A 144,179-nucleotide genomic window follows, 5' to 3' on the forward strand; every position below is an offset into this window, starting at 1 on the left:
TTACTCTCTACCTTGGAAGAGTTTAATTGTTTAACCTACCACTAAATCTTTCAAATCCCGAATGAAATATTTTCTGTTCATTTATATATTCATTGCTGCTGTTATCCTTGCTGTTTTTTGTTTGTTTGTTTTCAACAAAGCAAATAGTTGAATACGTGTGTCATATTAATTTGTATTTTAAAACTGCAATGTCCTGCCAGGCCGGTGTGGCTCAGTGAGGATTGTCCCGTGGACTAAGAGGTCCAGGTTCGATTCCTGGTCAGAGCACATGCTCAGTTTGTGGGCTCAATCCCCAGTAGGGGGCGTGCAGGAGGCAGCCAATAGATGTTTCTCTCTCATATTGATGATTCAATCTCTCTCCCTTCCTCTCTCTAAAGAATCAATAAAAACATATTTAAAAAAATAAACAAAAAAGACTGCAATGTCCTACTTTCCTCTGATGCAAGTATTTTCCTTTGTAGAGCTATATGGACTCAGTTAAATGACAGCAAATCATAGGCAAATTATGACTGAAAAGAGAATGTCTTACTTAGTCTCAGTCTTCAAGAGTGAAACGTCTACCATATCTATTCACAGTTTAGAGCTACATTCAAGAACAGATTTTGTCTATTTTTATCTATACATTTATGTATTTTATGGACAAAGTGTCAGAATCCTGACTACCTGTTAAGCTAATGTGGTTATCATTAAATGGTCTCTTATACAGAAAATATTTTCTTGCAAATTTGCGTTCTTGGAAAGAAGTGGATCTGGAAGCAAGATGGGGGGAATCTGGTTTCGTTTGTTTTGCTTTTTTGTTTCTTTTCATCTAGAACTCAATCTGAAGATGATCGTATTGGTTTAATGTGATGATATCATTTGCCTTCAAAACACAGGATGATTAATTTATGATTTTGAGGAAAAGGAAAGTGACTGTTCATCTATAAATAAATACTACTCATAAACCCGAATTTTTTCTCAATTAACAATTTAACTTCCTCCTGAGTTTCTTTTTTTCTTTTATTTTCTTAAGGCAGTTTGATTAATCAAGTTTTTGATCTTGAAACTCATGTCAAGTTTTCAGCTTTCATTCAAATCTCCCCATCTCATCTGGAAAGACGAGGGAATGAGGCCAGCTTTGTCCAAGGCTTCAGGCCAGACCCTCCCTGACATTCAGTGATGACTAAGGTAGAGTCAATTTCACATTCCTCTTGGAGGAACGAAACTGAGTGGAGTCGCATATTTGCGAACTTAGGCCAAACAAGAAGAAGGGCCTTTGTAGTAAAGAAAAATGTAACTGGATTTAGTTACAAAGCTATAATGAGGGCCAGGAGTCTAGGTAGAGGTCAGTTGTAAGGAGCAGTAATAAGTTATATCACAAGATTGCCACTGCCTTCTCCGTACTGCTGTAAGAAAGAATTCACTCCAGCTCAAATCCAAACAGGATTGAAGCGTATTTGGCCTTTTCTAAGAACTATCATCACTCTGTTTTACCTGACAGATACTCAGAATCCAAATTCCTATCCAGACCACCTAGAGCATTGACAGATGAGGGGAAGAAACATTCCCCATTCTTAAGTTACGTGTAGATCTGCAGGGAAAGGGACAGCAGCTCCTACACAGAACAGCTTCCCCGTGGGGCAGCACCAAGTAGAGAGCTGCCAGCCGCCTCGGTCTCAGCCCTGAGTTTTCATAAACAAACATAACTAAGGAGTTTGTTCATTCACCATGTTTGGTAGTTTATGTTAACGCGTTTGAAAGAAAATGATGACAAAGAAGAAGAATTACAGAAATCGGTTCATTTCACTAATATTTGGAAGGAATTTAGGACTGTGTTGGTGACTTGACTCTGCTTTTAATTCATCCTTGAGGCAACGGTAGGAGAAAGAAATGCTTCAACTACCACTTGTTTTTCTCTATTGCTGTTGGTGGGAAAGGAACCTTATACACTTCAACTGCAAGTCAGTTGCTGAAACAGTGGGAACTAAAGTTGGTCCTATTTTATAGTAATAAAAAAAGTTAATAAAATTATAAAACCAATACTCACCCATGGTAAGATATAGTATAAAGGGGTATATAAATTTAAGTCAACATTCTCTGTCTTCCATATTCCCTTCACACGACCTCTAGTTGCATACCTAATAGTAGCCATTAATAATATTTCCTAGTGTGTTCTTCCAGAAATTTACTATGCATGTTCGACATTTATAGTTACTGTTTTTTATTGAAGGAATTAAATTAAAAGCAGTACTTTAAACTTGCATTTTCATTAATAATGCTTAGAAACATAAATGCTTCTGTGTTTCTGTTAAACTAGATGACCAAATAAAAAGCTACATCTATTTGTGGTTGTATCAGAAAGCAATGTTAGAAACTCACAGATTGAACTGAAATACAGTCATTTTCAATAGTTAAGACTACCTATGAATTGTTTTAAAGTTAGTAAATAAGCTGAGGGAAAATAAAAGAATTTGAACTTTTGGCCCAGAAAATACCAAAGAAGAAAACATAAAAATGAACCCCTCCCCCAGTATATGACAAATGTGGAAATAAGTAGCAATACGGAAGGTTTTAGAAGAATACTATTTTTACTGGGGTTGAAAAATAGTTCAATGGAGATATTGGCTAAATGAGTAAGGAAACACTAATGACTCCATTGGTTAGATCCTCTTAGCCCATAAGTTACTCTCCAGAAACTGAAGTGTTTTTGACAGAAGCATAAACTCAGCATCCTGCAGCTGGAACATAGTCCCCGGAGCAAAATTTACACGCAGAATTTCTGGCTCACCATCAAGAAAACTTTTATCCAAATAAATAAATAAAAAATTATAGTAGTGGAAGGGACAATAAAATTCTCCAAAGAGACAGAGACATTCCATACCTTCCAAAAGCAATTACCTTCCTTGCTTTCCAAAATCACCAGTGTCGGTAACTCTCCAGTATCGTTGTGTGATGATGTAGTCCATAACCTCACACCCTTATGGTTAGAATCATATGGCTTTCTGGAAGTCTAATAGCAAATTATTTCAGCTATAATTCAGTCAGTTCCTCCTCTGTTGTTAATGAAAGAGAACTGAACACAACCTCTCAGTTCATTGAGTCTAAGAAGATTATTAGCATGTGTCAGGCTGCAGCATTCCCTAGAGAAATGTTTTTTGCTTTTTTTTTTTTTTTTCAGTTTACCATAACGCACCTTACAGTTTTAGCAATAGCTTTCTAAAAGCATCCATATTATTTGCATGCGCTGTGTGCCCCTGGGTGAAAACAGTTTCCAGCACTGTTTTAGTGTCCCTCGCTGGCCGGAAGCGGGAGAGTCTATAAAATGAGAGATCTCATCTCCACCTGAGATCTATTCACTCTGTGGTAAAGAAGAGATAGAGGTAACTTAGAAATGCCGTCTGCAGCCACAGAAAAAATAGGTGTGAAATAGAATAAAACAGCTGGAGAGCTTTTGTTCTGAACGGCATCGGAATCTGTTAGTCCCCAACACAAATCCCACACAAGGTCCTCAAAGAGCAACCACAAACTCCAGGAGGAAAAAGGCACGGTGGGAGAAATGTGTGTTCTACTAAAAAAAAAAAAAAAAAAAATTCGTTGAAAAACAGAGTTGTAAGTGGAATAGAGCTGAGGAGCAAACATAAAGTATTCATGGGCTGATTTCAGGGAATTCAAAGAAATAAACTTTTATGTGAAGTTGTAAATGAGCCATATGAAGGACCAGGGAAATGGAGAAAATGATCAAAGACCAAGGAAAAAAAAAAGGTACATCGGATATTAACCTTGCAGAAACAGCCTGTTTGATTTAAAGAACACACAAAAATGATCCAGTAAGTAAAGGCAGAAAATGAAATGGGGAACACAAAGGGCAATGAGATAGAGGATAAAAGGTTTTCCAGATAAATAAAGCAACAATAAACTTATGAGAGCCACCGACCCAAAGGCAACTGGTAATAGAAAAGGGAGATAGGATGCGATGTGTTAACTTGCTTTCCTCCATCAGAAAGCAGAATAAAATATGCTGAAAGTAGACTCATTTCTTCCAAAGGAAATGAGACACTGGAAAAAAATAAAATAAAAACAGAGTGTAGTTCAAAAATATGTGTTAAAAAACAACTTTTAGGCTAGCTAAAACTAGAAATCTGAAAAGACTACTAATGCTAGAAAAAATAAATGTTTGCACGCACTGATTAGTAGAGGAAAAGATTTACAGTTAAAGCGCATTTTTATATGAGCTAACAATTTCTTTTCTTGCCTTTAAACATAGGAATATTTTTAGGTACAGCATGAGATGGTGTGTTAAACAAAATAAAATTTTCTTTCTATTTGAAACAAAGATGAAGAAAAGATTGATGAAACATGTTATAGATACATTAATTTTTAAAGTGTCCTCAGGATATAATTTTACTTCTAGGTTAGTAGAGCTCTAATTTCTTGCACCCATAGCAATGGTATAATCTCATAACAATCCGGAAAAACATTAGCAATGTAAACCGTCCAGAGATGCCATGCAGGCATGCTTAGCAAGTATCTTTGTTACCTGCTAGCTAAATATTATTTCTATTACACCAAATTGTTCAGAAAATTTCTACGACCTATCTGAATCCTCTCTGTTTCTTAATTTCCACTTTAAATTCATTACAAATAAAAGTCAAGGTAGTCAGTATTGTATGTCAGTGTGGTGAGTTATATAAAACATTCACTCTTATTTATTGTGCTTCATTTCAGTCAAATCTGTGCAGGTGGCCAGAAAGCAGTTAGTTATGTGGTTAAAGCTGAATAGCAATTGAAGAAGTCAGAATACATTGTTTAGATGCACGCTCTCTAGCCAACATCCCATAATTTTCTGTGTCTGATAGCACCTCATCTTCCTCCTCATTTTATAGGAATCAATGTCTACATTGAATCCATTGCCAGGCCCAACCCTTATCTGGTCCATGTCACTGAACCCAGATATGTAAGGTTGTCTTCATTACTCTTTCTCACCAGAAGCAAGAAAGAGAAAAAGTTTAGAAGTTTTCAAATTCTCACCACTTTTTCATATTAAATATAATGTATTACCTCATTATTATATCCTACAAGTCCACAAAGAATGTATTGCATGGTATTCTGATACCCAAAATGTGTAACATCGATAGCATTTTCTTTATGACAACATGAAAACACTGTAGACGTACACCAAAGTTAACAGAAAACATAGGAAAAGAACTCTGACGTATTCTTCAGTCACTTCAAGATCTGTCAAAGATTATCTGAAGGACTGGCTCTCTTTTAAATAATAAATTTTACAAGCTACATAGAAAATGCTTTCCACTGCAGCATAATTATAGTAGAAACACAGATATCAGGACATCAGTCCTTTCATTTCTCAGCCATGAATAATTCCACTAATGCTTAGAAGTGTTGCACTTGAAGTGAGGACCTCTGTTGACCATGCAGTCTTAAACTATTTCCCATCAGTAAGTGCTCTATTAAGGTAATACGATTTATATGATCTACACTGTGGGACAGTGTTGATTTTAAATTGATTCAACTGTATAATGCATACATTACCATCAAAGCAAATATACCCGAATGGACAGACTGATGTAATGCAATACTCTGTTGATATAATTAACAATAAAACAATTTACCCTGCTATGTCTTGCCAGGCAGCTAGTAGATTCTGAAGACATAAACTGATCATCTTCTGTAATGAACAATGAACATCTGATTTTGGTCAAATATAGCATTAATTGCTGTGCCAAAATGACACACAGTGCTAAGTCTTTAGTAATCTTTATTTATCAATGAGCTTCCTCTCAGGAATAGAAAATACTGAGAAAGCTATCTATCTTGCCGTGGATGGTGTCATTCAGATTTCTGATTTTACTTTTCTTTTTAATCAACAAGTTTAACTCGAGCTTGTAAAACACCTATTCTAGCCTGAATCAATTTAATAAGATATAATGTAAGGTTGGCTTTGCCAAATTACTTAAAACTTATGGAAACAAACTTTAAAAATCAAAAACAGGGGTTTCTGATAGAAATAGAACTTTTTTTTTGTTTTTGTTATAGCAAAAATATTTTCTGTCATGGTAAAGTGGAATATACAATCATATCTCTTACTATGCCATTGGAAATTAAGGCAATAGCAATTATTTTTGCATCAAATTTTATCCTCTTTTACTAGTATCTAGAATACCTTTAGTTACTAAATATACATATTTAACTAAATATACCACTAATTTTATATCACTACTACCTTTGGACTAATGCACTCCCAAGTAAACAAAACAGAAGTTTACCACAGTCATCATTTAAAGCCCCAGGCATCTTTATAGTGTGAAGCAAATCTAGGGTCCAAAATATTGCAAAATCTGTCCAGCTGATGGGCTCCGTGCGGTAGGAGCCATGTCACCAAGCACTCTATGAAGAGGCCAAATAATTAGCGCTGAACAGAAGCATATATTTTAGTTTTCAGGCAAATTTTTAAAAAGAAACATTTCTCTGCTATTTCCAAAATTAAAATTGTTGTTGAATGGGAACACCCTCAATTGCCTTTGACATTTCAAAGGCCAAGTTCAATATGTTGCATACTATGCCCAGCATATAAAATTGATGAATAGAAAAGATCAGATCAGCTCTTACTACCACAGGGGAAGTTATCTGGGGAACTATGGTTAGATATATAGATGAGGATTAGATAAAGGCAGAAACACACCTTGGCAGTTCAAAAAATAAATATTGAATAAATAAATAGCATACTCATTTGTTTTAAGCTAAACCCATAGAAAGTGTCTGGTGATGCTAATTTTTTCCCCCAGAGATTTGTGGTTAAAAGTATTCATTTAACATAAGTCTAACTTTCAAATGCAAACACAGAGAGTGACATTGTTTCCAGATGTAGCTTTAGTAGATCATGTCTTGAGTAATTAAGTGCAGTTAGATCTGAAAAGACTAGTAATTGAAGCAGCATAGAATACAATTTATTGCCAAACAACTCCAGACACTAGGAAAAAAGTAGAATTAAAGTACTTCAAACATCAGACTCCATGTTCTTGGAAGCTGCTTTTATGCCTTGAAGTAACAACATTCATTTTGTTTTAATACACAAACACACACATCCCTATACCATAAATAAAGACTAACGTTAGTTGACTTGAAAAGATAGGGGAAGTTCATGGAAATATATCCCCTCTTGGGTATCCATTGTTTTAGTGTTACTTTGTTTTGCTTTGTTGTACATGTATATTCGATACTTTTTAGTGTAGTAATTGCACATATAATGAAAACTCTTTAGATGTCCACTTTATCCCGCCCTACTTAGTCCAAACGACAGACAGTTTGACTCCAAAAGTGAACATCAGCTCTTAGCTCTCAGCTCTGGTGTGCTCCGAATAGTTTATGTCCATGTATAAACTGAACCATCAGAAATAGGACCGCAAACCATTAAAATGTCAGAAGATTAAATTCACAGTGAGGCAATGGCTAAATTCCCAAGCCCAGAGCCTACATCATTGTCGGAGTCTCAGGATTATTTAGGTGACTTGACTTACTAACATGGCAGCTAACAAGATTTGTGTTCTTGGAGGTTGCTTTATAAATTGAATGCATTGTGTTCCACAAACTGTAAATAATATCTATATAGAAACAAAATTTCAAAAAGTTTTATTTTAAATATCAAAAAACCATACAGAAGTCTTCTCCAAATCTATCACTCTGTTAGGGGGTAGATGTAAAACCCATAGGTAGGATCTGGTTAAACATATTCTCACTGGCAGGACTAAAATGATGAAAATGGATTTTTCTATTCTTTCTAACTTGTATTTCTCATTTTGATATGAAAACAGCCTGTAATAAAAAAAACAATCACAAGAAAGATATTTTTAAAGCACAACTGATCATAATAGAAAAAAAATCATAATAAATTTTTCTTCCTCTTTGTTATGCTCTGAATCATTCCTATAATTTTTAGAATTAAATGTTAGTGTCTATGAGCTTCTGGGAAGTCTGGTTTATCAAGTCAATGTATCATTTTACTTAGATGAATCTATGGAAATCGGAGAATTTCTATCCCATCATGGAAATCAAGCATGTCCAACAGGTCAAGAGGAAAATGAAACCTTGATAATGTTGTTTGAGCCCCTGGATTCAGGCAAAATCAACTCCCTAGCTTATCTCATTATATTAAACAATAAATTTCTTTTTTTTTTTTTTTGCTAATTAGATTTGGGTTGATTCTGCTTATAATTGAAGGGATTTTGCCTTATGCTAATATTAGAATATATGTGATATAAACATTAGGGCTATAGTTTAATTGAACAGTCCAAAATTCCTTTGTACTTATGGCTCTGCTCTGTACTGAATCTTTTGGGGGATCCTTTGGTGTGTTTTTTGGAAAGCATAGATTACAAGACAGAAGGAATCCAGGAATTTATTCACTCTATAATAATTATTCATTACTATGAGCCAAGGGAACTCCATCAGCATGATCTCTAGTCTCAATGAATTTACATTACAGAGTTGAAGACTGACAAAAATCACAAACAAGTAAACAAAAAAAACTATTAATTTTGTAAGTTTTATGATGTAAACAAGCAAGGTGCATGTGTGTACTTAATCAAAGGAAGAAAATGAGTCAAGATCTCTGATGCATTCATAATAAAGTGAGACACTAGGGATGAGACAGAAGTCACCATCTGAAGACATAGGAGAAAGAATGTTGTAAGAAGAAGGAAAAATGTATGCCAATACACTAAGGCAAAACAAAGAGTAGCCTGTTGCAGGAATAAAGAGAAGTCTAGCATGATGGGACTTGGATCTGCAAGAGGCAGAATAGAGTAAAGGATGACTGGAAAGAGAAGGGAAACTCACAGATGAAGCAGGATTTTGTAGAGCATCCCTCATTGTTATTTAAGAAAATCTTATTCTTAGTGTAGTGCAAAGCCACTGAAGACTTTTAAGCGTGGAAAACGTGATCAAATTTATGTTTAAGAATATTACTCTTGATATTGTGCAGGTGAATTTTAGTGAGTAAATGTAAAGGTAAATGACCTCAAGTTAGAAAACTGTTTCATAATCTAGGGGAGGGACGATAGGTTTCTAGGAAATAACAGCATTCTACAGGAAATATCTTGAAGGTAAAATTAATGGGACTCATTAATGGATTGGGATATTAGAAGAGAAGAAAAATAAGGACCTAACCTTCAAACTAATGTAATTAAGGGGTTTCGGGTACACAATCAGAGAATACTCACTGAGCAAAGGATTTGGGGGACAGGAGAGGTGTGTGAGAGAAATGCAATGTTGGCCATGTTAACTTTTGAAGTGTCTGTAATTATTCATTGTTTACTGTGAACCATATAAGCTCAGTGTTTATATTACAGTGAGAAAAACAAAAACAAGTACACAAAAAATTAAGTAACTGAATGTTGTAAATTTTGTGAAGAAAATAAAAATGTATGAGGTTGGGGAATAGAGAGATATAGCCTAAAGATATAAATTTGAGTGTCAATTTGAGAGATTTGGCCTGAAGATATAAATCTGAGTACATTCAGCATAAAGATTATGTTTGAATTTGTGGCATGGAATGAAGACTGTGAACATGGACCAGAGGGGAAAAAAGAATGAAACAGAGAGATACTGAAGGAAATGTTGGCATATCACACCCAGAATAAAAGTATGCAATCAAGTCTTTTTCCTGTCTGTTTCTGTTTTGATAATCTGGGAAACGTCAGTCTAAAGGTGAACGCCATTGATAGAAATGTAGTCATATTCTATTACATTTTTTATAGACTCTTTGATCTTTGCCCAATTAAAAGTTATTTTAAATATATAATTTTATTATTTATGTTTATTTGGCATGTCAGGTCCATATGAATCAGAAAGGAGTCCTAACTTGTCTAAGAGTTCTCAGTCCATGTGTGAGACATCAAGAACCAAAATTAGAACTCTGACAACTCACTGTAAGGTATTAATTGCCTAGATCCCGTAAGTTTTAAGCACCTTGTCTTGCCTCCTGTAAAGAGAACCAGGTAATATAATCTAGTGAGCAAAATCATGGTTCACTAAGGTCTTTGTGAGATACTATTGGTTACTTTGTATATTTACTTATGCATTATTCTGAATTATAGATTTATAACTTGACAGGTCAATGGATTGGTTTCTGAATATATAGTGATAATTAGGGTATCTTTAGAAATATGCCTTATTACTAAACCATCATATATATTTATTGCCAGTGCTGATTCACATTTAAAATATCTGTGCCCTTCACTTCATGCCAAGAAAACTGAGGCACAGAAATTTGCAGACAGGTTTAAACATGAAGTCATATATGTGGTAAGAAATATATTTAATTTTACAGTGTGTCACTGTTTTAAATAGATTTCATTTTAATACCAAGTTTTAACATAAGTGATTTTATATATATAACATGTATAATATCTAAGAAGATATTTATGAGATATTAATATGACTAAGAATTATAGCCTGTATTTTTCTAAACGATTGAGCATTTTTTTCTTCCTTGATATTTCTATATTTAGAAAGTCATTACCAAATCATCTTTAGAGTAAATAAATGAATAGTATTAAATTTGAACTAAAATACATTAAGGTTTCTTACTATAGAATTATGCTACAAAAGCTTAATAGTAACTTTTAAATTGAATCACACATATTATAATTATTTGGTCTATTCTCATTATTGATAAATCTATAAAACTGAAGCTGAATCAAATTATATTTTCAGAGAATTCAAAGAAAGTTTTAGGCTCACATGATGTTGGTGAGGCTTTATAATGATCTGTTCCCATTTTTAAAAGTGTGGCAAAAGCTAATCAGTGTAATATTTAAAAATCGTTATTCATCTTCTGCTAAAAATGAATCAAGCAAATGGTAAGTAGTGCTGGCTATTGTTAAGTATACCCCTAAACATTTGATGAATAAATGAATAAATCATTTTTCTCTCATAAAAAGACTCTAGAAAGCTATATGATTCACTTAGGAAATGATTGTATGTCATCACTAATTTACTTTTAGTAGTAGTCTAAATTCTCAGAAAGTTAGCTGAGATATTCCAATCAAGATTCCAGCCATGACTGTTTCACACCCACATGTCTATGTTTTGCTTTTTGGTGAGTAAAGTTCATAATTGTTTAATTCCTATTATACATCATCCAAGAACTTCATCATCGTTTATATCTGATTAAAACATGACAATTGAAGATACTAAGATATAACATTTATTCCTGAGCCTGATTCTGATAAACTTGAGATAGAAAAGTTACTTTGACATGCATCCATAAGACAATATCAATATAAGATTCTATGACAGGTTAGATGTTGCCATGAACACCAATATAAAACCATAATGCTTTAAAACATTATAACAGCATACTGTATATTGTCTTTTGTTTAATGCTCCTTAAACACTGGGCTCATTCTCTGAATCAACTTCTTTACCCTTCTATATGCCTTTGGCACATGTTTTTCTTCATGCTATTTAAAAATCTGAATTTCCTTAGTTTTTCTTCTTAATTGTATTTTATTTTATTTTTGTTTGTTTGTTTGTTTGTTTCCTTCAGTCTTCTTTTATTAAGAAGAAAAATGTTGTTTCTGGATATATTTGACCTTATGTAATGAAATGTTTTAATATGTTCATTTTAAATAGACACCTAAAATAATATATGAACATCTTTAATCTATGAACACATCAATAAAGTACAAATTTAGGCATTTATTCTATGCAGTATATAAGGACATGCTTCTATACATTTTGCCTAATTCATCTTTCTCATCACAACCATTGACAATGTTTACTTTTAATCTCTTATGCAAAATCTATTTTCTCACTTTATTCTCATCAAACTAAACATTAATTTTTTATGCCATATTAGTGATTCTAAATCTCACTTTTGTCTGTCATTCTATAGCAGTATCCCCCTCCCACTCAAAGAACTTCAGCTAATGGTGTTGGATTCCCAGGGAAATGCTGAATGCAACACTATGAGAGAGGTTTGTGGGGACTGTCACCTCAAAGATGGGGCCTAGAGACTCACCCAGAGTAGGTGCTCAATAATATATTATTATTTTATAATACCATAACATTTTAAATCTATGTTCTCCCCCCCCCCCACAAAAAAAAAAAAAAACACCTTGTTATTTCATATATTTTTCAAAACTTTTCTGAAACATAGAGGCATAAATACTCTAGAACCTTTCCCCCCTATTAATTTTCCTTGAGTGCAGGGTCAATATTATAGTCAAAGACCTATCTCTATCACCTAATTACATAATCAGTTACAAGGTAGTTTAAAATCAAATAAATTAATTTAATTGAGGACACCAACACGTAGAAAAATAGGTGTTTTGTTCAAGGTCACACTGTATTTAAAAATGAAAAAGCCAGAAGGTGATTCCCAAAATGCAGACACACAAACTTTGTATGAAATACATTTCTAAGATAAAGTATCTGTGAGCTGGGGATTGGGGAGGATGGGAGTTCAGTAAGTATCTCTCACGTCAAAATCCAAGCAAAACGAAAGTCTGTGTTGTCAACCTATAAAATCAAAGTGAAATGTTTTTCTCCCGTTGTGTTATCTCTGGTTGAATTCAGGGTGCCTTACCAAGAAAACAACGCTGGTTTAGGGATTTGCTTTTAGGTAATCAATCTGCACCCAGGCTGGTTGACCATGGATCTGTCTCTAATTATAAAGCATCTGAGCATCTTTAATTCTTCAGTAGGCTAAATTGCTGTGGCTATATTACATGATGGGCTGTGCTGGCTCCTCTCATTGTCCATCCTGGGATTGTTAGATGGATTAGAACGTTGAGAGACTAAAGAATTGCTCTTCCCATCACTTTTGCAGACACAACTGTCACTGGGACACTATTCTAAAACTTGTGTATTTTCTCATTTCCATTGTGACTTCTCATTCACAGAAAATAAAGTTATTTACTCTTTTTTTTTTTTTTTTGGTCAAATTATACTTTCAACTATTATTAATACATGAAACTGACGTTTTTAGGGTCAAAAATATAATTCAATCTAATATGTATACCTAATGCCTGCTGGTTCAATACTGAGTCACTGTATATGTATCATGCAGTAATGGGTAAGAGTGTTGAATCTGAAGCAAGAATGCCTGGATTCAAATACTGAGTAGCCTATTATCTGGTGTGAATTTCAACATATTGCTTAACAGATGTTTTACGTATTAGTTTCTTCCATTTTATTTTTATTAATTAATTTATTTTTGTTACAGATGTTTCTCTTTTTGCCCCCAAGTTTCTTCAATTTTAAAATGAAAACAATAGCCCTGGTTGGTTTGGCTCAGCGGTTAGAGCGTCGGCCTGTGGACCGAAAAGTTCCGGGTTCAGTTCTCGCTAAGGGCACATACCTCGGTTGCATTTCGTTCCTGGCCCCGATTAGGGTTTTGTGGGTGGCAATCAGTTCTGTCTCTCTCACATCAATGTTTCTCTCTCTCTATTCCGCCCTCTCTCCCTCCCGCTCTATCTGAAGATAAATGCAAAAATGTCCTCTGGTGAGGATAAAAAAAAAGAAGAAGAATAGTACTTTCTTCTTTGGATTATTTTAGATATTAAATGTGTTGAAACTTATAAAGCACTTAAAACAATGTCTGGACTAAAAGTATTTATTAAATTAAAATAAAGAGAGAGCCCAGCTGGTGTGGCGCAGTGGTTGAGCATCACCTCATGGACCAAGAGATCACAGTTGGACTCCCAGTCAAGAAACATGCCCAGGTTGCAGGCTTGATCCCCAGTGGGGACATGAAGGAGGCAGCCAATCAATGTTTCTCTCTCATCGATGTTTCTATCTCTCCCTCTCCCTTCCTCTCTCTCTAAAAAATCAATAAAACACTTTTTTAAAATAGAGAGAGATGAATATATATATATATAATTAAATATATAATTTTACATTCTGGATACCATGGTTATTGAAAGGTTTTTACAGACAATTGGAGCAATTTAGGATATGTGTTTTTGAAAAAAACAAACTAATTTTATGAAGAATATCACAAAGTAGCACAGAAAAAGAAATAGTCTGCATAGCAATTCAGAGAAAAATGATTTTTTTTAAATGACTAGCACTACAATTCATGACCTTTCTATTTTCACACAATTGCCAAAATATCTGGTTATCTATATTTATCAGTCTAAATGGTTATTAAACAATGAAGAAATGTTAAAAAAAAAAAAGTGGGCCTCCTGGAAAAGGCCATTTTTGTAACTATCTCTGTACACAAGGGCAGGGTCAACGACTAGGGAAAGCAATATGGTGACATCTGAATTGTGCTTCTACAGTTATACTTTTCTATCTATTCTGTTTTCTGGAGAGAAAGCTAAACCATTCATGGCTATAAAATGACATTGTTTAAAAGTAGTGGTTCTAAAGTTGGAATCCCTGGGTTCAAGTCCTCATTTTGCCACTCACATGCAGTGTGGCTTTCGGCAAACAAATGTACCTTCTGTGTAGTTGTTTCTACAACTGTTAAAGATGATGATGATAATAATGATAATAATAATGTTCTTTTTCTTTGCTTATAAAATGGTACAGTGCCAGATATGAGAGGTATATAATAAATAATAAATAAATAGCTTAGTTGCTAAGCTATTGCTTAGATTCGAATCCTGGGCCAGCAATTGCACAATGTGAAAAGTTCACAAACATTACGCAAACACCCTGTAACTAGAAATCAAAAGGAGATCCTTTTCTTTTTAAATCTAGATATTTACAAACACTGTTATAATGATAGCGTTGAAAATTTTTTAATTTAATTTATGTTGAAAGAATCATTCAGCTCTAATTCATTAAACTATAAGGATGATTCCATATTTAGTAGCTTAAACAATAGTCAAGTTCTGGAAGACCATGTGAGATTGGAAATGTTGCTGAGACCACTTTCTGGAAACTATAATCCACTACGGTCTACTCTGCTCATAACAGTTCATACCCCTCTCATATGCAAAATACAATCACTCCTTCCCAAGGATCTCCCAAAGTCTTACCCCATTATGGCATTAGTTATAGGATGGCAGTCTAGGATCTCATCCTCTAAATCACGTCCAGTTATAGATGCATCACCTCAAATGCAATTTGTCTAGTATAACTTGTAGATAATAGTTCCCATTGATATGAAGACATGTGAACTAAAAAGACAAGTTATCTGCACCACCCCCAACCCCAACACATCATGGTTAAATATGCTGCAGATCTTTCAATTAAAAAAGAAGTAAAAGCTAAAAACAAACAAAACAAGGAATCCCAGGTCCACAGAAATTGTAAATTCCATCTGGGCACACATTACCATAATTGATTCCCCAAAGATCTTGGCTTTGCTTTCTGGGGTTTTGGTATCTTCCTCTAAATTAGTCTTCATGTCACACACACACACACACACACACACACACACACACACACACACACAATTGTTGGTGTTTGCAGATCATTTTTTTTCCAGCTATTTCCTATCTACAGAAGGTTGAGAATCCAGAGGCTTCTTTTTCATTGGATACTACCTATATTTTTTAGTCTAAGCTAGCAAAGTTTTCACCAATATTATTCTTTTAAAGAGTCCATGGATTTCTTATAAATCTTACTGTAGTTTACCCCATTAGATAAAATCCACACTCACTGATCTCTTTGAAATAGTACTTTCTGTATCATGAGTTTTCTATAAGGGTATTTTAAGGCAATATCCCTTAGAGTCTTAGAAGCCTGATTTTTCAACAAAGAGAATATCTGAGATACTAAAAGGGATTTTTGTCATATCAGTACTACATTAAATCCTGAACTTTTATTAAAGGGTTATATAGTTACATCCTTGTCTTCATCTTTAGATCATGTTTTTATGATAACACATTGATACAATTTTTTCTTAAATTTCTTATTGTTTCCATCTGGGAATAAGGAACAAGTTTAATTTCAAACTACCAAGAACTTGTTCATTTGTATTTACCAGTTGCTTCTCAGCTTATCTTTTTCTTCTTGAATTTTCAAAAGGCAGTGACAAAAAAAGCAAAGAAGAACCTTCATCACTCTGCCAGAAATCTCCTTAGCTAGGTTATCAGTTCATTAGTTATATTTCCTGTTTCTACATTACTGCAGGCAACTGTTGTGAAACTTTCTCTGACTACACAAGTTTTCCCTGGTCTCCAGCTTCCAATATCATCTAAACTTACTTTCCTTTAAGCTATCATCAACAGCCAACTCAAATGCCATCAGGCTTTGAGCATTTGTTCTACCAGTTGTTGCCTGCCCCACAATCCTACAGCTGTATGACTAAGTTTGAGGTTTCTTTACATCAACACTTCTGGGGGGGAAATTATACATAAAATTATATTATGTATCATATTATATACAATATTACATATAGTTTTAATAATTTTAATATATATTTATTTCTGGTTATCTATTGCCACTCTATTGACCACAAGGATTTATTTCTCTGAATTTTATTTCTGATTTATTTTTTCATTATTAAATTTAGAGAGAGAGGAAAGAAGAAGGAGAGAGAGAGAGAGAAACACTGATCAGAGGGAACATCAATTGGCCACCTTCTGCATGCCCTCCAATGGGGACCGGGCCCACAACCTGCACATGTGCCCTGACCAGGAATTGAACCAGTGACCTCCTGGTGCAGGGGTGGAAGCTCAACCACTGCGCTACACTGGCCAGGCTATTTCTCTGTATTTTTATGCTTTGACATATGAGGCCTTGCTATCTGTCCTTGGAGGGACTGCACCACTCCGTGCTAGCCAATTTCTAGAGATAGTAAAGAACTCACTCTTGATTGTGCTTTTCAAATGCACATGAAGCAATCCAAAGCCCACACTCCCAAACAGAGCCACCATTCCCTTAGTCTAACCACCCCAGGGCCAGGTAAAAGACAACTAAAGATGACATCTCTGCCACAGAGCCCACCGCATTTTTCAAAGTAGCCAATCTTAAACCTGCTTACCCTGCACACTGCTTCTTAAGGAACCACAATAAAGTTTCTTGCCCACAGTCTCCCCTTGTTTCTTCTGCCGGCCCCCAGACCCTGGTGCTTCACTGTGCCTGGACTCCCCTCCTCTTGGGAACTGTGTGTCTGACAGTCTTCCCAGTGGAGTCCTTTCCTGATCGTTGGCCTTGCTATACCTAGATAGCAATAAAACATGTATTTTAAAAAGTTATATAACAAACCATACCAAGGTAGTAGCTTCAGACAACACATAAACTGGCTTCCTGAGTTTGGCAGGGCCACTAATTTAGCTTATAAATTAGCAGAAACAGCACAGTTCTAGAAGAGTATGTGGCACTGGAAGAGTGAGGAAGGGATTTCTGAGAAGTAATATCACCCACATGGGTCACAATTTAATTTTTTTTTAAAGCTAACCTAAAAGATAAACTAAATTTATCTCCCTCTCCTGGTAAGTCTACAAAATAAGTCAAGTAAAATAGTTGACATTCTCTGTCAAAGCAGTAACATTCCTAAACATTAGCTACCTAGAATATCATTACATTTTGAGTTAGAGCAAATAAATATGGTTCATGAGACACTCGCTTTTTGTCTGCATTATATATGTAATGTTTCCATTCTAGGTGTTTCAATCCACCACTTTCCCCCTGTACAAATATATTAGATCATTTGTATACACTGGGAAAACTGTCCCTTGTCACCTATATCCATATTAAGAACTAGAAATAACTTTTAAATATTTTTTACTTAATCCTTCCAACTACCAAATTACTTTTGCACTTTATTTTGTTTACCATCCCTATGAATTCACAAATTTTTATTATCCAACTTTGTCCAAAATTGGGATTCAACATAATAGAATCTTTCTGATAATTGAAGTTTTCACCTCAAGTGCCTTCCATTCATTTATTCAGCCAGTGATAGTAACAGTGCATAAATAATGTTTTTCCATACAATTTGGTACCTAGGATCATACAGACTATCACAGTGTATTTTTCTTTTATTCTGAATTCACATTTCTTTTAAAAGTTTGAGAGGTCTGATTTCAAAAGTAGTGATTTGATGCTATATGTTTTTAATTGAACTTAATTTTTCCTGAAAAACTCATTGGAATTTTATTCCAATTCCTGAAATAATCAAACATCTTCTGGGTATGTTGCAATAGCAATCAATTAACCATTTATAGAATTACTGTTGTAATAAAATTTTAATTAGTTTCTGTCTCTTCCTTTCTTAAGTGGTTGCTGGTGTGATCATCAGAATTATCCAGTAGATTCTAAGATTTTTATTTTCTCATATTTTCAAGAAGACCTATCCGAGATAAAGCAGTGCTCTGATTAGGCAAAAGATACGTACTTTTTCTTTGAGAATTATACATTGATAAATTAAATAATGAATGTTAGAAATATCCATTCAATCCATAGTTTAGCTTATATATTAGTAGAAATGAAATAAAATTGAAAAGAAGCCTTTTGTTATTGTTCCTCTACGTGTCTGAAAAAAATAGCAATGCAAAACATAAATGTTGAATTCTTATTTTGGGTGAATAAAAACACCTAAAAAGACTTGAAATAACTATAAGAACTCTGATTTAAGGCTGTCTTTATACATTTTCTTTAATATGATGAAATTGGTTGTTGACTTGTTACTGGGATTTCCTAGTGGTATATGGAGGGTAAAAATGGCTTTTTAAACCATATATATAATTTAATTAGTAGAAGAAAAATAATGTAGGCAGGACACAAAATACTGACCTTTTACCTATGGAGAGTAAACTGAAGCAGAACAAAGAATATACTACACGTCACATGAAAAAATATAGCACAGTGTGAGCTCCATACGAGACGATGAGTGCAGATCATGGCAGCTGTGCCAGGGCGTCAACACGCCTCGTCACCGTCATTCCTTTTATGCAGGAACCGTTCTGTTTGGGGCCATTCACAGCAGAACAATTGATAAATCAGCTTGTATTCAGGCACTGCTCTGAGCCAAGTATTTATATTTTTATTTTAGATGTGGTCCAATGTCATTTATATATTTTAAAAGAAATAAGTTATTTCTGGGTACTGAGGGAATAATAGTTTCCTGATTATTTAGAAGATTCTAGAATAACAATTATTCTGCTTTGAAACATAAAATAAAAATAATTAATGATAAAAAATTTTTAATTTTTTTTCTTGAAATCTTCCTTTTACTTCGGCTTTCCTGAAACTTTACTTCTCTCTTACTGATCTATGGTAGCAAAGGCCTATTATCATTCTGCTGCCTTGTTTTTCCTCACTGACTATCTAAATTCACCTATTTTGAAATCCTGGAATGGAGGATATCCTTGTTTTATGTTGATATGAATGAGAACATTCATGGAGGTACAGAGAAGACATGTATAATCAGATATTGCATTTCAAACAACCTACAGAGAAAATCCAACAAGATTAAATTTAACTAAAGAGCCACAACATCCAACTACCTTTCTAAGCCTCATGATTATGCCAAACCACTCTTCAGACCCCAACTTAACATCAATCTGGGACTGAAGTCACTTTATATTATAGACCCATAGAATAAACACTGTTCAGAATAAAGGAGACGCTATTTTCTTAATTATTTATAAGGGGTCTACAAAAACCAAAGACATGGACATAAAACTGAAGATATTCAGCTCCAATGTGATCATGTTCCTAACCTACAGCTGCAAGAACTGGAAAGAAACCAGAAGCTTGCACAAGAGAACGGATGGCTGTAAAAGCAAGTGCAATGGAAGATATTCTCCTGGAATAAAATCAATTTACTCCAACAGATAATCTCAGAAAGAATCATTGAGAATGATGTCTCTACCAGACCTAGCAACAAGCACCGACTTATTTAAGCCAACTGTTCCAGATGTCCACCCATGGGCACAGAGCCGCGAAATCAGATGGTATGACCTCAGTGCCAAAGAAAAACCTTAAAAAGCACCATGAACAGAAAAAAAGGGCAGTTGATCTTAATGCCATACAACAGATGGCAATAGAATGTAGAAACAATTATTTTTCACACCTTGTGCCAAGGTTGGAGGAAAAAGGAGTCAATAAACATTCCCATTTGTGGTAAGAACATATATTGTTATGTCAAATCTAGAATAGTCTGCAGTCCTTTTCAAAATAGAGTAAAACAGTTGAGAAGTAAATCTTTCTTTTAAACCAATCATACATTTTAATTAAGCAAAGTTATATACATTGAGGTCACATTTCTTTGCCTACAACCAATGCATATATGTACAGGGTTTGATACTGCTACGAAAACCATCTCTTAAATTTAACAAGTAACACAATGAGAGAGAAAAAATGTATGGAATTTTCTCTGTCCATAGGACAGATGAAATTTTTGATTCAACACTTTACTTCTTTATTTCATAATTTTTACAATTTATTTTGCACCCATTGCATGTAGAACTAAATACCAAAATTTATGTTTGTTTTGTTTCATTGTTCACTGCAGGTGGGCAGTGCCATACCACAGGTGCAGATGGTGAAAGACCACAGTGGACCTGTTTCATACCATCTTTGTGCCATTCAGTAATGTGGATTGACAGGAACATATAATTTATTCTTAATGACCCAGATATAAAACGTCCTTGCAATCATTTAATAATGTCCACTAATAATACTTTGACTCGGGGGATACCACCTTCTCTTATCTGTTGGCATATATTCAAAGACAGTAAATTAATGGTGATATTACTTAAAGTAAAATGCTAATAGACAAATATATGTATAGAACAGCTAGACAGACACAATGCAAACCAGAACAAAAGAGCACAGCCTTCTGATTTGTCTGTTGCTTTGATTACGTGCCATTGTTTTCCAGTGTCTTTTCTAATTAGTGAGCAATAATGACAGACACACACATTGTACATATCATCTTTATGCCCATAGCTATTTCTTTATAGAAGAGTAAACTGATGCTTATTGGGGTTACGTAAAATGACCAAAGCAACGCAACTGATAAGCTACATGCCAGATATCTAAAAGTATCCATATATTTTATTAATCTAAGAAAATCTCAGGAACCCTGTATGTATCCAACTGTGAAATAATGACTAAGACCTGTATTGTTTATATTCTCTGTGGCAGCATGTTGTTGAACATCGTTAAGATATCCAGTGGTGTTGATTAAATTATTCCCAAATATTTTACCAGGTATCAATATTAATAGTTTGTTAGTATATACATGGTTTTGAAATTGGGTTGTGTCCTTGAAGACTTAAATAGGCCAGATGGCTGATTCAAATGTACTGAATTTCTAAGCTGAAAAGTAACCAATATTTTTATTATCAAAAGTATCTCTTGGGCAAAATAAACTAATAGTGATGCCCCAGAAATTACAGACTATAAGAGCATTGTATGTGTAAAAAAAATGGCTTATGAGGGATTTTATGCTGTAACATTTTGCTCTTTAAGAGTCTTTCTTTTTAATTTTATATTTTAATATCTTAAGTAGCTTTGCTGATTTACATATTAAAATATCTTATATTTACAGGCAAGAAATATTAATATGTGAATAGGTCAATATCTTACAATAGGGAGTGGTTAATATATGTAACAAGCCAAAATAATACTATTCAAGGTATTTTTATCATTATTTTTAATAATTCACAAATAATAATATAATACAGTTGCATGCAACACATATACACATTCCCTAGGTATTAACCTCATTTTATAGATACAATAATTAATAAATTGAGCAGAAATTAATCTACTCATTAATTAGATTTTTTTTTTTTTTTTAATCCTGACCCGAGGACATTTTTCCATTTTTTGTACAGATAGAGTGGGAGGGAGAGAGAGGAAGAGAGAGGGAAACATCGATGTGAAAGGGGCACATCTAGTGGCTGCCACCCGCACCAACCAGGGCCGGGGACAAACTGCAACCAAGGTACATGCCCTTAGCGGGAACCGAACCCGGGTCTCTCTGGACCGCAGGCCGACGCTCTAACCACTGAGCCAAACCGGCCAGGGCAGATTTTTTAAAGATTTATATTCTATATACCATTGTTCCTGAAAGCCCATCCAAACGTTAATTATGCCTTAAATGAAGACATGACAAATTTAAGAGTCTGGATATTTTATGAAAACTTCGTTGATTATCATTTGAGATTTAAGGTAGTATGAGCACCTGGTCGGTGTGGTTCAGTGGTTGAACATCAACCCATGCACCAAGAGGTCACTGGTTCGATTCCTGGTCAAGCACATGCCCAGGTTGTGGGCTCGATCCCCAGGGGGGGGCATGCAGGAGGCGGCCAATTGGTGTTCTCTCTCATCGATGTTTCACTCTCTCTCTCTCCCTCTCCCTTTCTCTCTCTCTAAAATCAATGAAGAAAAAAAATTTTTTAAAGAAGATACCGTGCATTCACTATATGCCCACATTTGGTATAATGCTCTGAACATTGTAAGTTCCCAATACGTCTCATAACTTATTTAAACATTTAATTGGTTAAACTACTACGGTGCTATGCTAAGGATAAATATCAAGCTCACATGGATCTTTATGATTTATTAACAATAAGGTGATACCAGTACCATATATTCTCCAAAATATAATTTGTTCAAAGACTTCAGTGTCAACAATTGTGTTATAGCATTGAGCATAATATATCAGAAAATAGAGAATAAAAATTTCTGAATGCTAAGGAAGAAGAGAATATGATAAATTAGTCTCATGCCAGTTAGGTGCTATTTTATGAAGCGTCATAACTTGTCAAGAATTCAGTTCAGAATAGGCAATATAAGGTTAGAAGACTATGATCTCCCTGTTGATAACTCTAACCAGTAATTGAAGCCTGCTACATTCTGTACCATCTGTAGACTCCATGTGGTCCTAGAACACAGAAAGCAGAATTGGACTCTTAAGCATGGATTAATCAATGCTCCTCCATGGTCTGTCATAATTGCCTGCAGACACAAATGTTATGGAAGAAAACTGGTATTAAAATTTCTATTTCAAATAAAACACAAAGACAACATTATGAAGAGCAGTTAACAAGCATGCATGCAATTTCCAGCATATCTAATCTCTAAATCATTGGAATATTTTTTCTGATGTGGTGATTTTGTGTTTTCATAAAGTAATATTTCTTTTGGTTTCCTTCCCCACTCCTGTGTTTTCCCCCAAGTTGGATGCCAGTCAATCCAATCAAGTTTGTTCGATTTATCCGTTTTCTTCTAATTGCTGATACCCAAATCAGCTGTATAACAAAAGAAAATAAAAAAAAGGTGACTGGGAAGTTTGATTTCTAATCCCCATTAGGAAAGCTCCCATCTATACCTTTATTGTTTCTGATAAGAATAATCAATTCTCTGCTAAAACCCAGCACTTGTAACTCCTCATGTGTACCCAGAATGGAAAAACTCATAACCACAGAATTTTACTTGGGAATCTGTGAGAAACAAGTGCTCCCACTTGAGCTATTCCGAGATGACTACAATTATTAGTCAGCTTATTGGACTCCAGAAGTTGCAATAATAAAAGAACATTCCACAACAGCTTGGAAAGTGAAAATAGCATGGAGACTGACTCGCTCCACTCCCTTAGAGTCCCTGCAGAATTTTTGGTCAAACACCCATTCCTGCCTAAAACATTCCTCCCACAGAAGAATCACCAGGATAATTACATTTCCACTCTGAAACATGCAAAGGAAATACAACCAAAAATAACACACAGTAACTCAGTCATCAAAAGAAACATTTCTAATTTTTGATTTTATATTAACCATCATACATTGAAAGACCCTTGGATCTTGAGTTAAACTACATTGAGCAAGCTTGTTTCTCCTTTATTGTCACTGGTGCGTGTGTGTGTGTGTGTGTGTGTGTGTGTGTGTGTGTGGTGTTGCCAAGGCATTGAGTATGAGAAATTCCAGTAGATAGACTGAAAGGGATAAATGCAACTTTGTTACCATTTAAGTGTTGGGTGGATAGTCAGGAAGGGGGAATTTCTAACTCCTGCTCCAAAGAGGCATAGGCCTGATGAGGAGAAAGTACACAAGCCTCCACCTTATAGGCTGAATTCCTCTCCAGCAAGGCCTTAGTGATGGTTTTTTTTTCAGTCCAGGTGCAAGCTATTACCCTGTTTGCAACAACAAAACATGTGATCTTAGCCTGAATATTTACAAACGGGTACAGGTGGCATTACAAAATAGGCTTTGGAATAGATATTAGAAAGCAGAAAAACAGCAGTCTTTCAAAGAGATTTGCTTCAAAATTGTTTTACTTACAATTACAATCTTTTGTTTGTCAAAGACCAAACTTTCTGCCTGAAACCATTACCATTATTCTTACATATTATCATTTATCTTATTATAAAAGTGTTCACCAAAGCCATCATCGTTTTCATTCTGTTTATACAGATCCAGAAAAAGTTGCAATGTAATAAAATCTGAAATTTAGGCAGATTTTAATGATTAGCCATTTTTCAAGGTTATTAATCATAAATAGAGCTTTGTTTCCATAGAAATGATTTGAAAATATCAACACAGAAAAAGAGGAAATAAGTATCAGAACAATGATTTAAAAATGGAGGTCAATCATTGCCCCCAATTTCTTTTTACTTCTTATACTTCATCCATCGAACCATGTCATAAATGTCTCATATAAAAAACTGCTTGTCACTGTCCCTGGCAAATAGTTGTTTCACTAAAGATATTACTTCTTTGAATTCATGTCATTTTGTCCCAAATGAGTATTATTCACACATATCCGACTTTAGTTTTTCCAAGAAATCTAACAAAATGTTCTTCTTTTAAAAAAATTAAGAAAGGTGACTGAAAAAAAGGGACAAAGTATATGTCTTTATGTTTTAGAGAATTGAGTGAAGATTATCTGGAGTTGAAGGTATATTGTCCAACTTTGACCTATAAATGTTCTTAAATATTCTCAGTGTATTATATGAAATGACTGTGGTTTTTTTGAAGTTACCGTTATTAATAGAAGTAATTTTCAAAGAAACATGTGCTAGAACACTTTTTTCTTGAATATCTAAATCTAAATATTATACTACTATGGATTTTCATATCCAATAGTTTATATAATAAATGACAATGCAAGTTAGTCCCAGACTCACAAACAATTGTTTTAAATTATGTTCAATTTCTGGCTGAGATACCCCATCATTCCAAGAGCATCACACAGTTATTTTATGGTAGTTTACCTTAAGAAAAGTTGCATTTGAGCAACCTTTAGAAAAATTATGTCTTGCTTCAAATATATAAAAAAAAAATGACATAAGAATAATGCTTAGAGCCTTATAGCAAGACTCATAAAACATAAATTTTCAAATCCTGTTATATTAAGTAACCACTTTCTCTGGGATTGTCCTCCTAAATAAATGTTTTCAAAGATTGACACTATCATTTAATTTTAAATTGCTAGAAAGGGCTATTCACTTTTTCACAATTTCCAGTTTCTACTTCTTTATTACAAATAGATTCTTAGTATTTCTCTAAATGGCTTTCAAGATGCAAAGCCACTAAAAATTTTGAATATATGCTAAATAACTTAAATTATAATGTGTTCATATCTTTCTTATAATTTTAAAATATAAATATAAAAAATATGATTCAAAAATAAGTGAAAATTGAACCCAAATCAGAAGATAAAGAATTTTAGTAAATGCAGCTAATTAGAGACATCTCTTTTTTTATGATGCCACTTTTATTTAAATACATAGAACATATGTGACATTATAAATTATCTCAATTAATTCTGATAACAGAGACATTGCATAAAAAGCTATTTCAGATATTTTATATCAAACTATAAATTATTACTTATTTCAATAAATCTCTCTGTATTTTCTACAAAGAGAAAGGTATGGCTTTTACATAGATTTGTTCTCTTCATTGCGTAAGTGCACGTGCATCTCCACATTCCGACAGAAGGCCACCCCTTTCAACGTCCCCAGTTCCTTTTTTCCACATCATTTAAAAGATATTTTAAGAGGGTATAATCTTAATAAAAATTTCAACAAAGAATACATCTGTTGAAAATACCCATATTGTGTATCATTATTCGAGGATAATGCAACCAAAAGCCAATAATATATTTACATTAACAGCAGCAACAACAAAGACGGTATACAACCCAGCAATTCCACTCATAGGTATTTATACAAAGAAAACAAAAACACTAATTTGAAAAGATATTTGCACCCTTATATTCACTATATCATTATTTACAATAGTCAAGATATGGAAGCAAGCTAAATGAATAAATCAACAGATAAATGAATAAATAAGATGAGATACACACACACACACACACACAATGAATACTACTCAGCAATAAAACAGGGTGAAATTTTGCCATTTGTAGCAACATAAATAGACTTAGAGGGCATTACACTAAGTGACATAAGCAGGCAGAGAAAGACAAACTACTGTATGATTTCACTTACATGTGGAATCCAAAAAACAAACAAAATAAAACTGAAACACTCTCATAAATACAAAAAACAAACTGATGGTGGCCCTGCCCAGTGTGGCCCAGTTGTTTCATCCCTGTACACCTAAAGGTTGCATGTTCCATTCCTGGTCAGGGCACATACCTAGGTTTTGGGTTCCATCCTTGTTGGCGCCCATGTAATTCAATCACTAATATCCTCAGGTGAGAATTTAAAAAAAACTGATGTTTGCTAGAGGGGAGAGGGTCAGAAAGATGAGTGTAAAAGGTAAAGGCGAATAAGGGTAAAAATTTTCCATTACAAAACTAGTCACTTGAATGTAATGTACAGCACAAGGAATATCGTCAATATTGTAATTACTTTTTACAGTGACAGATGTTTACTAGACTTAGTTCAGTGATCACATCATAAGGTATAAAAATGTTGAATCACTATGTTGCACACCTGAAATTAATATAATATTATTTGCCAACTATACTTTAATGAAACAATTTTTAATTAACCGCAGCACATCTCACCAGGAAATTAACATCACTATACCTGAATATTTATAGCAATAAAACAAAGATCAATGAATACATACATAAATTATAAAAAATACTGGTTAGAATAAATCAACTACTCATTTATAATTTTAGATTACTTGTCTATAATACATCTTTTTATGAAACAATATCCTCCAGATACTTATGAAGTTCAAATACTTCTCAGGAGCCAATGTTACACCTTCTGCTGTAAACTACTGTTGTAATAATATTGTTGAACTTAAAACAGTTCCCATTAAAATTACTGGCTGATTGTGAGAATTTATTATGTAAAGTTACTTAACATATTATATTATAATTCATCTTTCAGTATTTTGCATTATTATTTCTAATTTCATTTTCACAGAAACTTGAAGATTTTTCCCAATATACAGAATTTGGAAATGGAGTCAAATAGATTTTTAAAAAACTATAGTAGAGAATGTTCAATTTTCATTAATAAAGTAAAAATAAGCCACAGTAATAACTTGACATATGCTTGTATTGTTTAAAAAACAGAAACAGTTGGCATACAATTTTTATTTCTACTTTTTAAATTAATGAATACTAGTAGAAGAGTATATAAACAGATAAATATTCCTTGATCTCATAAACTAGAAATATATACCAATGGCTGTGTTTTTTCCCAGAATTGTTGAAAAGCACATGCTGTGCTCTCAGTGAAAGTTTTGCATAATGCATGTTGTCCCTGTTATATAAGGAAAACTCCTTCCTGAGGTGAGAAAATGGTGACAAATTTTGAAAGAAAGCAATACTTTGTCTATATTAAACTTAGCCCAAAGCGGGGAAAAAGAGCTCAAATACCTATTTGCTAAATTCTAAAATTATAATCCTAGCTGCACAAACTGAAAACATTTCAGTAAGGACAATGTGTAAGACTCAGCTACAAAAGTAAAATTATGCTGTGATTTATATAAACATCGCCTTCTACCTGAGTTTAATTATCAGTTGGGTTCTGATGCCAAACAAATCTTCCAGGAACTTGGCGGCTTAAAAAACAATCTTTAGTTCATGTATCTGTGGGTCAGCGAGGGCTGGACACAGCTAGACAGTTTTTTAGATTTCAGTTGGGCTCATTCACATATGTGCAGGCAATGAGGTAGCTGTGCTCAGGAAGGTTCAATGCCTCTGTGTCGGGGGGCAGGGGGTTAGAGACAGGGTAGGCTGGGCTATGTCATTCTCATCATTTGCCAGGGTTTTCTCAACCTTGCTCATGTAGCAGCTAGACAGGTTTCCCAGAGAGGCTTTTGTGTATAAGGCCTTTCAAGTCCTATGCTGAGAGCTGGCACAATATTGCTCTGTCCCATTCTCTTATTCAAGGCAAGTTACAATGCCGAACCAGATGCAAGAAGTGGAGAACAGACTTCAATACATGATAGGAAGAGCTACAAAGTTATATTGCAATGGGTGTGAATACACTACAGAAAATTTTCTGGCCAATTGTTTTGAAAATTGCTATGGTAGAGTCCATATATTAGCCACCCCATAAACTCTTGTTGACTAACTGAATGAATACATGGATGAGTGAATGTTCCATAATGAATAGGAGAAGTAACACAATTCTCCTCCATAATTCACTGGGAATGCTATAAATGTAAAAGTTGTTGACAATACTTTGTACTCACTCTTTATATGAATAGACTATGTTGACTAAATTGAGCATTATTTTTGTTTTTTTTTTCTAGTCATTCTTATTTACATGCTATTTTCTTATTTTAATTTTTGAAACTATTAATCAGTTAGTTATTACTAAAGAATATTGTTCAAACTCCATTTTCAAACTTTTGCTTTATAGTAATTGACATCACTCAATTAATTCTGGCCTTTAAATAGAATTTTGTCTAATTTTATCAAACTAAAAACTTATAAGGGAATTAGATCTGTTATTTATGTATTAAACAAGACTAACTACTATCAAATATAAAAAGTCATACATTATAAAACCTTACTCTCAGGCAAGTTTTTACTACATTTTCAATATCTACTCTTCTTGCTACCACAAAATAAGAATAATTATTTGAATAGGTCTTTTTAATCCAAATTGCATCTTCATTTCTACTGGCATAGTTTTACCAAACAAAGAGCATTAAAAAGAAAAAAAAAAACAAACAAACAAACTGGAAATCATCCCAAATTAAACATCTGCCCACACACAACACATCTCGAAGGAAACACACACATCTGTAAGGGCAGAAACAATACAAAGATAATCCAATATGTCAGCAATTCCCATATGGGCTTCTGAAATTTTGCTATATAAGACAATGTAGACCTCAAACATGTGATGGTAAATACTTGTTCAAATGCAAATGTGAAATGCATTCCTTTATAATGCATGCAGACTGAACTTGATTTTGGCTGGCATTCTACTTCGGTAGGTCCACATGTTAAATGAGATTCATTCTCCTAAGTGCACCTGCAGTTAGCATCGCAGCACAAAAAGATCAATGCTGGTTATGGTTCGAGCACAGACAAGGTATAGCGTTTTATTGTCCCTTAGTTTGCTTCACTGTGTAATGCTATTAAAATTCCCATGGTGCACAGCACTATACAGAGCACAATCAGGCAATGGGTAATGCCCTTTTGAGGGAGTTAGCTCATTTTCTTTTTATTGGTTGTAATGTGTGTGGTGCCAAGCCACTGGTTTTATCTTAATTGCTTTAAAAAAAGAAGCTCATCTAAGTTGACGGATATATTTTAAAAATGCAATTACATCTACTAAATTCTTTTTCTTTTCATCTACAAAAATTAGTTTTGTGGTAAAATAGTCTTCTATTTGTTTTATTGCATTGTCATGGTGCCTCACAGCTGCCTTCTATGACGTAGAGATGGAAGGAAAACAAAATATGAGATTAGAAAGAATCTTAAAATTCTCTGTCAATGAATCCATTTGAATTTAACACTTAGTAGGAGTAACAAACCCTTTTACAGAAACATTCAAGAGAAACTATATAGGCAGTCTAATAAATCATTCAGAAGTCCTCTCTGGCAACACATAGGCATATGTGTGTGTGTGTATGTGTGTACAGACAATACTACTTGTACACACAAATTGGTGTTTATACACAGTATGTTCTCATTGTTTTGTTCCTCTACTATGTTACAGACATAAGACTTCATTATTAAAAATAGAATTCTTCCTTCTAAATAAAGCTATAATATATTTCATTTACAATATGTATGCATATTTCTATTTGATAATCCCATTTGAGAAATTAGTAAGTTTAAATAAGTGAAGAAAAATGGTTTTATTATTAAGTGGAACTACCTAAAAGTACCCACACAGGAAAGTCAGCCTATGAAAAATAACTGTATATATGATTGTTATTTTTTCAAAGAATTTGGAGAAGTAGATATTTAGTAGTTATTTACATATAATGATTTTTATCCTCAAACATGTGAGTATAAATAACCAAAATTTCCTCTCTCTTTGTCAACTAAACTTTTCATTCAGCCCCACTGCAACAATCTGAAATGTTGCTTTATCAATATCATCTATGCTTTGTTTTTTACCAAAGCTCAGAGTGACTTCATAACAATGTTGCTTAACATAAAATATCTACTTAATGGCTTTTGAACAACAAAAAAGTATATTTTAGGCAGAGTGTGTATTAGTTTCTATAAATTCTAAAAATCTACATTTTATTGTATTTATTTTCCTAGATTTATTGATGTATAACCGATAAATAAAATATAATCTATATTATAAATATTTATTTTCTCAAGCAGAAAATGCTTTTCTAAAACATTGGGAAACACAGAATCCTCAGTGTTGACATTAACTACATACATTATTGGCTTGACTCTCACAATCACTCTAGGATTTCCTTATATTTGATCTTTAATTTCTGCTTTTAAAAATCATCTAGGAGTCAATTATTTCTTTAGAAAGACCACAATACTTTGTTTTTAAGGTTTTACATTGAGTTCACCTTAATCACTTTAAACTTTTAAAGCCTAATCTATCATTAATAGTTTTGCCCTATGAAACTAGTCAGAGTTCTTGATTCATTTCCACATGAACTTCTTTCCAAATTTTTAGTAGCAATTATGTTGACAACAATAATAATAACTAAAATGTATTGAGTAGTATATTCCAGGAAAGATATTATGTGTTTTGCACATATTTTTTTCAACTTATCTTTATTGTTGAATGTATTACAGATGTTCCTTATTTTTCCCTCATTAAGCCCCTCCTCCCCTTTCCAACCCCCCTCCTGCTTTCCCCCCACACTGTTGTCTGTGTCCATTGGTTATGCATATACACATATAAGTTCTTTGTTTTATTTCTTCCCACCCCCCAACTCCCCTTCCCTTTGAGGTTCTTCAGGCTAACAACCAATTTGTACTTTTTAATTCCTTCACCTTTTTCACCCATTACCCCAACCCCATCTGGCAACCAAGAAAATTTCTCTGTATCTATGAGAACGTTTCTGTTCTGCCTGTTTATTTATTTATTTATTTATTTATTTATTTATTTATTTATTTTTGTAGACTTAATTATCAATAGATATGTATTCATTGCCATTTTGTTTGTTCATATTTTTTATCTTTTTCTTCAAGAAGACCCTTCAACATTTCATATAATAATGGTTTGGTGGTGATGAACTCAGCTGTTCCTTGTCTGGGAAACTATATGGCCATTGATTCTAAATGACAGCTTTGCAGGATAGAGTAATCTTAGTTGTAGATTCTTGCTTTTCATCACTCTGAATATTTCTTGCCACTCCCTTCTGGCCTGCAAAGTTTCTTTTGAGAAATCAGCTGACAGTCTTATGGGAACTCCCTTGTAGGTAACTAACTGCTTTTCTCTTGCTGCTTTTAAGATTCTCTCTTTGTCTTGAACCTTTTCCATTTTGATGATGACATGTCTTGGTGTGGGCCTCTTGGGATTTATCTTATTTGGAACTCTCTCTGTTTCCTGAATTAGTATGTCTGTTTCCTTCACCAAGTTAGAGAGGTTTTCTGCCATTATTGTTTCAAATAGGTTTTCAATTTCTTGTTCTCTTTCTTCGCCTCCTGGCACCCCCAAGATGCAAATGTTGGCATGCTTGAAGTTGTTCCAGAGGCTCCTCACACTATCCTCATATTTTGGATTCTTTTTTTCTTTTGCTGTTCTGATTGGGTGTTTTTTGCCTCCTTAGATTCCAAATCGATGGTTTGCTTCTTGGCTTTACGTACTCTACTATTGAATCTATGTAAATTATTCTTTATTTCAGTTAGTGCCTTCTTCATTTCTGACTGGTCCTTTTTTATGCTCTTGAGGCCCTTACTAAGTTCATTGAGGTTCTCACTAAGTCCATTGAGCATCCTTATAAGCAGTGTTTTGAACTCAGCACCGGTTAGGTTGCTTATCTCCATTTTGTTTAGTTCTTTTCTTGGGGTTTTGTTCTGTTCTTTCATTTGACATCTGTTTCTTTGTCTCCTCATTTTGGCTGCCTCCCTGTGTTTGTTTCTATGTACTACTTAATGAGAGGTGTGGGGCTAGCTGAGACCAGATGCTGCTTGTTTGAAAAAATTTAGGAAAATTTGAAGCAGGATCCATGACTGGCCAATCCTATGGTAAAGCAACTGGCAACAGCTTGAGTGGGCATGAAAGTTGGGTGGGGCAAGACCTCAGGGAATCACTAGGGCAGGGCAAACAGTGTGAGCCAGGTTGCTGGAATCCGAGATATGGTTTCTGTCTGCCGCCCCAGGGAAGGGCTCACCAAAGGAACAAAGACCTCTGACAGCACGACTGCCCAGGAGAAAGCTGCCTCTCCAGCCCTCGCTCCAATGCCAAACAACTCAGTTCTTCCCCATATGACTCTGGTGCATTTCAAGCTGCCTCCCCCACGCTGGAGCCTGGAGGGTGTGAGTCCAAGTAAGTCCATGTGCAGGCCCTTTAAGAGGAGCTGCCTGGGGCTCCAACAGCCTCAGCCTTCCTCAGCCTCAGTTCCTGCTGCTTTGTCCAGCCAGAAGTTATGGGGATTCTCTTCCTGACACTGGAACCCTGAGCTGGGCACCTAGTGTGGGACAGGGACCCCTCAGTCCTCAGGGAAGACCTTCCCAGCCCAGGGGTCCTCCTAATTTTTATCCGCCACACGTGGGTGTGGGACCAGCCCCTCCGCCTCAGCTCCTCCTACCAGTCTCGATGTGGCTGCTTCTTTAAATCTGTAGTTGTAGGACTTCCATTCAGCTGGATTTCAGGCATTTTTGAATGATGGTTGTTCTGTAGTTTAGTTGTAACTTTGAGGTGGTTGTCAGAGGACGTGATACCACATTTACCTATGCTGCCATCTTGACTGGAAGTCCTGCACATATCTTTTAATCTAACAACAATCCTACAAAATAGACCCAGTTATTAATGCTGTTTTGCAAATGTGGGGAAGGGGGGAAGGATATTGAAGCAATTTGCTAAAGGTTAAAGCAACTTACCCAATGGCATTGAATCAAATGCAAAGCCTGGTGCCACAGCTCTCAAAGCTAATGATTTTGCTGTATAATACAGTTCACATGTAATCTTCAAATCTTTCCTTCTCAACCAAGTGCATTTTATTCAACCACCTTTCATATATTGAATCAGAGTTCATCACAAGAAAAATAATTGTAACTATGCATGGTGACAGATGTTAACTAGAATTATTGTGGTATTTATTTCACAATACATATCAACATCAAATCATCATGTTGTACATTTGAAACTAATATAATGTTGTATGTCAATTACACCTCAAAAAAAAATTGGAGTGTCTTTACTATCCTTTGTATTTTTCTAAATAAACCACAACTTTTCAGAATTAAATACAGTGGGTCAGATGCTGTACATCTGCGGTACAGATCCTGGAGAACTGATGGTCCCACTTCATGTAGGGAGCATACTAGTACTGAGGTAGTTTAAGCAGTCATGGGCTTAGGTTGCCAATATTAGTAATATTATTGCTGCAACAGAGTCGAAGAACAATGAAAGAACTCAAGACTAATTCACACAAACTTTTGCCAATCAGAACCTGAAATCATTACTTTGTAGTTATAATATTGGACCTATATGCAATGCTATACATATTCTATGTGATAAATTTTATCCCATTTAATCTATCAAAGGCTTTTGAATTTGTTCTTTCATTCTGCATATTAGCTATCTTTTTATTTATTTACTTTTTTTTTTTCTTTATTGATTTTAGAGACAAAGAAAGGGGGAGAGAGAGAAACACCGATAAGAGAGAACATTGACTGGCCACTTTCTGCATGTCTCCCACACTGGGGATTTGGCCCACAACCTGGGCATGTGCCATGACTGGGAATTGAACCAGCGACCTCTTGGTGCATGTCAACGCTCAGCCACTGAGCCATACTGGCCAGGCTGAGCTATCTTTTTAGCATTGTATGATTTACCTTATTATCATTGTCATCTCACAATTTCTGCTCATAAATTAAAACAATATTTTCAGCCTAATGGTCAGCCTAAGGTTACCCAAATATCTTGTGTTTTATTCTCATAAGAGCAGTTAGGCAAAACTTATTGCAACTTATAACAGTTTTGCACATTAATTTGCCTCTCAAACTTTCACTTTCCATTAAAGTTGCAAAAGAGAGCTTACTTAGTAAGGACTCCATTTCTGACTTATTTATAATTCATTAGATTCCTAGATGAAGAACAAACTTCTCCTAGCAGGGAATAAATGTGGTTTCACCTAAAAGGAGGAAACTCTATTCTCACATGTGCTCTAGTAGAGACCAATATTAAGGAGAATAAAGTCACCATGACTGAAGAAATGTTTCTGGCTTTCTTGCTATAAACTCACTGCGTAACTCCCATTGGCATAGTCATTTTCCTTTAAGTCACTTGGAACTTCAATTATTTCTATGGCCCCTTTCTGGGATTATTTTTAAATGCATATGAGAAACTAAGAAATGTAATGAAAAACAAAAAAAACAATTTAAACTAATCAGTATCTTTATCAGTTCACATTCCATTTCCAAAGTCTTTCCACAATACTTTTCAAAAACACTCCATCTTGTTCTAATGCTAATTCTTGGTATTCACCAATTAGAGATAAAAGATGGGAAATACACTACCAGGAAATACAGAATGGTGCAGGAGAACCATATTTCTATTTGATGTGAACCTGGCACAGAGTGATTCCTCATTGGATATAGAGGTCTGAAAAAATAAGTGACAATACAAGTTTTAAATTAATGTACACCAAGAGTAATCTATTTTTTGGTAGAAACTAACCTTGTGCAAACACTTTAATAATATAATTAAGAATTCAACCATGCCTTCATGTGTAATTCACAGCTCCAAATGTCTATAGCTCTGATTCTGACCTTTCAAAACCCCATTAAGCTATGTAAATACAGTACAAGGAAATGTGGACTGTGCATAAACAGTATTCTAATGTCAACTAGACAAGGACACATTGCCTCACTCTGCTTTGCAATACTTATAAGGGTATTATAGAGGCATTAATACATTTTTGCTATTGATTTGTATGTGACAGATCTACCATGAGACTCATATTTTGGCCTTTCTGTTCATCCTATACATGGTTCAAGGATGACCCCTACTTATATTATCCTGATAAATTAGACAGATTGTGATGGTTAATTTTTGTGTCAACTTGACTGGGCTAAGGGATGTCCAGATATCTGGTAAAACATTATTTCTGGCTATGTCTGCAAGGGTGTTACTGGAAGAGGTTAGCATTGGATTCTAGCAGACTGAGTAAAGAGACAGGTTCTCAGAATCATTGGTGGACATCATCCAATCCATTGAGGGCCAGATACAACAAAGAAACAAAGAAAGGACACAATTGCTTTTTCTCTTCCTAAGCTGGGGCATCCATATCCCTGCTCCAGAACATCGGGGCTCCTGGATATTGAGCCTTCAGAATGCAGAACCTGTAGCAATTGCCCCCTGGTTCTCAGATCTCTGGTCTCAGACATAATTGCACCAGCTTTGCTGGTTCTCCAGCTTTCAGACAGCAGACTGTGGGAATCCTGGCCTCTGTAACTATGTGATTCCCCCCATAATAAAGCTCTTCTCACACACACACACACACACACACACACACACACACACACACCCTGTGAATCTGTTTCTCTGGAGAACTCTAATACAGAGATATTACAAACACTTAGTAGTCCATTGAAAATAATAACAGTGAAACATTGGGAAAGGGAAAGTAAAGAAAAGTAAAGGTCGAGGACCTCACATTAAATTTCATAAAATTCTGGAAGGACAGAGTTGGTATTTTCAAAGCTTGATGAAAAGTAGGTGTTTATATTTTTAAATTTTCTATAGTAAATAGTAATTGTGTAATTTTTACTAACATTTAGATATTTATCTTGTAACGTGGCTAAGTATCATCTGTGTATATAGTGTATATATGCACATATGCCCACAATCATATGAATACATATGCAGAATAAAAATAAACCAGCTTTTTACAAAGATGGTGCAGAAAGCAAAGTAGCCCCTGCCCCTCCCAAAGCCGAAGCCACAGCAAAGGCTTTGAAGGCAAAAAACACAGTGCTAAAATGTATCCACATACACACACAAAAAAAAGATCTGCACATCCCCCACCTTCCCACAGTAGGAGACACCATAGTTCCAAAGGCAGCCTAAATATCCTCAGAAGAGCACCCCCCGAGAAGCAAGCTGGGCCACGATGCATCATCTGGGCCACGATGCATCATCTAGTTCCCTCTGACTACTGATTGAGAAGACAGAGGAAAGCAATACACTGTGTTCACTGTGGAGGTCAAGGCCAACAAGCACCAGATCAAACAGGCTGTGCAGAAGCTGTAGGTCATTGACATGGCCAAGGTCATACCCTGATCAGGCCTGACAAAGACAAAAAGACATCTGTTCTATTGGCTTCTGACTATGATGCTTTGGATGTTGAAAACAAAATTGGGATCATCTAAACTGAGTCCAGCTGGTTAATTATAAACAAAAATTTTACACTGAAAAAAATAAATGTATTAATTAAAAAAATAAATCAACCATTTAATATATTCAGAAATTTTAAAAGTTAACAATATATTGGGAACATATTTTTATGTCAAGAAATATATTTGTGAAATATCATTTTGATGAATAATCAATATTACATTTTGCATGTGTCCCAAACAATATTCCTTCCTGCCTACCTTAAGGTTTACCACGTTAAACGATGAATTCAAAAGAAGCAAAAAGTTGAATTTGTTAAGAGTTTGGCAAGAAAATGTAAAAAAGACACCATTTATGCAACTGTATTCGTTTTCTCTCTCTATGTACTAAAGATATATGTGACAATTTAAAACAACACTGACTTCTTATCTCCTGGTCTCTATGAGTCAGGACTGTGAATTTGTGGGCGCCTTTGAGCAGGGTCTCAAAAGCTAAAATCAGCTTGTCATCCAAGCTTCATTCTCGTCTGGAAGCTTGACTCAGAAAGAATCTGCTCCCAAGCTCTCTGGGTGGGGGTTTGGCGGAATCCCCTTCCTTGCAGCTAGAGAACTGGAGTCCTTGCTGTCTTACTGGCTATTCTGCAGGTTGCTTTGAGGACCTGGAGGCCATGCACGGTTCCCTGACACAGGGCCCTCTTAGGCAGCTGGGAACCTGGCAGTTTGTGTGCTTGAGGCCAGGAGGAATTTGTCTCTCTGACTCCCTTGTCTGCCAACTGCCAGAGAAAACTCTGCTTTTTTTTTAAAAAAAAAAAAAAGCTTACTTGATTAAGTAAGGATAATCCTTTTTGCTGTACAATAAGTATAACATAATCGTGAAGGTGACATCTCATTGTTTTCATGCACAATCATGAGGAAGACAGTATACAAGGATGAGGGTTTACTGGGGATAATCTTAGAGTTCTGCCTACTACAGTATTCAATTACTTGCAAATCAGAACATATACATATATAATAAATAATTGGGTATATAATGTAATTTTACCAAGAACAAAACAATATATATATATTCATCAACATTTTGATATGGAGTCACATTATCTTTCTCTATTTTTTCTTTTTTCAAGGGGAGAAGTAAGGCAGTCATTTGGGTTTTTTAACTTTTCATTTTTTATTGAACTTATTGGGGTGAAATTGGCTAATAAAACTATATAGATTTCAGGTGTGCAATTTTATAGTACATCATAAAATTATTGTATTGTATATTCATCACCCCAAATTAAGTCTCCTTCTATCACCATTTATCTCCCCTATACCTTTTTCTACCTCCCACAAATGCCCTTTTTCTCTGGTAATCACCATGCTGCTGTCTGTATCTCTACAACACATTATCGTTTTTTAATAAATTATGAACATACAAAGTTTTGAATGCTTTAAAATGAAGAAAAGCTTAACCTGCGATTAAAATTATAATTTATAGCCCTGGCAGGTTTGGCTCAGCAATTAGAGCGTTGGCCCATGGGGTCAGGTTTGATTCCTGGTCAAGGGCAAGTACCTGGTTTGCAAGTTCGATCCCCAGCCCTGGTTGGGGTTGTGCAGGAGGCAACCAATCGATGTGTCTCTTTCATATTGATGTTTCTCTCTCTGTCACCCTCCCTCCCTCCACTCTCTCTAAAAATCAATGGAAAAAATATTCTTGGGTGAGGATTAACAAAAATAAATAAAATTATAATTTGTAATTCCTTTTTAACCCAGTAGACTCAACTAAAGCATGACTTATACAATCTTGGATTTTTTATAATGTGTTGAGACTTTCTTTGTAACCTGAGTAGAAAACCACTTTATAAGTATTGTGCAGATGTTTGGAGCAGAAACGGAACTAAGGTTTTACAATAAAAATAAAGTTAACCTGTAAAAGAATGCTTTTTGATTACAAAACAAGTTTGTTGCACATATCATAGTATTACAACCTCTGTGCTGGATCCAAATCCGTCTCTCTTCCACCTGACCAAGCACCTTCAACAGCCTTCATTTCATTCACTTGTCTGTGTTCTTTGCTTCCCACTGTCTATTCTGCTTAGTCCTCTGTCCTCGGTGACAGCAGCTGAATGATGATTTTTAGGTGTATAATCTCTATTTTCTTTTTCAGCATTTGATCATTAAAAAAAACAAAAACAAAAAAAACCCTCCTGTTTCTCCAGTTTGTTTTTCCTAGCAGTCAACGGTCCTCCTAGGAAACCAACAGTAAATCTGACTCGGCTACAAATATTTGAGCTCAGTCAATATCGAGTGACTAATTGCTTTTTTTCTAGAGAACCATCTCCCTGGCCATATACCATGCAAAAAATTCTCCAAAGAAAAAAAACGATATTTAGTTTTTCTCAGAGACCAATCTAGCTCTATTAACACTAATAGGACTGTCACCATATTTCAACAGTCCAAGAATTCTGAAAATGACAATGAAGTCTGAAAGAATGTCCCCTTCTCGCACAGAATTCAGCGAGGACACACGACGGCAGTCTGCAGTGCACGCTAGTGGATTCTCAATAATTTCTGTACTCAACTTCTGTGTGTTACAGCTCCAGATAAAATGGAAATTTGAAATGTTATGGCTTTTCAATCACCTTTATATTAGGAATATTAAGTAATAAATTATGAATGAAATACAAAACATAAAATTGTGTTACTATTTGAAAGGCAAAAGGGAGACCTCAAAACTGATTGATATAGAGTTTAAAGTGTAAACTCAGATACATTTTCCATCACATTAAAGATGAGGCAAGAGACATATTTTACCTGAAAATTTAAGATTAAATATCTTTATGCTAAGTACACAGAAACAGACTTTGATTTAAAAATCTGCGTGCAAGTCATTTATAAGGAATTCTTGGGGAACAATTAAAGCAGGAGGGGAAGCTGCAGACTGGGGGGTACACAGGCCGGCTGAGTCCACGCATCAGATTGGAAGCTTCAGCCTGACCCCACAGAGATATTCTGGCGTGTTGACTGTACTTTAGAGTTGTCCTGAGCCAAGGCAAGAGGCTTGGGGCTTGGGGTTTGGGGCTTGGGGCTTGGGGCTTGGGGCTTGCTACTCCAGTCCCCATTAGTCATTAGTTAAGGAGCATCATTCAGAAAGGCAAAGAGGCCACCAAGTACCAAGGCTGTCCTCCTCAAATGCCTCAAGCTATTCACACACACACACACACATGTGAAAAAGGAATCTGAGGTGATGTGTAAAACATGCAAAATTATTCTCAATTGCATTCCAAGATGTAAATCTGGCCCATTATAACATTTTATATAACTAAAATTAGGCAGATGGAATGTGAAAATATTGTTGAAAATAAAATAATTTTTCAGTAGCTATTTGTCAGAGTTAAAATATATATGTACATAAACAGTTTTATTCTCTCTCTCTTTTTTTTAAAACAAGTAACAAAGCTTGTATATCTACCAGAGACTCAAAAAAATTAAAAAAAGATATGATCGAGAGTGTGATTAAGCTGTCTGAGAAACACAGATCAGTAATGCTTCCATGAAGAAAACTATTAAATCATGGAATTGTTCATTGTGGTCCAGGGTTAAAACATCTCAATGATCATTTTCATTTTGAAACTGACGTTGCCAAGTGAGGCATAGCAAGAGAACAGCAAAAGCATTAGTCTCGATATGGGCCAGAGCATCATGAGTTTGACCTGCTTGCTTATGTTTAAGTTTTTAAATTAGTATGATTCATGTTATGGGTCTTTGTATCAGGCTGCTCACAGGCACCTTCCTAGCAATTTATGTTACACTCTCCGCCCTACCTGAACCAAATGAACACAGGATAACTCGGGCTCATTTTGACTTCCAGAGCAAATTTGAAAAGGATGTGAGTTTGTGAAGGCATATTAGCAATCAGAAGGAATACACTAAGCATAGGAATTGCCAATTTACTTCAGTTGTGTGGAAAGTTCTATTTAATTAAGTATTTTTTTAAATAATTTTAGGATATGTTTTCCCCTTTTTTTCTCTTTCTTCTTGATTACTCCAACTCTCCATTCTGTCCCCCTGGCCATACTGTATTCTTTGCCTCGAAGAATAGCTGTAATTGCAGATAGCAGATAATAAGTATGTCTCTTTCCCTCTTTTATGTTTCCAAAGTATATGTTTTAAGAAACCAGGAAAAACACTTGAGAAAAAGAAAAATGATCATGCAGATAATAGCATATATAAAGTGTTGAATAAATTAATGGAGGCTAGACATCCAATTGCTTTTAAATACAAAATTTGATTAATGAACGTACAGTACATAATGAAGAAGTCCAAGAATCTAATATCACTCTTTTTATTGTTGACACTATTATAGATGTCCCCCACTGTCACCCCTTTATCGCTCTCCACCCAGCCCCACTCCCCTCTAGCTGTATCATTTTTGTTGATTTGAATTCTGAAGTTCTAGCCATAATGAATTTTAGATAAAAATGACTCAAAGATGTTTACTTGCTAAAATGACTACCCTGTTTTTAAACTTACATATTTATATACATAGACACATAAACACACTTATGCATATTTTAACTTTTTATCCAACAGTCAGAGAATACATATTATTTTTATAGCCCAAATGGTATATGATCATAAGTTGGCCATATATAGTACTCAACAAACTCCAAAGATTTTTCATGAAGATCACATTTCATAACCATTTTAAAATAAGGTTCATGTGATGATTAATTTTATATGTCAATTTGATTGGGCTATAGAATATCTAGACCTTTATTCAAATATTATTCTGGGAGTGTTTGAGAAGATATATATGGAAAAGATTAACACTTGAATGGGTAGACTCAGTAAAGCAGATTGCCCTTCCTAATGTGGGTGGGTTTCATCCAATAGAGCAAAAGGGCTGACCCTCCTCTTAGTAAAGGAGGACTCCTCCTTCCTGACTGTGTCCCAGCTGGTACACAGACTATCCCTGCCTTGTAACTCACCTGCAACATGGGCTCTCTGTGTCTCTTGTTCGCTGACTCACCCTGCAGATCGTGGAATTTGTCAGCCTCCAAAATCACGTGAGCTATACATACATCCTTTTGGTTCTGTTTATGTGGAGAACCCTAATATAATTAAAAATTAATAATAAAATATAATTTTTAAAAATCCTCATACATTTACAAAATAAGAAATATATGACAAAATAATTCTTCAGTCAAAGAAGAAATCATAATGAAAACTAAAATATTGAGAACTAATGATACAAATGATGTCATATACCAAAACTTATGAAATACTTATGGAAAATTCCCCATTTCCTCCGGTGATAAAAATGCATCAAGGTGCAAAAAGCAGCGATGTTGGTTTAATATTAATAACTACATTTGAGGCACCTCAAAATATCTCCTCAGTAACTAGATATCTGTTTCTAATTTCCATTGCTTGCTCTAGAAAGAACATTAATTTTTAACTGTGTTCCCATGCAACTGTTTATTCTTTGTGTTACACTACTACACCACCAGGTTTTAAACTGCCTGCCTTATGTATTTCTTACTCAGAATACGTGTTTAAGGGACCTGGGAATTATGATTACAAATTATTCAACTTCTTTATCACAGTACCTACCACACACAGCAGAAACTAAAATTAACTCACTTAATTGCTTGTAACTATTTTTAAAATCTTAAAACATTATTCAGTCTTCTTGGGAGAGTTGGAGAATGAGTAGCCTTGTGGGATGTGATAAAATCAGTACCAATGTGTGGTTATATTCCAAAAGGAAAAGATAGAAAAGAAATGAAATATATCCCATAGAAGACATCTAAGACATAGTATAATATCTTTGTGATTGTAATGAGCAAATCATTTTTCAAATATGAGTCCTCCCCAAAAAATGGCTATAAACTTGACTACATATATAAAATTCAGTTTGTCCAAAATACACCAAAGAATGTGAAAAAATAAGCTACAAAGTAGAAGAATTTTGTGATACACATAACTGACAAAGATTTTAGTATCCAGAATAAGGAATGCTTACATATCATAAGAACAAGACAAATAGATTCCATTTTATATCTACTTGCTTGGCAAAACTGTAAAAGTCTATATTTGGAAAGCATGCGGATCAATGGAAACACTTATACATTGCTCACGAAATGCAATGTGGCGTTTTCTGGAAAAATTGAGCATTCACATACCCTACTACCCAGCAATTTGCTTTCAAGATACATTCCGAGAAACTCATGTTGTAAATTATAAAAAATGTACAAAAGAGTATACAAAATAATTGTCCATAAACAAGAGAATAAATTAAAAATTACAGTATATTCACATGTGGCATATTATAGAGCAATGAAAATAAACATACCATAGCCACATTCGACAGCACAGATGAATAATTAAAGCCCAGTTTGGAGTTTAAAAAGAAGTTTCAGCAAACTCAACCTATATACAAGTATGATTAATTTCTATAAAGTTACAAAATGAGCAAAAGAAAAAAGTACATTAATCAATGTCTACGGATATAAATGTTCATTGAATTCAAAAAAATATCTTCACAGAAAAATTTAGGAGAAATATCTATGTACCATGGCCTGGTCAAGTTGACACATAAAATTGACCACCACCATTAGCATTATCAATATTGTTTTTTATATATCATATGTAAAAGAAAAAAGAAGAAGAAGAAGAAGAAGAAGAAGAAGAAGAAGAAGAAGAAGAAGAAGCAGCAGCACATAATAGGGAAAATCATGCTGGAAATTGAGAAAAGAAAATGAGCCCTGGTTGGGAAAAAAATTGGAAATGGGTAGACTCAGTAAAGCAGATGAAGGGAATCCTTACAATGAGATGTGTCTCTCTTGGCTACAAAATCATTGTTGTTATCGGGGAATATTGAGTTTAACTCATGAATTTTAAAAGTACAGTATTTGCAACCAGCCACTTAAATCGAATTACTGTGCACAAATTACTTAAGCTCTCAGTGCCTTCTTTTCCCGGGCATAAAATGAGACTAATAACAGTATCTACTCAGACCGTTTTCATAATTAAATAAGGTAATATATGTAAAGTCTGAAGAACAGTGCCTGGAATATAGCAAATGTAAAATGTTCTATTTGTACCCATATTCATTCAATATTTATTATTGTTGCTGCTGCTGCTGCTGCTGCTGTTATTAAACAGCAGTGAACAACGGTGGGCTGTGATCATGAATGCTAGTTTAAAGCTGAGACTAGAAGGGAGGAGACAGCTACGTTTGACTTCCTTCTCAAGCTGGCAGAACCTGGCTCACGCCGCAAGCCAAGCTGACACCTTTCCTCCGTGCTGTCATCTCACTCTGTTCATTCTTAGACTCTTGGCTAAACAAATCAAGAGGGTATAGCCGGTGTGGGAGTGCTCCCTCTCTATCATTCCATACTCCACCAGACACATATCACATATGTAAAATATTCTTTTTGAAATAGTTGGTGTAAAGACTTTGTGAAGGAGAAGTACTTTTTAAAGCCATGGCAGAATAACCTAAGTAAATATCTCCATATTACTTAAAACCCAGAATTCACTAAGTGGAGATAGTTTTTAAGATTTTAGTTGTGAATATGTATTTATATAAAACTTTGCAGATAAAAAACTCATGTCTATAACCTCCCTAGTCCTGGACAAGGATATTGATCATTTACAGTAAAATAATCTCGAAGAGTATATCTTGCCAAATCACAATTTTTCTTCGAGAGAAACCAGCAGCCTCAAAAAGAGTAACTCATATTCATTTTAAAGATGGTTTGAAACCCAGTTCCCCTTTTCCCCAAGACTGATATAAAAATAGTACTTCTGCTACATTATAAGTAATTCAGCCAAGTTATCTATGTTACTAAACGGTGCTGCCTGTGTGATCCTCTGGCATTCAGAAATTGTTCTGAAACCCCCAAAGTCCCCTCAGTAGCCCACTTGATATTTTCTCTCCTACATTAACTCTGGGAATAATTACACTGTTAAGAAGAGAAGATTCATAATGAAGCAACAAAACACAAAACAATTAAGGCAAATATTTTATGCTCATTTTATTTGCCTTCATTAGTATTTAAAGGTCAGAAAAACATTTATAATTTGAAAAAAAAAAAAGAATAAAACATAAATGCTAATTTCCTCTTGGTTCCACTTAGAAAAATATTAACATTGTTCTGAAATGTAAACCCAAAAGCAATTAAAAAGAAATAATAATCCTTAGGATTAATGTATGATGTATCATTCATGGGCAGTGTTTGAAATCTTAAAAAAGAGTAGCCATAATGCTAAATTAAGACAATGGTAGGTTTTAACCCTTATTCTTAAATAAGCAAACAAATTCCCTTAAGTACTATTTAGATCTGAGGTACACAATGTTTTACATGGCTGTTGGAATTTGCATTTAATATGCTAACCCTTTATTACCTTACTCAGATAAAGGCCATGCAATCTAGGATAAAGAACTAAAAAGCTCTGGACAAGGTGGAAGTTCTTGGTTAAGTCAGAAAACCAATAATTCTATTACTGATTTTGAAGTTTATTCCCTGAAATTTATTCCCTGGTGGGTTTATTATCCCTCATAAGCAATTCATTTCACTTGGGGGAATTTATCGAAGACCTATTTCAATTAATACTGCTGGACGTTAAATGAGGTCAATTTAAAATGGTTTATTCATAATAGCAACTTTCATTCCCAAGTTAAAACATATTCCTATACATAAGAATAAAATTCTAAACAAATTTCCAAAAATCACATTACATGCTACTTCTTACTAATTTATTCTTTTTTGACTACAATAATATTCTTTCTAATATCTATTTTTATTTTTTTTTTTTTTTTTTTTAAATTTTTTTATTAAAAGAATTCCCCCATTGACCCCCTCCTCCCCACTCCCGCCCCCCTCCCACCTTTTCCCATACTATTGTCCGTGTCCATTGGTTATGCATATAAGTTCTTTGGTTTATTTCTTCCCACCCCCCCAACCCCTTTCCCTTTGAGGTTTGTCAGTCTAGCAATGAATTTGTGCTTCTTAATCCCTTCACCTTTTTCATCCATTCCCCCAACCCCTTTCCCAACTGGCAACCAACAAAATGTTCTCTGTATCTGTGAGAATGTTCCTGTTCTTCCTGTTCATTTTGTTTGTAGATTCCATTGTTGATAGATATGTATTCATTGCCATTTTGTTTGTTCCTACAATTTATCTTTTTCTTTAAAAAGACCCTTCATCATTTCATATAATAACGGTTTGGTAGTGATGAACTCCTTTAACTTTTTCTTGTCTGGGAAAGTTTTTATATGTCCATCGATTCTAAATGACAGCTTTGCAGGATAGAGTAATTTTGGTTGTAGGTTCTTGGTTTTCATCACTCTGAATATTTCTTGCCACTCCCTTCTGGCCTGCAAAGTTTCTTTTGAGAAATCAGCTGACAGCCTAATGGGAACTCCCTTGTAGGTAACTAGCTGCCTTTCTCTTGCTGCTTTTAGGATTCTCTCTTTGTCTTGAACCTTTTGCATTTTGATGATGATGTGTCTTGGTGTGGGCCTCTTGGGGTTCATCTTGTTTGGGACTCTCTGTGCTTCCTGGACTTGTATGTCTGTTTCCTTCACCAAGTTAGGAAAGTTTTCTGCCATTATTGTTTCAAACAGGTTTTCGATTTCTTGTTCTCTCTCTTCTCCTTCCGGCACCCCCAAGATGCGAATGTTGGCACGCTTGAAGTTGTCCCAGAGGCTCCTTACACTATCCTCATTTTTTTGGATTCTTTTTTCTTTTTGCTGTTCTGGTTGGGCGTTTTTTTGCTTCCTTATATTCCAAATCGATGGTTTGCTCCTTGGATTTACGTACTCTATTATTGAAGCTATGTAAATTATTCTTTATTTCAGTTAAAGCCTCCTTCGTTTCTAACTGTGCAGCGATCGTTTCTGACTGGTACTTTTTTATGCTCTTGAGGCCCTCACTGAGTTCATTGAGCATCCTTATAAGCAGTATTTTGAACTCAGCATCTGTTAGGTTGCTTATCTCCATTTCGCTTAGTTCTTTTCTTGGGGTTTTGTTCTGTTCTTTCATTTGGGACCTGTTTCTTTGTATCCTCATTTTGCTGCCTTCCTGTGTTTGTTTCTGTGTATTACTTAATGAGAGGTATGGGGCTCGCTGAGACCCGATGCTGCTCGTTTGAAAGAATTTAGGAAAAACCTGAAGCAGGACCCAATACAGGCCAATCCTATGGTTAAGCAAGTAGCAACAGCTTGGGTGGGCCTGAAAGTTGGGTGGGGCGGGGCCTCAGGGAGTCAGCAGGGCGGGGCTACCAGTGTGAGCCAGGTTGCTGGAGTCCCAGATATGGCGACTGTCTGCCGCCCCAGGGAAGGGCTCACCAAAGGAACAAAGGCCTCTGACAGCACGTTTGTCCCCGAGAAAGCCCCCTCTCCAGCCCTCGCTCCAGTGCCAAACAGCTCAGTTCCTCCCTGTATTTCTCTGGTGCCCCTGGAGCTGCCTCCCCTCCGAGCTTAGAGGGAGAGAGTCCGACCAGTCTGTGCGCGGGCCCTTTAGGGAGCTGCCTGTGGCTCCAGCCAGGTCAGCTTCCCTGAGCCTCAGTTTCTGCTGGTTTTTCCAGCCAGAAGTTATGGGGACTTCTCTTCCTGGCACTGGAAACCTGAGCGGGGCACCTGGTGTGGGACGGGGACCCCTCAGTCCTCAGGAAGGACCTTCCCAGCCTCGGGAGCCTCCTGATTTTTATCCGCCACACTTGGGTGTGGGACCAGCCCGTCACGCCGCCGCGCCACTGCCACCGTGCCGCTGCCGCCACCCCTCGCGCCGCCGCCCCTCCTACCAGTCTGGATGTAGCTGCCTTTTTTTTAATTCCGTAGTTGTAGGACTTCCATTCAGCTTGATTTCAGGCGGTTTTGGATGATGGTTGTTCTGTAGTTTTGTTGTAACTTGGATGTGGTTGTGGGAGAACGCGATACTGCGTTTCCCTACGCCGCCATCTTGACCGGAAGTCCTTCTTACTAATTTATTCTTTTTTGACTACAATAATATTCTTTCTAATATCTATATCTATATCTATAGATAGGTATATATATATAATCAGCATATAGAGAAGGAGGGAGAGAGAAAAAGAGAGACAGAGAGAAACATCGACGTGATAGAGCCACATCAACTGGTTGTCTCCCACACGACCCAACAAGGGCCAGGAACGAACCACAACCGAGGTACGTGGCCTTGACCAGGAATTGAACCTGTGACTCCTTGGTCCATGGGCTTATGTGCTAACTGCTGAGCAAACTGGCCAGGGCTCTTTCTACTATATTTAATATAAAATTATTTTATGAAAAGCAAGCCACAAAATTCTACTGTGGAAAAAATGTACATCCCAAAGATTAACATAAGCATGATAAATATTATTACCTCACAGTCCCTTTGAATTTTCAATAATTTAGAAGAAATTTAAACTGAAGTTTACCTTAGTTTACCTACCCAATCCTTTTCAGATTCTATAAATGTATTGTATAGACAAAATAGCTAGAGATTTATTTTAAATAAGCAAGTCAAAGACCTATTTTTCAAGAGTTTCTCAAACGATTTCCATATAGAAATATATTAATTACAATGTTTTTCTAGGTATTCATTTTTAAAAAGTTCTCCAGTGATTTGCACTCAGAAAAGCTTTTTAAGCTAGTCAATTTTTTCAGTTGCTCCTCCTTGGGTACTTCTGTGCCTCTAAAATTAAAATACTCTGTTTTCTTTCATTTTTGCCCAATTCAATATTTAATTTATTAAAACGACCTTTACTACAAATACTCCTCACTGAAGAATTTTTTTTTTTTTTTTTAATCAAAGCAGTAACACTTAATCTTCCTACTAGAACAGTTAAGAGCAGAAAATGTTTTTGTCTGTTAAGGACACTTTTGGGTCCTATTTATTACAATAACTAATGCTTTCTAGTTCTTGGACTTTTTCTCATCTCTCGTCATTATTCTCTCAGAAAGGCAGTCTAAAGACTTCAGTTCTGGAACGGAGAAAACCCACATGCAAACCTCAAACAGCCATAGTCATTGCCAGGGGCTCCTCTTAGTCTTTGTGATGGTTAGTTTTATGTGTCAACTTGGCCAGGCCACAGTGCCCACATATTTCATGCTAGATGTTTCAGTGAAGGCATTTTTTGGATAGGATTAACACTAAATCAATAGACTTTGAGTTAAGACTCCCCTCCGTAATATGAGGTAAGCCTCATCCAATCAGTTGAAGGTCTTAAGAAAAAGACTGACCTTCAGTCCCCCAGAGAACCCCCCTCCCCTATCTAAGAGAGGGAATTATTCTGCTAACAGAATGCCTTCAGACTCGAACTGCCACTTATCCTGGGATCACCAGCATGCAGATCTGCCCTGCAGATTTGGAACTTGCCAGCGTCCACCACAATCACTTGAGCCAATTCTATAAAATTTCTCTCTCTCTCTTTCTCTCTCTGTCTCTCTCTCTCTGCCACACACCACACACACACAGACAGATATGTAAGATGTGTGAGTACAGACCCTCCTGGTTCTGTTTTTCTAGAGAATCCTGACTAATACAGTCTATAAAAGTGGGAAAAACAAACAACTTAGAAGAAAGTTATTTATTATCCTCAGATATAGTTGTTTCAGTTAAAGAAGTTATTTGACTATATTAAATTGTATAGTCCTTTATATAAGAAATTAGTTGTACTGATTTTTTACCAATAGTTTATAATTATCTATAATTATTTTCACCACATGTAAAGGCAGACTTTCCTTTTGCCATATGATCATGATGTGAAAAAACAGTAGACTTCAAGCTTTTTATAATTATAAAATATCAGAAACAACTAAAATATCCAACAATAAGCGGAATGGTTAATTAAAATGTGGTCCTTCTATAAGATAAAATATTACTAAATAATTAAGCATAATATTTATAAAATTCTTCATGTACAAAAAAGTTAATGTATTACATAAAAAAGAAGCATTCTGAAGTGTATATAAAGTACAACCTTAACTTTGTAAAATATATAAGAAATACATATATGAAATAAGTCTAAGAAAACTATGTCAAAATATAAATAATGGTGATTTCTAGATGATGGTATTATATGTGATTATTATTCTATTCCCTTTTATATTTTGCAGATGATTTTTTAATGAACTTCCCAATGACTTTACACGATACTATGTTTCCATAGCATTTGTCATATGCCTATATATGATCATCTTCATCAGCTGCACTATAATCATCTATCTATATATCTGTCTTCCCTTGTAGTCTGTGAGTTTTGCCTGGGTACACTCAGCACATAGCAGAATTCATAATGCTTTTTATGGTAGGCAATACATAATGTCCACAGATCTTTAATACTACTATTAAAAATTAGTAATTGAATCATGGCTGCCATCAACAGCATTATTTATTTTCCAAGCCAATAGTACCTTTGTTTTGGGGTCTACTGTTTTATGAAAAGCACACAAGAAAATTGATGATGGTGGAAGTAATCCTTAAATGATCCTCTCCTACCCACCCCACACGCTCTTGATTTCCCACCCTAATCCCCGGGACTGAGAATGGGGATTCGATGAGATACAATGCTTGTGCTTATGTTAGGTTACATGACAAAAGCGATTTTGCAGATTCAATTAAGGTTACTAATCAATTGACTTTTAGTTAATTCAAAGGGAGATTATTCCAGTGAGTGGACCAAATCTAATCTCATGAATCCTTTAAAAGCAGAGAGTTTTCTTTAACTGGTCGCTGAAGAAGAAATCAGAGAGACCGGAAGCATGGGGAAGGCGTGACTTGACCTTGCTGCCGTGAAGGTGGAGGAGCCCACGTGGAAAGAAAGCAGGTGGCTTTCTGGAATAAAAAGTAGTCCTTGGGTGACAGCCAGTGAGTACCCGAGCACTTCAGACCTGCCATCCACTAGCAGCTGGATCCCGCCTGCATTCCGCAGGAGCTGGAGGGGGATTTTCCCCTGGACCATCTAGATAAGAGCCCAGTCTAGCTGATGCGTTCATTTCCTCCTTGGGAGACTACTCAAAGAACTCAGTGGAGCTCCCTGAGGCTTCTGACCTGCAGAACTACAAGCTAATATATTTAGGTTGTTTTAAACTGCTAGATCGTGATAACTTGTTCTAAAGCAATTGCACCCTAATACACAAAGTAAGCAGTCGTTATTTTAATCCAGAGATTCCCAATGGTGACACTGTTTGTTTTATACTATGAGTAATATTTTGCTGTGGTTATAAGACCCAAAAGAGTAGAGAATATCATAGAAATGTGGAGGATTCTTGGATTTTCTCACACTGTACCTGGAGGTACATACAAAATATTAGCTCCTATATTCTCTAAACCTGGCCTGGCCTTCTACCAAAGACCATCCCGCACAGAAAACTTACTCCTGCCAAATAATAGTAGGTCAGTCTCCTCTGATTTTTATACTCCTGATTGTATACTTTGAAGTCCAAATCCCTCTCAGAGCTGCTTTAAAGAGTCTTTTATGACCACTCAGACTTTCTAGATCCATATTCTATCTTTACATTCTTGCCCCTTTACTCTCTTCTTCTTCAAAGTGGGCATGGATATTAAGAGGCCCACACTGTTTGGGACATCAGAGTGAGGGCGTGCTGGAACACCCTGGGTCCTGGGCTCTTCTGGACTGCTCTCCCTGTGGGAATCCCCACTGTAATTCATCGTCTGAGCTCTGCAAGGCATCCAAGACCTAGTGGCAAGGCCTAACACCTAAGCCCTTACTCGTACTGTGAACCTCTTTGAATCTCTTCGATCTCCTACATCCAGAGCCTGAAGTAGGCAACCCACCTCTAACCTCTAACCTCTAACCCCTCAGTGGGGTCACGTCACCGTAGAAATCCCCACTGAGAGCAGGCTCATGCATGGATACTGCCTTCTATTCATACAAGCAACTCAGGAAAGCTAAACCATATCTCTCCTTCAACCTAACCTTTAAAGGTTAGTTTGTAATGGCCATCTGAGCGGCAAGCTCTTTCCAGAGTACCAGAAATAGATCGAGGCAAGTGCCCCTAGTCTTGGCCGTTGTCTCAACTTATTTCTCAAGGCTTCCTTCTGTCCAAGACAAAGTCTGGCAATGGAGATGGGGGCCCAGGTTCTTCACTCCTCCACACATTTGCCCTTTTCTCCTTTTATTTCTCAAAATTCCTTGGGATCCAAAAGCATGGGCTCTGAGCTATCTAGCTACCGATATTACATCACATCTTCTTACCGGGGTACCGAGACGTAAAGACGATCTGTGAAGGTGGATGTCGCGCCCTTTCTACATTTAAAGAAAACGTTTGAGACGCTGCCATTGATGTCTGAGCATTGATGCACTAAGAAAATTCACAAAATATCTACTCCACGGTCTTCTTATAAACTTAATTTTTTTTTGTGGAAAATTTTGGGTTTTTGAGGGGGTTTTCAGAAATCAAACATTAATTCTATCTTAATCTTTGCACACCTGATATAAAATTTCTAATTCCTACCCACCCCCTGAAACCAAAAGAAGCTTCAGTTTTGCTAGACAGAGATCCTTATAAACAGAAGTCAAATGGCAGTATCATAATAATATAATCAATATATCACCACAGATATATGAAATGCCATAAGGTTGAGAACATAAATGATTTTTTTTAAATTTCTTATCATTGATAGACATTAACAAGTTTAAAATTTGTAGAAATAAATTTTGACTGAATCTTGCTATGTCACTGGAGGAAAAACAAATGTTATTTTACTTAATAACTACAGTTAATACTGTAGGGAGACATCATGGTATTAAGGACTTTATCAATAGCAACATTTAAAGAAAGTTTCCATAGAATAATTTATAATTGGTTCCCATTATATCATCATGATATATAAATGGCCACCTTGGCAAAGGCTTCCTTGTCTAATTTAAAGCAATGGTAATATTTCCACATATCTAGAAGCTTTTAAAACCTCCAAAACTGCCATTATGGACAGAAACAGACAGACTAGCACTGGGCAGCTTCCTGCTGATACAATCTTGGATTGTAACTAAATCCTTGCTTTGTGTGAAATTTAAATGCTTACAAACTGAAACACATTGCTTTTATAGATTTTTTCCCTCATGCATACAGTGTTCATCCAGCTTTTTAAATAGCGACTTCGCTTAAAATATAATGTTAAGAAACAACCTTTTCTCAACATTTTCAAGGCTCTTAGTATAAAAATACAATGGAAGTAATGCATTGTCCTAATTTATTTTTAATCCCTTCAAGTGATTTATTTTGCAGGACATTGGACACTCCCTAGAGAGCTAGAATTCTGCACCACAGCATATCCAACACTGCCATTTGCTCATTTAAGTCTATATTTCTGAAGTTGCAATATCTGATATTACCAGGGAGTTCTCACAGTCTTAGAGAGTTTGCTAAATGGAAAATCCTATTTGGTCTTTCAGCTGCAGAGAATTCCTCTATGGAGAAATGTCAGTAGCAACTTAAATCCCTCCTGTTGTGGGAATATCTTTCATCAACAAAATGCTGAAAATCACATCACATTTCAGAATGCGACCTTTGGCTTCTATGGACTGAGGAGTTACATGAGAGGAAGAGCAAAGGGAATTGGAAAAACTAATTGCGTGATAAAGGGAGATCAGTAACTACTAGCTGTGTATGACAATGAAAAGTGTTCAGATTAAACGATCTGCTGCCATTTCGAATAATCTCATTTATTAAAGCTGTCGCAAACTGTTTACCCTGCTGCTTGGCTCTTAAAAGAGTGACTCTGATCTCATGGATGTCAGCACTTGCCCGCTAGGTTTACTCAGCTTTCAACATGGGTACCTTTCTTGTCCAGCTCTTCAAAGCAAAAAAAAAAAAGGAAAGAAGAAAGAAGGAACAAGGCATTCAGTAAGAGATTACAACATCCTCTGCAGGGAATCTCTCTTGAGATCTGCTGACTGTAAGAAGATGTTGAGAAGAAGCTCCGTGTGCCACATCCACTCAAGGTGCCCGGAAGCTTCTGTGCAAGGTGAACCAAAGGTCACTCTGATGTCAATACAGAGTTGACAGAGAATCCATATTTTGCACCTATAATTTCTTATTGTGAGAGGCAAAGTCATTCTTTTGGTTTGTTTGTTTTTAATCCTCACCTGAGGATATTTTTCTATTTATCATCAGATAGAGTGGGAGGGAGAGAGACATCAATGTGAGAGAGACACATCGACTGGTCGCCTCCCGCACAATCCCGGCTAGGGCTGGGGACGACCCACAACCGAGGTACGTGCCCTTGACCAGAGTAGAACCCGCCACTCTTTGTTCTGCAGGCCGACACTCCACCATTGAGCCAAACTGGCCAGGGCACAAAGTCATTCTTTCCTAAAGTTTTCCTAATTTTGCCAAATGATTACAGCAGGGCAAAATATTCACCTAAAAATATGTAGGCAATTATACATTTTTTATTTCCACACTTGTAACATAAGCTCCAGCCACAAAAATGTGTGAATAGACTTTGGAGTAATGTTCCAGATAATCTCAGCTCTTGAGAAATCTCTAGAAAACTTGAGCAGCTAAATAGCTACCTTAAGGCAGAATCAATGCGACCATATTCTATGCCATTCAAGCTAGTTCTTTCTTTCTTTCTCTCTCTCTCTCTCTCTCTCTCTCTCTCTCTCTCTTTCTCTCTTTCTCTTTCTTTCTTTCTCTCTCTCTTTCTCTCTCTCTCTTTCTCTCTCTCTTTCTTTCTCTCTCTCTCTCTCTCTCTCTCTCTCTCATTCTCTCTCTCTCAGAGAGAAAGGGAGAGGGAGAGAGAAATAGAAACATCGATGAGAGAGAACATCAATTGGCCGCCTCCTGCATGCCCCCACTGGAAATCCACCCACAACCTGGGCATGTGCCCTGACCAGGAAATGAACTGGACACATCTTAGTACATGGGACAACGCTCAACCACTGAACCACACCGGCCTGGCCAGGCTTGTTAATCTAAGCCCATTTAAAGAGAACCTATATTATTACTGAAGGGAGTCACTCTAATAAGAGAAAAACAAAATCACTTTTGGATAAATATATATGTATGAGACAAAAGTAATTGATTGGCAAACTCAAAGTAGGATATTTATCCCAAAATATTGAAATGTTAGAAACATTTCTGTTACATCACTTTCATGTGTTAATTTCTCTCCTATTCTTTTTATAACATCCTCAATTGCAAGCTGTGTAATCTCTCACATTAAGTATTTCAGTTGCCTACTGTTGAAACTAGCTTCTTCCTCTCCTCTGTCCTTTCTCCTCATCTCCCACACCTCCACTCTGACATCACATTTAGCCTTCTGAAATATAGTTGTGATACCACTTCCGTATTGAACCTCTTATGGATTTTTGTTTCATACTAAATAAAGTCCAAACAACTCACCATTCAAATATTATTGCAATATCTTTGAGCTATGTTTTCAGACTCATCATCACTGTCACCCTCATTCACAAACTCTACCCACAATATGCTCATTCCTTACAATGTACCAAACCACTAGCTTCTTTCAGTTACTTCACAGTCTTATACAGAGGGTACCTGTAATCTATAAGCCTTTGCACATATCCTATATACCTAAAACACTAGCTACCACTCTGGCCGGTATGCGCAGTGGCTAGAACATCAGCCCGCACACAAAGGACCACTTTCAGTCAAGGTTACTACCTGGGTTGCAAATTCTATCCCCAGAGTTCGGGAGGAACCAATCAGTGTGTCTCTTTCACATTAATGTTTCCCTTTCTCCTTCCAGTCTCTCTAAAAATCAATGGAAAAAATTCTTGAGTGAAGATTAATAAGAAAATAAAAAATAAAATAAATAAAATGGCAGCAACCTCCCATATTCTTGTTATGTTTAACACACATGTTTTCATATCATATGGGATCTATTTCTCCCACTACTATGTCCACTCAGAAGGTAATTCTGGATTAGAGACCACTCTCCCCATAGACTTTCACCTGCTTAAATCTAGGGGCTTTTCTCATTCAAGTGTTTTTAATAGAAATTATTAAAATTTTCAAAATGCTCATTAAATGCAAACATAAAAAAATCTAGTAAACTAATATCTGATATTAATCCCTAGGGATTGATCCATCTCAAAGTATCAGTACTAATAACTTACTAGCTCTAAGGCAATGTTATCTTCCATTAATACCCGTGATATATTGCTGCAATTACACAGAAATAAGTAAATTACAATCATACCAGCTGTGGTAAGTAGACACCAGAACTTGACCAAGATCTCATTATTTCATTTTAAGTTAACTAGGCTGAGGTGACACTACACAGTATTTCAGTTAGCAGCATTTTAGACTTATTTGTGGCAACATCACATGGCTTTGCCTGAACAACAGCTTCCAGGATCTTGAAGCATTATTAAAAACACTCACATGAAACACGGATGATGGTTTTGCAGCCAGTTCTTTACAAATATAAACCGGATCCCCTTGAGAATAAGCTTTTACAATCTCTGATAAAGTGCAGAAAAATACTTCTTTTCCTTCTATAATTGTACAGGCAACTATGTTCAGTGCATTTTCATTGCAAAACATGGAGTCTGTCCCATTAGCATACAACAAAGGCAAGGTAGACAGCAATGATTATTTTGTTTGTTAAATTGTTTTAAACAATTATTATCTTGAATTAACTTCTAAATTATTCAAATTACTTCATATTCATAACTAAAGAAAGCATACAGTCTTTTCCTGCTACTTCCTCTCTAGAAAATCAGTGTCATTTGATATAACTTTAAATATATTTGAACATCTATCTGAGAGAAGGGTTTAAGAGATTTTTATAAAGATGTTTTAAAAAGCAATGTTATTGATTTAAAAAAATGGCAAATCTTTGAAACGCTTACCGAATGATAAAGGATTTAAATTCTAGGAAAGACAGTCAATATTCAGACAATTAAACATGGATTTTTAAAAGGCATTTGACAATCCTCATGTTTCAACCCAAAATTAAAATCAGTAGCAGTGAAAAGTAGCAAACAAGATTGTGGTTCTATTTGCTATTTGATTTCATTAGCATATCTCAACCAGTTTTGCAAACCAAACTTTGCGTTACCTGTCAGGTAGAACATATTTAAATAATTATTCATTTATACAACCAATCTATGGCTTCTTGTAGAATCATTATATTTCAGTTTCATCCCCCTTTGAATGCATTGCACTTTTTGAAAATATGTTTTTATTGATATTTTAGAGAGAGAGGGAAGGACAGAGAGATAGAAACATCAATCCGCTAGCTCCTGTAAGCTCCCTGCTGGGGATCGAGCCCGAAACTCAGGTATGTGCCCTGATCGGGAATCAAACCGGGACCTCTCAGTCCATGGGACAATGCTCAATACACTGAGCCACACTGGCCAGGAAAATACATTTCACTTTGTAATTTAAGGAAAAATATTTAAAAATAATTTAAAAAAAAATAAATGTATATATCTCTGTTATTAAAACTGAAGAACTATAAAATTACTATAAAGGGTTTAAGAAGGGATTTATTATCAGATCATCATCTTTGTAAATTATTTTCTAAATTATATCAATGCAAGGAAGTGTAAGGTAAAAATCAAGATTTCCTTTCAAATCTATTTTGAAATAATACTCCAGGTTGGACAAAATCTAGTTTAAAATGATACCATAGTTGGACCTAAACTATCAAAAAGTTATCATCACTATTAAGAAATAAATACAAGGTGGGTTTACAGTTGTGAGTAAATAAAAGTTTATTCTTGTATTATTATTTATTTATTAATCTATTATTTTTATTAAAATAACGATAAACCTACATTTGCCTCACCCTGGATTTTTTTCCTTTATTGACTTTAGAGAAAGAGGAAGTGAGAGGGAGAGATAGAAACATCCATGAGAGAGAACATCAGTTTGCCACCTCCTGCATGTGTCCTGATCAAGAATCAAACTGGTGACCTCTTGGATATAGCAGATGCAAGTAAATTAAATAAGTAATCAGTGAATAAACAAAAAGAGATGATTGCATTAAATCAAAGCAAATAATAGCTTTAAGAACAATAATCAGTAATACATAAAAGTTTTAAGCTTGCGAAAAATAGGTATGAGACGTTTCAAAATGTGATTAGGCATTATCTGTACATTTGAGAGACAGGGTGTGTGATGCACCTGTGTTTAAGCATGAACTATGCCTCTCATTTCATTTTCTATGAAGTAGACAAAATCACATTACATTATAATTTGCATTTCTCTGCTAGTAATCTTAGTAGTTTGAGCAGACCAACAAGAACTTGTTCAGTCAGAGCAAGTCAAGTAGCAGTATCATTTATTTTTTAACCAATTTCATGTGAATTATGTAATTCTGCATTGTAAACTAAAAATATTCTGGTATCTCTGGTGTACTAATATTTCTTCATTATTTCCTTTATAATTGACTTAAACTTAAAACAATGTTTTTAAGTTTACTTGGTATTGTAATTCAGTAGGTACATAAAATGAGGTACATGAATATGAGTCACTTATAGATAAATTTAGTTAACTCATCCAAAACTCGGAATTAGAATTCTAGGTTAAGGATAGAAATAGAAACAATTAGCCCCAAGATCAGCATAATAAATGAAATGAATAGGTACCCATTATACCTAATATGATAATTAATCATTTTTAGGTTTTTAGAATAATTTAATTCAATTAATAGCTTAAAAATACTTTTGGTGAGAGAATGAGAGGGGAGGTGAATAAATGAGAGCATTGAGTTACTTCATCGTTTTGGTATAAAGGTGGGGGAAAAGGTAAAAATCAACTGGGACAACTTCAGAGCTGTTTCAAGTCTTGTCTATAACGGTCTTATTACACCTAATGATCATCTCTAATACTCTGTAATTGTTTTCTGTGTACATTCCATTTTCTAACACTCCGCTTATTTTCTGTATGGATCACTTCTCATTTATCTATTTCATAGGTATATCATCATTGATAGCACCTCTCTGATCCCTTCCTTGATTACTTTAAGGCTGCAAATATTTTCTGTATTACTTTTTTTCAAAGGCACCTTCCGTTGCCCCTCTTCCCTCTGCAGGTGAGACAACTTTAAGTTAACTCAGTCCCAAGTTGGATCATCTCCACCTTCTTACATGGTTTTAGGGGTCCCTAGTTTCACACTCTGAGGATTCAGCCCCTCTGCTTTTAAACAGGTTCTTAAACTCTAGTTCTGACTTATTTCTGAGGAAATTGCTTAAAAATACCAACAAATTACTATTCCTATAGATTCCATGTCTGAATTTTTTATATAATTATATTTATATATTGTACCTTAAGACTATATAATGAGCCCTGGCAAGTTTGGCTCAGCAGTTAGAGCATCGGCCTGCGGTCCAGAGAGACCCGGGTTCGGTTCCCGCTAAGAGCACATGCCTCGGGTGCAGTTTGTCCCCGGCCCTGGTTGGGTCGTGCGGGTGGTGACCACTCGATGTGTTCCTTTCACGTCAATGTTTCTCTCTTTTTCTCTCTCCCTCCCACTCTATCTGAACAAAAAATGGAAAGATGTCTTGGGATGAGGATAAAAAAAAAAGACTATATAATGATAATTTGTTATGTTTTCAGATCATAAAATTGTATGTTTGTAAACATGTAATTTGTTTTGAAAATAGATATTTTATATAATAATACAGAAAAACATTACTCTTAGCTAAATGATTTGACAAATATTCCTCTACATTATTAGAGTGACACTGTGAAGTAAATCATATCTCTATTTGCACACATTTATTATTTATTTTCCTTCATGGATGCTCATAACTTTTTTGAACAAACTATGGAGTTGACCTTTGTTTCTGAAACTTTCAATCTCACATTTTATTAAATTTTATTTTATTTATGTTTAAGTTCCCACCAGAGGATATTTTTCCATTTATTTTCAGAGTAGGAGTGAGGGAGGGAGGTGGGAGAGAGGGAGAGAGAGAAACTTTGATATGAGAGAGACATGCACACCAACTGGCTGCCTCCCGCACAATCTTGACCAGGGTCAGGAACAAAGGAAAACCGAGGTACGTGCCCTTGACTAGAATAGAACCCACAACTCTTCAGTCAGCAGGATGCTGCTACAACTGCTGAGCCAAACCAGCCAGGGCTCAAATCCTTTTACATTTTAAAGTGCTAATAATGACAACAGTGTCAGATACAACAGTAAATTCTCAAATACAAATGATCAATAACTGAAAAATTAATTACATATCTTTTGTTACTAAAATCTTCCTCTTTTATGTTAACATCTTAATAGAAAGAATGGCACAGCACTAAATCTCAATGTGTAGAAACAGAGAATATGAAAAACTGTCATATATTATTATATGAAGTTCTGAGAATTATTTATTAAAACAGCAAAATAAAAAAATAAAATTCAGCTTTTAAATACAACTATATGTAATCAAGACTTGCACATTTCCACTAGGTTCTTGCAAGTCTACTCAAAGCAGATCTCTGCTGTATTTGAAACAATATTAAATAGAGATTAATGTTACATAGGGAGAAGTGCATAGATTCCAAATTTACCAAAACAATTTAAAAGAAGAGGTGGAAAAGTATACTTCCGTATTTTGAGGGTGGGGGGGGGGAGTGCCCTGGCCAGTGTGGCTCAGTGGTCAGAGCATTGGCCCCCAGACCAAAGAATCATGGGTTCAATCCCAGTCAAGGGCACACACCTCAGCAGCAATTCAGTCCCCAGACCTGGTCAGAGTCTAGTGGGAGGCAACCAATCAGTGTGTCTCTCTCACAGCAGTCTCTTACTTCCGTATTTTGAATCGTTAATACTTGAAAGAGCCTGGAGCGAAAGTGGTATACAGACATAGTAATAGGAGTCTTAACCTATTGCTAGAGACTTCTATGAAAGCCAGGTAACATACTTTATGAGAAAAACTGAGGGAGGGGAAGGAATGAGACATTATCTTCTTTATGACTTTTAACATTTAACTCTTTTAGTTTGAATTACACCTTTCAAAAACCAAAAGAATTATGCCATACAGAAAATATAACTTTATACAGATAGGGTGTTCTTCATCCACAATTTTAGATGAAATCTTTCTAATATCTGTCTGATTTTAGGGTAAAAATTTTTGAGCACTGCCTATTACCAATATACTTAGGGAGTACCCTAAAGTTTTAAAAGAAAAATAGATCTCAAAATAGGTCATTTTTAATCCAAGTCAAGTAAAAACAGGATAATATGAAGAAATTGAATTCATGTAGTTACCATTAAATGAAATTGTTCAGAGTGTTTTATAAATACATCTAATTTACTTTGTTGTTGTGTTTTTGTTGTTGTTTTGTTTTGTTTTTATTCTCACCAGAGTACACATTTCGATATTTTGTTCAGATAGAGTGGGAAGAAGAGAGAGAGAGAGAAACATCGACGTGAAAGGGACATATCGAGTGGTTGCCACCAACACAACCCAACCAGGGCCGGGGACAAACTGCAACTGAGGTACGCGCCCTTAGCAGGAACCGAACCCGGGTCTCTCCGGACTGCAGGCCAACACTCTAACCGCTGAGCCAAACCGGCCAAGGCTACTTTGTTGTTGTTTTTATTGAATTTATTGGGTTAACATTATATACATAAAAGTATATAGGTTTCAGTTGTACGATTCTACAAATACATACAATTTAATCTTATAATAATCAAGTAAAGTATGTACTGTTTTTATTTTCCCCCGACTAACAGAGGAGGATTTGGGGCACAGAGAGGTTAAGCTGACCAACAGCACACAACCAGTGAGTAACTGACAGGTCCGACCTAGGCAGGCTGGCTCTGGAGGGCATGAGCCGGCACAGGAGTCCCTTTCTTGTTATGAAAAATTGCAGGCATCTAAGAAAAATAAAACCTGCAGTTTGCATATGAGTATAAACATCAAGCCACATATATTTTATTATACATCGTAAAGTTCACAGAGCACTTTATCTCTCCCTCTCTTAAGGCATTTATTTTACTCTATCTAGTACCATAAATACCTTTTACATATCCCCTCTCACATAAGTTTACATCAAGACAGTAAGCCCCTTCACATAAAAACTGAGCCTGACTTTTTATATCTTCCAAAATCCCCAGTAAGTTCTTACATATTCCTTAAGCCTTTATTTAGCATTTTAAATGATAAAACACAAATCTGTCTCCTTCATTAAAAAACAGAAGAAAAGAAAAATAGTTAACACAATGTACTACAAATGTGGATTAAATTTTGACTCCCCATATCATTACTCCCCTCCTTCCCCAAAAAAGTAGAAATAGATATCAGCTCTCATGCTAAGGCTGAATTCACTTCATGAAAACTGAACAAAATGGAATATAAACTTTCAACCTACTGTACTCTTATTTTTTGTAATTTTAAAAACTCCCAACCTACTATATTTAAAATTCAGTATACTTTTATTTAGTTACTAACTTCCAGTCTTTTAAATTTAACTGGTAAAAAAGCTTTAGAAATTATAGAGTTTTTGCAATGATTGCATCTTTAAGTATTTTGGCAAAGACAGGAAAATGCTAAGGCCAAAAGCAGAGAATGACCAGCTAACACAGGTTAGAAACACCAGGAAGGCATGTCGATGACATGGAGGTAAATTCATCATTTGAATGATAAGTAAGGAAAAAATAGGAAGTACTAATGAAGTTGTAGAGATTAGGGACAGAGAGAGAACTGGCATTTAGCCTCTTTTAGGATAAAGACAGAGGGATAGATAAGCAAAGGAAAGGAAGAAATGGGAAAAGAGCTCATTAGCATACTAGCTTAGATCATTTTAATGAAAGCAAGTTAACATATTTTTCAGGAAATAGGGAACAGGGAGAGACCAAGTTTCAAATACTGTAGACAGAATCATGAGAAGAAGTGAAAAGAAGTGTTCAATTTTAGTGATGAAATATTCTTAGTGACCATAGAATGGATTTATTTGAATTTGAAAAGTTGTATCATGGCTGGTAAAGAATGAGAACTGTATGAGTACTGAGAAAGAAAAAATATATATATACAGATTACTTTTTTTTTTTTATCCTCATCTGAGGACATTTTTCCATTTTTTGTTCAGATAGAGTCGGAGGAAGAGAGAGGATGAGAAAGAGAGAGACACATCGACGTGAAAGGGACACATAGCACCCACACAACCCAACCAGGGCTGGGGACAAACTGCGACCGAGGTACATGCCCTTAGCGGGAACCGAACCCGGGTCTCTCTGGACCCCAGGCCGACGCTCTCACTGCTGAGACTAACCGGCCAGGGCTAGATTACTTATTAAAGAAACACAGTGATTGAGTGGTCGACCTAGAAGCATGCAAAATCATGGCCTGGACATTAATAATCATTGTTAGAAATCCTAGTAGAAGGAAAATGTTTTTAACTCAAAAATTTACAAGTATGAACATTCTAGACGTGAAAGTCATTACAGTTTTCTGAATATCCCCCCTATGATATATTTGATTCTGAAATACTTTTTAAAAGGTATTAGCTTTAGAAATATCATCTTACATTTATATAACACTCCACATGTTCCAAATACCTTTCCTCGCTTTAGAGTATTGTGCTGCTCATAATAGCCACATAAGTAAGGAGGAGAATTGCCCAATCTTTTCAAATGAGCAAATATGTTTCCTGAGAAGTATCATTGACCTTGCAGAATTAGTGGCATTGCTTGAGCTACAACTCAGTATGTCAAATCCTAGAACTAATGCTCTTTCTACTAAAACCAACAGAGTTCAGGAACAATTGTCATTATAGTTTATTACCAAGACTTGACTTAAATACCTTGATAACTCAAATATGTACAAATGAAAAAAGTTAAATACCCTTTCATCTTTGATCTCAGGGCTATGAAGTCACTGGCCATTTGCTTCTTATTTTTTTAATTATCCTCTCTCACAAAACCATTACTTGAGTGGATGTAGCAAGCTTTATTTTAGAGCAGAAATAAACAGAATGAGTTACTTGTGTAAGTTCACACAACAGGTCTGTGTGACTGGCATTAGAATTTTAGAATCTCAATTTCTTATCCAGCTGAAGAACCCTGTGCTTCACAAAACAAATTCTATTTATTATAACAGTTTTATTATCTTACAGTGAATGTCTAAATTTTTATGTGTAGTTGTGTATGCATACACAGTTATCAAACATTTGATTGTGTATACTTGAATCAAGTAACATTGGATTTTCAAGAAACTGGGAAGATCAAAACTTCCTTTCTCCCCCTAACCATGCAAAACCAAGAACTGAAACAAATCTTCCTCCATTTTTTTAAAAAATGTAATTTATTTTATTTTTTAGAGAGAAAGGAAGGGCAAGGGAGAGATAGAAACATTGATAAGAAAGAACACCAATTTGGCTGCCTCCTGCACAGTCCCCATTGGGAATGTGAACCAGTGACCTCTTGGTGCATGGGTTGATGCTCAACCACTGAGTCACACCAGCCTGGCAAATTTTCCTTCATTTTGTTACTTAAGTCAATGCATCCTGTTCTGAAATTGACTTTGCTGTCCATGAAGCTATATAAGCTGTTAGATGAGCTAGTGGTATAGTTACTTCAATATAAATGGAAGAGAAAAGTATATAAATATGATAGATATAAAGAGATAAAAGATAATTAGAGCTTAGATATTAAGCATGACTTCAAAATATAAACAACGTGGGTTGGGGTTGTCTAACTCCTTATCTTTATCTGAAGGGAAATAATGACTCCCTGTATGCTTCTAGTACCCATGAAGCTGTAACAAAATTTTGTTCAGAAAGAGCTACTGATTGTAAAATTAACTTCATGGGGAAAAAACTGAATATATATTGCACCAAATACAGGGAAAGAATAACATATATCATATTGCATTTACAGGGTACATAAAATCTTATTGAAACAGTGATATTTGTGCTTCAATAATTTTACTACTTAACAGACCACCATCCTTGAGAATGTTTACAAAATACATGGACAACTTATTCATCAGTATTAAAACACAATTTTAAATCCCATAGCATGAAATATGGGCAGTGCAGCCACTCTGAAAAATATTTAATTAATGGGATAAAATTCCTTTAAAAAATTATTTTCTTGGAAGAAAATTCTCTTTACACAGAGACAATAGTTATGAGGCACATGGAGACCAGAAGGCTCTTTCTTATTCAGAAAAGAAGGTTACACAAATAAAAGTGTTTTGCTTTTGATACTAGTCCACTGCATTGACTTCTTCTGATTCCTGAAAATTTAACTAAATTGTTTTATTATTCTTAGTTCTTATAATTTCTGCCAATCAGAGTCTAGTCTAGTGCTACTGATTCAGAGAATGTCAAGGAGCTATTCAACTTTCCATTTAATACTCATGTGGTTAATTTGTAATGATGAGGATATGCTTGTTATTTTATAAATGAATTATTCATCACTAAAGACAACACATCCATTACTACAAGCAAGTAGTATTAATGAAGAAAAAATTGGGGTTATAAAGCTCTCATAAAAATCAAAAGACCAAAAAAAAAAAAAGAGGAAAATGTAAGAATTGTAAATGCAATTAACTGAAAATGAACAAAAATCCTACATATCTTGAATTCTTCCTTAACAATCATATATAATTCATGACATCTCACAAATTGTATATTTCTGTGGATTTAAATTTTTCTTACACCACTAAAAATATGTGGCCATTCTATTAGCAATCACCTTAGCCCACCTCAACCTTCACAACTCAATGTAGCTTCTCATGCCTGGTTGGGATTTAATAGAATCATAAGCCATGTTCTCTCCAAATAAATTCTTTCTAACCAGAAGGTAGAACAACAGCTCAAAATATATCAGTCTTGCCCTGGCCGGTTTGGCTCAGCGGTTGGAGCGTCGGCCTGCGGTACAGAGAGACCCGGGTTTGGTTCCCGCTAAGGGCACATACCTCGGTTGCAGTTTGTCCCCGGCCCTGGTTGGTCGTGCAGGTGGCAGCCACTCGATGTGTCCCTTCACGTCGATGTTTCTCTCTCTCTCTCTTCCTCTCTCTCCCTCCCACTCTATCTGAACAAAAAATGGAAAAATGTCCTCGGTTGAGGATAATATATATATATATCAGTCTCTGGTTATTTGAATACTCCTGTTCAAATTCAATAATATTAAATTATTAAGTAGCTGTAAGATTTCAAACACTGATCAAAGACACTTTGGGCCATGGAGCCAGGATATGGTGATGATGATGATGGTGGTGGTGGTGACAGTTACAGCCACAAAGAAGCAAGCCATGAAAACACTGCATATATCTTTTCTCAGGTAGACTTATGAGATAAGTATTATCTCATAAGGTATTTTGAAAATATTGTGCATGTTTTTCCATTGAGAAAATAGAGGCTCAAAAAAAATATGTAAGCTATTTTTGTAACACCATCAGTGTGAAATTGATTCAGTACTTGAACCAAGATCTGTGTAACTGAAATTTATATTATTTTTACTTTGATGACCTATTTTTAAGGAGCTATACTATAAGATCAGATGTGACAGAATAAATAATTACATTTGTCTTAGCTCCCTCCAAAATCCCACTAAAATTACAATAAATGTGGGGAAGCATAAACTCACGAAGACAAAAAGCAAAAAGGAGGAGAGGGGGAGATAATATATAAAAGAAGCAAATACTTGGAAAATGACAAGCAGGTGAAAAGTACCTGACGTGGCAGCTAGGTAAAAGTAAATTCCTGTTGAAAAGCCCAGATAAGATTAAGGCTGAAATACAGGTCACTGTTTTTAAAAAGATAATTGATTAAAAATCTTTAAAGGATTGAAAACTTTAAAAATTTTCTCTTTATTTACATTTCCCATTTAGGAAATTACTCTGTCTCAACCTAGCAGATGACCCCAGTTTTAGAGAAATTAAACCTGAAAAAAAATCTAGTGGTGAGAATGTTGGCACAATTTAGGGTGGAAGAAAGATGCAATCCAGAAAAAAGAAGATCTGGAATTCACATCCGAAATGATGAAGTCCCTCTCTGGCACACCTACCCCCAAGTTTGCAGAATGTTACCTAGGAAACTTAGACCACACAAACACCACCTCACCTGTACCCACCCAGCCCCAGAGAGGAACTGGAGTCTTCCTCTCTCGAATAACTGACGAGCACCAGAAAAAAGGTCTTGCTTCACTGCAATGTGTTTTTTTTTTTCAGGAAAACAATAGTCTGTAATCAATCACTCTGTGGCTTTTCATCTATCAATTTTACATAGTACATTATCTCCATCCTTTTATTTTCAACCTATTTGTATCATTAAGTCTAAAATATGTCTCCTATAGAGAGCATATAGCTGTGCCATTTTTAAATTTTAATTTGATAATATCTAACTTTTGATGTGATTATTTAATTCATTCATATTTAATTTTGTTATGAATATAGTTAGATTTATATCTACACTTTTACTTTTCATTTCTGGGTGATTTGTATTTTTGTTCCTCCTTTACTGTTTACTTTGTATTAAATGGATTTTTGTTAGTAACCTTTTAATTCCTGTAATAAATTTTAATTATATTTTAAAATTATTTTCTTAGTAATTGCTCTAGGAAAAAAATACACACACACACACACACACACACACACACACTATATACAAAATCTTAACTTCCAAAATCTACTTCAGGTTTACAGTAACTTGAGTCTTGTAAAATAGAAAATCTTTACTATTATATAGCTGCATCCTCCTACATTTTTGTACTGTTGTTGTTAAACATATTACAATTATATATTACAAACCCTACAATACATTGGTATAATTATTACTTTTTATAATAGTATGTCTTTTAAAGAGAAGAGAGCAACTATATAGAGAGTTTATTATATTAATATTCCTATTTTTCATTTCTGATTCTGTACATTTTTTCCCTGTGGATTCAAGGCACCATCTGCTGTCATTTCAATACTCAAATAAATCTTTATTCACACCCACCTCCTTTGTGCTGTTTTGTCAAATACATTCCATTTCTATATGTTATAACCTCAACAATATAATTATATACATATTGTTTTATGCAATACATTTTAAATGAGATTTAAAAAGGAGAGTGAACATGCAATTACACTGTCATGTATAATTACCTACATAACTGCCTTTCCTGACACTTTTTACGAGTGTGTGTGCATATGAATTACCGTCTGGTGTCACTTGCTTTCAGCCCGACAACACTGCTTTAGCATTTTTTTAAAGATAGAATTGCTAGCGAGAAATTCTCTCAGTTTTTGTCTACCTGAGAATGTCATTATTTCACCTTAATTTTTGAAAGATAGTTTTGTAAAATATAAAATTCTTTGATGACACTTTTGTTTTGCTTTTTACTTCCATCACTTCGATTACACTGCATGTGTCATGCCACAGCCTTCTGACCTCTATTGTTCCAAAAGAGAAGTTAGCAACTAATTTTATTGGGGTTAGCTTGTATGGAATGTGTTTGTTTCTCTCTTTCCAATTTCAAGGTTTTCTGGTTTTCAATATTTTTACTCTGGTGTAGCTGCTTTGATTATCTGTATTTATACTACTTGGAGTTAGTTAAGCTTCTTGGATGTGCTGGTTATTGTTTTCAGCAAATTTATGAAATGTTAAGCAGTTAGATAGTACCAGGGGTGCTATTTTTAAAAGGTGGTAAAGAAAGGACAATCTTTAGATGTAAACTTTGACCAAAGACATGAATTAAGTGACAGTAATGATAGCCCCCTCATGTACTCAGGGCTTCTAATTTGCTTTGTGGTTTTTCTTTCTTAAATAGGAAAAGACAAAGCATGAATGCCAAATTGTATTAGTGTTCTATTCTTATGTGAAATATCACAAATTTAGCAGCGTAAAAATAACATCTATTTATTAGTTCACATTTCTCTAGGTCAGAAGACTAGAAATGGCTCACATGGGTTCTCTGTTCACTGTCTCAAAAGACTGACATCAGATGTCAGCCAGGCTGTGTCTTCATCCGCAGCTTGCTAGGGTGGTTGGTCAGATTCCATTTCTTGTATCTGTGCACCCAACTGTTTGAAGGCCAGTGTCAGCTACCAGGACTAGCCCCTGATTCTAGCCTGTGGTCTTTTCCATACAGGGGAGTTTGCTTCTTCAGGCCAACACAGACCCTCTCTCTATCCTGCCAAGATGGAGTCTTTTATAATATAAGTTAATTTCATGAGTGACTACCCTACTACCTTTGCCATGTTATGTGTACTAATCAAAGTCCTGTCCCTTCATATTGCCAGGTTCCAACACACCCAAGGGGGAGGATCGTACGAGGCATATCCTCCAGAGCCAAGAATGTTGGAGCCATGTTAGAATTCTGCCTACAATACTAAATATTTCCAAGTATTTGGAAAAAACAACACACACACACACAAAAACCACCTTATAATAAATTTAGAGAAAATAGCAATGACTAGGAAACTATTAAAAATAAAAAAAAATAGTGCCCTGGCCGGTTTGGCTCAGCGGTATGAGCATCTGCCTGCGGTCCAGAGAGACCAGCGTTTGGTTTCCACTAACAGCACGTACCTCAGTTGCAGTTTGTCCCTGGCCCTGGTCGGTTGTGCGGGTGGCAGCCACTCGATGTGTCCCTTTCACGTCGATGTTTCTCTCTCTCTCTCTTCCTCTCTCTCCCTCCCACTCTATCTGAACAAAAAATGGAAAAATGTCCTCGGGTGAGTATAAAAAAAAAAGAAAAAGAAATAGTGACAAGACAGGAAGTAAAAAAAACTTCAAAAGAAATACTATGGTTAATATCCTAAGAGAGATGAGAGAAAACCTTGATCTCAAGAAACAGGAATAGGCAATGATAAATAATAATAAGAGAAGAAGAGATCTTAAAACTAAAATTATAATCGAAGAAATTTTTTTAATTAATGAAAAGTGAGGCTAAAGAAATCTTCCAGAAAGTATGAAAAGAGGAGAAAAAGTAATAAAGTTAAAGGTACAATCCAAAAACTTCAACATCTAAATATTACAATTGCTAAGAAGAAAAAAAAAAAAATTTTAGAAAGGGAATAAATATAAGAACATTTCTAGAATGAAGAAAAATGCTTCCAGATTAAAAAGACCCACCCAAAGTGCAGTTAAATAAGTAAAACTATATTCTCAACATATCATATCATTGAAAAGTTGGGGAGCTACATAGAATATCAGAATAAAATTTAAAAAGTGATGTCACGCCTGGCTGGTGTAACTCAGTGGTTGAGCGTCAACCCATGCACCAAGCGGTTGGATTCAGGGCCCATGCCCAGGTTGTGGGCCCAGTCCCCAGTGGGGAGCATGCGGGAGGTGGCCAGTTGATGTTCTCTGTCATCACTGTTTCTTGTCTCTCTCCCATTCCCTCTAAAAATAATTTTTTAAAAAGTGATGTCACATTAAACAGCTGGTATCAGAATGGCATAGAACATAGCAACAGCTACACTAGGGGTAGAAGAAAATGGATCAGTATCTCCAACCTCCTTGGGGAAAAATATTTGCATTATAAAATCCTACATTCACCTGGAATATTAGTCACAAAAGAACAGAATAAAAAAGTTTAGACATTCAATATCTATGAAGTTAAACTCTCATTCACCACTTATTATGAACTTACTAGGAGGTGTACTCCACTAAAATGTGGGAGTAAACCAAAAGAAGAAAAGACAGTATTTAGGAATCAGAGAATTCAAAACTAGAGAAAAGGAATTCCCCCAAATTAAGGCTTTAAAACAGCTTCTGTATTCTAGCCTAGAGAGAAATCTGTATTTTCAGGTAAAATCTACTAGAACAGATGTCCCCAAGAAAAGTTGGATGACCTACTGTGAATAATGTATTGAAAGGAACATTATAGATTACCCAGAAATTTTGGAGTATATTAATGGCAGGCACATAAAAGGCTTCCCACCCATAAAAATGAACTCAGTGGAGGGATGCAAGGTGGCCACAAGTCATTGTATTAAAAGGTAATACAATCATAGTTAACTATATAGCCCAGCTTGAAAATGAATACAAACACAGAGTGCATTTCTTAAGAAAAAATTTCTGTGTCCTAAGAATGGAGTTACAGCAATTTGTCATCAGCTTTTTAGAAGCTCAATGCCATTTATCCTCCATGCTAAAACAAGATAATTAATAAAACCCTGTTACATAAAATGCATCGGTAAAATGATGGTCCCCTTCCTCTCTTCTTAAATTCTGTTTTACATTGTGTTTATCCTTTGCTTAAATTCCTGAATGGCTTCATTTAATTTTAAAAAACAATTTGAAAGTCTTTGTTTAGCATTTAAAAACTTCTGAGATTTTTACGTCTACCTACTTTTCAAGGCTCACTGTACTTTCTGCTTCCTGCTCCATAAACACCCATCACCAGTCATACAGTGAGCCACTCATGACATTTCATTTCCCTGCACCTATGCACATGCCATTCAGTCTGCTGAAACATTATCACCAACTCTGCTTCTCTGTCTATATAATCCCCACCCTTCCTTCAAATCTCTACCCAAAATGCACTCATCATAGATAGTTCTTGAATAATAAGTAGCAAACAGCGCCTCCTGTGCCTTTGCAAATATTTTCTAGTTCAATAAGCAATGTTAAATTCAGTATCCCAAATTCTAAGACTGGATTTATTCAAGATCCCTTCCTCTCCTCTATGCCCCTCATAAAATCAAGGATTAAACTTCATCGATTCTACTGACAACAATCTCCAGATAGATTTTTTTTCTCTCTCAGTTGCCTATCTCAACCTCAATTTAAAACACTATCATTTCTCCTCTAGAATATTAAAGCATCCTGTGTCTGTAATTCTTGTCTTGCCTCCTGTTACAATCTATCACCCAAACTGAAGCTAGAGTGTCAAAGGGATTATATGTTTACTGTTACCCCAGTTCAGAGGGAAAATTCAAACGAAGAACATCTGGTCCCATACTGGACACAAAGCAGGGATTTCCTTTCATTTTGCCTCCACCACCAAATTGTCCAAATCTCCACTTTCTGTTCTAGTAGAAGACCCAATTAAAATGGTCAGGCCATCTGTTTTGGGATTCTTCACAAGTAACAGGATGATGGCGCTGAGGGGAAGCAAATGTCACTTTGAATTGATGGCCAATGGGGTGACCACTGAAGATTTTAATTCTCCCTGGAGAGTTACAAAAATAATTGTTGGTCACTGAGTCAACTTCCAAGAAGCTTCCTAGTACTTTATACCCGTTACTAAGTGAGACCCATAGACTGCTAGCCATTTCATCTCCTGCTGTCTTGGGAGAAATGCATATTCTTAGGCTTCATCCCAAGCCGACTCAATTAAAATGTGTTTTAACAGTGTATCAGGTGGTAGGTATGGTCCATTAAAGTTTAAGATGCTCCTCTCTAAAAGGTCTCTACTAATGCACCCTGCCCCATGCTACCCTCCTTCCAGAATTCAATGACATGCCTTCTTTTTCAATTGTCATGACTTATTTCTCCATTCTCAATCTGAATCTTATCTAGTATCCAGATGTAGAAAAACTTGCTCTGCTAGCATGCATCTAAATCTTCCTGTCTGGAACTTTGGCCTGAATCTTCTTTTAAGTCTCTGTTCGTGCTTCCAGAATCTGTGAGTCATACTCAACGGAGTGATCTGGCAAGGGAAAAGGCCCTCAAGCTGCAGGCGAAAGAATTCTGTGAGTGCTAAGGGACAGCAGAACTAGTAGGAAACTGTAGTTTGAAATTCTGAAATGAATCCTGACACTTGAACATATTAAAACATAGACATAGCTGGCCAGTATACACCATAAACAGCCTTCAGTGGCAATCTGTGCTCTCAGGAAGGAATACATTCTCTTCAACATGGCTTGCAAAGCTATGCTGGAGAGTTACTATGTTACAGCCCATTTGCTCTTCTTATTTTTCTCTGAGTGACCATACCTCTTCCATGCTCAGTCCATGTGCTTCTGTTAAATCTGGTTCTATCTTGAATTCCAGAGGTGGGCATGAAGCCTAAACCTAGCTATTCTGAGTATGACCACTGTGACTAGAGAGTGAAGAGCCTATGTCCCAAGCCAAGTCAGTCAGATAGAAATAATCACAGAACTTTCACTTAATAAAGAGTGTTGGGCCAGAAGCTAACATTCTAGGATTTGAGGGCCCAGCCACAGAGAGTCTCCATTACATATTCATCTGTCTTTATTTATTTACAGCCTTTTAACAGGAATAAAACCGGCATTATTAGCAGGCTATCTTAGTTCAGGCTGCTCAGAATACCATGGATTGGGTGGTTTATAAACAACAGATATTTATTTCTCACAGTTCTGGAGGTTTCAAGTCCAAGATCAGGGTGCAGACATGGTCAGGTTCTGGTGAAGGACCTCTTCCAGGTTGCAAATGGTTGTTTTCTTGTTAGCCTCACATGGTTGAGACCAGCAATCCCGTTCGTGAGAGCTCCACCCTCATGCAGAAATGACCTCCCAAACACCCCATCTCCTAGTACCATCACACTGGAGATTAGTATTTTAACAAATGAATATGGGGAGGGGGCAAACCTCACTGGCCTTACAATAAACTGCTTTAAAGAATTTATATGCATATATGCATAACCAGTGGACATAGAAAACAATATTGTGAAGGGGGGGAGCAGGGAGGAGGGTGTCAATGGGGGAAAAAGGAGAAACATCGGTACCAAAAAATAAATAAATTAATAATAATAAAATAAAATGCTTTGGAACTGATTTGGCCCTCAGGCCATACTTTGCCAACCTGTGGTAAGTAATAAAAACAAAGAATTATCTTTTCTGCTGAATTAGAAATTGTGAGGGCTAAATCTTTCATCCAGAGAGAATAAATGGCTGGAAAAACAGAGCAGGACAGACAAACACCAGACCCTGCGGACACTGAGCCCCATCAACTCTCCTCCTGGATTTTCAGTTGTAGGACCTCAAAATGTTTCTTTTAAATTAAGTGGTTCTGAACTAGCTTTTCTTTCACTTGCAATTGATAAGAGTCCTAACATAAAGATCCTTCTTGATTGTGTCCCCAGTTAAATCACCAACATCAGTTATTATAATAACCCAACCTCACACTCAGTATTCCAGTCATGCATTCTTTTGCTTCTAGTAAATTACAGAATCTTCTCCTTCATCCTTTGGTAACCGGTCCTCCCAAGTTTACCTGTTGAACCTAACTCCTCATGGAGGGTTCAGTAAGAAGTCACTGCCTCTGAGAAGCCTTTGCTGATCCCTGCCCCATGTATAGCATCATGCAATTTGGATTGTCCATTGTTTAGTAAGTCTCCCATTCACTTGTAGCTGCTGCTGCTGTTATTTTCACCTCTTCCTCCTTTTTTTTGTTCGTCTTCATGTTCATAATAATAGAGGGGAATAGTATATTGTGATCAGCATATTTTAGGGTCCATTTCAATGCATTAGGTAATTTAATTTTCAGAAAGATGTTAGGAAGAATGTAGTTTTTTTCACTTTATAGACAATGAAACTGAAGTACAGCATTTAAATAACTTACCTTCAGTTACACAAATGATTGATGGAGAATTTAAGACTTTATTGAACTGATGAAGATTCTCCAGCCGCCAAAGTGTCCAGTTCTTGATTTTACTCAAATTACTGGTCCAGGTCCTGGAACAGAGAAGTACTCAGTGTGTACCTCCACATAAACCCAGAGCATCCTGTATATATTTCTATCATAGCACTGTCAAACTATATTATAATAAATGATGTATTCTATTTTCTCCATTTCCAGAGTTTTTAGCGCTATAAAAACAGGCAGCCAGTCATAGGAGTCTTGGTTGGAATCCTTAGTACTCAACCCAGTTCTTAAAATTTTAGTATGTGTTCAATAAATATATTGTTAAATAGTCTATTATTGCCCATTTGGTAATTATTTAGTTCTGCTTACATTGAAGAACTTAATCATCATTGGTAAGCCAGTGATGATCAGGAAAATCAGTGGAATACATTTGGTAAATACAACACTTTTTAAAAATGCAATTCTAAAATGTTTTCTTTACTTTGAAATGTAGATACTGGAAAGAAAACACACATATTGCAAGTGTTCACCAACCATGAGATTACATGCGCCATTCTTTTTTGTGCTGATCACTCTCAACGCTTACAGAGTCCTGAGATGACCAAATTAAGGGATTAGCAGACAGTTTTCATTCTGAAATACACAAAGACAAATTTAGTCAAATCTCACTGATGAATATGGTACACAATTTCAAAACAAAACATTAACGAGCCAAATTTTGTAGGGTAGCAAAAGGTAATGATTATCTTTTAAATCTTTTCACACTGCAAGGAAAAGAGGCATGATGAGACTACCTCGAAGAATACAAATTAATTTAAGTAATGAGCCAGAATGTAAGAATAAAACAGGAACAGTCCCTAGCTAGGTTTCTAAGAGCCCAGGACACCTTTTCAGTACTATTGAGGTGGCAGCAAGGCATTTACTGTTGGAAACTGGACTCATGCAGGTGATCAAGGACACGCCTGAGTTCTTACTCTGTCATCATCCTCCAGCAGTGAGGACCCTCTCTTCTTTTCTCCACTGCTTTCACTTAATTGACTCCGCTACCTTGGCCCTGCTTCTATTCTTCCTATGGCCTTGACTCTGCCTTCCTTCTATGGTTCCCAATGATCATACTACCTATTGCCCCTAGTTCTAATAACAAAACATTTTTAAAAGACTGGGATACATGGCATATATGATGTTCCCAGATGATGATTGAATGTTGTGAAGACATTGATTCCATAAGGTTTATTAATGAATGTAATACACTTGCAATAAAAAACAAGTGTTGTTTTTTTTTTTTTTCTTTTAAAAGGTGTTTGTGCATGTGTGTGTTTATATTAAAGTGAATCTAAAAGAATACAGTGAAGAGTAACAAAAATTAGTTGGGAAGATACTAATGAAAATAAAAACTCTATCATGAGCTATTAAAACCTATTTTGAAGTTACAATCATGAACAGGGAATGATATTATGGAAAAAAATAGAGGGTTATATAGTTTCGAAAAGTATAGTCTAGTATTAATAAGTAAAACACAACATATTATAAATGAGGTATAAATAAATAAATGATGTTGAGAAACAAATAATGTTGAGAAAATTGGCTAGCAAGTAGGAAAAATCCCCAACAGAGCTTCACCTCACCTCTTATGAAAAGAAATCCCAGAAAGATTAAGTTGGTAAATGTAAAAATCCATATAAAACCAAATGTTTATCTTCAACGTAGTTAAATAAATATAAATTGAAACAAAAAACAAATGTATTTTTTTTTACTAGTTACACTAGTAAATATTTGTAGAATTATAATTTTATTGCTGGAATATAGCTGGAAACAGACGCAGTGGCATACTCATTGTGATATACTTTGCAATGATATAGCTGAAAATAAAACTAGTTACAAATGTTTTAGAAAATGATCTTTAAGTATGAATAAAGAGGTTCAAAAAAGTTTATACCCTTTAACCAGAAATTTTCCCAGAGAAAACCAGAAATATGTACAAATATGCACATGTAAAAATGTCTACTGCTCTAAAATTAGTATAGATTTTTAAAAATTATAAAGTCCAAACATTCGAATATAAGAAAACCATCTTACAAGAAGAATACAGTACTTTTATTAGAAAAAAGTTATTAAAATCATAGATTTATTTGAATATTTAAACACCTCCTAAAATTTTGATATACTTAAGTCACACACAATTAAAATACCACCCTTTTAGAGAATGATAATTTCGGGTAGTTTAGTATAAGAAACAGCTTTTAGCTATACTATTCACTAGTTTGGGGACATTATACATAATATTTCTGCTTTCTGGCTTCTGTTTTCCAGTAAGTAATGGGTGGTGGGGAGAGGGGTTACTTAACACTATAGTAGTTTTAACGATTATAAGATGGTTATAGTAGATGTTCAATAAATGTTAGCTCTTCTTACACCCTCCTCCTGATGTTTTCTCTAGAGTTTTATCTAATAAAAATGTGCGTGTGTGTTTTCCAGTTGAGTTATTTTACACTTACAAAGCATCAAATAAATGTGGACACCCAGTTTTACTGAGGAGATAGCCAAGAAATACGATGGTCTCTCGAACACAAAGCAGCAGATCTGAGATGAGGATCCAGGTCTCCTGGCTGACAGTTTATTACTACAGAGCACCCATGAACTAGCAATGCTGAAACTGAGGTAGCCTGTAAAAACTTGAATGCCTAAAGGACATCCTCCCACAGTTTAACAATTACCTCCTTGTTTCTGGTATCTCTGAGGCATCCTGACTTGGATGTGCCCAACTTATTGTCTTGGTTCTGTTTTGTTTTTAACAGGATTCAAATGCTGGCAATAATAAGGCTTTCTGACATTTGACATGCAAGATTAGACTTTTATTGACCTCCTAGATTGGATACCTTTATAAGAAGGAGAAGAATGGTAATGGAGGATTTATGCAAAAACAAAAACAAAAACAAAAAACACCTTGCATTTATTTAAAAACAGTGGGTGAATTGATCCCTATCAACTAAACTACATTAGTTTTAGAAACTGAATAACCCTAGGAATGTATTTGCTGACTATTTTAAAATATCTTTTTTGACCATGAAGATGATTTCAGCAGCATCATCTTTGTATCTGCCTACTCACCTTTGAAAACAGGGATATACAACCAAAATAGATTGTGCTTCACTCTGCATGGTCGTTTGAAGATGTGTGGGAGAGCCATGTGTGTTCCTTCTTGCATATCTCCGTGGGAAGATATTGCAGTGATCCTGCCAGCCTGGGCGGTGGTGCAGTGCCTGGTGGAGTGAGTAGCTGTGGGAAGACGAGCTGTAGGAGGCGAGTGTGATGTGTCAGGAACATGCACCAGTTATGAGTTAAGGATGAGTCAAGTGTGTACCTAATGGGCAGCAAACTCTTTTACTCAAGGGGGGGAAAATTGATTCTGAGTATACTTTGAATTAGATTTGAACCCACCCATGGAAAAACCCAGAGAATTGCTTCGAATGTTAACCTTCTGAGTTCAACCTAAGGAGAGGTCTCCAGTGTTCAGAGACACTTCCGTCACTACCAAGGGATGAAAGCAAACTTCCTCATTTACCTCTAATTTAGAAGCAGTGCTGGGTTTTAACATGCTGGGCACAAAAGAACTTCAGTTTAAAAAGTGGAATATATATGCAGATGTTAAATTCTAATGTTGTACACCTGAAATTTGTATATATAAATGAGTATACAGGATAAACTCAGAATTGGGTATAGAATTGTATCCATCTTAAATATTTAAAATTGCTTCTTGAAATTATTTCATGTGACAATTAGATCAATAGAAAATATGCTTTTAATTGTTCATTATTACTAATAATGTTACTAAGAATTTACTAATCAATGCATTACACATTAATTGAGAGTCTATTAATTAGTAGTAGGTATACAAATTGAATAAAATTCTTTAAGTCCCATAGCTGACTCTAAATAAAATATATGTTTTGTTTATATTGTTTTTTTTTTATGGCCAATGGTCATCTCTATGCAAACATTTCACCTAAAATATTAAAATTTTAGTTTGCAGTCTGTTTCCACAACTAAATTGTAAATTTTTGAAAGGAGAGATGATATATTTTTGTTTGTATACTAATCTTAGTATAACATATAATGAAAAGCAGTCACTCAATAAATATTGATAAATTGAGTTAAAATGAGCATGAAACAATTGAGGTCAAAACTATAAAATACTATGAATGTAAAGAAAAGGGAGAAGGAAGACAAGAAATTGTCTAAATCATAGGAACCTACATCCTAGTGGGTAAAAAAACAGTTTGCAATACAAACCTTGCAATTTGTTTGCCTTCCTGAAGCACTAGCACATGAATTCCTGTACCGATCCAAAAACATTGTACTCCTCTCCATAGGGCAAGGTGTCGCTGGGAGTCCGCCCTGGCTCCCCATGCAGTGGTGTCCTGGAAGGCAGTGGTAGCATTGAACCAACATTGAAGAATAATGTGAAGAGAAGCCAAACCCACTGTTCAGCCATCAACCACGTCAAAGAGATGTTTCAAAATAAAGTAAAAACATTCTAAATGTCAATGCCCTACACCATAATATTTTACTTCATTCATTTGCCAAAATATATTATGCACCTACTGTGTACTGGGCAATATTCAGGGTTGGATAGCGGGGAGACAGTTCTTTGCCAACTCCTTTTATCACTTTCTGAGGGCAGAGACTGTGGGCCTGGGGACAACAGGCCTCATTCAGGACACTAAAAAGGACACATTTCTCCCAAGTTCTAGGAGAAACATTCTAAAAATTAAAAATAATTTCAAAACAAAGGCAAGTCTATAAGAGAAAATGTATAGATGTTACAACTGTTACCCCTCTTTGCAGCTACTTAACTTGGGGGAAGAGGGGAAGATCTACAGACCCTCTTTAACCTGTTAAGATCTACTTTCTAAAAAAGAAAAATTGTAACTCTGAGGGTCAGAAAATCTCAGTACCCACAAGCAATGTCTTCCCAAGGTTTTTCCATAACTAGCCCTTATTCACAAGGACTCCTTGATTCAATGAGCATACCCATAAGAAAAATCTCCATGCCCTGACCGGTTTGGCTCAGCGGTTAGAGCGTCCGCCTGCGGTCCGGAGAGACCCAGGTTCGGTTCCTGCTAAGGGCATGTACCTCGGTTGCAGTTTGTCCCCGGCCCTGGTTGGTCGTGCGGGTGGCAGCCACTTGATGTGTCCCTTTCACATCGATGTTTCCCTCTCTCTCTCTTCATCTCTCTCCCTCCCACTCTGTCTGTACAAAAAATGGAAAAATGTCCTCGGGTGGGGATAAAAAAAAAAAAAGAAAAATCTCCAGATGACACACACAAGAATTGCCTGTATATACGGATATCATCTCAAATGGTATAGTGAAACATGCAAACGAGATCATTTTGAAACTTGTGTACAATCAATCCTTGTATTACGTCTAACGTCTTGACGAGTCATACTGAATTCTGCCATATGATTGACACCCACACAGTCATTTGCAAGTAAATTTTGTAAAAGCTGTGCCTAGGACTTTTGCTGCTGGTTACCTTGTGGCAGTTCAGCAAGTCTCCTACTTCCATGCCCATCCCTATGTCACAGGGTCTGAAAGCCTGAGGACTACGTTTCCCAGAATCACTCGGTTAATTCTCACAAAAGAGAGGCACTCATAGGAGATTGGGAAGGAATAAGCAAAGTAGGATAGACTTTGCAGAAGCTAACTGTGAATCACTCCCCTCAGTTCTGGCTGTGATCATCACCAGGTAGTTTACTGCACATTTTAAAACTTCGGAACCAACCCCAAAACAATGGTATACTTTCCTTTTGAAAAAAAGAAATTCCATTGATTAAGAAAGATTTCTTGAGTACCTCCCCTATGAGCCAGGTACCAGCAAGGCTCTGTTGATACAAAATCAAATAAACATACCCCTGCCCCAAAGGAGCTTATTATAATTTTTATAACTATATGACTACAACAAAAGACTCAAATTCATAGAGATTGACTTTCTCTCATTTACAGATGGGAAGAAGAGGCAGTGTGGGTTTTCCTTTCACTGAATACTGAATGCAGGAATCTGATCCTGCAAGGTTGCCAAGGCAATGCCAACTGTCTATGACAGCATACGAGGGTAGACAGACACTCACATATACAGACACAGTGATTTTGTAAGCATCCTTTATAAGATACCAAACTAAAAATAAAAGATTTCATCAAGACTAGATTTTATCACATTAAAGGAGCCTAATTTGCCAGGCTGTGGAGAAGAGATGCTGTACCACTTCTGGCTGCTTGAAATGTGATTTAAATGTATTAGAATTTGAAGTTTCCTTTACCTTGTGTACTTGTCTCCTCACTGAATAGTATCACAGGCAGCATAAAGAACAGAATAAGAATGTTTATCACACTCTTCATCCCTACCTCACTTAATGGATACCCACTTCCTCAAATCATACTGAAGAAGACTATAATGAGGAAATGATGAATAAACCATTTAAGTCAATTATCTTTCTATATATATAGTTTAAGACATAATTTTAAAACTAAAGCGCTTATAATCTTAAAGTTCTTTGGGCTGCATTCAGGATGTCAATTCTACATTAAATCCAAATAAGAGACACAGAATTGCTTTTATATGAGATGAACTGAGATAGTACTAAACTTTTGATGTTGTCTTTTGACTGAAATCAATGGAGAAGCCAAAAGAAACAGAATAATTTGTTTTCCATTTTGTATTTTAGTTTACATATTTCTGTTAACAAAGATGCCTTTTTCTTTTACCCCAATGACACTACTTAAACTTAAATATTATATATGGAATAATTCATTAGGTTAACAAAGAGATTGATAATAATGTATTCAGGAGAACTTAACAATAAAGAAAACTAGGGCTCAAAAATAATCTTAGCCAATATAAATCATTGACCTTTTCAGAACACAAAATTTCTCTGTATTAATGGCTCTGTGGATTCTCTAGAGTCTTGTCCTAGCAAAAGCCCTGAATTTTTCCTTCTTTAACTTGTGGAGTAAGACCAAAACAATCACCTTTTTAATTAAAAAGCAAAGCCATATATACTAGACACGTTTATTATGTCAAGGTGAGCCCTGGCCGATTTGGCTCAGGGGTTAGAGCGTCGGCCTGCGGCCTAGAGAGACCTGGGTTTGGTTCCCGCTAAGGGCACGTACCTCGGTTGCCCTTTGTCCCCGGCCCTGGTTGGTCGTGCGGGGGACAACCACTCGATGTGTCCCTTTCATGTCGATGTTTCTCTCTCTCTCTCTCTCTCTCTCTCTCTCTCTCTCTCTCCCTCCCTCCCTCCCTCCCTCCCTCTCTCTCCCTCCCACTCCACCTGAACAAAAATGAAAAAATGTCCTCGGGTACGGATAAAAAAAAAAATATATATATATGTCAAGGTGAAAATAAGTCATTAATAACAAATTGGAGAATGTATCCACTGTGTTTCTCTCTCCTTCTCCCTACCTCTCTCTTTCAATTAAAAAAAAAAAAATCCATTCTCAAGTGAAAGAATCATAGGCACTTTGCAGGAAATATCTCAGGGAATAAATATACATGGAAAACTTTTGATAAAAACTTAGGGCTTAAAACAAAATATTATCAGAGACAAAAAACAAATGCTAAAATGCAAAATAAGAATCCTAAAATAATAGCATGGCCAATTCACAAGGAACCCTCAGAGCTGCTGATTGGTTCCCTGCCTCTCACCCTCTGGTGCTCATCAGATGCACAGAGATGATGTTTTCAAAAGTAGGGAATTACTAACCAGGCAGGTATATCTTGGAAAAAAAAAAAAAAGGACAAGAATTTTGCAGATGATTTATCAGTAACCTCATCACTAAACGTCCTTAGTTGGAAAGAGCTGGAAGTTCGTATCACAACTTTTCTACCTTCATTGTTGTTAAATATTTGGTGTTTAAGCTAAGGCATCATACAATGTATACTGTTCTCATTCCAGAGAGAAGATTTAGTCATATTTTTATTACATCTATGTCATTTTGTAGCTGCTTAAGCTATAGTTATTCGACTATTCCGATTGTTGTTTGAAGAAATTCCTGGAGGGATACAACCCTACCTGACAATTTCAGTTATAATTCTCACATTTAGAGTGGTCAAAATGAGGTAAGCATCATCTCTTAGAGAATTCTGTCTACGTTTTATTTCTATCTAGGTGTAATATATGTTACTAAATATATGTTACTAAATATGTTACTAAAGAAAAATGTTTTCTACTAGGCTTATAATACAATTCTGCTTTTAGATACAGACCCTTGTATTTATATTTAAATTTTTGTAGACAATATAGTTATTGCAATATAGTTTAGGCTGCTGTAACAGAGAGATACCAAAATGAGATAGAAACCTATTTCTCTTTTCAGTAATAGCCTGAAATACAAGCGTGTACACCAGTGCAGAGGCTCTGCGGTGTCTGGTATCCGGGGTTCTGTTTCCCAAATGCGCAGTGGTGAGCCTTCTTCTGTTTAGGCAAGAAGGTTCGCCTCCATCTAGTAAAGGGAGAAAGGAAGAAAATATGACATGGTGCCCCTACCATTCAAAGCACAACCGGGAAGGTACAACCACAATTTCTACTCATACACTGTTTAACGAAGATTGTTTATACGGCTATATCTGGCTGCAAAGAGGACAGAGAAATCTAGTCTTTATTGTGAAAACTACGACCCAGTGAAACTCAGTTTCTACTCTATGGGAGAAGAGCAGTTCACTTCTCTGGGCCATGGGGTTCTAATCCTCTGGGTACACTTGGAGAGACGACCTGAAACATGCCTCAGAGTCATCCTGTCTGAGAATAAGAGGCTGAGGCATTGATTTAGGACTCCCATCCCTATTGAATGCATGTGGCCTGTAAGGATATAAGGATGTTCACTATCTCATGTGCCCATGTGCCTGAGATAGCTCACACCGTGAGAGAAAAACCTCAGGCAAGGAGAATAATCACATCCAATCGAGGTAGAAAGCCAGCAGTGCACTGGAAATGTTACTGCTTTTGCCAGTAATCTCAGGTGAGTGACTGAGACATGGGACCCCGGGCTATTTACAACCACCAAAACCTAGCATTCTTTGGGTTTCATTAATACGACTTTTTATGACTCAGAAAAAATCTGTCTCTTGTTAATAACAAGCCTAAAATTACTATCAAAAGAATAACTCCTGCAAAATATACATTTTATATGTGTTCATGTTTTTAAAAAATCTCAGAAAACTGTCAAAATATAATTTTTGCCTTGGCAGTTTGGCTCATTGGTTAGAGTGTCGGACCATGGACCAGAGAGTCACGGGTTCAATTTCGGTCCAGGGCACGTACCTCGGTTGCAGTTTGGCCCCTGGCCCTGGTCATGATTTTATGGGAGGCAACCAATCAATGTTTCTCTCTCTCTCTCCCCCTCCCACTCTGTCTGAAGATAAATAGATAAATGGGAAAAAAATATATCCTCCAGTGAGGATTTTAAATATATATATTATAATTTTTAGGACATATTTATATGATTGGATTGAGTGTCTTTTATATGTGAGGCCCTTAAACATATGCTGCTCTGCTTAGTCAAAACCAACTATATCTGACAGTCATTTTTTAAGAGCACAAATTGCACGCCCTAATAGTTTTGAAAATATAAGACAAGTATGGTTGTTTCAGAGTTAATATCAGCCCTGGCCAGTTTGGCTAAGCGGTTTGAGGGTCAGCCTGCCATCCACAGAGACACGGGTTCAGTTCCCGCTAAGGGCATGTACCTTGGTTGCAGTTTGTCCCTGGCCCTGGTGGCCCTGGTTGGGTCAGGTGGGTGGCGGCCACTCTTTGTGTTCCTTTCACATCGATGTTTCTCTCTTTCTCTTTCTCTCTCTCTCCCTTCCGCTCTATCTGAATAAAAATTAGAAAAATGTCCTCAGATGAGGATAAAAAAAAAACAGTTAATATCAAATATCATGCCTTTTTTATAGTTCTCCCAGCATTTTGAACTCTGCATACTAATACTGTGTGGTATTTTCTATTATCATAAAACATTTGAGGACAAGATATTTGTTGTATTACCTTTCTAATCCTCATGGAGAAAAATCTATGCATTGTTCTCAATGGGTATTCAATGAAGGCTTGCAAAATGGAAACAATCTCCCATTTTAAACTTTACTCATAATGAATAATGAATAAAGTCATAAACCTCATCTCTGAAAATAGAAGTAAGTCCTGGCAGTGAATAATAAAGTAATAATAATATAATGAGGAAAATACTATTACTTGAACTAGTAATAATAGAATAGAGAAAAAAATATTTTAAAACAGCCCAGCCAGCCAGTAGCTGAGTGTCAACCCATGCACCAAGAGGTCACAGGTTCAATTCCTGGTCAGAGCATGTGCTCAGGTTGTGGGCCCGATCCCCAGTGGGGGCAAGCAGGATGCGGCCAATCGATGTTCTCTCTCATAGATGTTTCTATCTCACTCTCCCTCTCCCTTCCTCTCTCTTTAAAATCAATAAAGAAAAAAATTCATGTAAAAAGAAAGCATCTCCTGCTGAGTTTTATCATTTAGATCCTGCCCTAAAAATTAGCTCCTACATGCAATTTGGATTACATATGGCTATGATATGCCTGGCCACTTCTGTAGAACAGTATGCAAGTTGTCATCATGCAAAGACCAAAGAAATGGATTAATATTTATCTTGGAATAAATTAGTTATGCCAGAAACTCACATATCCTCTACAGAATGTAATAATATATTATATCAGGATAATACAAAATAATTTTTACATAAAGAATTCTATCCAGATAGGTCCACCTTGAGCTCTCCTTAAATTTCATTAGCTAAACTAGCAAAATGACCTTTTAGTCAGGGAAGTAATAGGATATCATGGATCTGGAATAATACTATACTTAAACTACAGTACCAATAAATATCAATTTTTTAATATTATTTTCTGTTCTTAAATTATAAATGGCCACTTTAAGACTATGTATTTTCACTATGTATTTTCAATTAAATTCACATCTGATTAAGAAATACTCTGCACTTTACTCACAATATGGCCCTGGGCTAGAAGATAGTGAACTATATAGTCAGATCTCATGATAAGCAGACAAATAATGGTGACAGATTATGGAATCTGCAATATTTATAGAAGTGGGTCTCAGCCACACTCTATATTGGAATCACCTAAAGAACTTTTCAAAAGTACCTTAATGCCTGGTTCCCATCCCCAATTAAAAGAATTAGAATCTCTGAGGTGGGGACATAGTACTTTTTGCCAAAGACTTCCCAGGTTATTCCAATGTTGCAGGCAAGGCTGAGGCCTGTCAAATTGGATAGAAAAAGAAAACAAAACAAAAAACAGCCATATTTTTAAGTAACATCATATCTCAATACAATTACATTGTAAAATTATAAGGATGCTATTCTATGACATAAAAGAACATTAAAGATGAACATTTAGAAAGCAGAATATCCTATGAAAAGGTAAAATGTGGGATGCAACAGTCTAATCATAGTTTCTTAAAAAGTCTTCAATTTTCTGATTACTTTCCTTGTGTTATCAGTTACCAGATAGATTGGATTATAAATAACTAACTTCCCTGGAGGGTTCTCAATAGATAAGAGAAGCTGGACCATCAAACTAGATGAGGTAACAGTTTTTAATGAGCAGTTTACAGAGTAATAAATTCAATTACAACATACTCTTTTCTTACCCTTTCTTTCAAGAATACTCAAGGTTTCACTTAAAATGAGAAATCAAAGTTATAGATGAAAATCTTAACATTTATCTTATAGATCTTCTTTCAAAACCAATGCATGTTGAGATTTAAATACTAAAAGTTATCTAATCATCTTTATTTTTAAAATATTTTTATTGTTATGTCTATATAATGCAACTAAAATACATGTCTTTTACATGGTATGCTAAGTATAGGTCCATATATTTATATGTATAAATTATATTAAGACAAGGGAAAGACTTCCAGTCAAGATGTCAGTGTAGGTAAACACGGTCCCGCCTTCTCCCACAACCACATCTAAATTACAACTAAAATACAGCACTACCATCATTCAGAACCACCTGATATTGAGCTGAATGGAAGTCCTACAACTATGAAATTAAAGAAGCAGCCACATCAAGACTGGTAGGATGGCGGAGGCTGGAGAGGCTGGTCCCACACCCACGCAAGGCAGATAAAAATCAAGAGGACACCTGGCTGGGAAGGTCCTCCCTGAGGAGTTAAGGGTACCAGTCCCACATAAGGTGCCCAGCTCAGGGTCCCAGTGCCAGGAAGAGAAGTCCCCATAACTTCTGGATGGAAAACCCAGCAGGAACTGAAGCTGAGGGAGGCTGAGGCAGCTGGAGCCCCAGGCAGCTCCTCTTAAAGGGCCTTCGCATGAACTTACTGGGACTTGCTCCCTGTAAGCTGGGAGAGGAGGCAGCTTGAGGGGCACCAGAGACATACAGGGAAGAACTGAGCTGTTCGGCCTCAGGACAAAGGGCTAAAGAGGCGGCTTTCTCCTGAACAAACATGCCCTATGCTGATGTTCCTTTTGTGAGCCCTTCCCTGGGGCAGCAGACAGCAGCAGCCATATCTGGGACTCCAGCAACCTGTCTTACACTGTTTGCCCCACCCTGGTGATTCCCTGTGGCCCTGCCCACCCAACTTTTAGGTCCACCCAAGCTGTTTTGAAAGGCTTAACCATAGGATTGGCCTGTCTTGAATGCTGCTTCAGAGTTTCCTAAAATCTCTCAAACAAGCAGCATCTGGTCTCAGCAAGCCCCATACTTCTTCTTAAGTGGCTTCAGGCCTGGCACTAGAAGCAGCCAGCCTTGGTTCACAGCTTGGCTTTTCCTGGGTACCTCCAAGCCCAGCACAAGAAGCAGCCATTTGTATATCGCTTTGTAGCTTATACCTGGTGGCACCGGACAGAACACAGATAGAGGCTGAGCTTGCCGCAGAGCCAGCACACCCAGTGGACAGCTCAAGACCACATCTAAACACCACCACCTGACCACCTCCACAAGTGACACACTCAATGAGTGGACTCAGTGAGTATCAGAGCCCTGATGAAGTAAACCTTGCTCTGTGTGGTGGGCCCCTGCACAGCTGATCCTCCAAGGTAGTCAGAGCCCAGAGGTCAGTGGGCAAAGTCAGTCCTTGCAGCTGATCAGCCTGAGTAAATCCCTCCCAATGACATGCCAACAGCAATCAAGACTCAGTTACAACATAAGGGTGTACAGTCCACACCAAGGATGCACCTCGAGGGCCCAGCTGAGATAACCGGTGAGGCTGTGCCACTGGATCCTGCAGGACACCTACAACAACAGGCCATCCTCAAAGCCTAAGAGACATAGCAACTCTACCTAATACATAGAAACAATCACAGGGAAGCAGCCAAAATGAGGGGACAAAGAAACATGTCTCAAATGACAGAAAAGAAAAAAACTCCAGGAAAAGAAGTAAACAAAATGGAACTAAGCAATCAATCAGATGCAGAGTTCAAAAAACAAGTTATATGGTTGCTCAAGGAATTTGGTGAAACATTCAGGGAACTTAGTGAGACCTTCAAGGAATTTAAGGAAACCTCCAAGAAATGTAGTGAGAACTTCAACAACATAAAAAAGGATGAGTCACAAACAAAAATGCACTAACTGAAATAAATAATAATTTACAGGGAATTAATAGTAGAGTAGGTAAAGCCAAGAAGCAAACCATCAATTTGGAATATAAGGAAACAGAAAACACCCAATCAGAACAGCAAAAAGAAAAAAGAATCCCCCCAAAAATGTGGACAGTGTAAGGAGGAACTCTGGGACAACTTCAGGCGTGCCAACATTCGTATCATTTACTAGAAGGAGAAGAGAGAGCAAGAAATTAAAAACCTATTTGAAACAATAATGACAGAAAACTTCCCTAACTTGGTGAAGGAAACAGACATACAAGTCCAGGAAGCACAGAGATTTCCAAACAAGATGAGCCCAAAGAGGACCACACCAAGACACATCACCATCAAAATGCCAAAGGTTAAATACAAAGAGAGAATCTTAAAAGCAGCAAGAGAAAAGCAGTTTGTTACCTACAAAGGAGCTCCCATAAGACAGTCAGCTGATTTCTCAAAAGAAACTTTGCAGGCCAGAAAGGAGTGGCAAGAGATATTCAAGATGATGAAAAGCAACGACCTACAACCAAGACTACTCTATTCTGCAAAGCTATCATTTAGAATCGATGGACATATCAAGAGTTTCCCAGACAAGAAAAAGCTCACGGAGTTCATCACCACCAAGCCAGTATTATATGAAATGTTGAAGGGTCTTCTTGAAGGAGAAGAACAAAAATCTGAACAATAAAATGGCAATTAATACATATCTATTAACAATTGAATCCACAAACAAAATGAGCAAGCAGAACAGAAACAGACTCATAGATACTGAAAACTTTTTGTTGCTTGCCAGATGGGTGGGGGTTGGGGGTGATAGATAAAAAAGTGAAGAAATTAAGAAGTACAAATTTGTTGCTAGACTGATGAACCTCAAAGTGAAGAGGGGAGGATGAGAAACCAAAGAACTTCTATGCATATATGCTTAAACAATGGACACAGACAATAGTGTGGAGAAGGCTGGAGGGGGCTGGGGTTGGGGAGGAGGGGATCAATGGGGAAAAAAGGGGGGGCATCTGTAATACATTCAACAATAAAGATGAGTTAAAAAAAAAAATGACTAAAGGGACCTTCAGGCTTACTCCTTATTTTCAGTTAAAGGAAAAATCAAGGGTCCAAGAAAACTTTCTCAAGGTTACATGGAATAGGATTTCTCAACAAGGAGTCTCAATACACTGCTGTCATTAGTAGTTTTGAACCATAGTGCAAGAAATTCAATATTAAGAATAGGAAAACAATGCCCTGGCCGGTTTTGCTTAGTGGTTAGAGTGTTGGCCCTCAGACCAAAGAGTCTCGGAGTTCAATTCTGGTCAAGGGCAAGTATCTCAGTTGCAGCTCAGTCCCCTCCCTGGTTGGGGTTATACAGGAGGCAACTGATTGATGTGTCTCGCTTACATCAATATTTTTCTCTCTCTGTCTCTGTCTCTCTCTCTCCCTACCTCCCACTCTATCTGAAGATAAATGGAAAAATATCCTCGGGTGAGGATTAAAAAAAAAAAAAAGAATAGGAAAATATTAAAATTTGTTCATGAGTTTCAGCCTTATAGAGCAAAGAACCTCTAAGCTTGTATCTACACTTACATACTTCTTTCTCGCCTGAAAGTTAATATGCTATTTTGAGTAAGTGCAAAAGTATTAGATTTATGACTACAATGCTGAAAACTGCATGTGAGAATGTATCACATAAGTTATTTTTATTTTCTGTGTGCATTTTGACATAACAAACAAAAATGTTGAAAACCTCTAATGTAAAGAATTTATTGTAGATTTAAGCTCAGAACCCAAAGTTTCTGATTATCTACTCAGTAATTTCTTTACTTTCACCAGTAATAGTCTATATATTTAGTGCACCATTTTCAATGTACCCCTGTAGTAAAATGCTAAAATGGAAGTTCTTGCTAAGACTTTAAGATAAGAAATATCAAATATCAAAGTAAGATGTCAATCTAAAATCAAACCTCAAAGTACTTGAACCAGTCAGATGACTCACTAATATTGAAAATATAAGAGGGTTTCAAGAGCAGTATGCAAAGGAAAGGATCTTATTAAACAAAAATTAGAAAAATAACTTTTGGTTTACTGTGAATCAAAAAAATAATAATAATAAGTCCTGGGAGTTGTCCTTTAGCATAGATTTTGTCTATGAACTCACCTGTACAATCTGCTTATTTAGCGTGATGGACAATCTGCCACCGGAGCCCAAACAAAACTTTGAGGTTGGATGCTTTATGCTGGATTGGGGGTCTGAAGGAAGGACCTTGCCCCTCACCAAGGTAAACTAAACTGAATCAACTGGAAATCTTCCTGTGAACAGAGACAGCAGTGCACACAGTACCACAGTAGACCCCTATGAAATTCTTCCTGGTTGATTGTGTTATTAGATAATAAAGACTATTTTACTGACTATTCTCTGCAGCTTCATATAATATGTAATTTTGATATTCATATCATCTAGGATATTAATGATTATTTTGAACAGGATGGGGCTGAGGGCACAGTTGTGTGGCATAATGTTAAATACATTAAAAATTTGTTCCAAGTTGGCTTTGATATATTCATCATATCCTCCAGGGAAAGTTTTTTAACTACCATATTTCACTAATTCTAAGACCTATATTTTTTCACATCTTAACACATCCAAAATCAGGATAGTGGCTCATAATTACTGTTGGCTGGGCAGTAGTCAATGGTGCAGTTTCATTGCCAGCCCTTGTACTAACATCAAAAGGAAAGTTACAGAATGGGTGGCAGTTGTTTGGTAGAAAGTTCTGGAGACAATAGTGAAGGGCTATTTGATAATTAGTGCATCACCAATTCTCGATGCCACAGGGGACAATATTGTATGGGAAACTAAGACCCCACCTACTGGGCTAAATTTGATTCAGAAGAGTCTAAATGTGAAGATATTTGAGAAATAACTAAAGAAATAAGGTAATTTAAATGTTTGCTTTAATACAAACATAAAAGTGATATATGAAAAAAACCTATGTCAAAAATTAGACTAAATCAGCTTCTTTAGTAAATATAATGGAATACTTCTTTGAGATAAGAAAGTACAGTGTTATATTAATTAAAATGTTTTTATTTTCTTTCTTTGTGTTATAGGATGAGAAAATATACAACTAATGAAATCTTATATTTCTAACAGATATTATAAAGCTATATATTAATATTTTATTATTTATTTATAATATATAATTACATATTAATAAAAGATATAATAATTATATTAACATATTTAATTGGTATATTATATTATTACTTACATTATATCTTTTATATGTTAAGTACTATAATATAAAATATTTATGAACAAGCTGACTTTATATCTCAACAAACTAGAAAAAGAATAAGCTAAGTCCAAATTTATCAGATGGTAGTAAATAATAAAAATTAGTGCAGAAATAAACAAATAAAAACAATAGAAAAATCAATGAAACTGACTTGTTTTTTAGAGATCAACAAAATTGAAGAACCTTTAACTAAACTAAGAAAAAAGACAGATGATTCAAATAAAATTGGCACTAAAAAATGAGATGTTACAACTGACATTACAGAAATGAAAAGAATTATGAGATTACTATGACAATTACATGCCAACAAGTTGAGTAACCTGGATGAAATAAAAAATGGTTATAAATATACCACCTACCAATACTGAATTGTAAAGAAACAGAAAATCTGAACAGAGCTGTAACAGGTTTGAAACAATAATCAAAACCTCCTGACAAAGAAAAGCCCCGGACCTAATTGCTTCACTGGAGAATTCTACCAAATATTTAAAGAAGAATGAATGGCAATTTTTGTAACTCTTCCAAAAAATTTAAGAGAGAACACTTCCAACACTTACAAGGCTAGCATTATACTGGTCCATATCCAGACAAAAACATTACAAGAAAAGAAAAGTATAGGTCAATAAGCCTGATTAACAAAGATGCAAATATCTTAACTAATTATTAGCAAACTGAATTCAACCACAAATTAAAAGAATTATACATCATGATCAAGTGGGATCCATCCCTGGGATGTATAAATGGTTCAACATATAAAAATCAATATGCGATATACTACATTAACAGAGTAAAGGATAAAAACCATGCGATAATTTCAATAGATACAGAAAAGTATTTAAGAAAATTCAACACCGCTTTATGATAAACATTCTCAACAAACTAGGAATAGATCATTTCAACATAATAAAGTCCATATATGACAAGCCACAGCTAATATAACACACAAGAGTGAAAAGCTGAAAACTCTTCCTCTAATATCAGAAATAAGACAACAATGCCCACTCTAACCACTTTCATTCAACATAGTTCTGGTAATTGCTAGCTATAACAATTAGGTAAGAAAAATAAATGAAAGGCATCTACATTTGAAAGGAAGAAGAGTTAAAATTTGCACCAAAAACTATTACAACTAATAATCATATTCAGCAAGGTGGCATGTAACAAATTAACACACAAAAGTCAGTTGCATGTTCGTATACTAACAGCTAACCATCAGAGAAGGAGATTAAGAAAACAATCCTTATGTAAAAATTTAAACAAAAAGACTTATACACTAAAAACTATAAAACATTGCTGAAAGAAATTAAAGAAAATACAAAAAAAAATGGAGACATCTGTGTCTTTGGACTGAAAGACTCAATATTGTTAAATGTTCATACTATCCAAAATAAACTCAGTGGCAGCTCTATCATTATTCCAAAGGCATTCTTCACAGAAATAGAAAAGGCAATCCTAAATTCATATGTAATCACAAAGGACCTGAATAGCCAAAGTAATTTTGAGGAAGAAGAACAAAGGTGCAGGCATTACACTTCTGATTTCAAAACATATTGCAAAGCTACAGTAATCAAAACATTATGATCCTAAAATAAAGACAGGCATGTAGACCAATGGAACAAAATAAAGACCTCAGAAACAAACCCATACATGTACAATCAAATTATCCTAGACAAGAATGGCAAAGACAATACAATAGGGAAAGTCTAGTCTCTTGAACAAATGATATTGGGAAAACTGAACATCCATAAACAAAATAATAAAGTTGGACACTTATACCACACACAAAAAAATCAATTCAAAATTGATTAAAAACTTAAATTTAATACCTGAAACTATAAAATTCCTAGAAGAAAGCCTAGGAAAAGATTCATGACATTGGTTTTAGCAATGATCTCTTGGATGTGACACCAGGGGCACAGGGAACAAAAGCAAAATTAGACAAATGGCACTACAGTAAACTAAAAAGCTTCTGCACAGCAAAGGAAACAGCAACAACATGAAAGGCAACCTACAGAAAAGGATAAAATATTTGCAATTTTATATCTGATAAATGGTTAATATCCAAAATCTATAAAGAACTCCTACAACTCAATTACCAAAATATATATATATATACAAAAACAAAAATACAAATATTCTGATTAAAAAATGGCCAAAGGACTTGAACAGACATTTCTTCAAAGAAGACATATAAATGGCTAACAAATATATGAAAAGATACTCAACATCACTAATCATTAGGGAAATGTAAATCAAAACTGCAATCAGATTTTCCTCTACCATTGTTAGGATGGCTATCATGGAGAAAAGGAAGAAAGAAGGGAGGGAGGAGGGAAGAAAGAAAGGATAAAGCAAGTGTTGGTGAAGATGTAGATAAATTGAAATATTTGTGCACTGTTTGTGGGACTATAAAATGGTATAGCTGTTATGGAAAAGTGTATGGAGTTTCCCTAAAAAATTAAAAATAGAACTACTATGTGATCCATCAATTCCATTTCTGAGTATTTATTCAAAATAATTGAAAATAGCTTCTCCATGAGATATTTGCACTGACTTCATTGCAGCATTACTCACAATAGCCAAACATGAAAAATACCTAAATGCCCATCAACAGGTGAATGGATAAAGAAAATGCGGGTGTGTGTGTGTGTGTGTGTGTGTGTGTGTGTGTACACACAATAGAATATTATTCAGCCAGGTTTTTTTTTTTTTTTTTTTTTTACAAAAGGAGGAAATCCTTGCCCTAGCTGGGTAGCTCAGTTGATTAGCATGTCATCTCAATATACCAAGGTTGTAGAATCAATCCCTGGTCAGGGCAAATACAAGAAGCAACCAATGAATATATAAATAAGTTCAACAACAAATCAATGTTTCTCTCTCTCTCCTCCTTCTCTCTCTCTCTTTCAAATCAATAAATTTTAAAAAACTTTTAAGGAGGAAATCCTGTCATATGTGAAAACATAGATGAATCTTGATGACAAAATAAGCCAATCACAAATAGACAAATACTGCATGATTCCACTCACATAAAGTCTCTAAAACAGTCACATTCACAGAAAGAGAAAGTAGACAGGTGCTTGCCAGGTGCTGGGGGGGTGGTTGGAAATAGGAAGTTGCAATTCAATAAGTATAGGATTTCAATCAAGCAAGATGAAAACATCATATAAATAAATATACTATCAATGCTTAATAAATATTGATGATTGATTGACAATTATCAAGTGTCAGAGATGTCAGTAAAGCAAGTAATTGAGCCAAGAACCAGCAAGTAAGTAATTGTTTCTGTTAATTAAACCAACAGTAAAATTCCCCAGTGGGGTAGAATTTTGAAAGTTACATGACAGTACCTTGGTAGCCTACTGCTCTTTTGCCCTTGTTAATCTTTGCTGAAAGCAAATGGTAAAAGATCTATTATTATTTATTATTTCCTCATACACTAACATTCAATTAAAACTTTTTCATACCTAATATCAATTTTCTTAATGACACCAGTAGTAAACTGAATATATTAATACCATGCAACTGTGCAGCATTAACTGAGATTATACATAAATACTAAAACATAACAAAGAACACTTGGATTCTGGTATGGGTTTTCCCACTTAGCTGTGTGACCTTGGGAAAAATACCTAACATTTTCTGGGCTCACTTCTCTTTCTGAGAGGAAGAGGATGAAAAACTGAGGTGCCTTCTAGGACAAGTATTTTTTCCTAAGTAACCTGAATACAACTGGGCCTTTTTGCTTCTGCTTTATATCATATTTCCATACACCATCCCATTCAACTGATAAAAGGCCCACATTACAAATGTACTGAAATGTATTTTTATTCAAGTTTCTTAAAATAGACAGAGACATACATTGCATGACACAGAGCAATATGCTCTAAAATCCCTCTTTGCTACTTTTTGGTCCCAAACATCCACAATGGCTTGCTTAGAAAATCTCTCTTCTCTCTGACCCTATATTGATTTCCAAAAATCTTTCCTTCCAAAACACCCTTTGCTGCATCAGCATTGGCTTTTATTGCTACATGCTCTCCCCGCACCTCTCCACATTCAGCTGTATATTCTGTAGATCAGTTTAGCCTTTTTAGATTTCAGTCAATTCCTTTTACCCATTATTTCCATCAGCCCCACAGAGCGAAGTAGGCAAACACTTATAACTCAATTCTTTTCCTTTTATCTGTATGAACTTTTCAAATGTTGCCAAAAATTCACTGTGTCCCAATTCTGATCCAGTCATGCATAACATTGAACATAATCCCTAGGAATATCCTTATAAAGAGACTCACAACTTTGGCAGTACCAACAGTAGCATTACTGCCAGACACAAGATGTGTAATTAAAATGGATGACACAATGCTTTTTCTCTCAGGCAAAAATGCTGGTTGTTGAGAGAGTACATTGATGAACCCAGATCTTGGCTTCGAAATAGAAAATAATAAGTGAGTTAGAGGTATACACTCTTCTATATGCAGGGGATTCTTCTGTTGTGTTTTGGGCTCAAAATAAGATACAATCTTAAATCATTTAAAAAATAAGTTTCAAAATTTGTTACCCAATATCCAATACCAATTCTTTAAAAAACAATCTTCCCCAAAATAGTCATGAGGATGTAAAAGTACAGCATAGGGAATGTAGTCAACAATATTGTAATAACTATGTCTGTGCCGGGTGGGTACTGAAAATACCGGTGGGGGGAACACTTTGTAAAGGATATGATTGTCTAACCATTATTCTGTATACTTGAAATTAATACAAGTAATATAAAATATAAATATATGTGTATATATATACTTTTGATTAAAAGAAAAATTATCAATATTAAAATAAAAAATAAAAATAATCTTCCTATCATTTGGCTTTATTTTCATCTATTATGTATTCATCAGTAAGTAAACTGTTTAGTTACTAGTACATGTACTAAGAGATGTAGTTTTTAACAAAGAAATCCCAATGATATGGAAAAACTTAACTGACTAGAATCATTAATCATGTTTCACAGAGAAAGACACTGAAATGAACAATCTAAAGTGTATGTTGAATGACTAGTACTTAACATTTCACCTTCACTGGCTAATCTGGTTAAAAAACACTACTAGGTTTAGTACTAGTTTCAAAGGTATTTTCAAGACTTTTGACATTTCTAGGCATTATTAATACTAACTTTTATTGAATCTGCTAATTTACCAAAATTACTTTTCAATTATCATGAACCAAAATAATAAGAACATACTTTTAATCAATTCGGTTATTCATTAGTCTGTCCTTTAACAAATTGAGGAGGCATTTACAACTTTTCTAAATTGAATACTATTTTCTATCCTATGCCTTCAGAAACATATACTTTTCTTCTGCAGTATGGCTAAATAAGCAGAAACACACACATACTCACACACACACACACACACACATCCCTATTTCCTCCTATTCTCTGGAAGCATGCCTCTTTTATTCTCAATTATTCTGATTTTTTAAAATTTCTTAGTAGAGATATGTACTAATCAACCAAATTAAAATGTCACATAGCTGTACCAGCATGCCAGTTCTGATGTCCAATACCCCCATGGCTCCATTTACATGAAACAATTCTACTCACAATGCCTGATGAAGGGGTACCCTAGATGGCCTTAACTTATACAATTTGCCTTAGCTCTCTCTTGGCCCAACCAGAAACAGATACTTAATTCAAGTACAGCAATAATCAATAGGCCTTTAGTAACACATGAGGTTACTGCTATTCAAAGTAAGGTCAGTTAAGTTGATTTTCTCTGGCATGTTAGCTTGGAGAGAAATGAGCAATTGATGAAGAGACCTAAAGCTGAACAGTAGCCTACAGCTGATCCAGAAGGTGTAACTAGCGTTTAGAGACAAGGAAGTTGAACCTGGAAAGGAACATCACAGAGAGCCAAATTCATAACACAGAAGCTATCAGGTACCAAAAAAGCGGAGTGGAGAAAAAGAAATAAAAACGGACTCAAAAGCAAAAAGAAAAAAAAAAAAAAAACAGAAATAAGGAAAATAAATGAGTTAATGATTAGATAGAAAATAGCTAAGTTAATAACTAGATAGAAGTTATATGCTTACCCACAAGGATCCATACAGTCGGTATAGTCTTTTAAGTCATGCATCCTATCACTTGACACTCTTACTAGAAACCCTCCAAGAACATCCCACTGTATCAAGTATAACATCTAAGGTCTCTCATGAGCTACCCTGTTCCTACTGCTTCAATCCATCTTGTACCACCCATCATCCCTCTTGCTCACTTAGCAATTATACCTGAAACGTTTTGTCTCCAGATCTTTTCTTCATTCAGAGCTCTAATAGAATGTCAGCTTTTCTGAAAAGATTTCCCAGATTACTTAGACGCCCTCAGTGTCCCTCTCATAGTCACTCACCTATCACCTGGTTTTATTTTCTTTTGAGCATGTGCCCCTAGCTTGCAGTGCTCTTATTTGTATATTGGTTAAAGTTTGTTGTCTTCCACTTCCACAAGAATGTATCAGAGACCTTGCCTGTATCCCCAGGGCTTAGAACATGGTAAGAACTCAGTAAAATATTTAAGAAATGCAATGATGAAAAGATGAAAGGAGTGGAGGAAGAAAGGAAGGGAGGGAGGGAGAAGGGGGAGGGAGTATGAGGAAGAAGGATCCAGCTGATCCCGAAGGTGTAACTAGCGTTTAGAGACAAGGAAGTTGAACCTGGAAAGGAACATCGCAGAGAGCCAAATTCATAAGAACACAGAAGAAGGGGAGGGAGTATGAGGAAGAAGGAACAAAGTTCCTCTTAAAGAAACTCCCAGGGCTGCTTTTATTTTAAAAGGAGTCTCTTTTATCATAGATTCTGTTTTTCTTCCAAGAGTCCTTGGATTTTGTATAGTTCTACAATTCCTGCTTTGTCTGTGACCTGATAGTTCATATTTACCTGCATGTCTGATGAACATAAAGCTTCATAAAAAATACACACTTATATGCATTAGCTTGTATAAATTTAAGTTTCTTCTTAATAAAAGAAAAGCCCTCAATAAGTATAGCGACAACGGCAGAGAAATATGGATCACTTAAGGATAAAATGACTCTACTTATTTCTTCATTAATTAAAAACAAGAAAAAATTCAAATAATTATATTTGTTTTTACTTTCTGTTACCTATCACACAAATCATTTCATCTAGTTAAGTTTCTTCTTAATATAAAAATATGCTCCTGTTGAGATTTTTAGAAAGTATAGAAAAGCACACATTAAAAGTAAAAGCCTACCATAATTTTACCATCCAATTATCACTGACAATGTACTGGCATATATTTTAAATAAAAGCAAAACCATAATCTCCAGAATTATTTATCACATCTTCTTTCACCCATTAACATATCAATAATATTCCACATCTTTAAATTTTCTCCTATATACTTCTTTTTCACGTCCGCAATTTATTTCATACAAAATAAATAATTTTATATTTACTACTGTTTTATCCTTAAATTAGTTTGAATTATCATGAATATAAATAATGCTAAGATGAACTTTTATAAAATTAAGTTATTATATGTATTGATTTTTTCTTAGGATATATTCAAAGATTTATTTTTGCTATGCATTATTTTGTCTTCCTAGTCACAATCATACAAGTATAAAATACAAAATTTCAACCATCAAATTAAAATGAATTATACTTATTCTTTTTAAAAAATTTAAGTGAGAAGGTATATTTGTAAACAGAATAGCTGGCTTTTAAAAAATAACATTGTAGAACAGTGCAGATATGACCAGTGTAGACAGTGGAAGAGAAAGATACTGCCTCAAAATATACACACAGGGAACACTGGAGGACCCAAATGAGCATTTTAAAATTGCTTGGGTTTTTTAAAAACCTACAGTAAAAAAAAGAAATATAAAGTTAAGTTTTCAATCAGAAAACGTATTGCAAAATTCTTGTTACAATGATAGATGCATTTAGGGTTTGTTCATCAACAAATATTACAAACATTTTTTTTTTAAAGGAAGAAATGCTGAACCTTCCCACTGGCCAAAGCTCAGTGTCTATGTTTCTTTAAGCAAGACAAACCAGAGGAGACAAAGAGGAGAATAAATGGGGAAAGAAGCTGTCTTTTCCATACATTTTTCAAAGAAGCCCCGGGTTTGAAATCCACTGGATGAAGAACTGCCTCGCGCCCCGAGAGGAGGAGAGGCTCTCCTTAATCAGAGGTGACACAAAATCAAGACTTTTCAGGGCAATACCTGCAGTAAAGGGTAAGTATTCTGACAATGTCAGTGTCTGCAAACATCTCCTCATGCCACCAGGTAGAAAATAATCACCATCAGCAGTATCTAATGCTTATTCAGCTAGTCATGGACCTAAATGACCCCTACTCAGATTTCTGCTGCAAGCTTTACAGAGATAAAGAAGCTGAAATTCTGCTCAAAAAGAAAAGTCACTAAAAAAGAGGAGAGTCACCAATAATCAATGATGTCCAAACTGCCAAATAGCAGGCATTAGGTTGTGATCTTCTATTTGCCATTTCAGGTCTTGTTATATGTTATGAAAAGCATTCTTTACAGATGTTGATTATATACATAAACTTAGTAGTGTGCTGAAGTCAGCATGACAGATGATATTGCCTATCTCTTCCTAACTCTGCTTTTTTTAGTGACATCACACTGGTAGCTGGAAACTGTCCACGGCAAGAGTATTTAAATGGATATTTCTCTCTTTTCTTTATTCCCATAATGCCAGCAGTTAATTTAACAGCACCTTCCTGAAAACTTAATTATATTTTTGTGAATTATATATTCATATACACAGACTCTTCTGGTGGATAAAATAAAGTATAAAACAATAAAATGATTAGTGACAGGCTACATCAGCTATTAATGTTAATATTAGGCCCACAAAACAAATGTTTAATACAAACCATTCAATGTGAGCAAAAAGACACTTGATTTTTGCTTATCTATATTGTCTGCTAGAATAATCAATAAATGCACCTTTTTACAATAATGTAATTTTACTGAGATATCTTTTACAAAGAATGAAATGCACAGCTCATGAGTTTTAACAGATGTATAACCCATGCAACAAAATTAAGATATAGAACATTCCCATCACCTACCTTGCACTCCCTGCCCAAGCAACCAGAGTTCTGATTTCTATCATAGATTGGCTTTATCTATTCCAGAACATCATCTAAATGGAATCATACAGTAAGCACACTTTTGCGCTTGACTTCTTTTACTCAAGATAGTATTTTGAGATTTATCCTTGTGTTTTATAGCTGTTACTTTAAAAAATATTTTATTTGGAAACAATTTCAAATTTATAGAAAATTTACAAGAATTGGAGTAAGAACACAAAAACCTCTATACATCTTAGCTAGATTCATTTGTTGAAGACATTTACCTATTGTTTTAACATTTCTGTGGACTCTCTTGTTTCATACAAACACACACATACGTACATATGTATATAAACACATATGTATGCATGTATATAAACATCTCTGTATATACATTTGATATAACATATAATATTTTTCTCAAGCATTTGAGAAGTTATGTGCATCATGGTTCTTTACCAGTGTATACTCTGTGGACTACAAAATATAGATATTCTCTTATAAAATAACATTATATTCAGTAAATTTAACATCAATAAGATTCTTTAATGAAGTACAACATGTTCTAATTTTGTCAATAGAGTACATTATGTGCTCCACACTTTCTCTCCTATACAGGGTCTAGTCTAGAATCAGACTTCTTTTCTGAGAGAAGTATTCCTTTGTATGATAGATTGAAATTGCTCATTCTTTCATTGAAGGACATTTGAGTTATTTCATGTCTAAGGCTGCTATGAATTAAGCTGCCATAAACATTTTTTCTACATTCTTTTGAGGACATATACTATCATTCTCATAGATAAATAACCACCAGTGAAATTGTTGAGTCAAAAGGCAGGAGATGTTTGACTTCATAAGAAATCACCACACAGATTTCTAAAGCAGTTATACAATAGGCCCCAGAGAAATGTGAGCATTACAGGTGTTCTATACTCTCACAAACATTTGTTGTTGTCAGTCTTTCAATTTAGCCATCTAGAAAAATGTGAAGTGTTATCTTTGGTGGCTTATTTAGTAATTCCTCAAAAAAATATATTTTAAGCATCTTTTCATGGCTTATTGGCCATTTTTACACTTTCTTATCTGCTCAAGCCATTTTCCATTATTTATTGATGTGACTTTCTTTTTGTTAATGATTTGTAGAAGTTATTAATAAATATTCATAAAAGTCTTTTGTAAGATATATAGGTTTTCTTTGGTTTTGGTTTTGTTTTCTGGTAAAGCTTTCTTTCTTTTTTCTTTTTTTTTCTTTATTGATTGTGGAGAGGAAGGGAGAAGAAGAGAGAAAGAAAAACATCAATGAGAGAGAACATTGATTGGCCACCTCCTGCATGCCCCCCACTGGGGATTTGGCCCACAACCTGGGCATGTGCCCTGATCCAGAATTGAACCAGCGACCTCTTGGTGCATGGGTTGACACTCAACCAGTAGGCCACAATGGCTGGGTGGTAAAGGTATCTTTAGATTATAAAAGTTTTTAAGTTTAATTATATACACTTATTTTTTATTTAATTTTTCTAGGAAATATTTGCTTAATCTGAGGCCTGAAACTTTCATAAAGTTTTAGCTTAAAAGGATTAGGTCTATGATCTCTATTTAACTAAATTTTGAAAATGGTATTCAAGAGTCAATATTCTTTTGTTTTCTTATTTTTTAAATCCTCATCTGAGGATATTGTTCCATTTATCTTCAGATAGAGTGGGAGGGAGAGAAAGAGAAACATAGATGTGAGAGAGACACATCGACCAGCCACCTCCTGCACAGCCCCGAGCAGGGCTGGGGATTGAACTGCAACCAGGGCACGTGCCCTTGACCAGACTCAAACCCACGACTGCAGGCTGACACTCCAACCACTGAGCCAAACTGGCCAGGGTTATCCAGTTGTTTTAGAAACATTTGTTGTAAAATTTCCCTTTAGCCTTTGGATTGTATAGGTACATTTGTTTAAAATAACTTGATCCTAAAAAAACAAAAACCCAGCCTGTGTGGCTCACTGGTTGAACATTGACCCATGCACCAAGAGGTCAGTAGTTAAATTCCCAGTCAGGGCAAATGCCCAGGTTGTGGGCCTGATCCCCAGTGGGGGGCATGCAGGAGGCAGCCAATCGATGTTCTCTCTCATCAACATTTCTCTCTCTCTCCCACTTTCTTCCTCTCTCTAAATAAATCAATAAAGAAAAAAAAATTAAAATTAAAATAACTTGATCCTATATTGTGGATCTATTTCAGTACTTCTATATTCCATTGATATATTTGTCTATTGTCTGTTTGTGCTAATGCCAATATCACATACCGCACTGTCCTGATTTCTGCAGCTTTAAACTAAACCTGAGAATTAGGTTTCTTGTTTGTTTTTTTAAAGGTTTTTTTGTTTGTTTCTTCTGGGGGCTTTTGCATTTTTCTATACATATTTGTGTCAGCTTATCCTTCTCTAAAGAAAATAATAATTTACTAGGAGTATGTAGGGTTTTCATTGGAACTATAGCTAAATTTGAGGTAAGTTTACACCTTATATATTCAGTCCTTCTAAAGCAAACATAGTATATCTCTTCATTTATCTAGTTATTCTTTAATTTTTCTCAGCAATGTACCGTAATATAATACAGTACTATGCAATGCAGCAATGTACTGTTGCTGGTATATAGAAATGCAATTATTTTTTATAAATTGATTTTATATCATGGGAAAATGCTGCATCTAATCTTTATGCTCTTCATTTCTTTTTTTGAATTACTGGACACGGAGGACTTTCAGAATACTGCTGAATACAATAATAAAAGCAGATATCCTTTCCTTTTCCCTGATCTTAGGGAAATGAATTCAAAACTTCGTTAAGAATTATGCAAACTGTAAATTATTATAGATGGGTTGTATCATATTGAGAACATTTCATTCTATTCCTAAATTGCTGAGTTTTTATTATCAAAAGAGTGAATTTTATCAAATCTGTTTTGTTTTGGCATAGTTTAGTTTATTGTTTTGGGTTGTTTTGTTTTTTTTATCTACTACAATGTCTATATAACTTTTATTTTTTATTCTGTAAATGTGGTGAATTACATTATATGAATATAACTCTAATGAGATGTAACTTACTTTTTAAATTTTTTATTTTTTTTTAATTAATTTGTTTTTGTTACAGATGTATCTCCTTTTCCCTCCATTGACACCCTCCTCCCCATCACCCTGCCCCATCCCCAGTTTTGTTGTCTATGTTCATTGGTCATGCATACATGCATATAGGTTCTGTGGTTTATCTATTCCCCCCTCAATCCCCCCTCCTCTGAGGCTTGTCAGGTTGTACCCCACCTCTATGTCTCTGGGTCAATTTTGTTCATCAGTTTGTTTAGTTCATTATATTCCACAAATAAGTAAGATCATATAATATTTGTCTTTCTCTGCTTGGCTTGTTTCACTTAGCATAATACTCTCCAGGTCCTCCCATGCCATCTCAAAGGCTAAGAGATCTTTCTTTATTACAGCTGCATAGTATTCCATTGTGTACATGTACCACAGCTTTTTTATCCACTCATCTACTGATGGACACTTGGGTTGTTTCTAGATCTTAGCTATTGGAAATAGTGCTGCTATGAACATAGGGGTATATATATTCTTTCGGATTGGTGTTTCAGGCTTCTTAGGGTATATTCCTAGAAGTGTGATTACTGGGTCAAATGACAGTTCAACTTTTAATTTTCTGAGGTAATACCATAGTGTTTTCCACAGTGGCTGCACCAGTCTGCATTTCCATCAGCAGTGTACTAGAGTCCCCTTTTCTCCACACCCTCACCAACATTTGTTGTTTGATGATTTGTTGATGGTGGCCATTCTGACAGGTGTGAGGTGATACCTCATAGTTGTTTTAATTTGCATCTCTCTGATGATTAGTAACATTGAGCATTTCTTCTAGGCCATTTGTATGTCTTTTTGGAGAGGTGTCTATTTAGGCCCTCTGCCCATTTTTAATTGGGTTCTTTGTCTTCCTTTTGTAGAGTTGTATGAGCACTGTATGTATTTTGGAAATTAACCCCTTATCTGATGCATCACTGGCAATTATGGTCTCCCATATAGTGGGATCCCTTTCCGTTTTGATGGTTGTTTGTTTTGCTGTGCAGAAGCTTTTTAGTTTGATATAGTCCCATGTGTTCATTTATTTCCCTTTGTTTCTGTTGCCTTAGGTGTTGTATCAGTAAAAATTCTGCTGCATGTGATGTCTGAAATTTTGTTGCTTTCATTGTCTTCTAGAATTTTTATGGATTCACGAGTTACATTTAAGTCTTTTATCCATTTGAGTTTGTTCTCGTTTATGGTGTGAGTTGGTGGTCTAGCTCCATTTTTTTTGCAAGTAGCTGTCCAATTTTCCCAATACCATTTATTGAAGACTGTCTTGACTCCACTGTATGCTCTGGCCATCTTTGGCAAATATTAATTGTGCATATTGTCTTGGATCAATTTCTGGGTTCGCTAATCTGTTCCATTGATCTATCTGCCTGTTCTTGTGCCAGTACCAGGCTGTTTTGATTACAGTGGCTTTGTGGTATAACCTGAAATGTGGAACATAATCCCTGTGGCTGTTTTAGGTTTTTTTGGTTCCATATAAACTTTTGAAGTATTTGTTCTAGTTCTATGAAACATTTTGTTGGTATTTTGATGGGAATTGCATTGAATCTATAGATTGCTTTGGGTAGTATGGACATTTTAATGATGTTAATTCTTCCAATCTATAAACAAGGTATATACTTCTATTTTTTTATATCTTCCTCTATTTCTTTTTTCAATGACCTGTAGTTTTCTGTGAAGAGGTCCTTTACTTCTTTGGTTAAGTTTATTCCTAGGTATCTTTTTTTTTTTTTTTTATCCTCACCCGAGGATATTTTTTTCCATTTTTTGTACAGATAGAGTGGGAGGGAGAGAGAGGAAGGGAGAGAGAGTGAGAAACATCAACGTGAAGGGACACATCGAGTGGCTGCCACCCGCACGACCAACCAGGGCCGGGGACAAACTGCAACGGAAGTACGTGCCCTTAGTGGGAACCGAACCCAGGTCTCTCCGGACCACAGGCTGACACTCTAATCGCTGAGCCAAACTGGCCAGGGCTATTCTTAGGTATCTTAATTTTTTTGCTGCGATGGTAAATGGGAATGTATTTTTAGTTTCTTTCTCTGTGATATCATCATTGGTGCATAAGAATGCCATTGATTTCTTGACATTAATTTTGTATCCTGCTACTTTGCCAAATTCATTTGTTAAGTCTAGTAGATATTTGATGAGTCTTTAGGGTTTTCTATGTACAATATCATGTCATCTGCAAATAATGACAGTTTTACTTCCTCCTTTCCAATTTGGATCCCCTTTATTTTTTCTTCATGTCTAACTGCTGTGGCTAAGACTTCCAGTGCTATGTTAAATAAAAGTGGCAAAAGTGAGCATCCCTATCTTTTTCCCATTCTTAAGAGGAATGCTTTTAGTTTTTACCCTTTGAGTATGATGTTGTCAGTAGGTTTTTCATATATGGCCTTTATTATGTTGAGATATGATCCCTCTATTCCCACATTGCTGAGCGTTTTTATCATAAATGGGTACTGGATTTTATTGAATGCTTTTTCAGCATCTATTGGTATGATCATATGGTTTTTATTCTTCATTTTGTTTATGTGGTGTATCATATTTATTGATTTGTGAATATTGTACCATCCTTGCATGACTGGGATGAAATCCACTTAGTCATGATGAATAATTTTTTTGATGTATTGCTGGATCCGATTTGCTAATATTTTGTTAAGGATGTTGGCATCTGTGTTCATTGGGATATTGGTCTGTAGTTTCCTTTCTTTGTACTGTCTTTATTTGCCTTTGGAATTGGATTATGCTGGCCTCATAAAATGAGTTTGGAAGTGTTCCGACTTCTTGGATTTTTTAGAATAGTTTGTGGAGAATGGGTATTTGATATTCTTTGAATGTTTCATAAAACTCCCCCATGAAGCCATCTGGGACTGGGCTTTTGTTTGCTCAGAGTTTCTTTTATTTTAATCTTCACCCAAGGACACTCTTCCATTTTTTGTTCACATAGAGCGGGAGGGAGAGAGAGGAAGAGAGAGAGAGAAAAAAACATCCATGTGAAAGGGACACCTCGAGTGGCTGCCACCTGCAGGACCAACCAGGGCCGGGGACAAACTGCAACCGAGGCACTCACTGACCCTAACTGAGGCACGGGTCTCTCTGGACCGCAGGCCAACGCTCCAACCGCTGAGCCAAACTGGCCAGGGCTGCTTGGAGTTTCTTAATTACATCTTCAATTTCCTTTGTTGTTATTGGTCTGCTCAAGTTTTCTATCTCTTCCTGGTTCAGTTTTGTCCATTTCTTCTAGATTGTCCAATTTGTTGACATATAATTGTTCATAGTTTTGATGATCCCTTGTTTTTCTGTGGTGTAAGTTGTCACTTCTCCTCTTTCACTTCTGATTTTGTTTATTTGGTTTATATTTTTTTGATTCTTGGTGAGTCTGGCTAAAAGTCCATCAATCTTGATTATCTTTTCAAAGAACCAGCTTTTTGTTTCATTGATCTTTTGAATTGTTTTTTTTTAGTCTCTATGTCATTTATTTCTTCTGACCTTTACTATTTCCTTCCTCCTACTAGCTCTGCATTTTTCTTTTTGTTTACTTTCTAGCTCTTTAAGTTGTAGGGTTGGAAAGTCAATTAGGAATTTTTCTTATTTCTTGAGTTAGGCCTGTAGTGCTATGAACTTCCCTCTCAGGACTGCTTTCGCTGTGTCCCATAAATTTTGTGTTGTTGTGTGTTTGTTTTCACTTGTTTCCAGTAAGTTTTTAATTAATTCCTTGATCTTGTTAGTAACCCATTCATTGTAATTGAGTTCTAGTTTTGTGCCACTGTGATCTGAGAAGATGTTTGATATGATTTCATTTTTTTTGAATTTATAGAATCTTGCTTTGTGTCTCTCTTTGAGAATGACCCATGTGCACTTGAAAAGAAAGTATATTCTGCAGCTTTGGGGTGAAATGTTCTGTAAATATCAATTAAGCCTAACTGATCTAGTTTGTCTTTTAAGACTCTATGTCCTTGTTAATTTTTTTGTCTAGAAGATCTATCTAGTGGTGTCAGTGGTGTGTTAAAGTCACCCACTATGATTGTGTTGCTATTGATCTCTCCCTTGAAGTCCTCCAGAAGTTTTTAAATATATTTTGGTGCTCCTGTATTGGGTGCTTATATGTTTACCAGGGTTATATCCTCTTGTTGGATTGCTCCTTTTAACATTATGTAGTGACCTTCTCTGTCTCTTTTTATGGATCTTGTTTTGAAGTCTATCTTGTCAGATATGAGTATCGCTACACAAGTTTTTTTTTCATTTCCATTTGTTTGAAAAAAAATTTTTCCATCCTTTCACTTTCATCCTGTGTGAGTCTTTTGTTGTGAGGTGAGTCTCCTGTAGACAGCATATATGTGGGTCATGTTTTCTTATCCAATCAGTTACCCTGTCTTTTGATTGAAACATTTAAGCCATTTACATTTAAGGTAATTATTAATAGATAGTTATTAGTTGCCATTTTAATTTTATGCCTGTGTTCCTCTCTCTCTCTCTCTCTCTCTCTCTCTCTCTCTCTCTCTCTCTCTCTCTCCTTCTTCTTCTTCTTCCAAAAGTCCCTTCAGCATTTCTTGTAGTGCTGGTTTGATGGTGGTAAATTCCTTTAGTTTTTTTTAAATCCGTGAAGCTCTTTATTTCTTCTTATATTTAATGATAGCCTTGCTGGATAAAGTAGTCCTGGATTCAGACCCGTGCCTTGCATTACTTTGTACACTTCATGCCACTCCCTTCTGGCCTGCATTGTTTCTGTTGAGAAATCTGTTGACAGTCTAATGAGAGCTCCCTTGTAGGTAACTTTCTGTCTCTCACTTGCCTCCTTTAAGATTCTTTCTTTGTCTTTAATGTTTGCCATTTTTATTATGATGTGTCTAGCTGCAGGTCTTCTGAGGTTTATCTTGCTTGGGACTCTCTGTGTTTCCTGGACTTGTGTGTCTTTTTCCTTCACTAGTTTAGGAAATTTTTCTGTCATTATTTCTTCAAACAATTTATCTATTCCTTTCTCTGATTCTTGTCCTTCTGGTATCTCTATAATGCAAATGTTGTTACATTTTGTATTGTCCCACAGCTCCCTTAAACTTTCCTCCTGCTTTTTAAAATTTTTTTCCATTTGCTGCTCTATTTGGATGTTTTTGTCTACCTCCTCTTCTAAGTCGCTGATTCTATCTTCAGCTTCTTCTAATCTATTATTGAACCCTTGTAAGGTATTTTTCATAGCCGCTACATCATTCTTTATTTCCTCTTGATTTTTATGCATAGCTCCTACCTCTTTTTTTAAGCTGAAGTAGTTCCGTGAGCTCCTCATAATTCTTTTTTTTTTTTTTTTAATCCTCACCCGAGGACATTTTTTCCATCTTTTGTACAGATAGAGTGGGAGGGAGAGAGAGGAAGAGAGAGAGAGAGAGAAACATCGACATGAAAGGAACACATCGAGTGGCTGCCACCCGCACGACCAACCAGGGCCGGGGACAAACTGCAACCAAAGTACGTGCCCTTAGCGGGAACCGAACCCGGGTCTCTCCGGACCGCAGGCCGACGCTCTAACCGCTGAGCAAAACTGGCCAGGGCTCATAATTCTTATTAAGTTGCTTGTAGTTCTCACCAAATTGTTTGAGCACCCTTAAAGTCATTGCTTTGAATTCTTTATCTGACAAGTTGCTGTCTTCCATTTCCTGTAGTTCCTTTTCTGGTGATTCGTCTTTTTCTTTCCTTTGGGTGTTGTTTCTTTGTCTCCCCATTTTAGCCATCTGGTAGCTCTAGACCCAATGAGAGATCTTTGGATGTGTAGGCAGCTCATTGTATATCAAATAAGGCTACTGTGCCTCCCAGACTGTTTTGTTGCATGTTGCCTCTTGCCTGCTGTGGATCCTGGAGGATTGACTACTGGGGGCTGGTATTGATGTGTCCTGGTAGGTGCTGCTGCTGGATCATGTGGGCCCCTCTGGAGCTGTGTTCCCCACTGGTCGCTGGTGCCACCTGTAGCTGTATAACTCAGGCCCTGTTGGAGCCGTGCTCCCTGCTCATACTGTGGGCAGCTGTGTTGCACAGGCCTCACTGGAGCGCTGGTTCCCTGCTGATATTGTGAGCAGCTGGATTGTATAGGCCTCATTGGAGCCCCCGCTTCTCGCTGATCCCATGGGGAGCTGGATCACACAGTCCATTCTGGAGACCCAGCTTCATTCCTATCTTGCGGGCAGCTGGGTCACACAGGCCTCTCTGATGTGCCAGCTCCCCACAGGTCCTTTGGGCAGCTGGATGGCACCAGTACCTCTTAAACCCCAGCTTCCTGATGCTCTTGTGGGCCACTGGGTCACACAGGCCTCTGTGGAGCCCCAGGTCCTGCCATTGGTGGCTGGGGAGTGCTGCTGCCCAGTGGGGCTTAGCTCCTGCTCAACCTTTGCTGTAGTTTTTGGGGATGGGTCTCAGCTGCCGATCTGTGCTTCTGTTGCCTGGGGATGGATGTCTGCTTCCCAGCCTGTGTTGCTGGGGGTATATCTCGACTCTGATTTGGCTGCTACTATGGTGGATCGTGCTGGGCTCCCAGCCATTTGTGGCTTCTGCAACTGGCACCTTGGCATCTCCACTACTGTTCACTGGTCTGTGTTGACACAAGATGTCCACTGGTCCAATAATGCCAGGTGCACTGGTAGGCTCAGTTTCTTCCAAAATGGTGGGACCTCCTCATGGTGCAGGGAGAAGTGCCCTAAGGAGCCACTTACCGTGGTGGCCAGATGCTCCCTGTCCACAACACAGGAAGCTTCTGTTCCACATCTCTGCACTGCAGGAGGTTGGTCATCCACCTTCACATTTACTCACTCTCTCTCACACACTCACCCTCCCTCCAGTTCTGCCCATTGCCATCTATTTCTAAAGATGTAACTTAATTCTAAAATTAATATTAGGTGTACAATTTAATTAGTAGGATCAAATATACACAAAAAGTCATATCGCAGCTATCACAGTCATAATGTAGTACATTCCCATTATCTCATAATCATCTTGTGGTCCTTTCCCCTCCCACTATCAAACTCCATCCTCACTTTGGGCTCTGATAATCACCAACCAGTCTGGAATGCTATAAATTAAATCATACAGTATAGAATTTCATTTTGAAGTCTTTTATTTCAATCATGGTTTTAAGAAAATACTTCCTTATTAAATTGAATTTATAAAAAAAAATCAATTAATTATACATGTGTGGTTCTATCCTTTTCCATTTAACTATGGTATCCTTGCACCAATGCTAAACAGCTTAGATATCTATCATTTTCTTTTTTCATTTTGAAATTAATCTTAGTATTACATAGTTTAAGTCCTCTGATTTTGTTCTTTCAAAAATCATTTCACGGATCTAGATCTTTTGCTTTCTCATATACACTTTAGCATGTACTTGTCAATTTATATTTAAATATTTGCTTACATTTTGAGTAGAATTTCTTTGAATCTATAAATCAATTTGCAGAGAATTGACATGTTAATAATAGCAAGTCTTCCAATTGATGAAACTAGGATACCTCTTTATTTAGTTAGGTTTTTAAACATATCTCTCAACTATACTTTGTATTTTTAGTGTATAGGCACTTCTCAGAGTTTATAAAATATTTTAAATAAATCATATTTTTATGCATATTTATTTAGGACTCTTTTCTTGGCTAATTTATTTAGCATACTAAAACTTTTTTTTTTCTTTTCTTGGTAATATTTCTTGTCCTCTTCTCAATTGTCCAATATTGGTATGAATAACTCCAGATGCCCTTTGTATATCTTCTTTTATCATTTACTCCCATTCAGTCTTTTCCTTTTCATTCAATCTGTGTCTTTACATGTAAAGTGAATTTCTTATAGGCAACAGTTAGATTTTGCTTTCTGTATCAAATCTGATAATATCTGACTCTTCGTTGGATTTATAGAACTTTTGCATGAATGTAATTATTAATATGAGCGAATTCCAATTTACCATCCTAATATTTGTTTTCTATTCATCCCATTTGAACTTTGTAATTTTTATTCTTTATGTTCTGCCTTCCTTTGGATACATTGAGGACTTAGGTTTCATTTTTCTCTCCACTATGCTCTTATTTGTGGTACAATTTTTTATCTTTTTTTCCTTCATTTTCAGTGATTGTTCTAGCACTTACAATATGTATTATTTTTAATTGTATGTCACATTTATTGTATTATTTTGTTATAATTTTATATTATATAAATTTTATGTATTATTATACTTTTATATAATTTATACATTATCTGATATAATATATATATTTATTTATTGCAATAAGTACACTTATCATAGTCTACCTTTAAATAATACTATACTTCTTGAGGTACAGTATAAGAATCTTACAACAGCCCTGGCCGGTTTGGCTCAGCAGTTGGAGCGTCCGCCTGCGGTCTGGAGAGACCCGGGTTCGGTTCCCGCTAAGGGCACGTACCTTGGTTGCAGTTTGTCCCAGGCCCTGGTTGGTCGAGCGGGTGGCAGCCACTTGATGTGTTCCTTTCACATCGATGTTTCCCTCTCTCTCTCTTCCTCTCTCTCCCTCCCACTCTATCTGTACAAAAAATGGAAAAATGTCCTCCGGTGAGGATTAAAAAAAAAAAAAAGAATCTTACAACATTATATTTCCATTTCCTTCTCTCATCCTTTGGCTCATATTTTCATACATTTACTTCTACATGTTATAATCCCCACAATACTTTATTGTTATTTTTTTCTTTAAATAGTCAATTATCTTTTTTAAAGATCTAAAATTATATGAAGATGATTTTTATATTTACCCCCTAGGTTTGTGAAACAACTGACTCCTCTCCTACTGAAGAGCAGAGGAAGTTCAAGACTCGCTGCTCCTTGCTCTCTGGGAGCAGACTGACCATCAGCTCTCTGGGACTCCCCTGCTGGCCTAGGGAGCTCTGCAGTTCCTACAGAAAGTGTTCATTTTCTTAACGATAATGTGGTTCCCTCTAAAACATGACTGGAAGACCATTGTTACTGGCTACAGCTCCGCTCCAGAAAGGGAGCTTTCCTGTTAGCGGATGGACTGATGTAGATAAACAAGCTGGTTTCTCATTCAAAGACTCCACAGGGCTTGCAAACTTTTCTTTATCCAGAGTGATGGAAATTGATGAGTTAATGAATATTCTGATTGATGATCATATGAAATCATTCCATTCAACTCAACTGTATTTATGAAGTATCATTCTAGTACATGTTATAATTGTGGGAATGCAGAAGTATTTATCATTTTAAAACTGTTAAGGCCCTGGAGCCAAACTTCTTATATTTGAAATTTAACACTTCTCTTTAATACATCTGCAATATAGGCAGCTTTCTAAGCCCCAAACTAATCATCTGCAAATAGAAATGATGATGTTACCTAATTCATAGAAGTAATATATATTTTACAGTTACTATAATTATTATTACTTAAAATATTTGTTTTATATTGGAGAATTGTATGAAGTTTTCCTTTCCTCGAGAAGCTTGAATGAAGCAAAAAGCACAATAATATATATTATATCTTTATTAGATTTATTAAAATTGCCAGGCCCCATAATAAAAATGTTATAAATTATAGCACTATTAATATGTGTAATAAAAATATAGATAACACAAATTAAGTACATAAATAAAAGCAGGATATACAAAAATAATTAAAATATTTGAATTTTTTTTTAATATCCAAAAATTCTGGGTTTCCATAAGAACATATATGGATTTTAAAAAAGAAATAAATAGCCTATCATCTCATGAGCCCTAAATATCATCATATTTTACAATATAACTAAAGAAGAAAATGACAAATAAGTCTTGGTTTCTGCTCCTTTTATGAAGTGGTGTCACTCTCCAGCAGCCGAACAAACTCCTTGTGCATATGGGCAAATGTAAAAGTACACCAAATTATATATGAGCTAAATGCTTGCATAATGCCTTTGCTGAACAATTATTATTTATGCTCTAGTGCTTAGGCAATGTGCATTTCTTTATTTTGTTTTATTTTTATGAACCATACCAGAAATCTCTTCAATCTAAACCAATTGCACTAAAACGATTCTACACTTCTCTAACTTTTGAAGACTGGAAAGCTCTCTTTTTAATTGTGAACAATTAGTAAACTACAGTGAAATTAGAGGATGATGTGATTCATTTTTCCCACTAGTGAAATTGCACCTCTCCTGATGACTTATTAGTGGCTATTGGTGGTCTTAGGTGACCTTGGAAATTATATCAGATGGAACGATGCCCATTCAGAAGCAGTTTGTCACCTGATGCCTTCCTGGAGTATAGCATTCTTCTTCCTGAAGAAAACTACCCACCTACTTTCATGCAATTTAGGTGGGACAGTCAAACTCCCTTGGACCAGTACTGGCATACCATGCAAACTAGGCCAATCAGAATTTCTCTTCTGGGTGTTTGTGTCTTGAGTAAAATGACATGAATTAAAAACACAGTTAGCCCTGGTTGGTTTGGCTCAGCAGTTAGAGCGTCAGACTGAGGACCAGAGAGTCCCAGGTTTGGTTTCCGCTAAGGGCACATACCTCGGTTGCAGTTTGTCCCTGCCCCAGTTGGGGTCGTGTAGGTGGCAACCGCTCGATGTGTCTCTCTCACACAGGATGTTTCTCTCTCTCTCTTCCTTCTTTTTTCGCTCCCACTCTATCTGAAAAACAAAACAAAACACAGTTGAAGTTGCTACTTTTTTTGCCACGGAGGTGTGTGCAGTTGACTCCACTCATTACCAGGTCTTCTCACAAGACTTTCAGGAACCAGAGATTGCTGCACAACAAATAAAAGCAGAAGCATCCCATTCCCCAATGGATTTGGATGAAAACTAATAATAAAATTACATACAACAACAAGACAAGACATTGGGAAAGAAGTAAGTTGTGTCTATAAGGAATTGCACATGAATGGCACACATATTTATGTTGTGTTAAGGTCACTAGCATCTTACCATAACAAGCTGAAAGGAAATCAAGGAGACTTTTCTGATACTTGAAATTGTCCTAGTTTCTCTTCTTCCCCCAACTTGGTTGTTCAAAATTTTCTGTCAATTTTGTGAGCTTCTCTATGTATTGTCAACAAACTCATCTTTTACTTAAATTAGATGAGTCAATTTCTATGTCTGGCAACCAAAGAGCCCTAACTGATGCAGACTGTATAAAGAATGTTTCCAAGTGTCGACAGAAAGTAAAAGGAAGCAGTCAGACCTTTTAAAAAAGAATGTCCAAAAAAATGCAAACATGACACAAAAGTGAATAAATCCTGTTTATAGCTAAAACATAATATTTGTATAGATATTCCACTTTTGGTAGTGTAATTTCAACAAAGTAGTTGATAAACAAACACTTGGTTTGCTTCTACTTTTTGAATGTTGAGCTTAATGCTACTAGAAATATTCATATTCAAGTTTTTGGGTGGACCTGTTTTCAGTGCTCTGGAGCACATAGCTAGGAGTGAAATGGATGTGTCATGTGGTAACTGTATGTGTAATTTTTTGAGGAGCAGCCAAACTGTCTTCCAGCATGGCTCTCAGGTTAAATCCGTCTCTGACACAATGCTTGCAAATGCTAGCATGTCAACTCTGTAATATATCTGACCCTAAAGGATTCCCAGATGTCAGCTGTAGTGTTGCTAGAGTAGCTTGGTTATTTTTTCTGCACCTGTCAGGAGAGCCCTTACTAATGAGAGACTGTTCATCTCTATGATTGATCAAGTTCTCAAAAATAATTTTCTCTTCCTGTAATCGGTAGTTCTGAACATTAGATATCATTTTCACCCTACATAATCAAAAAGAACCTAAGTTCTTTTCTTTTTTTTTTTTTTTTGTAAGTTTAAAAAGTAGGGGACAGAAATCAGGCATTGGCAATTTATCCAATTTCATTCGTTTGTGGATTATTAATATACATGCATGGACATAGGCATTAATGCAAGCCAAAATATTTCTGTGAAAAATGTTCAGCAGTTCAACTTTATAATAATTATAAATAAACCTGCTAATTTTCTAGACAATGCCTACATTTGGATTTTTAAAAAAGTAAATTTCATATTGGTGGTAACTAAATGGTGTTTATAGAATTTTTATCATATAGTAGATTCTATCCATTCACTATACCTTTCTTAACTGAGTTGTCCTGCATTTAAGTAGATATTTTTCATGTTGTCTGTCTTCTGTGCTATTCTTGTAAGTTCTCTATTAAAATATATTTTGCTATAAAAAATGAAATCAGGTAGTATAATTATACCTTGTGATATTTTTAGGTTTTAACATCATGCATTTCGTTTAAGTAAGCAGAAATTCAGAGTTTAAATTGTAATTATATAGTCCATCTACATTTTTAAGATGGACAGTTTTATGGAATGACATTTAATATTCTCCCTAACTTTAAGAGACAACAAACTTTTCCAACTTCTAGTGTAATTTCAAGTACAAGGAGATAACTTCTCTAAACGTTTTGTGGCTAGGTATTTTTTGCATATATATCATATCTACATAAACTGTAAATCCTTGCTCTTGGAGGGTGCAAGGCTAAGATGGAATGCAATGAAGGCAGCACAGAGCTGGGTTGGGGACTCCAGAATCTGCATCCGGAGTCTGTTTCTTGCCACCTCAGTAACTGTGGTCACGCACACAGTCTCTGGTCCTCAAATTGCTCAGTGATGCAGAATATGTAATGATACCTCCCTCAAGGGATTGTCGGAAAATTAAATAATATACTATATAAAAATAATCACTTTGCAAGACCTTCCAAAAAATCTGTGTTCTTTTCTTTCTTTCTTTCTTTCTTTCTTTCTTTCTTTCTTTCTTTCTTTCTTTCTTGCTTTCTTGCTTGCTTGCTTGCTTTCTTGCTTTCTTGCTTGCTTGCTTGCTTGCTTGCTTGCTTGCTTGCTTGCTTGCTTTCTTGCTTTCTTGCTTTTTTTTGTAAACTTCAGGCCTTCGGGGCAGTTCTTCGCATGGTAAGCACTCTATGCAGGATGATGTAGTGTTTCTTCATAAATTTTGATCTCCCAGCTGTATCATCACTAGTTCTTTACTAATTATTTTCTAAGATATCTTCAAAGATATGGTAAATAGGTGCCTTATTTAATGTCTTTCTGAAATTATTCATGATTAAAGTCAGTAATCCACTGTGAAAAATACACTATTTTCTGAGAAACAAGAAACATTTATTTCCTCGTCAAAATGTACAACATAATTTTGGTTGTCATTAGTGTGGGCCCTAACATTTTTTATTCTTCTCTAGAGAAAATGGTAGAATTATACTTCCCTGCCTCCTGGAAGTCAAATGTGCCCATGTTTGGGCCAAACAATCGTCAGCAGAGGTGGAGGGAGTCCCTCCCAGGCACGAGTTGAAGGGACAGCAGGCAGTTCTGCCTGTGCTCTGTCCCTCCGTCCTGACACCAGCAGCAGGTTGGAGAGCAGTTGGTTCTCAACCACTGCTTGCCCCACCTTGGGGATGTTGGCAAAGCCTGAAGACATTTTGGGGTTGGTGTGACTTGGGTGGGGGTTGGGAAGCATGGTACTTGTATCTAGTGAGGGGGGCCAGGTCTGCACTATACTGCAGTACAGAGGATGACCCTGACCCCTCCCACCTTGGAGCAACACAAAATAATCCAGCCCGCATATCAACCGGGTCAGTGCTGAGGAACCCTGGCTGGAGTAAGGAAGCTGCAGATAGTGGTATTTATGCTGCCCATAAACAGACAGGAATCATAAGAAACACACCTTGGCTCTTCCGGACCATTATCCGATCAGATTGCGTGCTATCCCAGCACAGCCTCCCTTGTCCTCACTGGGGCATTTATTTGTAATTTGAATAAAATTAGAGCACAGTGTGCTTCCCTAAGTAATGATTAAATTATTTGGTTCTGCCCTGGCTGGTTGGGCTCAGTGGTTAGAGCGTCGGCCTGCGGTCCAGAGAGACCCGGGTTCGGTTCCCGCTAAGGGCATGTACCTCGGTTGCAATTTGTCCCCAGCCCTGGTTGGGTCATGCGGGTGGCAGCACTCGATGTGTCCCTTTTACGTCTATGTTTCTCTCACTCTTCCTCTCTCCCCCTCCCACTCTATCTGAACAAAAAAATGTAAAATTATCCTCAAGTGAGGATTAAAAAGAAAGAAAGTAATCACCAGAAGGTTATTTAGATTTAGATTTGTATGGGAAAAAAGATAGAAAAAAATAAAATCATAATGATATGGCATTTTTTTCTATAAAATGAAATTCTATTGATAAAAAATATCAGTTGTGATATCAGGCAGAGATAAAACGTGTACAGTTTTACTTTGGTTTTAAATTCACATATTTTTTTTCTTCTCAATATAGCTGATTTACTTTTTTAATTACTTTGAATAGTTAATATATTCACATAATTTCAAAAAATCAGAAGTATAAAAAGTTATTCTCCCAGTCAAAGTCCCCACCTATGACCAAAGGAGTTGTGTGTGGTGTGACACTATTCATGAATGCACCACCTGCAGCTGGACATGCTGTCATACTGTATCCAACCTCATCACACCAACCTCGCTCACAGTGACCCTACCATTAGTTCCATAGGGTTATACAAACATCCATTCCCTTATACATTCATATGCATAGATAACATGTTTATATGCATATACAACATATGTATGTAAATATAGATACATGCATTCATGTGATATGGAAAATAATGTGAATGGAAATCCCTCCGGCATTTTAATGTTTTTCTTACAATAAGTATATATATAGTTTAGAACATAATCTCCATTTCTATGTATAATAAAAAGTACACAAAAAAGTACCTAACTGTTCTACATGCTTTAGGTAAATATACTTTAATAACAGTCACAGCCTTTATTTAGCAAAAATGTGAAGTTCACCTGGTTTATGCTCTGCCATGTCCAGCATCTCATTGTAGGACCTGTTGTCCTTCTCTTTATACACACTTCCTCAGATAGTTGGTGTCTCCTGCTACTCAAAGCCTCTCATTTTTAAGTCTGCTACCCCTTGAGTTTTGCCCCCATAATTTACCCTGTTGACATTGTTAACCACACATACTTTTGTTTCCTCTATGTTAATACATCTGTGTTGGCTGATATTGGAATCAGAACATTTACATCTCCCCTTCTAGATATTAATGGAAATGACTTTCAAAATATTAAAATAGGCAAAAATATGCATTAACCTTGGAAATAAAAAATGTACCATCCATATACTAATATGGTCAAATTGTTTCTGAATTATACAATACTGATAGGTCCTGATTTGGGGTCACAGAGGACCAACTGATCATCAATACTCTTATAAAAGAGCTGTGTGCCCAGGAAATACATAAAGAAGGCCATGAGACTATATCAAATGAATAAACTTCTGCACCACCAAAAAAATAATAGAGATAAAAAGGCAACCTAAGAAGTAGAGAAAATATTTGCAAACCATATATCTAAGGATTAATATCCAGAATATAAGGAATGCTTACAACTCAATCCAATTTAAAAAATAAGCAAAGAACTTGCCTATTTTTTTTCCAGAGAACACATACAAATGACCAACAGGTGCATGAAAAGAGGCTTAACATCACTAATTATCAGGGGAATACAAATCAAAATCACAATGGATATCATATCACATCTGTTAGAAAGGCTATGAACAAAAACACAAGATAAGTGTTGCAGAGGATGTGGAGAAAAGGAAACTCTTGTGTACTTTAGTGGAAATGTAAATTGGTTCAGCCACTATGAAAAACACTATGGAGGTCCCCCCACTAAAAAATAAAACTAGTGTATGATTCAGCAATTCCACTTCTATGTATATATCCAAAGGAAATGAAGTAACTATTTCAAAGAGGTATCAGCACCCCCATGTTTATTGCCTCATTATTCACATCAGCCCAGATATAGAAACAATCTGTTCACTGACGGATGAATGGATAAAAAAATGTGATATAAAAATAATATAGATACAGCTATAGATATAGACACGCACACACGAAGGACTATTATATGACCATAAAAAAAGAAAATTCTGCCATTTGCAACAACATAGATGGACATTGTGCTAAGTGAAATAAGACAGACAGAAAAAGACACATACTATATGTTCTCACTTATATGTGATATCTAAAAAAGCCAAACTCTTAGAAAGAGGGAGTAGAATGGTGGTTATCAGGAGCTGGGGGTGAGAAAGACAAAAGAAATGTTGGTCAAAGAATATAAGCTTTCAGGTATAAGCCAAGTAAGTTCTGTTCATCTAATGTACAGCATGGTGACTATAATTAACAATACAGTACTACATAATTTGAAGTTACTAAGGCAGTAAATCTTAAATGTTAACACCACAAAAAAAATGGTAATTATGTGACAGAATTACCTTATTGTGGTCATCATTTCTCAATACACAGTAGGTTCTCAAATAACTTTGTTTGATTCTAATGTTGATGAGACAAAAAAAATTATTTCAGGCCAAGGACAAGGTCTGGAGTTTGCACATTCTCCCCATGTCTGCCTGGGTTTTCTCAGGGAATCGTTTCTTCCACATCCCAAACTATGTACCTCAGGTGACTGGCATGTCCAAATTGCCCCTGAGTGAGTCTGGGTGGGTTGTGTGGTCAGCCCTGGGATGAAGGGGTGTCCTTCTAGGGTGGGCTCCCTCCCTGCAGCCTACACTGTTGGAAGGGGTTCAGGCCACCCAGGACCTTGAACTGAAATAAGTGGGTTAGAAATAATTATATTGCTTGTTTTAATTAATATTTCTTAAATGTATGTATGGCTCACATTTATTTCAATGTTTACTATTAGACGTGTTTTGGGTCTCTATTTAGAAGTTTGGTGACCAGAAATATGCTGCAGGAACTTAACAGTCACAGCCTTTATTTAGCAAAAATGTGAAGTTCACCTGGTTTATGCTCTGCCATGTCCAGCATCTCACTGTAGGACCTGTTGTCCTTCTCTTTATACACACTTCCTCAGATAGTCGGTGTCTCCTGCTACTCAAAGGCTCTCATTTTTAAGTCTGCTACCCCTTGAGTTTTGCCCCCATAATTTACCCTGTTGACATTATTAACCACACATACTTTTGTTTCCTCTCACACATTATCAACTAACCTACAATAAATTGGTTTCATTATATGTCATTTCACTTAAAGTTGTAGTTTCCAAGAACCTACCAATGACGTCACATGAAGACTCACTCTACATGTATATCAAATCATTTCACTGTAGGCTTTAAACTTCCATATGTCCTATGTTTATAATGTCTCAATAAGCTGGAGCAGGGTAAGAAGGCCTTGAAAAAAATACAATCAAATTCTCTAAGACAGGTGAGGGCTTTGGTTTGATCAAAACAAACACCAAGCTACCTCACTACACAGAAAGCCACAGAAGCAATGAAATTATACCACAAGGAAGAAGAAAAAGCCCACCCTAAAGAGTAATTTTTTAAATGTTCTCTATTTAATATATTCCCTACAAGAAATTATAATGTCAGAAATTTTTGTCATTCTAGGAAGATTGAAAATATATGATACAGCAAAATGTGATTAAAAATATTTTACTTTTTGCCCTGGCTGGTTTTGCTCAGTGGTTAGAGCACCTGCCTGCGGTCCAGAGAGACCCAGGTTCGGTTCCCTCTAAGGGCATGTACCTCGGTTGCAGTTTGTCCCCACTCAATATGCCCCTTTCATGTCGATGTTTCTCTCTCTCTCTCTCTCTCTACCCCCCCTTCACCCTCTCTCCCCCCTCCCTCCCACTCTATCTGAACAAACAAAAAAATGTCCTCGGGTGAGGATAAAAAAAATAAAAATGTTTACTTTTCACCTAAATAATGATTATTGTTGTCTGTTCAACAGGGCATACACATTTTATCCCCAGATGATACATCTCACACACAGAAAATATAACCTAAATGAGGCCAATGAGATTTTATCTCCAGGTAATTTGAATTTTGAGCTCACCACCTGGAGAATGAACATAGTTGTAGATGAGACATTGATGACAATTTCTGATAATAAATTTCTTAAATTTTTCAGTGCTTAATGGTTTAGCTTGACCTTTAATTTCTTAAATTAACCCATGTTCCTTCCAATGAGTCCCTTATTGGCTCATTGGATTTGGTGTTTCAATTACTAAAACAACAAGTAATTTTCATTGGAGCTTTATGTCAACAAAATAAAAATATATCTTTGATATTAGAGCAAGTAATATGAGGGGGAAAAATATAAGATCTGAAAAAATTGCAACAACATGAAAAACATGAGGTCAAAATGTATGTAATCTTTGGGAAAACACTTCAATAACTGAAAATCTGATTATTAAAAATGGAAGACTATCAGAATTCACCCACAATTCTGAGGATCATAGAGGAATAAAAAAATAAGTGACTGCTGTGGACTGAATGCTTGTGTCTCCCCTCTCCCACAGTTCATATGTTGAAGCCCTAGTGCCCAGTATGGCTATGTTTGAAAATGGGGCTTCTAAAGAAGTAATTAAGGTTAAATGAGGTCATAGGGTGGGGTCCTGATTCCTTAGGATCAGTGTCCTTATAAGAGAAGAAACGAGAGAGCATTATTTCCTGATCTCTGTCCCTGTTCCCATGCACCAAGGAAAGGCCATGTAAAGATATCGTTAGGAGGCCACCATCTGCAAGCCAGGAAGAGAGCCCTAACCAGAAACCAAATCTGCCAGAACTTTGATCTTGGTCTAGCCTGCAGAACTGTGAGAAAATAAATTTTCTGTTGCTTAAGGCACTCAGTTTATGGTTTTTTGTTATGACAGCCTGAAAAGCAATGATGAAAAGAAAAAGGAAATAGATCCAGGAAATTCTATCTACAGGGGCGAAAAGGAGCTTAAGAATTCATGATAGTGTAAAGTAAACAGATCCAAAGCAAAACTCAGAGAAATAATTAATAGAAACTCTTAAACTGAAAATGAACATCAACATGAATATTTAAAGGGTTCAGGAAATACCATACATACATAAAAATAAATATTTTAATGAATAAAAAACATTTCTGCAAATATCAAGAGAAAAAGTTACCTACAAAGAAATTAAAAAATGAAACTGAATTCATGTCTACTATATAAAAATAAATGACAATATGAATAGAATAATATCTACAGAATTAAAAAATATATATTGGTACTTAAAAATGCTATACCACACAATTCCTAATGTTTTTTGTAGAACAATGTATGTACTAATCAAGTTGGTCTAAATGTTACAACTAAACATCTCAACATATTAATGGCCTGACATAATCAAGATTTATTTCTCACATGTCACAATTTTCCTTGGGTTCAGAAAAGGTGCCCACCTTCTGTTGCATGCAGTCATTTAGGGAACCATGGTTAGCCCAGTAGAGACATATCATTTCCCCATAATCCATGGACATGAACTAGTGACGTGGCCAGGCCTCAATGTAAGGGACTAGAAATTGTATTTAGCTCCATGACCAGGTACAGGAAACAAGTTTGACAAATATCTAACCAGCACCGTGCAATGGAACTTTCCGTAATCATGGAAATGTTCTATTTCACTGTCTAATATGGTAGAAGCTCCCCATATGTGGCTATTTAGCACTTCAAATGAGGCTAGCATAACAAAGAATATGAATGTTTAATTTTGGTGAATCTAAATGTAAATAGCTATATGTAAGTGGTGGCTTCCATATTGGAGAATGTAAACCACCTGCACAGGAAGTAGCATGTATGTTCAAAGATGTTTATTGGGAATTATTGGTAATAATAGAAATTTGGAGACAAACAGAATAATAGAAATTTGGAGACAAAGCAAATAACCAATTTGGTAATTTGCAATATGACTCAGACGTCTGAGTCTTTAACAAATATTTAGAATATCATCTGTTGAATACTGGTACTTAGGTTTTGTGGCTGCGGAGGCTAGACATTTAGGAGACTTGGTAGGAAATATCAGAGTACCAGAGCAGGTCGGCTCTTCAAAAAGCTCAGTAAGGTGCTGCTCTGGTGTAGGCAGTAGTTCCGGAAGTGTGGTCTGGCTCCAGCATCACCTGGAAGCTTGTTGGAAAAGGAAATTCTCCAGCCCCACCCCAGACCCACGGAGTCAGAAATTCTGGAGGTGGAGCCAAGAGTCAGTGTTTAATATGCCTCCTGGTGATAATGACACATCAGAAGTCTGAGAATCACTGATGTAAGGCAATAGTTCTCAACCCAATTTGCTCATTAGAATTACCAAGGGAACTATAAAAAGTAGGGTTGCCAGGGCTCCATCCTCAGAGATTTGTAGTTAATTGTCATGTGGTAGGGGCAAGTATTTTTAAAAAGCTCCCCTGGTGATTCAAATGTACAAACAGAATTGAATACTAAAACTGAGGTGACCCAAACTGAAAGCAGACATAAAAACAGAATGGAAATTCACTACAAAAGACTTTTTTTTAGGAGGTTGATCATGACTTTGGATGATTCCAGTAGTTAGATTCTCTGAACCATTTCAAGCCATGTGAGCAAGAACAAGGGAGTGGGAATTCAAACCTAAGTGAGGCCTGGGCCCTGGGTGGCACCAGGAGAGTGAAGATGTCTGAGCCCAGACCGCTGTGCACAGCCTGGCAGAGCCTCCCTGGGATTCACCCCGGGACGTTGTTCCCAAGACTCCCCTGGCACTTAGCACTGCTCCCTGCTCCCTGCTCCAAGGAAGGCCCCCCGGGCACAGTGTCACGAGTGTCACGTGCACAGACTCGGGAGCCACAGTGCCTCAGCTGAATTCGGACCCTGCCTTTGATGAGCTGTGGAACTTGGGAAAGTAAATGAACTCTTTTATGACTCATTTTTCTATTCTAAAATGAGGATGATACTATTTTACCTGCCCCATAGAGATGCTGAAAAGAATGAATGAACGTAAGACACTTAAAACAGTGCTTGACACGTATTTTAGACTTAGAACTAAGATTAAAAACAGAGCCTGAGATAGCTTGTTGCTAAAAAAAAAAAAAAAAAGTCAACATTAAATGATGATGAGGTAAGCATATGATATGTATAATTACATATTATATGTGTTCCAATACATATAATTATAAGTACGCTTATGGATGGATGGATGGATGATAAAATATTTCAGACACCTTTCTAGAAAACAGCAGTGAACAAAATAGAGAAAGCCTGTGAAAGAGATCACATTGTAGCATTTTTGTGGAGTTACAGAAAATAAACAAATAATATATAATATCAAGTAAATGTAAGTACTATAAAAAATAAAAGGAAACAATGTAAGAAATAGAGGGTGACATTTGAGGAGCAACTAGAAAGAAATAAGGAGAGTCATGTTTACAGCTGGAGACAGAAAGATAGAGCCAAGGAAACAGCAACTCAAAAGCCCTGGGGCATCGTGACCTTGACGTGTTCTTTCATGAGCAGCAGGAAAACCAATATGGGGGGATGGGCAGAGCAAGCTGGAGCCCACCAGAGATGGTCATGGCCCAAACTTATAGAGCCCTGCAGGGTATGGTCAGAATTTCTAATTTTGCTTTAAGATGATCAGAAGAGAGGCTTGTTTGAAGAGGGAAATTTCTTAATCTGATAGTAGATTGTAAACAAAATCTGCGTTAGCGGCTAGGCAGTGCAATTTCCGTGCGAGGTCATAGCAAATGTGGAAACTAGCTCGCAGCTTCGGCATACAGCCTTTGAGTCCGGGCGAGACTCACTGGCTTGACCAGGATGATGGCGTGCGCGGTGGTTGTAAGTAGTCAGATGCAGAATAAACTTGGATTTATGGATATGATTTATGAGGGTGTTTAGCCTGAATCATAAAGCCAGATACTAAAATGTGTAAAGACCTACCGTTTTGGCCTCATTAAATTTAAACTTCCATGTGGAGGTTCTGAGGAGTTTGAAATGCAAGTCTGTTTCCCCGAAGACACGTGTGTGCTAAAGATGTTAATCAGCCTTCACACCTGTATTTAAATCCATGAAAATACAGGATATCGCCTAGGAAGTAAGTGCAGATAGAGGGGAAAATATCCAATTGATTAGCAACCACCCAGTTATCTTAGTGAAGTATTTGCCTCCAAGCCTGAGAGGTCTATGCCTGCTTAATCGCCAAAAGCAAATCTGAGATTTCCCAAATTCAGAAATAGGAAAAGGATGTCCAAAGTTGTACTATCCAGAGATGGGAATCCTCTCAACTTCCCTTTGAAGAGTCCTTATGGCTGACATTGAGCCAGGCAGGCTCCTACCGTTTTCACTTTTAAGAAATAGGGTTCGCCCTGGCCTGTTTGGCTCAGCGGTTAGAGCGTCGGCCTGTGGTCCAGAGAGACCCAGGTTCAGTTCCTGCTAAGGGGATGTACCTTGGTTGCAGTTTGTCCCCGGCCCTGGTTGGTCATGTGGGGGGCAGTCACTTGATATGTCCCTTCACATCAATGTTTTTCTCTCTCTTTCTCTTCCTCTCTCTTCCTCCCACTCTATCTGAACAAAACATGGAAAGGTGTCCTGGGGTGAGGATAAAAAAAGAAAGAAAGAAAGAAATAGGGCTCCCTTATAGAACGCATCCTTCAGCCAGTGGTAAAATAATTTAGTGACCAGTATCGACTAGAATAAAATCTGTATTCTGCAGCTCCAATCGTTATATATTGTTTTCTATTTTCCCTTTTTCTAAAATTAAGGTCTTATGGTGTTTGTCTTCCTGCTTTTACTTTGAAATGGGTATGTTGAGCTGGTTTTACTTGTCATTTTCCCATAAATGTCCAGATCACCAAGTGGCATATTCAGACCTGATTCAGGAAACTTAACATCATCCAGAGATTCTAAGTTCAGTAATGGAAAAAGATTTCATATGATATTCAAGGGAAGAGAGTACATATGTTTTTAGTCACATATGATCTAATTGCCTTATCTTAGACATGGGCATTGTTTCAAGGTTATGTATTTGTAAAAAGGTGTAAATATGTCTATTTTTATTTTTACCTGTTTAGGAATTCCTCTCCTCCTCTCCCCTTGTTGTCCCACCCCCTTTCCTTTTGGGAACTACTCCTGTAATTCAAAAGATTTCAAGAACCCACCTCTCAAGCTTAATAAGTAGGCATATGGCCCTGAATGGTTTGGCTCAGTGGTTAAAGTGTCGGCCTGTGGACCAAAGAGTTGCAGGTCCAATTCCGGTCAAGGACACGTACCTCAGTTGCGGTTCAGTCCCCCTCCCTGGTCAGGGTCGTGCAGGAGGCAACCAATTGATGTATCTCTCTCACATCGATGTTTCTCTCTCTCTCTCCCCCTCCCACTCTATGTGAAGATAAATGGAGAAATATCCTCTGGTGAGGATTAAAAAAAAAAAAAAAGTGGGCATATGATGCAGATTTATTTTGTTAGTTCCTTTGTCCAGAGTGATTGGTCCAGGTCTGTTAAACAATCTATACAGTCAAATCAGATTTCTTTCCTGAGCTTTTGTTTTGTTTTGTTTTTGTTTTTTAAACAACTGAAAGGGTCCTTCCACTTGAGGTCATGGAGTTTGAAGAATGTGAATTGGGGGCTACCGATATTCATTACCTTTCACTCCACATGAGCATACGCTGCCCTGAGTGAAGGAAAACGAAGCAGAGCAGAGCAATCCCAGAGGAGAGAATGCTGGACAGAGCCCTGGCAGTGGCGGGCCTCTGGTTCCGGGGTCTGACATGCCAGAGTTCATCATCTGATAGATAGCCTGCATAAGCAAGTTTGGGTTGTTTTCTGGAACTTATAACTAAGAATTTTAATTAGCACAAGTTATTTAATCTTAATTCTATGAATCAGTCAATATAACCTTAATTCTATATTGCTAGTGTTGAAGGGGTGTGTGTGTGTGTGTGTGTGTGTATTCATTTTAAAATAAACAATATTCCCAGCAATACATCAAAAAAATTATTCACCATGACCAAGTGGGATTCATTCCAGGGATGCAAGGCTGGTACAATATTCGCAAATCAATAAATGTGATACACCACATAAACAAAATGAAGAATAAAAAGCACATGATCATATCAATAGATGCTGAAAAAGCATTCAACAAAATCCAGCATTCATTTCTGATAAAAACACTCAGCAATGTGGGAATAAAGGGATCATATCTCGACATAATAAAGGCCATATATGAAAGATCTACAGCCAACATCATACTCAATGGGCAGAAACAAAAGCATTTCCCTTAAGAACAGGAACGAGACACGGATGTCCACTTTCGCCACTCTTGTTTAACATTGTACTGGAAGTCTTAGCCACAGTAATCAGACATGAAGAAAAAATAAAAGGGATCCAAGTTGGAAAGGAGGAAGTGAAACTGTCATTATTTGCAGATGAGATGATATTATACGTAGAAAACCCTAAAGACTCCATCAAAAATCTACTAGACTTAATAAATGAATTTGGACTTCCAGTCAAGGTGGCGGGTAGGTAAACGCGGTATCGCGTCCTCCCACAACCACATCAAAGTTACAACTAAACTACAGAACAACCATCATTCAAAACTGCCTGAAATCAAGCTGAATGGAAGTCCTACAACTACAGAATTAAAAAAAGCAGCTACATCCAGACTGGTAGGAGGGGCGGCGGCGCAGCGGCGCAACAGGCTGGTCCCACACCCACATGTGGCAGATAAAAATCAGGAGGCTCCCGCGGCTGGGAACGTCCTTCTTGAGGACTGAGGGGTCCCCGTCCCACACCAGGTGCCCCGCTCAGGGTACCAGTGCCAGGAAGAGAATCCCCATAACTTCTTACTAGAAAAACCAGCGGAAACTGAGGCTCAGGGAAGCTGAAGTGGCTGGAGCCCCAGGCAGCTCCCTAAAGGGCCCGCACACGAACATATCGGACTCTCTCCCTCTAAGCTTGGAGGGGAGGCAGCTCGAGGGGCGCCAGAGACATACAGGGAAGAACTGAGCTGTTTGGCACTGGAGCGAGGGCTGGAGAGGGGGCTTCCTCGGGGACAAACGTGCTGTCAGAGGCCTTTGTTCCTTTGGTGAGCCCTTCCCTGGGGTGGCAGACAGTCTCCATATCTGGGACTCCAGCAACCTGGCTCACACTGGTAGCCCTGCCCTGCTGACTCCCTGAGGCCCCGCCCCACCCCACCCCACACAACTTTCAAGCCCACCCAAGTTGTTGCCACTTGCTTAACCATAGGATTGGCTGGTCTTGGATCCTGCTTCAGGTTTTTCCTAAATTCTTTCAAATGAGCAGCATCTGGTCTTAGCGAGCCCCATACCTCTCATTAAGTAATACACTGAAACAAACACAGGGAGGCAGCCAAAATGAGGATACAAAGAAACAGGTCCCAAATGAAAGAACAGAACAAAACCCCAATGAAAGAACTAAGCGAAATGGAGATAAGCAACCTAACAGATACAGAGTTCAAAATACTGCTTATAAGGATGCTCAATGAACTTAGTGAGAACCTCAGTGAACTTAGGGAGGGCCTCAAGAGCATAAAAAAGTACCAGTTAGAAATCATGGATACACAGTTAGAATTGAAGGAGGCATTAACTGAAATAAAGAATAATTTACACAGCTTCAATAATAGAGTATGAAAATCCAAGGAGCAAACCATCGATTTGGAATATAAGGAAGCAAAAAATCCCCAATCAGAACAGCAAAAAGAAAAAAGAATCCAAAAAAATGAGGATAGTGTAAGGAGCCTCTGGGACAACTTCAAGCATGCCAACATTCGCATATTGGGGGTGCCAGAAGGAGAAGAGAGAGAACAAGAAATCGAAAACCTGTTTGAAACAATAATGGCAGAACACTTTCCTAACTTGGTGAAGGAAACAGACATACAAGTCCAGGAAGCACAGAGAGTCCCAAACAAGATGAATCCCAAGAGGCCCACACCAAGACACATCATCATCAAAATGCAAAAGGTTCAAGACAAAGAGAGAATCTTAAAAGCAGCAAGAGAAAGGCAGCTAGTTACCTACAAGGGAGTTCCCATTAGGCTGTCAGCTGATTTCTCAAAAGAAACTTTGCAGGCCAGAAGGGAGTGGCAAGAAATATTCAGAGTGATGAAAAACAAGAACCTACAACCAAAATTACTCTATCCTGCAAAGCTGTCATTTAGAATCGATGGACATATAAAGAGTTTCCCAGACAAGAAAAAGTTAAAGGAGTTCATCACTATCAAATCGTTATTATATGAAATGATGAAGGGTCTTTTTGAAGAAAAAGATAAAATGTATGAACAAACAAAATGGCAATGAATACATATCTATCAACAATGGAATCTACAAACAAAATGAACAGGAAGAACAGAAACATTCTCATAGATACAGAGAACATTTTGTTGGTTGCCAGTTGGGAAGGGGGTTGGGGGAGTGGGTGAAAAAGGTGAAGGGATTAAGAAGCACAAATTCATTGCTAGACTGACAAACCTCAAAGGGAAAGGGGTTGGGGGGTGGGAAGAAATAAACCAAAGAACTTATATGCATAACCAATGGACACAGACAATAGTGTGGGAAAAGGTGGGAGGGGGGCGGGAGTGGGGAGGAGGGGGTCAATGGGGGAAAAATGTGGAACATCTGTAATACATTTTACATCCAACAATAAAGATTTGAAAAAAAAATAATAATAAATAAATGAATTTGGCAACGTAGCAGGATACAAAATTAACGTCAAGAAATCGACGGCATTCTTATACACCAATGATGAACTCACAGAAAGAGAAACTGAAAATAACAATACCATTTACCATCGTGGCAAAAAAATTAAGATACCTAGGAATAAACTTAACCAAAGAAGTAAAGAACCTATTTGCAGAAAACTACAGGACATTGAAAAAAGAAATAGAGGCAGATATAAAAAAGTAGAAGCACATATCTTGTTCATGGATTGGAAGAATTAACATCATTAAAATGTCCATATTACCCAAAGCAATCTATAGAGTCAATGCAATCCCCATCAAAATACCAACGACATGTTTCACAGAACTAGAACAAATACTTCAAAAGTTCATATGAAACCAAAAAAGACCCCAAATAGCCACAGCAATTTTGAAAAAGAAGGACAAAGTAGGTGAGATCACAATACCAGATATCAGGTTATACTACAAAGCGACTGTAATCAAAACAGCTTGGTACTGGCACAAGAACAGGCACATAGACTAGTGGAACAGAATAGAGAATCCAGAAATGGACCCAAGGCAATATTCTCAATTAATATTTGACAAAGGTGGCAAGAGCATACAGTGGAGTAAAGACAGCCTCTTTAATAAATGGTGTTGGGAAAATTAGGCAGCTACACGAAAGAAAATGAAACTAGACCATCAACTTATACCATACACAAAAATAAACTCAAATGGATAAAAGACTTAATTGTGACCCTTGAATTCATAAAAATTCCAGAAGAAAATGTAGGCAAAAAAATTTCGGACATCATACGCAGCAGAATTTTTACTGATACATCACCTAAGGCAACAGAAACAAAGGAGAAAATGAACACATGGGACTACTTCAAACTAAAAAGCTTCTGCACAGCAAAAGAAACAACCATCAAAATGGAAAGGCAACCCACTATATGGGAGAACATCATTGCCAATGATACATCAGATAAGGGGTTAATTTCCAAAATATATAGAGTACTCATACAACTCAACAAAGGAAGATAAAGAACCTAATTAAAAAATGGGCAGAGGAGCTGAATAGACACCTCTCCAAACAGGACATACAAATGGCCAAGAGGCATATGAAGAAATGCTCAATTCACTAATCATCAGAGAGATGCAAATTACAACAGCAATGAGGTATCACCTCACGCCTGTCAGAATGGCCGCCATCAACAAATCATCAAACAAGTGTTGGCGAGGGTGTGGAGAAAAGGGGACTCTAGTGCACTGCTTGTGGGAATGCAGACTGGTGCAGCCACTTTGGAAAACAATATGGTGTTACTGCAAAAAATTAAAAATTGAACTTCCATTTGACCCAGTGATCCCACTTCTAGGAATATACCCTAAGAAGCCTAAAACACCAATCAGAAAGAATATATGTAACCCCATGTTTGTAGCAGCACTATTTACAATAGCTAAGATCTGGAAACAGCTCAAGTGTCCATCAGTAGACAAATGGATAAAAAAGCAGTGGTACATATACACAATGGAGTACTATGCAGCTCTAAGAAAGAAAGATCTCTTATCCTTTTAGACGACATGGAGGGACCTGGAAAGTATTATCCTAAGTGAAATAAGCCAAGCAGAAAAAGACAAATACCACATGATCTCACTTATTTGTGGAATATAATGAACATAACAGTCTGAGGAATAGGTTAGACCCAGAAACACGGAAATAGGGTACAGACTGACAACCCTCAGAAGAGGGGTTAGTGGGAAGAGATAAACCACAGAACTTATATGCATGTATGCATAACCAATGGACATGGACAACGAAGCCGGGGATGGGGCGGGGGGGATGGGGAGGAGGGTGTCAATGGGGTAAAAAAGGAGAAACATCTGTAACAAAAATAAAATTAAATAATAAAAATAAATTTAAAAAAATAAAATATAATAAACAATATTTTTTCAAAAAAATTAGTTCAGGAAACTACAGTGATCATATTCATGTTGGAAGTCCTTATATGCAGATGATATATAATTTTCATGCCCATGGATCACAGGGGCTGGAGAGGTGAAATACATTACAGAGAATGAATGTGATCTTGATATAGGATATAAACACCCATATTTAATACTAAACTACTATTTCCCGACTAGTAGCCCCAATAAAGGTGGCTTATATGAGATTATATGATGTGCTACCAAAAAATTATTTATTGGTCATTTAAGTATTAAAAACAAAGTTTGAACAAAGAAACACATTTTTTTCCTGTAACATTTTGTCAAAGCTTCTAATTGCACTACAATTCTCTGCTGTGGTATAGACTAACTACAGGACCGTCTATTCAAAGAGAACCATATCATTTATTAACATCTCCACAGAACAGTTTGGGAAATGCTGGACCAGTCTTATGCTGCAGATAGGAAAAACTGTCCTTACGAATCTTATTCTTATCTTATTTGTTCTGATTTAAAGTCTTAGAAAGAAAGAACGGAGCCAGAAAGAAAATACCATTTTCCCCCTGTGCAGAACACTCCCAGATAAGGATGCAAGCAAATTCAGCCTCCATGCCCAACATCCAGGCTATTAAATTGAATCACAGAGAAGCAAAGCCCTAAGCCAAATAAACAAATCTCTAGTGTTGGAGCTATAGTGACTTTGAGAAGCAAATCTGGAAGTATTTACGAATAAAAGAAATGTCCTAGTATTAAAAATGACTGCTATGCCTAGATTCAGCAGTCTATGGGTCCTAACTGATAAACATCAATACTCTGATAAATAGAAATACATTCAAACTGTTTTAGATGTTAAGGATCTTCTGATTGCTATACAGTTATAAAACGATAGTGATTTTGAGAGAAGTGTGGTATCTTTAGCTTCTAGATAAATTCTAAAATATAAAGTAATCATTTTTAGTTTAAAGATAAACTAAAAAGAGGTTAAATCCCAGGCTCTCAACCATCAGGTCTAGGACTGGCCTGAAAGCATGGAGAGAGGTTAACAGCCCTGAAAAGCCTTGTGATCAGGTTTCTAAGATAAAATGCACTGGTGTTTTGCTAGTGATTGATATTTAGGTCATTTCTCTATTTCAGCTCTTCCCAGTTTTTTAAAGGGATGGGTGGTATTTAAGAAGGGAAAAAACAGAGCTGCACACTTAGAACTTGTAATTGAAGGAATTAAATTCACTCTAAGATCACAACAATAAAATCCATACAAAACAAATGTCAGTAGCTTTTGTGGACGTAAACCTAGAAACTGTCTATTTGTATAAGACTAATATGTATAGGAACATAAAAGAAAGACAAAAAAAAAACTAAGTCAAGTTGACTTAAATGATATCTCAGAGAAGTTGAACGCATTGCCCATGGACTCAGACAGTAGGATGGTGAAGATCTGGGGGGCAGGAACCAGGTGGGGAGGGGCAATGGGGAGAAAGACAGAGGGACATCTGTAATACTCGCAACAATAAAGATTAAAAAAGAGGGAATCAAATAAAATATTTAGAAACAAAAAATGTGCTGAAGAGAAATGTAATAGCAGAACATAGAAAAATGATTCCAAAACAAGACTCAAGTTGCAGAGTTTAAAAGTAGTATACAGGCAAATCCCAAAATTGGGTAGCTATCACTCATCAGAGTTAACCATGGCCCAGAAGAAATATCTTCTAAATCGTTTACTTTGTTATTTCTGAGTCAATGCAGAGGAAGTCATGTTTGGATTACCACAATGACTTCTCACATGTAACAAGAGGTGCTATCATCTGAATAGAAGATGAAAGCAATCCAGCAATAAGAAGTGCCTGTTTTATAGGATAAGGTGACACATTTCCCAGGCCCTCAAGCCCTGGGTATAAAGCAAACATATTACCAGTATGTTTTATTTATTCTTTTTCTGACCTGCAGTTTCTCCAATTCTTGACAGAAACTTTCCCGGTTGTCCTGGGAATGCCCTAGCTGTCTTCGTGTGCTCACAAGAAATTGTCCTCGGTAACCACGTGACACCACCATTCGAATGTTGTTTGTTTGGGTTTGCCTCTAATCATGACTAGAGCTAACACCTTCCCTGCTGAAAGGGGGGAAGGTACTACCCTACTCTCTTAGAGTTATATTGTGTGGTGTTTTGGGAGAGTGCATTTTATGAGAAGGGGAATAAGAAAACAGGATAGAGCATGAGGAAAAGCTAAGCAAGGATGTGTCTCAGCTGGAGACTAGCTCCTTCTGATCCCACAGTGAAGTTCTAAAGTTTGAATGACACCCCAGAGGTAGCCCTGTCTTAAGGCAAGGAGCTGCCCTTTTGAACACCCATGTTCCACAGTCACTGGCCAAGGTCAACTCGCAAGAGTTTGGGGAAGGTAGCTTCTGTTTAAACAAAATGATTCCTGGGAAAGAGGGAGGGCTATGGGCTATTATTAGCCAACATTCAGAGCAGCAGGAAGATGTGTATATGTGATAGCAAAGGGAACCAGGTGAGGCACCAGAAACACCCATTCCTTTCATGGCTCAGGTCCACTTGTTTGTCACATTAAATATATTCAGTCTGGGCATAGCTTCTCTAGGATTCTAGTTAGTCCCTAACCCGTAACTGAATCATCTCACTCTTCCATCACCCTTTCTAGGTTCTCTTGCTTGTCAGCATCTCTGGTTAGCCTTGTGATGACCCTGACTGCCATTCCTGAAGGGTCTGAGACCTTTGGATAGTATGCCTTTTCAGACCGTAGTTATTTTACTTGCCCATTTTCAGTTATAGCTATAGAGATACCCAGTGTTTAGTTGCAACTAGGTCTCCTCATGATCAGGATTAGTTATCCCTGACAGCATGTGACTTCATTTCTTTGTTTACTGATTTATCAGCTTGAGGTGTGTGAAGAGACCTCATAGTATCTATAGGTTTAAGTTTGGTGGGAATCTTACTGCGTTCTATAGTGGAAGAGGGCCCTTCTGCAAACTAGACTCTCAAGATCTATAGAGCCTCAAGTTGCAGGGATGAAAATCTCAAATCGCTAAGTAAGTCACCAGTAAAAATGGTAGGCCCTCTTGTTTTCTAGAACAGTGGATTTTAACTATTGGATACACCATTCCACACATTAGCCTTTAGTTTAAGGTGTCCTAGAGAACACCACCATACCATCTCAAGAATTCATCTGCTAACTGATTCTGCCAGGCCAGCACTTTTGTATGGTATGCTATGTGGAGTCCATGGTTAGGGTCCAATGTTACAACTGTTTTCTATAACATAAGTTCCTTGGTCCAAGGCAGTGTTCTACAAAATCCCATACTGTTAGATCAAACACCATAAGCCCTGAAATAGTATTGTGGACTGAGGTACTATAGGAAAGAAAAGCAAATCCATGTCTGGATCATGTCAGTCCCAGTCAGAAACATTTCCCTTTCCATGGTGTGTAGGTCTGATATCAACCACTTGACACCAATTCACTGGTTGGTCTCTTCAAGGAATGGTGCCATAATAAGGGTTCAGTGTTACCCTTTGTTGTGGGCAGGTTGAATATTCAACCATCATGAGAGGAAGCCCATGCTGTTAGGCCCCTGCATAGCCTCCTTCACTTCCCTGCCACCATAGTGTACAAGCACAGGCCTGGCCAAGAATAGAGGCTGGCTGATGTCTACTACCTGGGGCATTTTGTCCACTTGGTTAGTGCCTCTTCTGCAGTGGATCCTCTATGGTGGGCATTAGTATGTGATATAAAGATGCTCAGCCTTACTGCCCACTTACATGATTCCATCCACATGCCTCTTCCCCAGACCTTTTTTCTCCTAATCTTCTAATCTTGCTGTTCCAAGCCAGCAATCAAAAGCTAAGCAATCTGAGAATGCTCAGGCATCTGTAGATACATTTGCTTCAGACCATGTCACTCTTCACTAAGAGCGGCTGGGGTGCTACTCTTCAGAATTCAGGATATACTTTCAATCAATGGCAATTATGTGGTGATGTGATCCTAGTAACTAGAATACCTGGGTCTGGGAACCAAAGGTAGAAGTTGCAGTGACCCAAATGGGGATTTTGCTTTCAGAAAGCAAAAGAAAGGAGTTGCCATATAGACAATAACTGACTGTGATTATGAGCTACTGCTCATCTGCACCTGCCTATTAGGAATAATGAGCAATATGTTTGGCTGAGGGCAATTCTACAAGTAAGGGAGTATCTATGGGTTGAAATCAGATAACACTTCGTAACTGAGAGATGAGTGTTCTAGCCAGTAAACAGGAGCTGAGAAAGACACCAACAGCATCTACTACCACAGCTTCCCACAATCAGAGAAAAACTGCCTTGCACCTGTTCTTCCACTTCTGTTGGTACACACTCTTCCACTAGGCATTACTACCACTTGGAGTGCATGTTGCCACCATGTTTCTTCTAGGTAATGCTCCTGCCTCTGATATATCACCACTTCCACAGGCCAGTGACCCATCTGAGACCACCTTCATCTCTTTCTCTGGACCCTACACAATCACCTCACCCAAACATGGCTGCCTCATTATATACCATAAAATTTTAAGAAATACCTGATTCTTCTGGCACATACTGCTGCTCCCCTCTCCCAATACTGTTGTTACATGAGAGTCCTTGAGAAACCAAAGCTCTATCACAGTCTTTAGCTGCAAGAGATGAATGTCCCTTCCCCTTTTGTTTCACACTCTCTTAGAGGAGAATTTAAACAGCACAGCTATGGTCCCCAATGTTTTGCATTACTTAATCAGAGCTCTCTTGACTTAGGATTGAGGCATAAGTTCATGGAAGGTAGGAGGGGGATTAACTTACATGTCAGATACCATATTCTTCTCAGAATCTTTTCTCTGATTTGAGAATTCCCTCATCTCTTAGGAGGTGTTCTTTCCTAAAAGGCTCCTCTATCTCTCAGACAAATAGGTTTCTGGAAGCCCTGCCTGCCCAGTCTCTGACAGATATTTCCAGATGTCTCTGAATCCCAAGAGAATATTGTTTAGGCTTAAACAAAAATGCTATATACAATGCTTTGGTAGATATTGTGTCTTCTAAATTTAATTGTTCCATGTGCCTTCCCAAGTCTGGTCAGAGACCCAGTGAAGGCTGTCTATATCCTGAACCTTCATGAATTCACCAAGGTAGGTAACGCCTTTCTGGAGGCTACAATCAAGGTTTCTCCTCAAGGCACCCTAGCCTCATTATTGACTCATTTGTTTTCTGAAACACTTACTTTTCTGAGTCATTGTTTACTTTATTTTCATTATATTCCTATGAACTACATTTTTATCATTTTTCTTTGATTTTACAACAGATACAGATTATAAAGAGTAGCAATGATTCAGAAGCCTCTGAAAATAAATCCAAAGGTTGTAAAGCACATGCTGCCAATGCTTTGTGAACATTTTCACTTCATAACTGTCTCTGTGAAGAAGAAATGTTGGAAAAGGCTTGAAATTGATAGAATTAATAGGCTCAAATTTATTTTTTTGTTCTGTTTTTCAAATGTTAGATTTACCATTGCCTTATCTTTTTATGTATATAAGCTTTAATAAAAATTAAAGTAAATAAAGTAAATCAAGTAATAAATACCCTCATTGGATAAGAAATATAATTCATTTTTAGATGACTCTAGGTATAAGAATTTCGGTAATTTGTTTTCAAATGTAAAATAGTATACTTTAGTAAGCAACAATAGAAGAATATTTTCTCCTGTGAAATATTTGGTTTATAACCTCATGATATATAGTATTCTTGTGACCAAAAAAGAATTGTTTATAAAAAGGAAAGAAAATAAGGTTAAATGATTAGACTCACATTTCTTCTTTCAACAGTTCATTTTTAGGATCAGAATGTGCTTTTCTATAGAAGAATGTCTTGAATATTGCTGTCAGTAAATAGGTGAGGGGGCTCATGCCATTTTAGCATTTGTTTGAAGTCAGGAAACCTGAGCTATATTTTCAGCTCTGATAGACATTATCAGCTAAGATCAAACATTTCACCTATTCTTCCTGAAGTTTCTATATTTGTACTATCAAATAGTAATTACAGTGCTTGTTGCATAGTGACAAATGGTTACTACAGTTATTGTGATGATCACATCCAAAGGTATATACATTTGAATCACTATATTATACACCTGAAAATAATATAATGTTGTATGCCAACTATTCTTTAATAAAAAACTTGAAAAGCAATCACTGAGCTTAATTAAAAGAGTTACAGAATGTTCTTGAAATAAGTTTAGTACTTAAGAAATTAAGTTTGCATTTCTAGAGACTCTGTAGCATAGTGATATCAAACACACATTCATAGTCAGACTACCTAAGTTCAAATAACAGTACCCCCTGTACAACTTTAAGTGAATTGTTTATCATTTCTCTGCCTCAGTTTGTTCATCCATAAAATAGGGGTAATATTAGTACTCATCATAAAGGGTGGTTTTAAGGATTCAAGCAGGCAATATCTATCAACCTTTTAGAATAGTAGTTGACATATAGTATGTGTTAATGAATACTATTCAGGAAATCATGACAAAATATAACATAGTTTAATCTGTATACATGCTGGAAGAGGAGGTCTAAGACAAGAAAAAACAAATCACCATCCTTTAAAACAATACATAACATGACATTCAGCAATAGCAGAAAAATAGAAAAATGTTTTATGTCAGCTGCTAAGCAATTGAGTACAATGTTTCTATCTGTGCAGTAGAAAGAATGGTGTACCCAAAGTTTGTGACTTGACTTGGATTTTTAAAATATGGTCAAAATGATAAAAATCAAATCTGTACATCTTGTTTCTCAGGTTAGCATCAATTTAAGGTTTAAAACACCATAGAATTCTTAAGGCTTCTTAAATAATTTCAAGATAAATAATAGAAAAATCCAGAAATTTAGAGATGAAAGAGTCTGAAATTTCTCTCAGGCAGCATGTAGAGTTTAAATGTTAACTTCTCTGCCTCCTCGGTACCTAGGTATGACAATTAATATCTAAGTGTGGGTGCTATATGAGACTTCTAAGGTGCCTGCTTAGAGACCCCTTTTTTTGTTCCTTTTCTACTAATGTGGTGGAGACTTGATGGTGGGAGCTCCAACAGCCACTATTATCTATGAGGCAACCTTGGGAATGGAGGCCTTTTGCTGAGGCCAGTGGAACAGAAAGTCAGAAGGTGTCTGGGGCCCTGATAACTGTGGAACCACCAAAGAAGCCTTGAAAATCACCTATATCATGTTTTCAATTTTGAGAGAAAAAAAAATTTATATTATGTAAACCAATGTTATTTTTATACTTTCTTTTTGTGTAGCCAACTTTAGGCTCCCACAGAAAGGAGATCTGCTGAGTTGCCTCTTGGCTCTACCCAGTGAAATGTGGAAAGATCTGAGACCCATGTCATAGGGAGAGAATGAGGGGGAGGAGATATGGGATAAAGCAGGATTATCCTATCACTTCATTCTGAAAATATCTACCTCAGTCCAAAGAAGAGTGCCCATGATCCAGTTTAAGTTGTTACTGGGAAGCTACCCGGCTCTTGGTGGGTCTGGGGCTGGCTGGTAGTGTGTGGGTTCTTGACTCTGTGCAGGAAAGATTTTACAAGATGAGTCCAGGTGATTGATTGATTGATTGATTGATTGATTGATTGATTGATTTAAAATCCTCACCCAGGAATATGCTTATTGATTTTAGAGAAGGGGGAAAGGGGGAGAGAGACAGAGAGAGACTTTGACGTGGAAGAGAACATCTATTGGTTGCTATCCGAAGGTGCCCTGAGCAGGAATCAAACCTGCAGTGTTTCAGTAAAATGGAAGACGCTCTAACCAACTCAGCCCCACCAGCCGAGGTGAGTCCAGGTGAATTTAGAGGATGTTTATTAAAGCTGGGGACAGTGAAACAAAAATGGGCTGGGGAATGAGCCCAGGCTGGGCTGCTTTGGTTCACTAAGAAGTCACAGAAAAGGGGAACTTGGGGACAGGTTGGGGGGGTTAGCCCAGGAAGAGCTGCCCCTGCCCATCCCTGCCCTGGTTGCAAGCCACATGGGATCGGGCAGAGTTTAGGAGATGCATGCCTGTGGAAGAAGAAAAGTGGGAGCCGGAGGATAAGGGCACAGGCGTGCTCCTGGAAAGAAGAGCCCACACTAGGACCTTTGTTTTGATAGGTTTTAATGGCTGGGAGTTTAGGGGAGGTCTTAGGGGAAGGTCTCAATAGAATATTCATTAGTTTTATGCTGATGTGCCAAAATGAGGTTTATTCCCTTAACTTCATCTGTCCTTGGGTGTGGTTGGCAAAGGGCACTAATTGGATTTCTGCTATCTGTCTCCCTGAGTAGGGAAATTTAAGCTATTTACCCTCTGGCTGGGGAGAAGTGAAAACCACTTACTCAAGTGTTCCTGGTTTAGGGAAGATAGGATTTACTAGGTGGCTGCCAACTGCTGTTTAACTACCTGTCTCAGTTTCCCTATTCCATTTGCCAAGGAATTTTCCTAGCTTCTCACTCTCCTGCCTCAAAGTTAAACAAATTCTCTGCACTAGACTTTAGGGCAAAATCAAGGTAGAAAATTTGTTTTTGTCCTATTTCTTCTCGCGATGGGCAACAGAATTTGCTATTTCCGGGCTCCTTGTTCATAAGGCCATCTAATAACCTACGTGCCTCCCTTCCCTCCACATCCCTCTAGCCCCGCCAGGCCTCCACCTGAAGCTAATCAGAGTCTGACACCCAGTGAGCGGGAGCGCCTCTGATAACACTCTTACACTAAAGACATCACAGACCCCTTTAATCATAATAATTGGTCAAAACTCTTCCTGTGGATGCCAACCTGTTCTCATTTTAAAAAGCTATTTTTAAAATATATATTTAGAGTGAGGCTTTCAATAGTTCAGAATTAAGCAAGAAAGTTGACGGCATTTGTCTAGTTTTATTTTCACTCTATATGATGCATAATAATTTGCCACCTAATGGACACATATCAAAGAGCCGGTGATTATAACAAGTACTTTTCTTCTTAAATAACCAGAACTTTGCCAATTTTCTCCACTGAACAAGATTCGCTTTGAGTATGTGTTCCAGAGGAAGAATTTCTAAAACCTGCTTGGGAATGATAGGTCTGGTCAAAGTGAATAAAAGTATTAGGTGAGTTTCATATGATCTCACTTATTTGTGGAATATAATGAACATAAGGGTCTGAGGAAGGGGGTAGTCCCAGAGACGTGGAAATGGGATACAGACTGACAATCCCCTAAATAGGGGGGTGGTGGGGAAGAGATAAACCACAGAACTTATATGCATGTATGCATGAACAGTGGACATGGACAACAAACTGGGGAAAGGGCAGGGAGGGAGGAGGAGGGGGGAATCAGTGGGGGAAAAAGGAGAAACATCTGTAACAAAAATTAATTAATAAAAAATAAAAATAAAAAATAAATAAATGCAAACGATTAGGCGAGAACATCTGGAACAGATACAGTTTGCCCATTCTCTAAAAACATTAATTTTAAATACTACCAACATTGAGGACTCACTTATAGTGCAGTTGGTCAATTCCTTATCAGAAACAATATTTCTTATCATTTTAGTTAGCAATAACTAAACTTGTGGGATTCAGAAAAATCCATCCATGTATGAATCTTCTGTCAGAGAGAGAATTTTTGTTTTTGTTTTTATTTTTCCAGAGGAAAAAACTACTGAAAGCTGGAGAGAGAATATTGTTTGAAAGACATGGAAAAAGTCCTACCTAACTGAGACTGCCGTCTTCATAGACAGAATGAATTAATCATTCCATGTTCATAATTTAGTTGGTTGATATAAGACTTAATGGCAGTAAAAGTAACCTGTCCTGAGAAATAACCTGTAAAAGGGTGGGTCACACACTGGGGAAAACTCAAATTCTAATAAAAGTGACCAGGAGATATTCTCAAGGGAGGATAACTAAACTCATTTCCATGTCTAAAGCTGAGAGAAGAATGTGTGAACCCCAGGGAGATGGCACAGTTTAGAAAGGCCAACCCAAAGAAAGGAAAGTTGGCATATTTATGCAGTGTTTCCCAGGGAAGATGGAAACTAGATCTGACTAGAGAAAGGGTTCATTCTAGTCAATAAAATGCATGTTCAAAAAAAAAAGTTTTCAGCCTACTTTATTTAAAACTGTACTCAAAGAGGCAGCGAGTTAATATGACTAAAATAAAGAGGTGCGAGAGAAATGCAGTCTTTCATTCCACCCAAAGGCCATGCCACTGCCTTGAACCACTACTCTGCAAGAGTCACCGTATTAAAGAAATTAAAAGCAAAGAAATGACTAGAAACCAAAAAATACATTTGGCAGCAGGAGAGTGAGAAGTGTCTAACCACAAGAAGCAGGAACTGGGATAGAAAGTAGTATATTTTCAATAGTTTTATGAGCATCTGTCTTTACCAAATCCTATTGCTACTACCTGGATGGAGTAGAGAGATGTAATTCAAAAGATTATGAATAGTGTTTTGTATATGAGGACATCTCCTCACCCTCAAACACATTGGGTCCAAATCCATGGACTATCAGAATGACAGAGTGAAGGAGGGTGAGGGAGAGGAGGGGGAGAAAGGGGAGGAGAACACCCAGGGTGGAATTTTTCTGAAGAATATCAACTCATGCCTATCACAGAAATGTATTACGAGGTTAGCAGTTTCTCAAGTCTTCTGACAGAGAGGCCGTGTGTGAGCATTGTGATATTTGGATCTCATCATATATTTCTTAAATATCACATTAATCGATTAATTCGTGCTTGCTCATGAGGTTAGGTACCATGAGACCCACACTAACTGGAAGTCACTGTTTCTAGCTTTGGTGGGCAGAATAGTAGCTGGAATCTATGAATGTGCTATTTTACATAGCAAGAGGGACTTTACAGCTGTGATTATTGTGGGTTAAGTTAGCGGGCCCACTTCAATTACAGGAGTCCTGAAGAGAGGAAACCTTTCCTGACTCAGAAAGCTGTGTAAAAAGGAGGAGGTACTCACACAGGAAGCGGCCACGGAATGTGGGAGGGTCCTGACCGCCAGCCAGAAAAGGGCAACCTCAGTCCCACAACTGCAGGGACTGAATTCTTCCACCAACTGGAATGAGCAAGGGGACATTTCCCCAAGAGCTTCTAGCAAGTAAGGAAGACTGCCAACACCTTGCCTTTAGTGTAGTGAGACCCATGGCAGGTTCGGCACTACAGACTGTGTAATAATAAATTTGTGTGGCTTTAAACCTCTAAGTTCCTTCTAATTAGTTACGACAGCAATAGAAAACTAATGCACCAGCGTGGAACATTTTGTCTGGCATTTGAGAAGCAAACAAAACAAACTTTAATTAAATGTCATTCATTAAAAATATAAGAAAATCCACTAAAGCCCCTTTACCACCTAAACTTAACAAATATTTACTAAAGGTGGTGGTGTTCAGAACACCAGTGCCAACAAGTAGCTCATGGTGATGGGGAAGGGTTATAAAATATATTGAGAGAGAGAAAATCCCCATTTGATGATTCATGGTTTATACTAGCAGAGTAAAACTCAAAGAAATCCTGAAAAAGTAAACTTTATAAACCCTATTTAATTTCATGTTTCCCAAAATTATTTGAGCTCAGAAGCTTTTTTTTCCTCATGAAAAGTTTTTGTTTTCTCTAATAGGCTCTGGAATAAAATAAAGTATCATCATCTTAAGCAAAACACCACCATTTGTCTAGCTTGAGTCTCTTTTTTTCATACTGTAGGAGAATCAGTAAATCTTAATAGAAAGAATCATAAAATGACTAACATATTTAACAATTATAAAGGCCATATAGTTACTAATAATATATAGTTAGTAATAAGAGGATAATGTTCTAAGAGAGCAGGTCCATTTGTTGTTTTATGAATATCAAACCAACCTGACTGGTGTGGCTCAGTGGATTGAGCATCATCCCATGGACTGAGAGGTCCCAGTTCAATTCCCAGTCAGGGCATGCAGGAGTCAGCCAATCCATGTTTCTCTTCCACAGGGATGTTTCCATCTTTTTCTCCTTCCTCTCTCTCTAAAAAAAAAAAAAAAAAAAAAAAATCAATTAATACATATTTAAAAATATATATATCAAACCACAAAACCATTTATCGTTAATCTTTCCTTGGTGACAATTTCTGTTTCTTGATATATGTGCAGAAATAGTATGATAATACCAATAAATTAAACACTTATAAAAATCCATGTCCTAATCTCATGATAATATTTTGTCACTAAAGTGTCTAATTCTACAGGTGAAGAATTTTATAGTATCTCAAAGGATGATAATACTCAACCAAAAGCAACAGACAATATTTTCATATTTTTCCTGTTTCATCTCTTCCAACATACATGACAATTTATATT

At 36.4% G+C, this 144,179-nt stretch overlaps 1 pseudogene; it reads left to right on the forward strand.

Moving 5' to 3' along the window:
- Positions 1-65,921: 65,921 nt before the first annotated feature.
- On the forward strand, positions 65,922-114,255 carry LOC118624630 (annotated as a pseudogene).
- The last annotated feature ends 29,924 nt before the right edge of the window (positions 114,256-144,179 follow it).

Source organism: Molossus molossus, unplaced genomic scaffold, assembly GCF_014108415.1.
Source record: "Molossus molossus isolate mMolMol1 unplaced genomic scaffold, mMolMol1.p scaffold_m16_p_1, whole genome shotgun sequence".
Taxonomy (NCBI): domain Eukaryota; kingdom Metazoa; phylum Chordata; class Mammalia; order Chiroptera; family Molossidae; genus Molossus; species Molossus molossus.